Source organism: Lolium perenne, chromosome 6 (assembly GCF_019359855.2).
Source record: "Lolium perenne isolate Kyuss_39 chromosome 6, Kyuss_2.0, whole genome shotgun sequence".
Lineage (NCBI taxonomy): Eukaryota > Viridiplantae > Streptophyta > Magnoliopsida > Poales > Poaceae > Lolium > Lolium perenne.
The window spans coordinates 242,686,187-242,830,365 of NC_067249.2; the positions used below are offsets into that span (position 1 = coordinate 242,686,187).

General features: G+C 47.7%; 1 protein-coding gene across 1 annotated transcript; it reads left to right on the forward strand.

The window, feature by feature from the left end:
- Positions 1-55,140: 55,140 nt before the first annotated feature.
- Positions 55,141-105,127, forward strand: LOC127309914 (uncharacterized). Its single transcript, XM_071822484.1, has 6 exons — positions 55,141-55,480; positions 61,648-61,922; positions 92,640-94,205; positions 102,383-102,776; positions 103,245-104,191; positions 104,285-105,127. Exons 1-6 carry the CDS (start codon positions 55,141-55,143, stop codon positions 105,125-105,127), a joined length of 4,365 nt encoding a protein of 1,454 aa, XP_071678585.1.
- The last annotated feature ends 39,052 nt before the right edge of the window (positions 105,128-144,179 follow it).

Consider the following 144,179-nt stretch of genomic DNA (forward strand, 5'->3'; position numbering starts at 1 on the left):
AGCTAAAGTGTGTAGCGCACGACGCCCTGTCGGTGGGATAAGGACGCGTGGGTAACCTTTAGTACCGGTTGGTGGGTGCAACCGGTACTTAAGCTGTCGGCAGGATAAGGACACCCTGCTCGATGAACTAAAGTATGTAGCGCACGACGCCCTGTCGGAGGAAGAAGAAGACAAAGTAGAAGCGGCGCCGTGCCTATAAAAGGAGCATCGATACGCCATGGGAAGCAGCTCGATCAACAAGCCAACATGGATGGAGAGTTTCATCACCATGGATGGAGGAAAGGGTTGGGAAATCTCCCGTGGCGGAACTTGTCGAAGATGCCCTTGGTGCACACGCCCTATGGCATCTTCGGAAGTTCCGCCTCGGAAAAATTTCCCTGCAAGCCCGTGAAAGACTCCATCTCCTCTAACAATGTTGGGGAAAGGGTTGGGAAATCTCCCGTGGCGGAACTTGTTGAAGATGCCCTTGGTGCACACGCCCTATGGCATCTTCGGAAGTTCCGCCTCAGAAAAATTTCCCTGCAAGCCCGTGAAAGACTCCATCTCCTCTAACAATGTTGGGGAAAGGGTTGGGAAATCTCCCGTGGCGGAACTTCTCGAATATGCCCTTGGTGCACATGCCCTATATATGGCATATTCGGAAGTTCCGCCTCGGAAAAATTTCCCTGCAAGCCCGTGAAAGCTACTTAACTAGTAAAACAAGCCAACCATCTCCATTGTTAATATCTTACATGCAGTAACATCATTACACAAAAGTGATTTCCATATTGAGATACACAAGTTATGATCCCTATATGTAGCTAGCTAGTCTTCTGAGTTTTCTTCGTCTGTTTCCCTTTCTTCTTACTGCGACGCAACCATGGACAATCTTCATTGTTTAAGATGATGCTTGGGTCAATTTTTACCTTGAAGGGTGGAATATCGTCAAACTTATTATAATCTTCTGACATGTCTGTCTTGTCCTCTACTCCCACGATGTTTCTTTTTCCTGAAAGAACTATGTGCCGCTTTGGCTCATCGTATGATGTGTCCTCTTGCCTTTCTTTTCCTCTTTTCGGTTTGCTAGACATATCCTTCACATAAAAAACCTGAGCCACTTCACTGGCTAGGACGAATGGTTCGGTGTCGTACCCTAGATTCTTGAAATCCACTGTAGTCATTCCGTACTGCGGGTCTACCTGTACCCCGTCTTTCAGGTTGAACCATTTGCACCGGAACAAAGGGACCTTGAAATTAGGTCCATAGTCAAGTTCCCATATCTCCTCTGTGTACCCATAATATGTGACCTTGTTCCCATTGCCATCTTCTGCATCAAAGCGGACACCACTGTTTTGGTTGGTGCTCTTTTTGTCTTGGGCGAAAGTGTAAAATGTGTTCCCATTAATCTCGTACCCTTGAAAAGTCGATATAGTAGAAGATGGTTGCTTGGCCAACAAGTACAGCTGCTCGTCATCGGTGACATTCATGAGACGTGTTTGCAACCAACCGCCGAAAGTCTTCATGTGTTCTCCATCAATCCAATCTTCACGTTGCTCCGGGTATTTAGAGCGTAAGATATCCTTGTGTTCCTCTTTGTACGGAGCCACCAAGATGGAATTATGTAGAACTGTGTAGTGTGCTTGAGTGAAAGAATGTCCGTCCATACACGTTGCTGATTTCTTTCCTAGCGTGCCTTTTCCACGCGGTCTCCCCTCATAGCGCGATTCAGGAACACCGATCGGCTTAAGGTCAGGAATAAAGTCAACACAAAACTCAATGACCTCCTCTGTTCCATAGCCCTTGGAGATGCTTCCTTCTGGCCTAGCACGGTTATGAACGTACTTCTTTAAGACTCCCATGAATCTCTCAAAGGGGAACATGTTGTGTAGAAATACAGGACCGAGAACGCCAATCTCTTCGACCAGGTGAACTAGGAGATGTGTCATAATATTGAAGAAGGATGGTGGGAACATCAACTCGAAGCTGACTAGACATTGGACCACATCCTTCTGTAAATTTTGTAGAGTAAGTGGATTGATCACCTTCTCAGAAATTGCATTGAGGAACGCACATAGCTTCACAATGGGTACTCGAACATTTTCCGGCAGAAGCCCCCTCAATGCTACCGGAAGTAATTTTGTCATAATCACGTGGCAGTCATTGTAGGAGAACGTTGCATAGAAAACAAAAAATTTCCTACCGCGAACACGCAATCCAAGCCAAGATGCAATCTAGAAGACGGTAGCAACGAGGGGTTTATCGAGTCTCACCCTTGAAGAGATTCCAAAGCCTACAAGAGGAGGCTCTTGTTGCTGCGGTAGACGTTCACTTGCTGACAAGGTATCAACTTGTCAATGCCTATGGATTGTAGGCTAGGGTTTAGTTGGAAGTAGAGGGTAAGTAGATCTCGAAGGTTTCAGCCGAAAAGTACTCGACGATTATCAAAACTAGGGTTTGTAGACAATGATTCCATTATTTCTTCGTCCCTCGGCTCCCCCTTTATATAGGAGGTGGAGCCGAGGGATTCGTGCTATACAAGTTACAGAATCCGGGATGGTTTCTAACTCATCCCGCCAGATTACAAATAACACTTCCTATTACAACTCTTGACTTTCCTTGGTATATCTTGGGCTCCCGAATCTTCTTATTCTTCGGGTAGTGGGCCTTCAGTAAACCCCGGGTACTATCTTCGGCAGGCCCATTTGGGATGCCTATGTCAGTAGCCCCCGAGATTTTGCTTGAATCGTAGAATCAGGGAAAATCTCCACTGTTTATTTTTACTCGAAAGCTTTAACTTTTTTTATATTTCTTCACATAAAATTCTATATTGTACAGGGATAATGGTAGTTGGGGCTAGTTCATCTGACGGATCAGGTACTAGTTAACTGCTCTAGTGGCAATCCGCAAAAACCTACTTCAAAATCACGTCCCTGGACATGATCTCGGGATACTGGTGTAAACTTCGACAGGTGCCGCTTAAGGTCTTACCATTCTATCGAGTCCCAGTCAAATTTATCGGGTACCTAACGCGTCCGTTAGGATTTTTCTTCGTATCTGTTGATACGGATAAAAGTAGCAGAGCGCAGTCTTCGGCGATGCCACGCCCAGCAGAACGGATCTGGGGTCTTACCTTCGCAAATTTGCGGCATTCAGAAATTGATCGCAACTTCGGCGTTCTGAGAATATATTGTCGAGTGCTTTTCCGGCTGTTGGAATGGCACATTTTATCGAGTCAAATATGACTTATATTGCTCTCCCGATGGGAGTATATGTAGAGTTAATTATAACTCGAAATATACTCTCTTGCTTTTCTATTTTTCCTTTGTTAATTCCATCGGGCACGCGAACAGCGTTCCCGATGGGAGTAGTTTCGAGGCTACAACCAAGAACTTGTGCTTGGTTGTAGGCTCAACATTTTAGTCCACCTTGTCGCTATATTGTCATTATTTCCCAATATGATCTCTTTCTTCTTTTTTTTATCTCTCGGGTGCGCGAACAGCGCTCCCGATGGGAGTAGCCCCCGAGGCTACAGCCAAGGACTTGTGCTTGGTTGTAGGCTCCCGCAATTTCTATATTGCCATACTCGAAATTTTACTTTTTGTCGAAGTAGCCCCCGAGCGTTTGGGCAAAAACTTGTATTTGATCAAAGGCTCCCGAAGTATTTAATAATTCCTCCTGTCGCCAATCTTTTTTTTTTATTTTTCTTGTCGACATTCTTCCCTTAATGAAAAATGCTTCATCCCTGTTAGTAGTCTTGATTTTTCTGCCTTGTGGGTCCATTGTTTGTACCATGTTGACACGTCGGTCAAGTGGGGGACACACGTCCTCCGCTTTTTCTGGCGCACGTACGGTAACGCCTATCTCAGTAAAAATACCTTTTTACCCTTGTATCTAGGAGATCTTTTGCACCACACGATTTCTTCATCCAACGGCACACTGCTTCACCCGATTCTTATATAAACCTTTCTTCAACCTCCGTTCATCCCCTCGCTTGCGCCGCTCATCTGTTCCTCTTCGCAAAAGCTTCCCCTGCGCCCAACTCTCTCTGATCTTCCGCACTTACGAGCATTGCTCTGCCCATTGCCGTTGATGCCACCGCGCACGCGACTCACTCGCCACAGTACTCCTGAATCCAAGATGGCCGCCGAGGATCTTGAGTGGGAGAGATCTAAAATCTCCAACCAGGACATCAACATGCTGAAGAGGCTTGGCCTCATGAAGAAGGAAGACGCCATCCGCTTTCCCAGCGAAGAAAGCTACCCCAAGCCTCCAATGGAGTACCGGGTTAGTTTTGTTGATCACCTCATCCGCGGCCTTTCGACCCCAATTCACGATTTCCTCCGCGGCCTTCTTTTCGTTTATGGGATTCAACTGCACCAGTTGACCCCCAATTCCATCCTTCATATCTCTATTTTCATCACACTTTGCGAATGCTCCCTCGGAATCCCTCCCAATTGGGCTCTGTGGAAACGCATTTTCTGCCTCCGCCGCAATGGCTCCCACAACGTCACTTATAACATAGGTGGCGTTGTTATCTGTGTTCGTACTGATGTCGATTACTTCGACGTCAAATTTCCTGATTCTGTCCAAGGATGGCGCAAAAAGTGGCTCTACATTCACGAAGAAAGCGCCAACTCTGTTGAACACAACATAATTCCTTTCGACGGAAGTGCCAAAATTCAGCGTCGCCGCTCCTGGGATGCCGAAGCTTCCGAAGAAGAGAAAAAGGCGACAGAGGCACTCATGTCTCGTATTCATCAGCTTCAAAACACTCGAGGCAAAGAGCTGTCTGGTGTTCAAATCACTGCCTACTTCCTTAGGATTAGAGTGCAGCCTCTTCAGGCTCGCAAAAATCCCCTTTGGACGTACTCTGGCGAAAACGACGCCAACAGAATCTCCAGTGATCTTTCCTCAAAGGACTTGGAGAAGTTGAATCGAAGACTTTCTCGCCTGGGCAAGGACCCTATTCCTTCCTCTTGTCGCGTGGAACCATACAGCTCCGCCAATCCACTCCCCGAGGTATTTTGTCTTCCCGAGTTTTTATCTTGTTCCGCACTTTCTCTGCACCTCATTGTATTGTCATTTCTTTAATTTTCCTTTTGTCACTATTTTTTACAGAACCATCCTACTATGACTTCCCTTCCTCCTCTTCCTGAGGGTGGAGAAGTCGAAGAACAGGCTATCATTGCCGAAGATACTCAAGGTTCTGCTATTCCCGAAAGTGAAGTCGCGGGTTCTCACAAATCTGCGGCTTCCCGTGAAAAAGAAATTGAGTCTGAAGCCAGTGAGTCGACACAATCCCTTCCTCCTGCTGTTTCCCCAAGGAACAAAAGGAAAAGGAATGATGCCGAGGATTCTGGCACCTCTAAGACTGAAGAAGTTGTTCCTTCCCATCCGAAGGCAGCTTATGATCCTTATATTGAATCCCTCGTCAGCTCGTAAGTCGTCTTTACTTCTCCCTCTTTTTGTACTCGAAATATTTATCTTGTCTTGTTTTTTATGCTGCCGATTTTTTGATCAACAGTGATGACGAGGAAGAAGTACCAACTGTTGACGTAGCTCCTCGAACGAGCACGTCACGCACTGTACTTGCCTCAGACACACTAGTTGAAGGAGAAGAATCTTCGCCTCCTCAACAAAATGTCGTCACCACTACTCCACCATCAAGCCCCCTTGCTCCTTCACCAAAAAGGTCAAGGGTTGAAAAGATTGTTGAACCTGCCCCTCAGTTGGGCAGTTCGTCGACTCTACTCTTAGATGATGTAAGTTTGCCGATATCTATATTTTTTATTTTGCTTTTTTCACGCCTTCTCGCTCTTTTTCATGCCGATGTTTCTCTTGCTGTGTTCGTCTTGAACAGCCCATGATCAAAGAGCTTCTCCGCATCGGATCCCAATTTATTGGGTACCGTGAATATGCGAACAGAGCCGAAGGTAACGACTTCTATGCTTGCCGTTTTTCCTTGGCTTTTTGCTCCAGTTGTTTGTCGCGATTTTTGATCTTTCTTCTCTCTCTTTTTCATATCTCGACAGAGAAACTTGCAGAGGCCAACGAACGTGCCGACGCACTTGCTCAAAAACTTGAGCAAAGTGAGGCGGCTCGCAAGAAAGCCGAACTCGCTGCTAGCGAAGCCAAGGCCGAAGCTGATGAAGCCAAGGCAAAAGCTGCTGGTGTCGAGGAACTGCAGAAAAAACTTGAGGATGCTACATCTGCCTTAAACGAGCACAAAGTCGTGCAAGCTTCTCGTGAACAAGGAATCCTCAAGCGCCTGAAAACTCAAAGTCGCCGCACTTTCAGTAATTTTGCTGATCCCTTCTATTTTTATGAGAATCGTTGTTTCTTGTCTTTTGACTAATGCTTTGTTTTCTTGACAGCCCAAACAAACCAGGATTTTGATCTGACGAATCCTGTCGATGACCCGCTCCTTGACGCACTTTCCTATCTGGAGCTTCATGGGTCCGAGATTCGTGAAGGTGTGTCGAATGCTAACGCAGTATTGTCGGCATTGTTCCCCTACTTCTTCCCGAAGAAAGAGGAACCTGCGACTTTCCTTAACCTTGCCAAGATGTTCAATTCACCGGAAGACCTTGGACTGAAGATGCGCCAAGAAAATATGAAGGTTGCCGTTGAGAACACTGTCGCGTTGGTTCTTTGACAGTCAACAGACTATTGATCGGATGAAAGTTGGCGACACCGAGCAGATAGAACAATCAAGGTGGAAGTCGCTGATTAAGGCAGCCAAGCCCAACACAAAGAAGATCTTGGCCTATCTCGGGATTAAACCAGCGTCGACTCCTAGCTCGTCAAGGCCGGAGGTCTAGTTGCATGTCTCTGTTTTTCTTTCTGTTTCTTTTGCTCTTGTCGCCAAAGTAGTCATTTGGCGACACGTACTTCCTTAGTTCCACTGTAATGCCCTTGTAATTATTCCAAGAGATTAATGAAACCTCTGTCTTTGCTTGTTGTTTGATGTTGTCTTGTTTAAATTTCAGTTGATATTTGATAACTATACCCCATCTTCCGCTCCTTCCAATGTTTCGCCTTCTTCTTCTCGCGCGAGGAGAGCTTTTGCTGATACTGCACCTGTCGACGATACCTTGTCGCAAGAACTGGATGAACTTCGACAGCAACTTCAGTATGCGAAGAAGCAAACACTTGTGATGATGGAGCAATCTCGTAAGTCATCTGAAGCCGAAAAAGTTGCTCTTCAGCAAGCTCGCGAGGCCGTGGCTGCTAAGGAAATTGCTGCTTCCGAGGCTGAAAAGGCGACTACTCGAGAAAATTTCATGCTCGAATTGATGAATGAAGCCAGCGCAGATATGTCGGGTATGCTTGTTTCATCCTCCGATATCTTTCATCTTCATGCTATGTCTCTTAAAGGTTTCTACTTCGTTGTTTTGATAGGTTCCTTTACTGATGCTGCTGCCGAGGAAGAGAGGGTAAATGCTAGGACGAACCTCCTTGTTAACCTTTCCCTGGACCATGGTTCTTTGTTTTGGGCTACCCCAGAGAGGACCCGCCAAATTGTCAGATTTCAGGATCGCACCTCTCAAACTCGTGATTTCCTTGACTTCTGTACCAAGACCTTGTCCATGGTTTATAACTCCATGTTTCCTGAACATTCAACCAAAAACTCTTCCTGAATTGATGGAAAGATTCAAGGATGCTCGCAGTATCCATGATTTTGTCAAAGCTCAATTGGTAGCTGGCGCCAGATTTGCTCTTATCATGCTCCAGATCTGCCACTCAAATCTTGACCTTACCCAAGTTGTCGCGAAGGTTCATCAGAAGGTAAAACGTCGAAGAGTTGGTATTGACCGAATTAACACGAAGGTTTCGCCTATAGCCGAAGAAATGATTGAAGACCTTCTTCGGATGGACGCCGACTTTTTTGCCGATGGTCACTATGCCGATTTTCTTGGCGCTGCTCCTGAAGAAAACAGAGTTACCCTTGATGACATACTGAATCGAGACTAGTTATTTTCCTCCTGTAGATAATTCTTCTTTGTGACCCATGACTGTGATTATATTGTGAAGCAATCATTATATTTGTATGTTTGTCTAGCCCCCGAGTATTTCGGTGACTCTTTACTGTATTTGCATATTGCGAGGTTTTGAACCAAGGCATTTATGTATTTATGTCGGATATGAGCCCCCGAGCTTCTTTATTGAGTACTATTTTGTATTTTTACTGACTCACGAGGTATTTTAATACCAAGGCAAGGTTTTTTCTTTTTTGATGAACTATATTGAAATTTGTCGGAGCGAAGACTTTGAACATGTCGATAAAGAGAAAGGTATATTGACACTATCTTTATTATATTGCAGCACCGCGAGCCCGCCTCATTAAAAACCTTCTCCGGCCCCACTCGGTGCCCCGAAAAAGGAAAAGAGTGCGTCTGAAAACTCGCGGGCGTTTCAGTACATTGAAGTTTTACAAGGACTATATTTCGACTCTAGGCGTAGAACCGCCTGAGTTGCGCCACGTTCCAGGGGTTTGGCTCCTCCACCCCTGTCTTCTTGTCCTTTATCCTGTATGCTCCTCCTCCGATTACTTCCGTGACAATGTAAGGGCCAAGCCATGGTGACTCGAGTTTTTCATGACTTTTTTGCGTGAGCCGAAGAACTAGGTCTCCCACCTGAAAAGATCTTGGCCGCAAACGTCGACTGTGGTAATTCTTCAAGTCCTGTTGGTATTTGGTTACCCGAGATAATACTTCGTCTCGAGCTTCATCAAGTGCGTCGACGTCGTCTTCTAGCGCTTTTCTCGACACTTCTTCGTCATATTCGACGACGCGTGGAGAGTTGTGCTCTATCTCGATTGGTAGTACTGCTTCTGCTCCATGAACCAAGAAAAACGGAGTTTCCTGTGTTGCTGTGTTTGGTGTTGTTCGGATGCTCCACAACACACTTGGTAATTCTTACGGCCAGGTATGCCGAGCTTTTTCCGATGGTCCTAACAAGCGTTTCTTGATGCCATTGCAGATGATGCCATTGGCTTTCTCGACTTGCCCATTGGTTTGAGGATGTGCAACTGACGCAAAGTGCAACTTGATACCCACCTCTTCGCAATAATCCTTGAATTCGTGGGATGTGAAGTTACTGCCGTTGTCTGTGACGATGCTGTGGGGCACTCCAAATCTGAAAACGAGGCCTTTTATGAATTTTACTGCGGATGCTCCGTCTGGTGAATTTATCGGCTTCGCTTCTATCCACTTTGTAAATTTGTCGACAGCTACTAGCATATACTCCTTTCCTCCTGGCCAGGATTTGTGTAACTTGCCCACCATATCAAGTCCCCATTGAGCAAAGGGCCATGACAATGGTATTGGTGCTAGCTCTCTTGTGGAGAATGAGGTTTTGCGGCGAACCTTTGACACGCGTCGCAAGTTCTTACTATGTCCTTGGCGTCCTCGATTGCTGTCAACCAGTAGAATCCTGCCCGAAAAACCTTGGCTGCAATAGCTCGACTACTTGCGTGGTGGCCACATATTCCTTCGTGTACATCCTTCAGAATTATTCTTCCTTCTTCGGGTGTGACACACCTTTGCAAGACGCCTGAAATACTTCGTTTATATAATTCTCCTTTGACCACCGTGAAAGCTTTGGAGCGTCGAATTACTCGCCTTGCCTCAACTGGATCGTCGGGTATTTCTTTCCTGAGGATGTATGATATGTACGGCTGCATCCACGGTATCTGTATCACCATGACCAGGTCCTGATCTTCTTCTTCTTCCTCTTGCTTTTCCTTGGTAGCCCCCGAGGATTTCTTCTCCTTCTTTTTTGATTTTGTCGACTTAGTGGATCTTTCTGTTATCTCTTCCCAGAATACACCTGGCGGGACTGCAAGGCATTGCGACCCGATGTTTGCAAGAACGTCGGCTTCGTCGTTGCTCAATCTACTAATATGATTTACTTCGCATCCATCGAACAACTTCTCGAGCTCGTTGTACACCTCCTTGTATGCCATCATGCTATCATTGACTGCGTCACATTGGTTCATAACTTGCTGAGCCACCAACTGTGAGTCGCCAAAGATTTTTAGTCGAGTTGCACCGTTGTGCTTTCGCCATCTTCATCCCGTGTATGAGAGCCTCATATTCTGCTTCATTGTTAGATGCTTTAGGGAACGTCATCCGAAGGATGTACTTCAACTTGTCGCCTTCAGTGATATGAGTACTACTCTGCGCCAGCCCTTCTAGTCTCTTGGACCCATCAAAGTTCATGGTCCAGGTTCTCGATAAGTCTGGGGGTCCTATGTTTTGCAACTCCATCCACTCTGCGATGAAGTCCGGCAGTATTTGCGACTTGATTGCTTTTCTTTTTTCATACGTGATGTCCCGAGGGGAAAGTTCTATTCCCCAAAGGGAGACACGACCCGTAGCTTCTGGGTTATTCAATATATTTGACAAGGGAGCTTCATTGACCACTATGATCGGGTGTGCCGAAAAATAGTGGCGTAATTTTCGTGCTGTTGTGAACACTCCATATGCTATCTTTTGGTACTGAGGGTACCTTTGTTTTGAGGGTGATAAAACTTCGCTAACGAAGTATACTGGCCTTTGCACGCCGTGGAGTTTTCCTTCTTCTTCTCTTTCGACAACTAGCACCGTGCTCACCACTTGGGGCGTGGCTGCGATATACAGCAGGAGAGGTTCCCTTTCTTTTGGCGCCACCAAAATTGGTGGTGTCGAGATTGTGCGCTTTAAATCCTCGAGAGCTCTGTCGGCTTCTTCGTTCCATTGGAATTTATCTCCTTGCTTTATCAGAGCGTAGAATGGTAATGCTTTTTCACCCAGCCTAGCGACGAATCTGCTCAAAGCTGCGACTCGCCCAGTTAGCTGTTGTATTTCTTTCAACTTTGTTGGCTTCCTCATTGTTACGATAGCTTGTATTTTATCGGGATTTGCTTCGATCCCTCTTGCTGAAACTAGAAACCCCGTAAGTTCTCCCGCTTGGGACGCCGAAAGAACACTTCGTCGGGTTCAGTTTGAGGCAGAACTTATCAAGGTTGTCGAAGGTTTCCTTGAGATCCTCGATCAGCGTTGCCCCCTTTTTTGATGTTATGACGACATCATCGATGTATACTTGCACGTTCTTCCCAATCTGTGTCGCCAAACACTTCTGCATCATCCTCTGATATGTTGCTCCCGCATTTTTTAGACCAAAGGGCATTGTTCTGTAGCAAAACACGCTGTAAGGTGTAATAAACGCGGTCTTTACTTCATCTTCTTCTTTCAATCTGATCTGGTTATAACCAAAATATGCATCCAGGAAGGAAAGACGTTCACATCCAGCCGTGGAGTCGATAATTTGATCGATCCTCGGGAGGGGAAAGTGATCCTTTGGACAATGTTTATTGAGACACGTAAAGTCGACGCACATGCGAAGGACCTTAGTGTTTTTCTTCGGCACCAGCACAGGATTTGCTACCCATGTGGCTTCTGTGAATATCTCTTTGATAAAACCAGCTTCTTGTAGTCGATTGATTTCTGACAGCATGGCTTTGCGGTTTGGTTCCGAAAAACGCCGCAAAGGTTGTTTGATTGGTCTCGCTAGTGGATCCAAGTTTAGGTGGTGCTCGGCAAGTTCCCTGGGTACTCCTGGCATGTCAGCTGGACACCATGCGAAGATTTTCCAGTGCTCACGGAGGAACTCAACGAGCGCGCTTTCCTATGCGATATCCATGTCGTTAGCGATAGATGTCGTCTTTTTCGGGTCTGTCGGGTGAATCTGCACCTCTTTTGAATTTTTCTCGGTACTGAAAGTTGATTCTTTGTTTGGCCTTCCAACGTCTGGCAGTACGTCGTAATCAGTCATGCTTTTTGACGCCAAGTACTCAGCTTGCATCCCGAAGGTTTCTGACAACCGGTGAAAATCCTTGTCGCACTTATCGGCTAAGGCAAAGCTTCCTTTGACTGTGATTGGTCCCTTTGGTCCAGGCATCCTCCACAACAGGTATGTATAGTGTGGCACCGCCATAAATCTAGCATATGCTGGTCGTCCCAACAGAGCGTGGTATTGCGACGGAAAATCCACGACTTCAAATTCGAGCCTCTCGATTCTATAATTTTCTCGGGTCCCAAACTGAACGTCGAGATTGATCTTTCCCAATGGATAACTTGGTTTCTCCGGTGTGATGCCGTGGAACCTTGTGTCTGTTGGTTTCAAGTTTACTAAGGATATGTTCATCTTCCTCAATGTATCTGCATACATAAGGTTTAAGCTGCTGCCGCCGTCTATGAACACTCGAGAGACATCAAATCCCGCGATAACTGCTGGCAGAATAAGTGCTGACTGCCCTGGTCGAGGAACTTGCTGCGGATGATCTGCTATTGTGAAGCCGATATCTTGTCCTGACCAATTAAGGTACTCAACTGTTGGTGGAGGCATTTTCTCTGCCATAAACACCTGTCGTGAGATTACTTTCTGAGCTCTATTGGACGGCCTTCCTTTCTGAATCATCGACACTGCTCCGTTGGAGTTAGGATCAACATAAGGTGGTGGTGGAGGTGCTGCTGCTATTCTGAGCTGATGCCGATTGTCGTCTGTAATCGCGGGAGGAGGCGGCAAGTGAATCTCGCTTCTGGGTTCTCGAGGATTTCTCTGTGCTGCCCGCGCATTAGCGTTCTCTGCATACCGCAACATTGCTTGAAAATTTCGACAGTCTTTCTGCAAGTGCCCTGACTGTCTTTTACCGTTGCTGTCGAGGAAAAAGTGCATCTGGCACGGTCCATTCATCATCTCTTCAGGGGACACGAAAGGCCTTGGGAACCTAGGCCCGCTATTTTGCCTGTTGCGTGAATCATCCCTGTTATCACCTCGCTGTTCATTGCTTCTCTGGTAATCATCTCTATTGCTTCCTCCTGTACTTGTCCGAAATCCTGCCGAAATTTGTCCTGGAGCGTCGTAGTTCTGGTACTGCCGAGGAAATCTTCGCCTCGGTTGATAGTTTCGACCACGGTCCTCCTCTGGCGACCTGTGCCGTTTGTTGTGGACAGCGTCTTCTCCATCTGCCCATTTATTTGCTATCTCCATTAACGCGGATACTGTCTTTGGATTGGTCCTTCCCAAGTCCTCGACAAAATCTCCACGCCTGACTCCTGCGACAAACGCATCTATTGCTCTCTCGTCAGATATATTTTCTGCCGAGTTTTTGATGATATTCCACCTTTGGATGTACTTTCTCATTGGCTCATCTGGCTTTTGTCGACATGCTCTCAACTCCTCTAACGACGCGGGTTTTTTGCACGTGGATCTGAAGTTCTTGACGAACACATCCTCGAAACTTTCCCAGCTGTCGATGGATCCTGGAGCGAGTTTCTTTATCCAAGATCGTGCGGCTCCACTTAAATGTACCTGGATGCTTTGCATAGCTGTTGCCCTGGTTCCTCCTGTCAGCTTCACCGTCTCCAGATAGTCGACTAGCCAATCCTCTGGATCTTGGAGGCCGTCGAACTTTTTGAAATTATCGGGTAACTTGAATCCTGAGGGGACTCGAGTTTTTCGGACTCTCCTCGTGAAGCATGGTAAGCCGCACATATCCTCGTCATTAAGTTCTGGAGATTGCCGATGATCCCTTCTGCTTTGCCGCGCTCTGTCGACCCTTGCTTGTGCTGCTGTGTCTCTTGCTCCACTTGGTCCTTCAAAGCTGCCGCCGGTGCTGCTGCAGGTCGTGGACTATTTTGCCTTGCCGCTCCTTCGGGAGGCGTTGATACAAACGCTGTCCCCATAGCTCCAACTCCTGCTACCGCCATGTTGTACAGTGTTTCCCTTGGATCACCTGGAGGTGGTTTAGATGCAAGGATAAAAGCATGTGTTGCCATATACCCAGCCTCTGGTGTCTTAGGGATGATGTTTCCTCTTGTATCTATCGACATCAAGGACATGTCGAGGTTTTGGACCAAGTGCTCTCTTTCTGCTTCGGGTATGTGTTGCAGCCTTGATCTTGCTCTGTTCCGCGCCTCCCGGTGGCTATCACCCGTAGTTCTAGATTGTCGACTTAGATCTGCCCTTCTCCTGCTGGATGCAGAAGCTGCCTCCTTTCTCCTGTTCAACTCAGCTGTCTGTTTTTCCAATTCCCTGGCAGCTCGTGCGAGCCTATATTGATATGCTTGTAATTCCTCTGGTGTGGCCGTGGTAGCCATTGGTTCTGTACCGTTCATAGCTCTCGCGGCTCTGTCCCACGCTGCTTGCGAAAGTTGAACTCTATCTCGCGGCTCTGGCCCGACGTATTTGTTGCCCAGGCCTTGGCGCAGATTGGAGGGATCGACGTATGGATTTCCCAAACTGTCGAAAGCCTCAGATGTTTCCTCTTGATCTTCAATGGCATAAATCTGATGATACTTTGTACTCAGATCTATGTTGGGTTTGGTGACATCATCGTTAGGATTGATGAAGACCTTGCCCACTGTGAGAGATTTGTCGATGAAGTTGTGACTGTCGACATCGCTTGAGCCATTGCTTATATATGAGTCCGCAGATGACTCAAACGACATGTCGTTGAAGATCTTGGCAAGTTTCTCTCTTGCTCTGGTGCTGACGTAGCGTGTCGCCGAAGTTTCTTCTTCTCCTGACTCGGTTGACGATGCATAGCTTGAAAAATCAGAATCGACCGCCGACGATCCCGACGAAACCGGAATCTCGACACGATACGATCCTTCCTTCTCGACGCGAAAGTGAAACCTTCCGAACGTCATCTCCATGGGCTCCGCCAGATACGCATATGCACCCAAACGGGAGGGTGGGTGAGGAACAAAATCGACAAGACCAGCAGCGATCTGTTTACCTCGATCCATTGTGTTGCTTGCGGTTGACGATGTCGAAGATCTTGAACGTGCCATCGAGATCAGATCCTTACGCCTCTAGTTCCCACAGACGGCGCCAATTGACAAGGTATCAACTTGTCAATGCCTATGGATTGTAGGCTAGGGTTTAGTTGGAAGTAGAGGGTAAGTAGATCTCGAAGGTTTCAGCCGAAAAGTACTCGACGATTATGAAAACTAGGGTTTGTAGACAATGATTCCATTATTTCTTCGTCCCTCGGCTCCCCCTTTATATAGGAGGTGGAGCCGAGGGATTCGTGCTATACAAGTTACAGAATCCGGGACGGTTTCTAACTCATCCCGCCAGATTACAAATAACACTTCCTATTACAACTCTTGACTTTCCTTGGTATATCTTGGGCTCCCGAATCTTCTTATTCTTCGGGTAGTGGGCCTTCAGTAAACCCCGGGTACTATCTTCGGCAGGCCCATTTGGGATGCCTATGTCACTTGCCGCTTGCAAAAGCGCGTAGAAGATCTTGATCACGATCGGTTCCGGCGCCATGAACGGGCAGCACCTCCGTACTCGGTCACACGTTCGGTTGTTGATGAAGACGACGTCCACCTCCCGTTCCAGCGGGCAGCGGAAGTAGTAGCTCCTCTTGAATCCGACAGCACGACGGCGTGGTGTCGGTGGCGGTGGAGAACTCCGGTGGAGTTTCGCTAAAGCTACGCGGGAGATATGGAGGAGAGGGGGCGGCTAGGGTTTGGGAGGGGGTAGCCGGCCACTTCAAGGGGGGCGGCCAGCTTGTGGTCTTGGGGTGGCCGGCCCCCTCCCTTGGCCCCTCATTATATAGGTGGATCCCCAAGAGTTGGTCTCCAAGTCTTCGAATAAGACCCGAACCAAAAACCTTCCATATGGAGGGGAAACCTAGCCAAGCTAGGACTCCCACTAGAGGTGGGAGTTCCACCTCCCATATGGGGGGTGGCCGGCCCCATAAGGAGGAGTCCACTTGGGACTCCTCCCCCACTAGGGTTGGCCGGCCATGGAGGTGGAGTCCCATGTGGACTCCACCTTCCTTGGTGGTTTCTTCCGGACTTTTCTAGAACCTTCTAGAACCTTCCATAGAACCTTCCGCGACATTTTAATTCACATAAAATGACATCCTATATACGAATCTTATTCTCCGGACCATTCCGGAACTCCTCGTGATGTTCGGGATCTCATCCGGGACTCCGAACAAATATTCGAACTCCATTCCATATTCAAGTACTACCATTTCAACATCCAACTTTAAGTGTGTCACCCTACGGTTCGTGAACTATGCGGACATGGTTGAGTACTCACTCCGACCAATAACCAATAGCGGGATCTGGAGATCCATAATGGCTCCCACATATTCAACGATGACTTTAGTGATCGAATGAACCATTCACATACAATACCAATTCCCTTTGTCACGCGATATTTTACTTGTCCGAGGTTTGATCTTCGGTATCACTCTATACCTTTGTTCAACCTCGTCTCCTGACAAGTACTCTTTACTCGTACCGTGGTATGTGGTCTCTTATGAACTTATTCATATGCTTGCAAGACATTAGACGACATTCCACCGAGAGGGCCCAGAGTATATCTATCCGTCATCGGGATGGACAAATCCCACTGTTGATCCATATGCCTCAACTCATACTTTCCGGATACTTAATCCCACCTTTATAACCACCCATTTACGCAGTGGTGTTTTGTGTAATCAAAGTACCTTTCCGGTATAAGTGGTTTACATGATCTCATGGTAATAAGGACTAGGTAACTATGTATCGAAAGCTTATAGCAAATAACTTAATGACGAGATCTTATGCTACGCTTAATTGGGTGTGTCCATTACATCATTCATACAATGACATAACTTTGTTATTAATAACATCCAATGTTCATGATTATGAAACTAATCATCCATTAATCAACAAGCTAGTTTAAGAGGCATACTAGGGACTTCTTGTTGTCTACATATCACACATGTACTAATGTTTTGGTTAATACAATTATAGCATGATATATAAACATTTATCATAAACATAAAGATATAAATAATAACCACTTTATTATTGCCTCTAGGGCATATCTCCTTCAGTCTCCCACTTGCACTAGAGTCAATAATCTAGATTACATTGTAATATACCTAACACCCATGGCATTCTGGTGTTGGTCATGCTTTGCCCTAGGGAGAGCTTTAGTCAACGGATCTGCTACATTCAGATCAGTGTGTACTTTGCAAATCTTTACTTCTCCATCTTCGATGTACTCGCGAATCGAGTGGTAACGCAGCTTGATATGCTTCAGCCTCTTGTGTGACCTTGGCTCTTGTGCATTGGCGATGGCACCCATGTTATCACAGTAAATGATTAATGGGTCCAATGCACTAGGAACCACACCGAGCTCTACAATGAACCTCTTCATCCATACCGCTTCTGATGAAGCCTCTGAAGCCGCTATGTACTCTGATTCTGTTGAAGACTTCGCCACCGTGCACTGCTTCGAGCTTGCCCAGCTTACTGCAGCACCATTCAATATAAACACGTACCCAGATTGTGACTTAGAGTCATCAGGATCAGTGTTCCAACTTGCATCGGTGTAACCACTTACAACGAGCTCTTGGTCACCTCCATAACAAAGAAACATATCCTTAGTTCTTTTCAAGTACTTCAGGATATTCTTGACTGCTGTCCAAAGTTGTTCCATTCCTGGATCACTTTGATATCCGCTAGTCAAACTAACAGCATGTGCTATATCCGGTCTAGTACATAGCATGGCATACATGACAGATCCTATCGCCGAGGCATAGGGGATTTTACTCATCCTTTCTCTTTCTTCTGCCGTAGCCGGTCCTTGAGTCTTACTCAAGACTTTGCCTGGTAACATAGGTAAGAACCCTTTCTTACTTTCGTCCATTCTAAACTTCTTTAGAATCTTGTCCAGATATGTACTCTGTGATAGCCCTATTAGGCGTCTTGATCCATCTCTATAAATCTTGAAGCCTAATATATACGATGCTTCACCAAGGTCTTTCATTGAAAAACTATTATTCAAATAACCTTTAACACTGCTTAATAGTTCTATATCATTCCCGATCAACAATATGTCATCTACATATAATATCAGGAATGCTACAGAGCTCCCACTCACTTTCTTGTAAATACAGGCCTCTCCATGACACTGTATAAACCCGAAGTCTTTGATCACCTTATCAAAGTGTCGGTTCCAACTTCTCGATGCTTGCTTCAGTCCATAGATTGAACGCTGAAGTTTGCATACTTTGTCAGCATTTTTAGGATCGACAAAACCTTTGGGTTGTACCATATACAACTCTTCCTCAATGTCTCCATTAAGGAACGCCGTTTTGACATCCATCTGCCAAATCTCATAATCAAAAAATGCAGCTATTGCTAACAAAATCCTCACAGATTTTAGCTTTGCTACAGGTGAGAAAGTCTCATCGTAGTCAACTCCTTGAATTTGTCGGAAACCCTTTGCGACAAGTCGAGCTTTATGGACAGTAATATTACCATCAGCATCTGTTTTTCTCTTGAAGATCCATTTATTCTCGACAGCCTTTCGGCTATCAGGTAAGTCTACCAAAGTCCATACTTTGTTATCATACATGGATCCCATTTCGGATTTCATGGCTTCTTGCCATTTGTTGGAATCTGGGCTCATCATCGCTTCTTCATACGTCGCAGGATCCTCATCATTGTTATCCACAATCATGACATTTAGACAAGGATCATACCAATCAGGAGTGGCACGTTCCCTTGTCGATCTGCGAGGTTCAGTAGTTTCCTCGTTCGAAGTTTCATGATCATTATCATTAGCTTCCTCTGTTGCCGGTGTAGGCGGTACAGGTACAATTTCCGGTACTGTGCTACTCTGATCAACGAGTATAGATTCATCAATCTCATCGAGTTCTACTTTTCTTCCAGTCACTTCTTTAGTGAGAAATTCTTTCTCAAGAAAGGTTCCGTTCTTAGCAACAAAGATTTTGCCTTCGGATCTGTGATAGAAATTGTACCCTATAGTCTCCTTAGGGTATCCTATGAAGACGCATTTCTCCGCTTTGGGTTCTAGCTTGTCCGGTTGTAACTTCTTTACATAGGCTTCGCAACCCCAAACTTTCAGGAACGACAGCTTAGGTTTCTTATTAAACCATAATTCATACGGTGTCATTTCTACGGATTTTGATGGTGCTCTATTTAAAGTGAATGCGGCTGTCTCTAATGCATAACTCCAAAATGATAACGGCAAATCAGTAAGAGACATCATAGAACGAACCATATCTAAGAGAGTTCGATTACGACGTTCGGACACACCGTTACGTTGAGGTGTTCCCGACGGTGTCAATTGTGAAAGTATTCCGCATTTCTTTAAATGCATGTCAAACTCATAACTCAGATATTCACCTCCACGATCAGATCGTAGAAATTTAATCTTCTTGTTACGTTGATTTTCTACTTCACTTTGAAATTCCTTAAACTTCTCGAAAGTTTCGGATTTATGTTTCATGAAATAGATATACCCATATCTACTCAGATCATCTGTGAAGGTTAGAACATAACGATAACCACCGCGCGATGCTACGCTCATTGGTCCGCATACATCGGTATGTATAATTTCCAATAAGTCAGTAGCTCGCTCCATCATACCAGAAAATGGAGTCTTAGTCATTTTTCCCATTAGACATGCTTCGCATCTATCAAGTGACTCAAAGTCAAGTGATTCAAGTAATCCATCAGTATGGAGTTTCTTCATGCGTTTCACTCCAATATGACCAAGACGACAGTGCCACATATAAGTAGAATTATCATTCAATTTAATTCGTTTAGCATTTACGTTATGTATGTGCGTATCACTACTATCGAGATCTAACAGAAATAAGCCATTCTTTTGTGGTGCTCGGCCATAAAAGATATTATTCATAAAAATAGAACAACCATTATTCTCAGACTTGAATGAATAACCGTCTTGCATTAAACAAGATCCAGATATAATGTTCATGCTCAACGCAGGTACATAATAACAATTATTTAGGCTTAAAACTAATCCCGAAGGTAGATGTAAAGGAAGTGTGCCGACTGCGATCATATTGACCTTGGATCCGTTTCCAACGCGCATCGTCACTTCATCTTTCAGCAGTTGTCGTTTATTCTTTAGTTCCTGTTTCGAGTTACAAATATGAGCAACCGAACCAGTATCAAATACCCAGGTACTAGAACGAGAACCAGTGAAATGAACATCTATAACATGTATATCAGATATACCTTCTTTCTTCTTCTTGACAAGGCCGCTCTTCAGATCAGCCAGATACTTGGAGCAATTACGCTTCCAGTGTCCCTTCTCCTTGCAGTAATAGCACTCAGCATCAGGCTTAGGGCCGGTCTTAGGTTTCACAGGAGGCGTGGCAGCTTTCTTGCCACCCTTCTTGAATTTTCCCTTAGACTTGCCATGTTTCTTGAAACTGGTGGTCTTGTTGACCATCAACACTTGGTGCTCTTTCTTGATCTCAATCTCAGCAGCTTTTAGCATGCCAAAGAGTTCAGGTAACTCCTTGTTCATGTTCTGCATATTGTAGTTCATCACGAAGTTCTTGTAACTTGGTGGCAGTGATTGAAGGACACGATTAATCCCCAGTCTGTTAGGAATCACTATTCCCAAGTCACTGAGTTTCTTCGCATGCCCGGTCATGGCGAGCATGTGCTCACTAACGGAGCTACCTTCTTCCATCATGCAGTTGAAGAATTGTTTCGATGCTTCATAGCATTCCACGGCCGCATGAGTCTCAAAAATAGCTTTTAGCTCTTTCATCAATTCACGAGGATCGTGGTGCTCAAAACGTTTTTGAAGATCGGATTCCAGACTGCACAGGATGGCACACTGAACTTGAGAGTACCGAATTTTCCGAGTCTCGTAAACAGCTTTTACTTCATCGGTTTCAGTTTCTGCAGGAGGGTCACCTAGCGGTGCATCAAGCACATATTGCAGATTTCCGCCAGAGAGGAAGATCCTCACATGACGGAACCAGTCGGTGAAGTTTCTACTGTTGCTCTTAAGTTTCTCTTTCTCTAGGATTTGATTAAAATTGATTGGGGACGCCATCTCTACAACATATATTTGCAAAAGTTTAGACTAAGTTTATGACAAAATTGAGTTCAAATTTTAATTCAACATAATTAAAAATCTAGGTGAACTCCCACTCAAAACAATATCCCTCGCATTGTCTTAGTGATCACACGAACCAAATCCACCGCACCTAAACCCGATCATCACGAGAAAAGGTGTGATTTCAATGGCGAACACTCAAAATGTTCATCATATCAACCATATGATTCATGCTCTACCTTTCGGTATCACGTGTTCCGAGACCATGTCTGTACATGCTAGGCTCGTCAAGGCCACCTTAGTATCCGCATGTGCAAAACTGTCTTGCACCTGTTGTATGTACTTATTGAATCTATCACACCCGATCATCACGAGATGCTTCGAAACGACAAGACTTGGTAACGGTGCTACTAAGGATGAACACTTTATTATCTTGAGATTTTAGTGAGGGATCATCTTATAATGCTACCGTCGCGATCTAAGCAAAATAAGATGCATAAAAGGATTAACATCACATGCAGTTCATATGTGATATGATATGGCCCTTTTGTCTTTGCGCCTTTGATCTTCATCTCCAAAGCACGGACATGATCTCCATCATCTTCGGGCATGATCTCCATCATCGTCGGCGTAGCGTCAAGGTCAATGGCGCCGTCTTCATGATTGTCCTCCATGTAGCAACTATTACAACTACTTTGAAATACTACTCAACATGAAATTTAAAGACAACCATAAGGCTCCTGCCGGTTACCACAATACAATAATGATCATCTCATACATATTCATCATGACATTATGGCCATATCACATCACCAAACCCTGCAAAAACAAGTTAGACGTCTCTAATTTGGTTTGCATATTTTACGTGGTTTAGGGTTTTCGAGAGAGATCTAATCTACCTACGAACATGAACCACAACGTTGATACTAATGTTTTCAATAGAAGAGTAAATTGAATCTTCACTATAGTAGGAGAGACAGACACCCGCAAAGCCTCTTATGCAATACAAGTTGCATGTCGAACGAGGAACAAGTCTCATGAACGCGGTCATGTAAAGTTAGTCCGAGCCGCTTCATCCCACTATGCCACAAAGATGCAAAGTACTCAAACTAAAGATAACAAGAGCATCAACGCCCACAAAACCATTGTGTTCTACTCGTGCAACCATCTATGCATAGACACGGCTCTGATACCACTGTAGGAGAACGTTGCATAGAAAACAAAAATTTTCCTACCGCGAACACGCAATCCAAGCCAAGATGCAATCTAGAAGACGGTAGCAACGAGGGGTTTATCGAGTCTCACCCTTGAAGAGATTCCAAAGCCTACAAGAGGAGGCTCTTGTTGCTGCGGTAGACGTTCACTTGCCGCTTGCAAAATCGCGTAGAAGATCTTGATCACGATCGGTTCCGGCGCCACGAACGGGCAGCACCTCCGTACTCGGTCACACGTTCGGTTGTTGATGAAGACGACGTCCACCTCCCGTTCCAGCGGGCAGCGGAAGTAGTAGCTCCTCTTGAATCCGACAGCACGACGGCGTGGTGTCGGTGGCGGTGGAGAACTCCGGCGGAGTTTCGCTAAAGCTACGCGGGAGATATGGAGGAGAGGGGGCGGCTAGGGTTTGGGAGGGGGTAGCCGGCCACTTCAAGGGGGCGGCCAGCTTGTGGTCTTGGGGTGGCCGGCCCCCTCCCTTGGCCCCTCATTATATAGGTGGATCCCCAAGAGTTGGTCTCCAAGTCTTCGAATAAGACCCGAACCAAAAACCTTCCATATGGAGGGGAAACCTAGCCAAGCTAGGACTCCCACTAGAGGTGGGAGTTCCACCTCCCATATGGGGGGGGTGGCCGGCCCCCTAAGGGGGAGTCCACTTGGGACTCCTCCCCCACTAGGGTTGGCCGGCCATGGAGGTGGAGTCCCATGTGGACTCCACCTTCCTTGGTGGTTTCTTCCGGACTTTTATAGAACCTTCTAGAACCTTCCATAGAACCTTCCGCGACATTTTAATTCACATAAAATGACATCCTATATATGAATCTTATTCTCCGGACCATTCCGGAACTCCTCGTGATGTCCGGGATCTCATCCGGGACTCCGAACAAATATTCGAACTCCATTCCATATTCAAGTACTACCATTTCAACATCCAACTTTAAGTGTGTCACCCTACGGTTCGTGAACTATGCGGACATGGTTGAGTACTCACTCCGACCAATAACCAATAGCGGGATCTGGAGATCCATAATGGCTCCCACATATTCAACGATGACTTTAGTGATCGAATGAACCATTCACATACAATACCAATTCCCTTTGTCACGCGATATTTTACTTGTCCGAGGTTTGATCTTCGGTATCACTCTATACCTTTGTTCAACCTCGTCTCCTGACAAGTACTCTTTACTCGTACCATGGTATGTGGTCTCTTATGAACTTATTCATATGCTTGCAAGACATTAGACGACATTCCACCGAGAGGGCCCAGAGTATATCTATCCGTCATCGAGATGGACAAATCCCACTGTTGATCCATATGCCTCAACTCATACTTTCCGGATACTTAATCCCACCTTTATAACCACCCATTTACGCAGTGGTGTTTGGTGTAATCAAAGTACCTTTCCGGTATAAGTGATTTACATGATCTCATGGTCATAAGGACTAGGTAACTATGTATCGAAAGCTTATAGCAAATAACTTAATGACGAGATCTTATGCTACGCTTAATTGGGTGTGTCCATTACATCATTCATACAATGACATAACCTTGTTATTAATAACATCCAATGTTCATGATTATGAAACTAATCATCCATTAATCAACAAGCTAGTTTAAGAGGCATACTAGGGACTTCTTGTTGTCTACATATCACACATGTACTAATGTTTCGGTTAATACAATTATAGCATGATATATAAACATTTATCATAAACATAAAGATATAAATAATAACCACTTTATTATTGCCTCTAGGGCACATCTCCTTCAGTCATGAGACTTTCGGTTTTGAAACTTTTTCTCCGACATGTTTATTATTCCCTTTATATTCGACGAGAAGCCAGACGGGACCTTGATGCTACTCAGGACTTCAAAAAAGATCTCCTTCTCCTCTTTGGTAAGAGCGTAGCTGGCAGGACCTTGATACTTCTCTGGATTCAAGTTGTTTCCTTCGTGGATACTTTGCTGGTCCTGCCGTTCATCCGGTGTATCTTTTGTCTTCCCATACACGCCCAAGAAGTTTAGCAGGTTCACGCAAAGATTTTTCATCACGTGCATCACGTCGATTGCAGAGTGAACCTCTAAGAATTTCCAGTAGGGTAGCTCCCAAAATATCGACTTCTTCTTCCACATGGGTACGTGTCCGTCAACATCATGCGGAACAGATTGTCCGCCGGGACCCTTTCCAAAGATCACTTTTAAATCCTTGACCATATCATATATAACTTCCCCAGTAGGGCGGGTAGGCTTCGTTCGGTTATCTGCCTCACCTCCGAAATGCTTTCTTCTCTTTCTTACGTGATGTTGTTTTGGAAGAAATCGACGATGCCCCAGGTACACATTCTTGTTTCCCAAATAATTATTGTCAGTCTCACCTAAACAGTGTGTGCATGCATTGTATCCCTTGTTTGACTGCCCTGAAATGTTACCAAGAGCAGGCCAATCATTGATGGTTACAAATAACAATGCTCGTAGGTTAAATTCCTTTTGTTCGTGCTCATCCCACACAGGTACACCTTCGTCACGCCACAACTAAAAGTTCTTCAACCAATGGCCTCAGGTACACATCAATGTCGTTGCCGGGTTTCTTCGGGCCCTGGATGAGCACTGTCATCATAATGAACTTCCGCTTCATGCACAACCAAGGAGGAAGGTTATAGATACATAGAGTCACTGGCCAGGTGCTATGACTGGAGCTCTGCTCCCCGAAAGGATTAAAGCCATCTGTACTTAGACCAAATCTTAAGTTCCTTGCGTCATCTGAAAATGACTTGAACTCTCTGTCGATTTTTCTCCACTGCGACTCGTCAGCGGGGTGTCTCAGCATCACATCTTTCTTACGGTCCTCTTTGTGCCATCGCAACATCTTGGCATGCTCTTTGTTCTGGAACAAACGTTTCAACCGTGGTATTATAGGAGCATACCACATCACTTTCGCAGGAACCCTCTTCCTGGGGGTGGACTCACCCTCAACATCGCCAGGGTCATCTCGCCTGATCTTATACCTCAATGCACTACATACCGGGCATGCATTCAAATTCTTGTACTCCCCGCGGTAGAGGATGCAGTCATTGATGCATGCATGTATCTTCTGCACCTCTAATCCTAGAGGGCAGACAACCTTCTTTGCTTCATACGTGCTAGAGGGCAACACGTTCTCCCCTGGAAGCATCTTCTTTATTATTTTCAGCAACTTTTCAAATTCCTTGTCAGAAGTACCATTCTCTGCCTTCCACTGTGTCGTGGTATCGTCACGGCATATGCCATAGGGTGGCTAATCGAAGTGGTTCCTGAGGGATCTCACGGCGGTATCCGGATGCGGGTATGGGCACGAGCGACACGGCGACGTACCCAGGTTCGAGGCCCTCCGATGGAGGTAAAACCTCTACTCCTGCTATGAGTGTATATGATGATCACACAGTACAATGGTGCTCCTAGAGCTGTGTCCGGCTGCTCCTGAGAGGCTAAGGAAGACTATGGTCTCTCTCACAGGGCAGCTCTGTAGGTGGGTGAAAGCAATAAATGATCGATCCCCTGCACGAGAGGGGGTAGTGCGGCTTATATAGGCACCGGCACTTTACATATAAGACCCTATAGTTTACTGGCCGGCTGGGCCGGCTCCGGCTTCCGCTCCTTCCCGAGGCGGTGACGTCAGGAGTGGTTGAGGCATCGTGGCCTGTCCCATCCGGCTGCCACGGTCAGCGGTATGGAGGAGGTGTCCCTGTCGCCGTCAGCCACTGTACCCAGTACGGATCGTCGTAAGCCCTGACGGCCTGTCCGGCGCGTGGCACTATTGCTCCACAGTGCCCCGCGCTTTACGGAAGATGGAGTCAGCGTGGACTTTGGGAACCCGGATCACCAACCCGGTTCCTTCCAGTGCAAGACTCGCCAGCCTCGAGTCGGTCTGAGGTACAAACCCCAGTCGGATATGGCTTGTAGAAGCCGGCCCAGCTACAGCATTGGTGGCCGCAGCCAGGCCGACTAGGACCTAGAGCCAGCCGGCTTCCAGACCAGCCGGCCACGGCGCCAGCCGGCTGCTCCTCAGCCGGCCTTTGCCGCGAGCCGGCCAGTGGCCAGCCGGCTGCTCCGCGTCCATTGCCCTATCCGGGGTCTTCCCCCCGACATTAGCCCCCGAAGCTGGCAAGGTCCTGCGTTTAGAAGGACCTAGGCAGGTTTTCCTGGCTTCTCGAATATATTAGACGGCACTTGGAGGGGCCGACTGAGAATTTCCATTCAGCCGGCTGCGCCCTCATCCGGCTCGTTCCTGCCGGCTGCTTCTAGCCGGCCGCTTTTTATACTGATGGCGCCTCCGGCTTTCTCGCAAGATCTGATGGCGCCTCCGCCTTGCTGATGAATTTTGGCTCGAGCGGAACTTCTTGTCCGGCTCCGGCTCGCTGCGCGCCGGAGTCTCCGCCGCCTAGGGTTCTGCGCCCGACTTGACCGGCCTGACGCCAGGGCTCTGCCGCCGGTTCGTCTGGTCACATCAATGTCCCTCCGGATCCGGTGCGGTAGTGGGCGACGTGGTGTGGCCGTTTCTGGTAACGGTAGCGGTCGTGGGAGGAGTTATGGCGCAGTAAATCCGGAGACGTGGCCCACGTCAGCCACTTGGAGGCCAACCGCCGCGGTCGGCTATAAATGCCGCGGGGGCGGTACCGAGGCGGCACTTGCCCCTTTCTTCCTCCTCGCGCTCCTGCCTTGCTCCTTCGCTTCACTCAAGCTCTTCGCTGCTCCGACGCCGTTCTTCTGGCGAATCTCAGCGAGCGGTCGCCCCGACGATCCTCCGCCGAGCTACCGCCGCAAGCCCGCCAATCCGGCGCCACGGGGCCACGCGCATCGACGGCGCGCTCTTCTCCACCGCGATCTCCTCTGGCGAGGAGCGGCTCTTCTTCGCCCTTTCGCCTCTCTTGGACCTCCTCTTCTTCTTCCTCGATGGCCCAGCCGAGCGGCTCCTGGAAGGGCTCCTACATGCAGGACGACGACATTGCCCGGTTCGTGCGCCTCCGCCGCATCCCGGCGGGGGTGATTACCAGGGCGCCGGGCGAGGAAGAGGAGCCTCGGCCGGAGCCCGGCGAACGCGTGGTCTTCGGCGCGCATCTCGACCGCGGATTGGGTCTGCCGGCTTCCAACTTCTTCCGCCGGTTCCTCGATCACTTCGGCCTGCAGCCGCACCACCTGCCGGCCAACGCCATGATCCTCCTCAGCTGCTACGTGGCCTTTATGGAAGGCTACGCCGGCTTGTGGCCGGACGTGGAGTTTTGGAGCCGGCTCTTCTACATCAAGGCGCAGACGACCGAAGGCCGCCTGAGGACCTGCGGCGCCGCCTCCATCTACCCCCGTACGGGTACGTCCTTCCCGCGGATTCCGACTGTCGATTCTGTAAAGAATTGGCAAATGTCTTTCTTTTATGTGCGGAACGAGAGCCCGGCCTTCGACCGGCTCAACCTGCCGGAATTCAACCCGGCTCCGCCAGTCGGCCGGATCAACTGGGGCTTCAACGCCAAGTCCTCGAACCCGGACGCGGAGGTGAACCTCCTGTGGGACTTCCTGGGCCAGTGCGTCTCGGAGGGCCGGCTGAGTGCCGAGGACCTCCTCTGCACCTACATCTCGCGCCGGGTCGTACCGCTCCAGTGGCGCGTCCACAAGATCGGCCACATGTCCGGCCTGCTCGACCCGACACGGACGTCGAAGTTGGAGCTCTCCAAGGCCCAGGTGGCTCACCGGGTGAACAACATCACCAAGGCCAACATGCCGGACAACTGGGACTGGGGGCTGGCGCCTTACGATCGGGAGCAGCCGCCTGAACTGGTAAGTTTGATGTTTTTCCGTCTTCCGACTTGCGGCAGCGTGGCCGACTCGATATTTATCTTGTCTTGTTTTCAGCTTTTCGTCCGCCAAGGCATCGAGGATGGCGACTTGGCGACGAAGGTCTGGACGCCGGATCTCGTTGACCCGGCTGACTTAGCCGGCGACCAAGCTGGCGACGACGATCTGCTGGTGGCGCAGGATCAGGGCGGCCAGGGGGAGCATAACCCGCCGCCTTCGCCTGAGCATGAGCAGGAGCAGGAGCAGGAGCAGCTGCAGGCGGAGCCGGCCCAGTCCGGCACGGGGGCCATCCCGGCGGTGCCTCTGCGCGCGGCGCCGCCTACTAGCACGGCGACTTCTGCGCCGAAGGGGAGGAAGCGGGCCGGCGTCGGGTCCACGGCCGCTTCGGAGGCGAGGGCCAAGAAACAGCGCCGGCTGGCGCCCAAGAAGGTCCCGGAGAAAGCCGGGTGAGTTCTTTTTCCTCTGTTGTTTGATTCCTTTTCTTTCCTTCCTCTGTACTTATCTTTTCTTGCTTGTTCGACTAGGGCCGCGATTAAGTTTACCCAGGGAGGCGGCTCTCGGCAGGCCCCTCCCGTCACGTCGCCGCTTCAGCGGCAAAGGAGGGAGCCAACCCCGCAACCTTCAGCACGCGTGCGCACGCCGCCGGCTGTTAACGTGCCGCCTGCGGCCACGCCACCTTCTGCGGGGGCGTCTTCTTCTGCGGTGCCTGGCGGCGGAGACCAAGGTCAGTCGGCGCGCCAGCCGACCTTAGACGACATGTTCCCGCGCCGCGCCCCGTTTGTGGAGCGGGCAGCCGGAGCTGGCAGGGGCATGCCGCCTGCGGCAGGAGCTGGAGCTGGTGGGGCTGCGCCGCCTTCGACCGGAGTCGGCGGGCCCGCGCCCAATGTCGTGGTGCCGGAGAGTTCTCCGAAGGGAGCGCCTCGGGCGCCGGATGCGACGGCTCCCACCGGGCCGACTGCTTCGACCGCGCCGCCTCCAGCTTCGGAGCCGACGAGGAGGGAGCCGACCGGGAAGGAGCCGGCGAGGGGGCAGCCGGGGCGCTCAAAGGACGCCGATTCCCGGGCTCGTGAGGACGAGGGGCCCGCCGGGCCCAACTGAGGGCCTTCACGTGGCCAAGGGGGCCCGGCTGCTGCATGTGCCGTCTGCCTCTGACTCCAGCCTTGGCTCGGCTGGCACCATGGAGGCTGCGTGGCACTCGGCGGATTCCTGCGAGGTGTTCAACCGGGAGGGGCAGCCTGGTACGGCGCCCATGAAGATGGTCTTCTCCGGCTACCGGGCCGCCCTTAAGAACAAGGCCGCCGAGGCCCTGGCCCAGCTAGCAACGCTGGAGGATGCTGACAAGGTAGGTGTCTTTCTGTTTTTGCAATTTTGTTATTATCCTGGTAGCCCTCCGAGGCATGGTCCGGCTGCTTGGAGCCGGTCCGGGTTTCGTCTAAGCAACTGATTCTTTCAGACGGTTACGGAGCGACGCACCGTCTTGTACAACAAGGTGGTGACCAGCTACCACAAGGCCAAGATCGAGCGGGCCGCCTTGGCTCGCGAGCTGGAGGCTGTCAAGGGTGAGGCCTTCTCTCTTTGCCTTTACTCTTTTTTACGCTTCTGTTTTACTGACGGCTTGTTTTTGCCGGCTTGCAGCTGAGGCCGCCCGGGTCCCGCAGCTTGAGTTGGACCTCCGAGTTGCCCGCGCTCAATGCGCCACAAGTGAGGAGGCGAACCGGACTGCTGCCGCCAAGCTGAAGGTGGCTGACGGGGAGCTGAAACGGCTGCGCCTTCTTGAGGCTAACCATCTCAAGGAACTTGCCGCCCTCAAGAAGGAACAGGAGGAGAAGCTGGGGGGTCTGAGCAAGCGGTTGGAGGAGGTGGAACGGCAACGGCTTGCGCTCCAGCAAGAGGTGACCACCAAGTCCAACGAGCTGTCGGCCACCACCAAGCGGTGGTTGGAGGAACTTAGCGCGCTCGACCGCGGCTTGGCGGGTGGGTCTTTTGTCTTATGCCTTCCCCTTTGCCGGCTTTCGGCCGTCGGCTGCCGGCTTAGGTTGGCAGCCGGCGGCAGAAACTTGATTTTTTTTTCGATCTCCAACTTCGGGCTGGGGGCAGTCGGTTCTTGCCGGCTGTCGCCAGGTTTTCTTTAGAGCTTTGGAATCTCCATCTTCAGGCTGGGGGCAGTCGGATCTTGATGGCTTCTGACATGCTTTTTTCAGCTAACTTTAGGACTTCGAAAATTTGCATTTTTCAGCTTATTTCGGCTTTGATAGCTTCTGACATGCTTTTCTTCTTTGCAGCGGCCTTCCCTGAGGCGCAGGAGGAGGCGTTAGCGGCTGTTGGCAGGGCGCGGGAGGATCGCCGGCAGGCCACTGGGGAGCAGAGCTCCGACTGCTTCACCATGGACGACTATCTGGCGTCCATCGCCGCCCGCGTGGAGCCGGTCACCAAGCTTGGCTGGGAGCTGCGGAAGGCGGCGGAGGAGCTGGTCCGACTGCTGTGGCCGACGGAGACGCTGCCAGAAGATCTTTCCAAGTTCATCGCTTGGCTGGACAGGGCTCCCGACCGCTTCTTGGACTGGAAGGAGTCGGCCACGCGCGCCGGAGCCGATATGGCGCTATCTTTTGTGCTCTCCTGGTATAACGAGGTTAGCCTCGACCAGTTGGAGTTCCGGCGCGCCGGCGTGGAGGACAAGCTCCCGGCGGAGAACAAGACTGCTCGGCTTGCCCGCGCCTGCGCCATTGCCGACTTCGTTGATAAGTCCATCTTCATCGCGGACCCGAATCCGCCGTCTGACGACGAGGAGGAGGCGGCTGAGGACGAGGAGGCGGACGATGTGCTCGAGGATGACCCGGCGGCCGGCTCTGCTGATGCTCCCCCGGCTGGTTCTGATCCAGCCGGCGCTTAGCTTTTACCTGTTTCCTTACGCTTTTGCCAAGACAATTCGTTAAATCCCCGGGATGCCGGGTGCATATGTAAGACAATGTTATTATCCTTTTATTAAGGCACGCTTTAATGTGTTTGTTAATCATCTGTGTGCCGAGTTGCTTTCTTTCGACTCGTTCGCTTTTTCCCATCCGCCCCACTCTTTGGCTGTGCCCTTGCCGGTCGTACGTCCGACTTGCGATCCGTCGCCGGATCAAGAGCGGGCCGCTGGGTGAGGCCGACAGATTTCGCCGAACGAGCTGAATTCGGCACTCCGGCACTTTTATGAAAAGTTGCAAGTCAACTCGCTTTTACTCTTTCCCTTAGTCGTTTTTCGCGTGCCGGCTCCCTAGGCCTTACTCCCGCCAGCCGGACAGCCGGGTTGCGGTCTGTAGCTGGGTCGGAAGCCGGCTGTCGGAAACCGGATCACGTTACTGAGCCGACCGCGTGAGAGGGTTCAAGCCAATTGGCGAAACAAGGTAAAGTACGCGAAAAACTTGTCGGAAACAGCGCTCTTGGCGCAGGCTTTTTCATAACTCACAAAAGGGATACAAGGGATACATACATTCCTGCTCTCATGTGTAAAATGGGCGGAGTAACCTGACATTCCAGGGACGTTTAGTCTCCTCGTCAGCCTTGTCCGGCTTGTTTTTCTTAGCCTCTTGGGCATCTATGAGATAGTAGGAATCATTGCCTACTGCCTTGCTCACGATGAAGGGACCCTCCCATGGGGATGACAGTTTATGCTGTCCGGCTGTCCTCTGGATCAGCCGGAGCACTAGGTCTCCCTCTCGGAATGCTAAGGGCTGGACCCTCCGGCTGTGATAGCGTCGGAGGCTTTGCTGGTAGATAGTAGATCTAGACTCAGCCAGCAGCCGGGCCTCTTCGACCAGGTCAACTCCATCTTCGCGAGCTTCTTTGGCTTCGGCTTCTGTGTAGAGCTTGATCCTTGGCGCGTCATGCTCGATATCAGTCGGCAAGACGGCTTCGGCCCCGTATACGAGGAAAAAAGGTGTGAAGCCGACTGAGCGGTTTGTCGTTGTGCGCAGGCTCCACAGCACATTGGGCAGTTCTTCAATCCAGCAGCCGGCTGCTCGCTCGAGCGGCTCCACCAGCCGGGGCCGGATGCTGGCTAGGACTAAGCCGTTAGCCTTTTCCACTTGTCCATTGGACTCTGGGTGTGCCACAGAAGATAGGGCCATCCGGATCCCCATTTCCCCGCAATAGCGAGAGAAGATGCCTTGGGAGAAGTTGGTGCCGTTGTCGGTGATGATGGTGTGGGGGTAACCGAATCTCACAATGATTTCCTTGAGGAATGTGACGGCTGTGGACCCGTCCAGTTTCTTGATTGGCCTGGCTTCGATCCACTTGGTGAATTTGTCAATCATCACCAAGAGATGTGTCATGCCGCCTCGCGCTGTTCTGAATGGGCCTACCATATCCAAGCCCCATATGGCAAATGGCCATGTGATGGGGATGGTTTTCAAGGCGGAAGCCGGCTGGTGTCTTTGCTTTGCGAAGCGCTGACAGCCGTTGCACTTCTTCACCAAATCTTCTGCGTCTCTGAGCGCAGTCGGCCAGTAAAAACCGTGCCGGAAGGCTTTGGCCACTATGGCTCTGGATGAGGCGTGATGTCCGCACTCTCCTTGATGGATTTCCCGTAGGAGTTCAATCCTTCAGCCGGCTCGACGCACCGCTGGAACACCCCACTTACGCTGCGTTTGTACAGCTGGTGGTTGATGATGGTATAGGCCTTGGCCCTTCTCTCAATCTGCCTGGCCTGGACTCTATCATCAGGCGTGATGTGCCCATGAAGGTACGCATCTTATCTCGAATACGCTGACCAACAGGGCCTCCTGCGTGGGAGCTTCCGGATTCGACTGCATGGTCGCCGGGTTCGGCTTGCTAGCCGGCGGGTTCGGCTTGCTAGCCCCCGAGTTTGGCGATGAAGCCCCCGGGTTCGGCATGCTAGCTGGCGGGTTTGGCTTGTTAGCCCCCGACTTGGGCGATGAAGCCCCCGGGTTCGGCTGAGCAGCCCCCGGGTCAGCCGGCACGAATATTGAATCCGAGTCCGGTGACGGTATGATGGACGGCTTCTTGAGAACCGCCAAGGCGACACCTGGCGGAATGGCTTGCCGGGTTGAGCCAATCTTGGATAAGGCGTCAGCCGCTTCGTTATTTGCTCGTGGCACATGGTGGAATTCGCAGCCGTCGAAGAAGCCGGATAGCTGCTGGACATGGAAGCGGTACGAGGCCATGTTGGCGTCCTTCGCGTCCCAGTCGCCAGATGCTTGCTGTATGACCAAGTCGGAATCGCCGAAGCAGAGTATGCGACGCACGCCAATCTCCTTGGCCAGCTTCAGCCCATGAATGAGCGCTTCGTACTCCGCCACATTGTTGGAGGCGGCGAAGTGGATCTGCAGGACGTAGTCCAGCCGGTCCCCCTTGGGAGAAGTGATGACGATGCCGGCTCCCAAGCCGTTGCGCATCTTCGAGCCGTCGAAGTGCATCTTCCAATGTGTGGAATCCGGCACAGGCGGCAGGTACTGCATCTCAGCCCAGTCGACGAAGAAGTCCGCGAGGATCTGCGACTTGATGGCTGTGCGTGGCTCTTAGAGGATGGTGTGGGCGGCCAGCTCCAGGGCCCACTTGGCAACCCGGCCGTTGGCATCCTTGCTGCCGATGATTTCCGCCAAGGGTGCTGTGGCAACCACCCTGATGGGGTGCTCTTGGAAGTAGTGCTTGAGCTTCTTGGCCGCCATGTAGACGCCGTAGGTGACCTTCTGGTAGTGGGGGTAATTTTGCTTCGACTGGGAGAGCACTTCGCTAAGGTAGTAAACTGGGCGCTGAACCAGCTGCTCCCTGTTGCCGGCTTCTCTGCGCTCCACCACCAGGACAACGCTAACCACTCGATTGGTGGCTGCGATGTACAACAACATCGGCTCCATTGAACCCGGCGTTGCAAGGATTGGCGCGGTTGAGAGCACGCGCTTCAAGTCACGGAAGGCCTCATCCGCCTGCGGTGACCAGACGAATTTGTCCGCCTTCTTCATTAGTTGATACAGGGGCAGTGCCTTCTCCCCCAGCCGGCTGACGAAGCGGCTCAAGGAGGCCAGGCAGCCAGCAAACTTCTGGACGTCCTTGAGGCACTGCGGCAGTTCCATCTTCTCTAGGGCACTGATCTTGTCCGGGTTGGCTTCGATCCCTCGCTGAGAGACGAGGTAGCCAAGGAGCTGGCCAGACGGCACGCCGAATGTGCACTTGGCCGGGTTGAGCTTCATCCGGAATCTTCTCAGATTGGTGAAGGTTTCTCTCAGGTCATCAAGGAGGGTAGTCGTCTCCTTGGTCTTTACAACGACATCATCCACATATGCGTGAACGTTTCTGCCGATTTGATCCTGCAAGCATTTTTGCATGCACCTTTGGTAGGTGGCGCCTGCATTTTACAAGCCGAACGGCATAGTCGTGTAGCAATAAGCCCCGTACGGGATAATGAACGAAGTCTTTATTTGATCAGCCGGATTCAAAGGAATCTGGTGGTAGCCTGAATAGGCGTCTAAGAAAGACAACAGTTCACAGCCGGCAGTCGAGTCTATGACTTGATCTATGCGCGGCAGGGGGAAGGGATCCTTCGGGCACGCCTTGTTCAGGCTGGTGTAGTCGATACACATGCGCCAGGAACCGTTCTTCTTCAAAACCAGGACCGGGTTCGCCAACCAGTCCGGGTGCAGCACTTCCATGATGAAGCCGGCAGCTAGGAGCCGGGCGATTTCTTCACCAATGGCCTTCCTTCGTTCTTCGGCGAAGCGCCTGAGAGGCTGCTTCACCGGCTTGGCTTCAGGCCGGACGTGGAGGTGGTGCTCAGCCAACTCCCTCGGCACACCCGGCATGTCTCTTGGAGTCCACGCGAAGATGTCCCGATTCTCACGGAGGAAGCTGGTGAGCTCGCTTTCCTATTTCTTGTTCAAGCCGGCACCGATGGTGACGAACGTGGCCGGCTGCGCCGGGTCCAGCAGGATCTTCTTGGTGTTGTCGGCCGGCTGGAAGTGAGTCGTCCCAGCCGGGTTGCCCGCAGCCGGCATGTCTGTCTGCGCGGCTTTGGCGAGGGCGACGGCGTCGTGGATGAGCTGCTTCTCGGTGGCGATGACCAGCGTCTGGGCCATCTTGGAGCTCTGCGTGGCACAGTCCATGGAGCGGCGATAGTCGCCGGCTACGGTGATGACCCCCTTGGGGCCAGGCAGCTTCATCTTCAGGTACCCATAGTGGGGCACCGCCATGAACTTGGTCAGGGCCGGCCTGCCCAGGAGCGCGTGGTAGGGACTCACGAGGTCCACCACCTCGAACTCGATTCTCTCGGTGCGGAAGTGGTCCGGCTTCCCGAACATCACCTCCAGCGTGATCCGGCCGATCGGCTGGCAGCAATGGCCTGGCACGATGCCATGGAAGACGGTGGGGTGGGGCGCAACTCGGCCTCCTGGATGCCCAGCTTGCGGGCGGTGTCGCGGTAGAGGATGTTGATGCTGCTGCCGCCGTCGATGAGGACGCGCGAGAAACGCACGCTGCGCCGGGTTGTGCCGATGGTGGGGTCGAGGACCATGGCGTAGCTGCCCGGCTTCGGCAGGACAGCCGGTGTGTCGCGGCGATCAAAAGTGATGGCCTGCTCTGACCAGTTTAGGTACTGCCGGACCGGCGGTATGACCGCGTTGACCTCGAGGGAACGGCGCTCTTGGCTCGTCCTGTCCTCGGGCTCGGAGGTGAAGATGATGTAGGTGGCGTCTTCGGCCAGATACCGGCCGGCATGGTGCACTTGGTTAGCCTCGTGGTGCTCGAGGTTGGCATTCTCTCGCGCCGGCTTGGCTGGCCCGGCCCGCCGGCTGGTGGAGGCGGGGGGGAGGCGGGAGGGGTTCACCGCTTGTCAGCCGCTTCATGAAGTGGCAGTCGCGGGTGGTGTGGTTGGAGGGGTTCTTGCCGCTGTGGTACTTGCACGGCGAGTCGAGCATCTGCTCGAAGGTGTACTTCGGCTTCCACTGCCGGTCTTGCTTCTGGCGGCGGCTGCCGCCTGCCGCGTTGTTCCGCCACGGCGGCCACGTGGGCGGAGCCGCACGCGGTCCGGCTGGTCGCTGTGACGCTTGCCGCGGTAGTTGTCCCGCCGGCTGCCGTGCGAGGCGCCCTCGGCCGGCTTGTTGTTGTCCCGTCTTGCTGGGGCCGGTGAAACATCAGCCGGCGCCTTGCCGGCTTCCTCTCGCGCCACAGACTTGTCTGCGATGACCATCAAGGCGGCCATCGTCTTGGGCTCGCTGCGGCGTAGCTTGTGCCACAGCATGGTGTTGGGTCGGCAGCCGCCCATGAAGAAGCTGATGGCTTGCATCTCGTGCACGCCTCGCAAGAGTTGCGCATCTCGCACCAGCGCGTCGTGTACGCGCGATCCGTCTCGTCCGGGCCCTGCTTGCACATCTCAAGTTGTTGAGGGCGACCCGGCCGGCGATAAGTGCCGGTGAAGTTGCTGATGAAGGCGGCTTCAAGTCCAGCCAGCCGTTTATGCTGCCGGCCGGCAGGTTGTTGAGCCACGTGCGGGCGGAGCCGAGTAGCATGAGGGGAGTAGCGTACAGCCCAGCGCTTGTTGCCCTTGGCGATGCCGACTGCCGTGGAGTAGTCCAGCAGCCAGTCTTCCGGCTTGGCGGTGCCGTCGTACTTGGGGGTGTCGCGTGGGAGCTGGAAGCCATCGACCATTGGCTCGTTGAGGATCCGCGGCCCGAAGCACTTGGGGCCGGCTGGCCCCTCTTCTTCCGCGATGCGGGATTGAACCAGCCGGTCGAGGCGGTCTCGGCGTCGCCGGGCTCGATGCGCGGCCCCAGCCGGGAGTGTGCCGGCTGGCGTGCGCCGCTTGCTTCGGAGCCGGCCGGTGATGACGGCGGGGCCCGGAGTCTTGCTCCTGGTTCCGGCTTGAGGGGCCCGGCTGCGGCTGCCGCCGCCGGCTGGTGGCTTGGCCGGCCCGAGCTGTGCGTGGCCCGGGAATCATGGCGCCGGCTTGGTGCCGGGAGGAGGACTCGGCCGTGTCCCTGGCGCCTTCCCCGTCGTTGCTCGCAGCTCCACGAGCGTGAGAAGCTCTCGGGGGCATTGACATACCTGGGGTCGGCGATCTGCCCGTTGGCTGCGTTGAGCAGCTCACCACCCGCCCGGTCCGGCGGCGTAACTCTTCGCCCTGAAGGCGGTTCAGCTCTTCTGCGGCGGCTTCTGCCGCGCGCATGTTCTTGTCGGGGGTGTTGTAGACGGGGAGCTCCGCGGACGGAGCCGGCGAAGGAGCGCCGTCGCGGGCGATCTCAGCGCCGAGGTCGCGGCCCCTGCGGCGGATGTGGCCGGCTCGGCTTGGCTCGTCGCCGCCTGGAGTGAGGCCGTGGGCGCGGTTGTACTCGCGCTGGGTGATCTCCATCTGGCGCTTAGCAGCAGCCAGTTCTTCGGTTTGCTTGAGGAGGAGCTGGCGGTGCGCCTCCAAGTCCGCCTCGATGGCGGTGGGGTCTCCGCCAGGCGTGAGCGGGGTGCTCAGCTTTGCCCGGACTGCATCCAGCCGGGACGGCGGTGAGTGGCGCTTTGGGCCCGAGCCGGAGGCGTTGGGGTCGATGTTGCGCTCCAGGTCGGGGCCGCGCATGCGCGGGTTCTTGGTGGGGAGCTCGTCGCCAGCCATCATGACTTGCACGACGGCGGGGCTGGCGGGAGCGCTGCTGCCGGCTCGCGGAGGAGGGCTAGCGCAGCGCAGCACCTGCCGCGGGTAGCGCGGCGGTGCGACGGTGGCGACGTAGACGTCGAAGCCGCCGAAGGAGATGACGCTGCCGCCGGCTGGGAAGGGCCGGTCAGCGAAGCAGCCAGCGTTGTCGCTGACGCAGTCGAGGGAGCCGAATCTCCAGATCAAGCCTGAAGCGACTCGCTCGCCGGTGGTGGTGGTGAGGCCCGTCCGGATGAAGACACCGGCCGAGGATGCTGAAGGCCCCACGGTGGGCGCCAAATGTCGTGGTATCGTCACGGCATATGCCATAGGGTGGCTAATCGAAGTGGTTCCTGAGGGATCTCACGGCGGTATCCGGATGCGGGTATGGGCACGAGCGACACGGCGACGTACCCAGGTTCGAGGCCCTCCGATGGAGGTAAAACCTCTACTCCTGCTATGAGTGTATATGATGATCACACAGTACAATGGTGCTCCTAGAGCTGTGTCCGGCTGCTCCTGAGAGGCTAAGGAAGACTATGGTCTCTCTCACAGGGCAGCTCTGTAGGTGGGTGAAAGCAATAAATGATCGATCCCCTGCACGAGAGGGGGTAGTGCGGCTTATATAGGCACCGGCACTTTACATATAAGACCCTATAGTTTACTGGCCGGCTGGGCCGGCTCCGGCTTCCGCTCCTTCCCGAGGCGGTGACGTCAGGAGTGGTTGAGGCATCGTGGCCTGTCCCATCCGGCTGCCACGGTCAGCGGTATGGAGGAGGTGTCCCTGTCGCCGTCAGCCACTGTACCCAGTACGGATCGTCGTAAGCCCTGACGGCCTGTCCGGCGCGTGGCACTATTGCTCCACAGTGCCCCGCGCTTTACGGAAGATGGAGTCAGCGTGGACTTTGGGAACCCGGATCACCAACCCGGTTCCTTCCAGTGCAAGACTCGCCAGCCTCGAGTCGGTCTGAGGTACAAACCCCAGTCGGATATGGCTTGTAGAAGCCGGCCCAGCTACAGCATTGGTGGCCGCAGCCAGGCCGACTAGGACCTAGAGCCAGCCGGCTTCCAGACCAGCCGGCCACGGCGCCAGCCGGCTGCTCCTCAGCCGGCCTTTGCCGCGAGCCGGCCAGTGGCCAGCCGGCTGCTCCGCGTCCATTGCCCTATCCGGGGTCTTCCCCCCGACACACTGCAGCAATTCTAGCGTGGTACCCAGCTTTTTCTGACCATTTTCACAATTTGGGTACAACAGTTTGTTGTGATCCTCTAACATTTTCTCCAACTTCAACCTCTCCTTTTCATTTCCGCAGTTCATCTTCGCATCAAGAATGGCCCGACCCAAATCGTCATCCGGGTCATCAAAAATCGGCTCATCGAAAATGGGCTCTTCTTCAGCTTCGTCTTCCCCCATTCTACTATCACCATCTTCAGTGAATAAGGGATAGTTGTCACTATCCTCTTCTTCTTCGTTGTCTTCCAATATAACCCCTCTTTCTCCGTGCTTGGTCAAACAATTATAGCTGGGCATGAAACCGTTCTCCAGCAGGTGGACGTGAAGGGTCGATCTTCGAGGTAGAGTAATCCTTCATATTCTTACAGAAACTACATGGACAATACATGAAACCATTCGACCGCCTGTTTGCCTCAGCCACGTTGAGAAAATAATGCATGCTATTAATGAACTCGGGATGGCACCGGTCACCGTACATCCATTGTCGACTCATCTGCATTTTATATGTATATCAAAAATCATTAAATACACAACATCGTGGATATATGAGTGACCAACTTAATTAATATTCAAGTTCATCACATAAAACTAATTGTTTTTTATAAAAAAGAAGAGGGGCTCACCGAGGTGGTACCGTGCCGGCTAGGAGACGACGCTGGCGATCGACGGTGGTAAGGACGGGGATGATACTAATTAAAACCTACAAAACATACCATAATTTCAGCTCAAATTGCATATAAAAAAATAAAATCACTAACTTAGGCATTTCATCGAACACCTTGCTTGCACTAGAAAAATAGTACGAGTTAAAACTACCAAAGAAATGAGCTAAATTAGAAATGCCGGAAGGAAGGATGATATTGCTAACCCTTGGATAGATGTATGCCGTTAATCTTGTTAAAATGGTGGAGAAAAATGAAAATTATTGGAGTGTGAGAGGTGCAAAATATTTGGAAATGTGAGAGAGGATGAGAAGGAAATGAGATATGCAGGGAGCTCGGGCGCGCGGCGGCGCGCTGATATAGGGCATGGACCCTTTAGTACCGGTTCCTTACATGAACCGGTACTAAAGGTGCAGCCTTGGCCCCACCACCGCCTGGAAACTGGGCACAAACCCTTTCATACCGGTTCGTAACACGAACCGGTATTAAAGGTCCATAACAAACCGGTATAGATGTCCCACCCCTGGAACCGGTATTAATAACGCCTTTCGTACCGGTTCGTAAGGGAACCGGTACTAAAGGCTTAGATGGATGAGAGGTTTTCTACTAGTGCCCTTTGTCTCCATTACTTTTTAATATTGTAGTAGATATGCTGGCTATCTTAATTCAGAGAGCAAAAGAGGATAGTCAAGTGGGAGGGCTGGTCCCCCATCTTGTTGAGGGTGGTCTCTCCATATTACAATATGCCGATGATACAATTCTTTTTTTGGAGCACGACCTCCAGAAAGCAGTTAATATGAAATTAATATTATGCCTATTTGAGGAGTTATCAGGACTTAAGATTAATTTTCATAAGAGCGAGATTTTTTGTTTTGGAAAAGCCAAGGAGGAGGAGCATCAGTACAGGCAGATCTTTGGATGTGATGCTGGCTCACTCCCCTTTAGATACTTGGGTATTCCCATTCATTACAGAAAACTAAGAAATTCTGATTGGTATCCAGTAGAGACCCGATTTGAAAGCAAGTTGGGATGTTGGAAAGGGAAATTACTATCCTATGGTGATAGGTTAGTCCTTATCAATTCAGTGTTACAAAGTTTACCTATGTTTATGTTGTCCTTCCTACAAATACCCGTTGGGGTAAGGAAACGTCTGGATTTCTATAAATCTAGGTTCTTCTGGCAGTCTGATGATAATAAAAGAAAATATAGACTTACTAAATGGAATATTGTGTGCCGATCCAAGGACCAAGGTGGGCTCGGTATTGAGGTTCTTGATATTAAAAAAAAATGCCTACTGAGTAAATGGCTCTTTAAACTACTTAATGAAGAAGGGGTATGGCAAGAATTGATACAAAATAAATACCTAAGACACAATACTTTATCTGGTGTACAGGCTAAACCCACTTATTCTCCCATTTGGAAGGGGTTGATGGAGGTTAAGGGGGAGTTCTTCTCTAGGGGTTTTTTCAAAGTGGGTAATGGATGCAATACCCGCTTCTGGGAAGATACGTGGCTAGGAAAAACTCCTTTAGCACACTAGTATCCATCACTATATAATATAGTTCATCACAAAAATGTAACAGTTGCCCATGTACTAGCTCAAACCCCACTCAATATTACTTTTCGTAGAGTGTTGAGTGGTAATAGGTGGTCTTCATGGGTTAACTTATGTCGTAAATTGATAAGGATAAATTTGAATGAAGATAATGATCGTTTTGTCTGGGATTTGACATCCACAGGACTCTTTACGGTTAAGTCTATGTATGAAGATCTTATGAATGATCATACTCCTTTTTTAAGAAAATATCTCTGGAAGGTTAAGGTTCCTCTTAAGATAAAGATTTTTATGTGGTTCTTGAGTAATAAGGTTTTATTAACCAAAGATAATTTAGCCAAGCGACACTGGAATGGGTGTACGAAATGTGTCTTTTGCGGAGAACGTGAGACTATTCAACATCTTTTTGTGGAGTGTCCTTTAGCTAAACTGCTTTGGCGTACAGTTAATTTCACTTATGATCTTCCGCCTCCATCAAATATTACTAATATGTTTGATAATTGGTTGAATGGAGTAGATAGACAATCTAAAGCTTTTATCCGTATTGGGGTTTCCGCTTTATGTTGGTCTATATGGAGGGTCAGAAATGATATTATCTTTAACAGAAAAAATTCTTTTCACTTTTTGCAGGTTATTCATATGGTGGCACATTGGGTCCAGCTTTGGTCTCTTCTTTCGCCGGAGGGACAACGGAATGCTATTACTACTGGGTGCACACGGCTCCTGATGGTTGCTCAGGATATCTTGTGCCAGGCTGGTTGACGGCATACTAGGAGGCTTGGTTTTTGAGTACTCTTTTTATGTCTTTTTCTTAGTAATGGTTGATTTTTGTATCAATCATTGATGATACTTGGGATGTAATCTATACTTCATTCGAACTTATTTTTAATAAATGGTCGTGTGCATCATCATGATGCAGAAGCCAGGGTATACCCCCATTTCAAAAAAAAACTATCACAAGAAATATTCTGGACGAAGACTGAAATGATTAAGAATGGACACTGTGTTGAAGTAAAATTACTCACTTATTTGAATCTCCATAATCATTTCAATACTCACATAATTTTCCAAACACGCCTTTAATTTACTGATAGAGCAATGGTGCCGGTAACCATTAGCAAGTAGATTCTTAATTAAGAAGATATAGGCTCAGTTCCATCCGATCGAATTTTTGTTTCAAAATTCAAAGCTCATGCACTGAACATGGTTAGCATAGATCCGTAGCGACAATCATCAGGACTGCAAGAGCAGATCTATGTAGTACCACAAATGATTATCTCATACTAGAACACAATGATCATCACTCTAGCAGAAAATTGGAAGTAACACATCAAAAGCAACAAACACTGAAGTAAAGATTAACATCCTCTTCTTTAGATGTACTCCCTCCGTTCCTTTCTACAGTGCCTATAGATTTTTGATATTTGTTTCAGAATATAAGGTTTTAGCTTAGCTTTTTTTCAATTACCCCCTCCCCGTTCAGCTCCCAAATCGTTCAGCTCCCGAAATTGTTATGGTAAGTTAGGAAGATATGGATTTCCAAAATTTTACGTTGATCTCAAATCGTTCAGCTAGGGGTCTTGTGTAAAAAATACCCTTGCGCTAATTTCCGTGCCAAAAAATAATAGGCACTATAGAATGGAACAGAGGGAGTATTACATTAAAACTAGCACAATAACCGTGCTTTGCTACGGGTAGAGTACGTTTTCAGCTCATGTTTTTAGCGAAACAATTAGATTTTAGTATTTATTGACTACAAGTGATTAATGCAACACAATCTATGAAACCATTTAGCTATAATCCATTGTGATGTACAAGGATGAGAAAATTATAGTCCGACGCATCTTCTCCAAGAAAGGAAAGTCCTGGGCCGCTCATGCGAGGGCGGCTCCGGAGGCCAACCACCACCCAAGAGCACCAGATCGCGATCTCACACACCGGCCGCTGCCGCCGCTGATGCCGGCGGTGGCGGCCACGCCTTGTTGTCGAAGGGCGGCAGGCAGGGATGGCGCGGCCCGTCGGGCTCCCTTCGCGCGGGGGGTTTGACATCGGGCCGGCGCAGGTGGAGTTGAGGCAGCGGGACGGCGGCGCTTGCCGGTGGGCGGCGCTTGCTGGCGCGCGGCAGGGAGGCGTGGAGGATACAGTGATGGGCGCGCGCAGTGGTGGGTCGGCGGCGGCGGACGGCGGCGCTCGCGTGCAGTTCTGCCTCTCGTTTCCACGCTCGTGCGCTCGATCTGGGGACGACCTGGATCCCAATCTGGGCCAGCATGGGTCGACCCATTCCATCTATTAGCCGGAAGCCGGCCGGCGGTGAGGGGGCTACTGGCCTGGCCAAATAATGGTGGTTGTCCTAGGGTTCCAAATCACGCCAAGATGAAGATCTGCTTGTTGCGAGTCCCCGTTGATCTGGCTGGAGTGTCGTGTTCCAGAAGGCGCCGTCGGTAAACTCCATTGAGCGATTCATGCCTGGAGATTGCTGGATCGAGTGGGATTCGGTCGTGCGCACCCATATTTTACTCTGGCCGTTCGGTTACAGAGGGAGCGTTTCGAAACTCTGCTGGCGGTTATTATCATGGAGCACGTTTTCGTTCCGTGGTGTTGGCGGAGAAGGACATGGAAATCGAGATCTGTGGTCTTGCAATGGTGACTCGAGTCTAGGTGGCGAGGAGGAATTGGCTTCGTGATCGGTGTCTTTGGAGCAGCGGCATGCGAATGGGGGCGACTGCACAGGAGAAGTTCAAAATCTTACCTTTCAGGGTGAAAATCCAAGGTCTGGCCTTAATTGGTTGTGCCTGGCAATGTCCTTGTTGAATGCATTGTTTTGAGAGTGAGGATTTTCTTCAGGGTGAAAACCTAAGATCTATGATCGGGCAACGACAGCGTTGGTGCACTATTACCTTCTTGGAGGCGTCGCTTTTGGAGAAGTTGAACTTCTGGTGCTGTCATGGTGGTGTTAGTGCTGTTGTTTGAAGGATTAGATCACTGTAGCGGGGCTTTTCTTTTTTGGTAATTCTTCTTTCTTTTTTGGCTGTGTGCATCCGTAATGTCGCTAGGGCAGTTCGTTGTTGCAAAAGCTGGGTGTAATTGGTATCTCTAATATAAATATATACTCTTTATCGAAAAAAGGATGAGAAAATTGCAGATATTTGTTTAGCTGTGATATGGAAATAAACATGAACTCAATCCTTACAATCACAGAAGCTACCTATCAGAACAAGCTCTCACAAGTCACAAAGCTAGCGACCTGCAGCCCTGCACCTAGCAAAACACGCACAAGAAGCAGTGTAGCTAGAACATAACACGCAAATTCAGCAGGAGCAAATCGCACACACAACTGCGTAGGCATTTGCAAAACAACAACAGAGGCGTTCGCGGCCTGCTCCCACGCGGGGAAGCCCGTTTACCATGTGTTATCGTTTTCACTCGATTTATCTCCCTCTCTGAATTTCTGTCTGATTCCTCAAGCAGGATCTCCCTTCCAGGAGAGGTCGCCCCTTTCCGCAATCTGCTCCTCTGTATTCCAAACACGGCCAACAATTAGGGATAGTAGGGTTATCGGGGCGATGGCAGCATCCCCTCTGCCTCCTCTGACAGGCGGTGCGACTCGTCCTCCCAGCTCCACCAGTGTCGGCCCTCCTTTCCCCTTCTCCTAGGAGGCCCATCTCGCCAAATGAACACAGTTTGTTCCTCTCTCACCAGCGAGAGAAAAGGGGCTATTAATTGTACCGATAGACCAGAGACTTCCGATACACAAGGGACTTCAGGTTCTCCTGGACGCGCCTCCACCTCGACGGTTGTGTCCTGGCCGATGAGGACCGTCCCCACCGCGTCCTTCGCCTCTTTCTCCGCTCCATCCCGGTCTCTGTAGCCATAGAGGAGGGATCGGATAGGGTTGAGGGGTTAAACTGAAAAACTGATGAACTGTTTGGACCGTGGGTTGAGTAGCAAATTTCGAAGGTGCCTAAGTGCGAAACGGAGCGACGTACCATGAACGTTTTCCAATTTAATAGTAGTAAAGATTTGTGTGGAAAACAATTTTGTATCTGATCCATATTGTCAATCTTACATTTCCGCAAACATTTGCACATGAAATGTCTAAGTCATGATGTTGGAGGAATACATTTTGGAAAAACAAATTCCTTTGAATCGATATAGTAGTAAGCAACCATGCCCTGAATTAAACAGACGAACTGTATGCGACAAAACAGAAGGCTTGGGAATAGTGCTAACTTGGGATGTGGGTAAGAAGTTGTTATCACCAGAATTTGACCGAGTCAGAGGTGGGCCGCGATCAAGATGGATGAAGAATATACATGGAAGAAAGACGTGAATCGGCCTGTTATGCAAAGTTTGGGCTAGTTTGCCCGTGTATCTGTAACATAGTAGATTACGTGTCGGTTAGTTAAAGTTTGCCTCGTGCACGGTTGGGATTATTCCCACGTTAGAAAGTCTACGGACTATAAATATGTACCTAGGGTTTATGAAATAAACAACAACCATCGTTCAACACAAATCAATCTAGGCGCATCGCCAACTCCTTCGTCTCGAGGGTTTCTTCCGGGTAAGCATCATGCTGCCTAGATCGCATAGTACAAGTTTATTCGTTACCATGCGTTGCTCGTACTGAAGCCTTTTTGATGGCGAGCAACGTAGTTATCTTAGATGTGTTAGGGTTAGCATTGTTCTTCGTATCATATGCTGTCGTAGTGCAACCCTTAGACATCTAGCCGCCCTTACACCTATCTTAGGTGTAGGGGCGGCACCCCGCTTGATCATTATTTAGTAGATCCGATCCGTTACGGTTGCTCCTTCTTCTTCAAGGATTAGTTTACTATCTGCAATAGTTAGGCCTTACAAAGGGTTGGAGGATCCAGCGGCGCGTAGGGTGTAGTTTGCTAGCCCTAGATAGGATGTTCCGAGGATCAACCTCGTGTTGGTTTTTAGGCCTTGTCTAGGATCGGCTTACGATCACCGTGCGCGGCCGCGAGGCCCAATCGTGAGTAGGACGTTCCGATTATGCGGTGAAAACCCTAAATCGTCGTAGATCGTTTTAGCTTTATCTTGATCAAGCAGGACCACCATATATTCGTGCACCTCGTGCGAATCATGGGTGGATCGGCTCTTTGAGCCGATTCACATGATAACCTGAGAGCCGATCGAGGCTCGTATTTAATGTTTACGTGTATGCCATGCAGGAAACTAAGCGAGGCATCTCCATCACCTTCCTGACCAGGTATAGGTCAGGTGGCACGCCCTTGCACCAGCATCGGACGTGCGTGCCGGAGGCTTTGCGGGCCGTCGCTCGGAGGGACCAGGGCCAGCCGCAGCCCTAAGTTGTTCCCGGCTCTACTGTGTTGCCCGTCGTTGCTCGCCGGTGGGTTTCTGACCGCAACACATTCTGGCACGCCCGGTGGGACGATCTTCGACATCAACCACATCGTCATCTACATCTGAGATGGCGGACGGCACCCCAGTCACGTACGAGGATCTGACCGACGAGCTCAAGAAGAAGTATGACGAGGTCAAAGCTATCCTCGAGGCCGACCTCATCGGCTCTTTTCACAGAACCCGTTCACATGGCATCAGGTGGAAAGGGTTCTCGCCTGATGGTGCGCTCGATGGGATAGACCTGTCCGCCCCGTCAGAAGAACGCACCAGGTCCCTGCGTCAGGAGATTAACTACATGGTGGCTCACTCGCTGCACCGCCACTCTGAGAACCTGGTGAACACTTTGGAGCATGTCGCTCTTCGAGTGATCCAGGAGATCATGAGGCACCAGTACTCTCCGTCAGGACCAGCTCTCGGGACACACCAGGGAGAGATGCCACTCCAGTCCCGTCCACCGCTGCCATTTGCGTTGGCAGCACCAGAAGTGCCGAATTCACCGGCATTCGTCGTCTACAAGATCGGTGGTGATCCTAGTGACTGCCAGTTCTTGCATGAGGCGCCTAAGGAGATCCCTCACGGATACATGTGCACATACGTGCCAGACTGCGGTAACTGGGCACTCACAAACCAGGCCGCGACAGCAGGGACTTCTGGAAAAGCGGGAGGAACGTCAGCGACAGATCTTGAGAAGCAGACGTGGCTAGCTAAGTATGCCACTCCGACGAACCTCCAGAGCTCAGCTCCTGCAGTTGGCTCAGAGCTGGAAAAGCAAGCATGGCTGGCTAAGTACGCCACCCCGGCGAATCTTCAGAGTTCGACTCCTGCAGCCAGCACCGCGGATCAAATCAGTACTATACTGAGAGATCAGTTCGGCATGGTGCCGAAAAGGAGGACAATCGGCTATTCCAAGCCGTACCCCGATGAGTACGAATTGGTCCCGCTACCACCCAAATATCGGCTCCCTGATTTCTCCAAATTCAGTGGATCAGATGGTTCCAGCTCCATCGAGCATGTGAGCCGATATTTGGCACAGCTAGGAACGGCCTCAGCGTCGGATCCACTACGCGTGAGGTTCTTCGCACAGTCCCTCACGGGATCGGCTTTCGGGTGGTACACTTCGTTGCCACCGGACTCGATCCGGACTTGGAAGCAGTTGGAAGAACAGTTCCACATGCAGTTTCACTCAGAAGCTTCCGAGGCCGGCATTGCCGATCTAGCTCAAATACGTCAGAAGCGTGGAGAAACCGTGGCAGAATACATCCAGCGCTTCAGAAATCTGAGGAACCGATGTTATTCGGCTCGTGTGACTGAAAAAGAAGCAGTCGAGTTGGCAGTGGTGGGCCTTGCCTCACAAATCAAGGATATGGCCTCCCAAGCAGACTACCCTTCACTGGCGCACATGGTTCGTAAATCACAAGATATGAACAGCGCCATCCGGACTTGTACCAGGACAAATTCAAGCGTGCGGTAGTCCTGGTTGAGGCAGATGAAGACGAAGGCTCTGCGGGAGATCAAGAGGTAGCAGTGGCTGAATGGACCCGGGGGGCAACCCCCGTGTCCTGCAAATGGGTTAAGCCACCAGGTCCGCCCAGGGGGTTTGATGTTGACGTGACTAAAACTGAGCAAATCTTCGACCTCTTACTCAAGGAGAAGCAGTTGAAGATACCCGAAGGCCTCAAAATCCCCACGGTATAGGAGCTGAACGGAAAGCCATACTGCAAATGGCATAACTCGCTCTCCCATGCCACCAACGACTGCAGGGTGTGGCGTCAGCAGATCCAAATGGCGATAGAACAAGGACGTCTGATTTTTAACCAGTATGCCATGAAGGTCGACACCCACCCCTTCCCCGCCGTTAACATGGTGGGGTGCACTTACCCTGAAGGTTGCCAGCCAGGATCCTCGTTCAGCATCAACATGGTAGGACCTGGACACCACTCTGGCAAGGATGGAGATGAGGGCAGCTGCTCTCGTAGCAAGGACACAGAGGAGGCCGCTCCACGCGATCGGCTCCGTCACGATGGCAAGCGCTACGTCACAGAGGGAGAGGTAAAGAACATAAGATATCAGCGACCTCTCTCTAATCACCTCCTCAATAAGTATGTGAGTCAATATAGCCAACGCCGACGATCCAGCGACGATGATGATAGAGACCGTCGGGCTAGGGACGCCAGGAGACATCGTCGGCATGATCGCGATGAGGAGGAGTACGAGCGCCGTGCCAAGGAAGAATCGAGGGAGCAAGACGACGAAGATAGGCACTGGGACTGCCCCTTCTTCAGACACTGCTGGGATTCAGGAATGAGCCGATTGCCTACAATCGGCAACTGCCCAGAATGTAACCAGAAGAAGAAGGAGGCAGCCAATGTGTTCCAACGCTTAGGGCCTCTCCCGCCTCGGAACAAGCACGCTGAGTCCCCTCGGGTAGAAGATCTCGAGGATTTGGAAGACGATGATGAAGAAGAAGAAGACAGGTACCACCGACCAAGGTGGTGCCCTGATGGGCTCAGTCGTTCCCAAAAGCGTAGGGTGCAGCGATTGCGCGGCTTGGAAGAAGCCGAAAGGTTGTATCTGCACACGCTAAGGAAGGCGCGGCCTGATCTGGCCGCGAAAATTCAGCGAACCCTGGACGAAGAGGGTCGACCACAAAAAATGGTGTGGCACCCCAAGCAAAGGAAAGCCGATGATGAAACATCGGCTGGCACAAACATGGTGTTCATCCTTCCTTCGGAGTTCAGTGCTCCAGGATTAGACGAGGCACCTGTGGCACAACTTGACTGCGGCCCACGGCCGGTTATCTTTGAGAAGCCACGAGAAAGAAGCTACAGACATCTGAAGGCCCTGTACTTGCGAGGTTATATCGATGGGAGGCCTGTCAATAAGATGCTGGTGGACACCGGAGCGGCAGTCAACATTATGCCATACTCTATGCTACATCGGTTGGGACGCTCTAGCTCGGATCTGATCAAGACCAACGTGACATTGAGCGATTTCAACGGCCAAGCGTCTGACGCACAAGGTGTTCTGAACGTGGATCTGACCGTAGGAAGGAAAACTATCCCTACGACGTTCTTCATCATCGATAGCAAGAGCACCTATGCTGTTCTGCTAGGAAGAGATTGGATCCACGCCAACTGTTGCATTCCCTCCACGATGCACCAATGCGTAATACAGTGGGATGGGGATGAGGTAGAGGTCGTCCAGGCCGATGACTCAGCCGAGATTTCAACGGCTGGCACGAACGCTTGGGAAACAGCAGGCCAAGAGCCACTCTCAGGTATTAATTTGGACGACTGCGAGCGCATCGACGTGACGAAGGGCAGGGTTAGGCTGGTCTTATCCACTGGCCTGACCGTGTAGCAAGAACAAACCGATGAGCAAACGTGGCGAGGCTGATCCTTGGGATCGGCCCCAAAGATCTATGAAGGAACATTACAAAACCTTCATTGAGTGCTTCGATCAATATGGAGGCCGATTCCAGCAATCGGCCAAAATTATCCTCACCACATGTTCTGCTTATGTTCAACATCGATCTACTGGGCAGCGGTTTTACGTCGGCTGATGAGTTAGGAAAAATCAACATTGGTCCTACCGGAGCCGACGTGCAAATACGATGCCTTGGCTAAACTACAGAGCCGATATCTGCAGTTACCTGACAGATTCGGCTCGGGGGGCATCTAATCAGATGAACAGGTGCAGATGAACATGTGTGCAGTGAAATGTTGGGGGCCGATAGAAAAATCGGGCCAGTAAAAAAAATCAGCATCGCGATATACAGCCGATGTAAGGACATCGACTTTAGAACTAAGGAACAAAGCCGATGCACAGCCATCGACTCTAGTACAATTACACAAGACTATGTGCTCAAGGCTCAGGTTTTCGCCAAGATGGTTTTCAGTTCGGCTTCAAGAGCTTCTGTTTCCTTGAGGGGAATGTACAATGAGCCGACAACCCTTTGCGCCAGGTCAGCGGTAACATCAGTTTGGCATGCAAGGCAGCCTCTTTCTCATTAAGCTGTTGGTGTTTCATCTACAACATCGGCGTCCAGTGGAAGAAAGCTGGTCAATGTTTGGCTGACTCTTCATGGTGGCTGTCTCAGATTACCAGATTACCTGAGGTCAAAGCCTTTTTGTTTGACCTGTGCATCCTCACCGGTGTTCTCGCCTTGATTAAGGCTCGGGGGGCAACTAACTTGGTAGATGCTCTGTTTTTAGGAGCCGATTGAAGTTGCATCGGCTGACCCTGCATCATAACCTTCTCCGAAAGCGGCGAGTTGTTGCAGAAGAAGACTGCTAAAACTACGGAGAGGAGCCGGAAAGGGGAGCCGTCGTCTTTTACAGGGTTTGGACCGTCCTGTCGCTGCAAGAAAAGGAAGGAGACTGGATTCTCAAAATAGCCGATGAACAGTCATCGGCTATAGGATTGCGGAATATTATGGTCAGGTATCAAAATCACAGTCTGAATTTGAGAAGTGCTTGACTGACGGTCTAATCGATATCTGAGTCCAGCTTCATGGGCGTCTAAAGGAAAAAATCCGATACGTTGCTATCGGTCTCGGTGTGGCGAGTGGAAGGATTGAAATTGGATTAATTGAAAGATAAATTGGAAGAACAATTCTCATTAATTCAAAGGAGCGGCTTTACAGGAAAGAGCCGATGGCTCTCAAAAGGGGGATCTGGTGCCTAGTGCACTGCTACTACTAGTCCTACTCTACTAGTCGTCGCTGTCCTCATCGTCGCCGTTGTCGATGCCGTCGGCGCTGCTCCCAGGAAGTTCCTCGTCGCTGCTACCCCAGCCCTCGGCCGGAGCTTCTTCTTCCTCGTCATCATCATCATCCTCGCTGTCCGCCCAAGAGCGGAGGCGCTTTGTCGGCGGGTATCCGATGGAGGAGTAGGATTCATCCTCCTCCTCTTCCTCTTCGTCATCACCATCGTCTTCGCTGTCCGCCCAAGCGCGGAATCGCTTTGCCGGCGGATGCTTAGCGGGGGAGGAGGAATCCTCCTCCTCCTTTTCCTCTTCTTCCTCTACTTCTTCTTCTTCCTCCTTCCCGTCGGAGGAGGTGGGTTTCACCCAGGGATGGAGGTCGTCTTCGCTTTCGCTTATCAGTTCCCCTTCGATGAGGAACTTGAGGTCGTCTTCCCCATCGGTCAGAGGCAGGTCGCCATCTAACCCGACGAATGTTTCGGGTGGACCGTCTGGCACGTGGTCGAAGTTCCACTCCGGCTCGCTTGAGGAGAGAGACTGGAGGGAGAGGCCGGAGGAGACGGAGGAAGAGGAAGACATTGCTACAGGGAAAGAGGGTTTTTCGGTGCCGATAGCTAGAACAGAGGAAGGGGATGAAGAGGGCTAATCAATCGGCACGGTTAAATAATGAGGAGCCTAGTGGAGATTTAATGCCATTGCAGTTTCCGAGGAAGTGATGTTAAAGCTGTCAAATTTTACGGAGAAGTTGAGAAGACAAGGCATCATGATGAAGGATCCTGCAACGGTTCTGCTCTGCCACGACATGACCCGACGAAGAAAAAGCGGAGTGATTTTGGAATTATCAATTCCAAAAATAAGGGGGCATGTGTTATCACCAGAATTTGACCGAGTCAGAGGTGGGCCGCGATCAAGATGGATTTGAAGAATATACATGGAAGAAAGACGTGAATCGGCCTGTTATGCAAAGTTTGGGCTAGTTTGCCCGTGTATCTGTAACATAGTAGATTACGTGTCGGTTAGTTAAAGTTTGTCTCGTGCACGGTTGGGATTATTCCCACGTTAGAAAGTCTACGGACTATAAATATGTACCTAGGGTTTATGAAATAAACAACAACCATCGTTCAACACAAATCAATCTAGGCGCATCGTCAACTCCTTCGTCTCGAGGGTTTCTTCCGGGTAAGCATCATGCTGCCTAGATCGCATCTTGCGATCTAGGCAGTACAAGTTTATTCGTTACCATGCGTTGCTCGTACTGAAGCATTTTTTATGGCGAGCAACGTAGTTATCTTAGATGTGTTAGGGTTAGCATTGTTCTTCGTATCATATGCTGTCGTAGTGCAACCCTTAGACATCTAGCCGCCCTTACACCTATCTTAGGTGTAGGGGCGGCACCCCGCTTGATCATTATTTAGTAGATCCGACCCGTTACGGTTGCTCCTTGTTCTTCAAGGATTAGTTTAATATCTGCAATAGTTAGGCCTTACAAAGGGTTGGAGGATCCAGCGGCGCGTAGGGTGTAGTTTGCTAGCCCTAGACAGGATGTTCCGAGGATCAACCTCGTGTTGGTTTTTAGGCCTTGTCTAGGATCGGCTTACGATCACCGTGCGCGGCCGCGAGGCCCAATCGTGAGTAGGACGTTCCGATTATGCGGTGAAAACCCTAAATCGTCGTAGATCGTTTTAGCTTTATCTTGATCAAGCAGGACCACCATATATCCGTGCACCTCGTGCGAATCATGGGTGGATCGGCTCTTTGAGCCGATTCACAGGATAACCTGAGAGCCGATCGAGGCTCGTATTTAATGTTTACGTGTATGCCATGCAGGAAACTAAGCGAGGCATCTCCATCACCTTCCTGACCAGGTATAGGTCAGGTGGCACGCCCTTGCACCAGCATCGGACGTGCGTGCCGGAGGCTTTGCGGGCCGTCGCTCGGAGGGACCAGGGCCAGCCGCAGCCCTAAGTTGTTCCCGGCTCTACTGTGTTGCCCATCGTTGCTCGCCGGTGGGTTTCTGACCGCAACAGAAGTAAGAACAACACGACGCATCGGAATAGGCCGATTTCTTTATATGAATAGGGAGAAAACCCGGCCATTGGCATCACGAAAACATAGTACAAAGTTATACAATACGTGAAGGCATGACAAGTTCAAGCCCCAGCCAAAAAAAATTAGAGGTTACAAGATCCAGTAAGCAGGCTAGCAAGTGTCAATAAATCCTATGAAATGCAGTTACGAGACAAACAATGCTGAAGGGAAAGATGTTCTGTTATGTTGGGTATTTGAGTTACAAGTGGTACATGGTACAACTATATGTTACAATTCAGAACCTATTGTGTGCTCGTACATTTCACCAGAGTAATAAAAACTAAGTAGTAGGCACAGCGCGACAAGGCTATATAACTACGCAGTGTATCCTATCTTCAAACTCACCCTCGAATATTTATCCATGAAAGTAAATGTGCCTTCATGTGTATTATGAAGTAAAGGAAATGATAGATGAAAGGAAATGTGAAGCCCTCGTCCTCGTATGCCACACTCTTTGGATTGAGAGGTCTCCAGAAAACGTTCGAAACCAGTAGAACGAGAACCACCTAGTGTACTTTTTTGTTACTCGAAATGGTGTGTTTCGGTTTGAAGAAGAAGATAAAACTGATTCTAGGCCAGACAGTGGAGAGAAACAAGGTGTTTCCACATTGAAGCGTGAGGTGCATGAGCTGTAATTTCTGAATCTCATCCATACAAGCTCCTTGCCAGAGACACCCGTTGCGTCTTTTCTCCTTGTCCAGTATGTCGCCATAATTGAACTGCGGCTGAAGTGATTAAGAATTAACACTGGGTGGACAAAAAAATACTCTTGCACCCACCTAAATCTTCACAAATATTTTACTACTCACATGATTATTGTACCAATCATTTTTTCGATAAAGAAAATATATTAATATCACAAAGATATCAATTATGCTCACCCTCTGCAGTAACACAATATCCTAATAGCAGTACGGATGCACACATCTAAAAAAACAAGAATATGCTAAAAAGAAAAAATCGCGCTACAGTGTTCCAGTTCTTGTAGCACCATCTGTAACGGCCCAGAGTAGGACCCCCTAATAGTTTTGCTTCCTCTTTTCTTTTTTTGCATCATCATGGCATCATGCATGCATCAGATCCATGTTTTAACAAATAAAATTATTTTATAAACCTAACTCTTTATTTTCTCTCTCATATGGGTTTAATACACCCCCTCTCCTCTTTCATTTACCAAAACCCTAACCCCCAAAACTATCTAACAAAATATTTTATCTTAAAGGTTTCCACTTTCAAAATGTTTTGGAACTGTTTTGGCTTGGTTTGAATTTGGCTTTCAAAACAGTTTGAAAAGTAAAAGAAGAGGATTTTCGAAATAAAACAGAAAACCCTCCCCTCTAACCAATCCCCTCTTCCTGGACCTAACTACCCCGGCGGCCCAGCATCTCCTTCCAACAGCCCAACACCAGCAGCGGCCAGCCCAGCTCTGGGCCCGTACCTCTTCGACCGAAGAAGTCTCCTCTTCTCTTTTCCTTAGCATGAGCACGAGAGGAGCGTGCTCTGCGCCTCCATCCACGACAGCGACATCCTCCCCCATGTGAGCCTTCCCTCTCCTTATCTCTTCCCTGGACCATGCACCCTCTCCATCCCTATCTTCTCCACCTGCTCCCCCTCCTTTCCCCTTCTCCACGAAAACAACAGCGAGGAGAGAACCCCACAGCACCGTGAGCTCCTCGCCGCCGCCCGGTCAACTCCGGCCACCCCGAGCGGTGCCGCCACCCCGAGCGGTGCCGCCACCACCAATTGACGCCCCTCGACCTCCTCTACCTCATGGCGAGAGGAATCGTCCCGGGAAGCCTCATATCGCCGTCCTCGTCCTCTTTTCTTCCTCAGTTCCGGCAGTGAATTTTGCCGATCTCGTCGCCGTCCGTCCTCCTCCGACCGAACCGACAATGCCTGCGCACCCCTAGTATTTTTGCGCGCCTCCTATACATGATTTCACCTCGTTTTGCTTCCAGGAACCCTCCTTTCGACATGTTGCCGACCCGCCAACCTCCGCAGGTCCCCGTCGATGGCAGCCCTCCGGTGAACCCCCCATGCGCCACCGTCTCCATCTTGTCCGTGCCGCCAAGGCATACCCCCGACGGTCATCGACGCTTCCTGGAACCCGCTACATCACCCGCCCGTGCCGTGCCAGCCTCCGGTGGTCACCGCCATGAGAACGCGCGCAACAGGCTCGGCGTCGAACACCTGCAGTGCTGCAGCGCATCCTTCGCCACGTCGTCCGCCACATCAGCACCGTGGGCCCCCCTCGTCAGCGACCACAGGTCAAACCGCCGCGGTGAGAAACATTCCCCAGATCTGGATCTGGACGGTTTTGCGTCCAGGCCCCTACCTGTTGCTTTTCATCAACCCGCAGTCCCTGCCCTGTTGTTTTCTTGCAAAACCCCCTGCAACTTTGTATAATCAACCCGGGGTCCTTCCCCCTTTTCGATAATTAAAAATGAACCCTTTTCCTAATTAAATAATTCTATGTTTCTATTTTTAATACTAAATACTATTCTGTTAATAACTTTTAAATGGTAACTCGAAATAAAAATATGTTCTATATGAAAATTGATCAGAAAAATGAGAGGAACATGAATATGCCATCCATTCATATTTTTTGCATCTCGCATCATATCGCGCGTTGATAGTTATGCATGTTTACCTCACATATATGCGGAGTATTTCGGATACCGACTACGGTTTTCCCCGCTCCGTTTAACTTTGAAGTAGCTCACCCTTGCCATGTTATGTCATGCTAATGAACACTTAACTTTGTCGGTAGAAATGCAACTCCAACCTTAATTTGTTTTTCTGGGGTTTCCGACTCCGATTAAATGGATAAGTTGTATCGCATCATATCTGCCATGTCATGCATATCATCCCTTCATCATGCTGGATCTTATTTATCCGTAGTAGTAAGACTTGCACCGTTGTGTGTTCCAGCATTTGCTTCTTCCCGGATAGGATCGCGAAGTGGTGTTGTGAGATACGACAAGTCCTCCGGATGTTCCTCGGCAAGCTTTAACAGGCAAGCATTTCCCATACTTCTGCCTCTGCAGAAGTCGCTTACCTATTTTATTTTTCCTTCTCCCTCATGTTAGTCTTAAGTTGCGTTCTTGTCACGTGTCCTATCCACCTGTTACCTCAAGCAGCCTATATTGCCTCCACCAACCTCCTACAGCTGTTGTTTGTTATCGGGTCTGCCTTGCGACTTGCGAGTCGTAGTGCGTGCTAGTGTTGTTTATATCTCGTTACCGTTACCGCTACCGTTATCGGGTTATCTGTTGGGGAATCATGACACATGCTACATGGTTATATCTGTTGGAAGTATCATGGTTACTTGTTAATAGTTGTTAGCGGAGGCATCGGTGGGTCAGTTGATCGTTTTGTGACGGCTCACTTGTGTTTCTTTAAAACCTAGGACCCCGAGTTCTTGTTATCTGTTCCGAGACTGATCGCTCTAACCACATGTGGGTATGTTTTTGGGTCTCTCCTCGACCACTGCCGGAATCTACAGCTTTGTCCAGTGGCCACAACTAGTTTGCAATGTTTTACCTTTTGTTGTTTGCGTGCATGCCAACCTGTTATTTCTTTATTTTGGGAAGCCCCCGGGTGCCTTGTATCCCATCTTTCTGGTATGCACGTATAGGTTTGCGGCCTGAGCGTTTATCGCATGCTGAAGCGGTTCATTCGCCCCTGTGTGTGTTTTGACCCTCGGAAGCCGTGCACTCAATAGCTAGGTCCGCTTCGGAGATTCGGCCGGACTTCGATACGGGTTCAACTTGGTTAGGTGGCTTCCTGGACATTGTTGTCGTGAAGGAGAGTGCGAGTCGTGATATCCACTTGTCGCAAGTGGGTTGATCGTGCGTGTGGGCACATTTGGGCACCCCTACAGGGTTACATCTTATCGATAAGTCGTGTCCGCGGTTATGGATGACTTGGAGCTGTATGACTCGACCATAGACAACTTGCACCTGTTGATTCATTAATAATAACTTGCGTAGTAAGTTAGTACAACATCAATAATAAATGGTTAAAACTTGTCAACCGTGTGAGTGCCCTTGTAAGTACTTCCTTGCGAGGGGGGAACACATCGGTTGTGTTATGTTTGCAGAGTATAGAAATGTTAGTTATGCGCTCTCTCATCTTCTCTGATTAGACGAATGTTGTAGAGTGTCTCTATAGGTTTTTTAGTGCTTGCGCGCTGCCGCTTAATCCCACCATATTGCCTATGACGTTCCTCTTGCGTCTTCTAAGTCCCCTTCGTGCCTCAAGTACAAAGGACGACTGGTTGACGAATGCTTATACGTCTTGAAGTCTTGCTAAGTACGAACCCGTACTTATTGCTGCTTCTTTGGGACATAACCGGGCACGTATGAAGTTATGCTCGATGAAGAACGACGCTAGCGAGGTTACCCTCCGGCTTGGCCTGGGCAGGGTTATGGATGCCATTGTTTATCTTCAGGACTCTTAGTCCAATTTGTATCTTGTCCGTACTCGAACGTATTCGATCTTCTGTATGATTTGGATCTTTGTATTGTATATTTGTATCTTGACTTGTTGGAGTCGTTCTTGTAATATATGTATCTTGTGAGCTCTATTGTAATTCTGTTGTAATGTTACCGCTCGTTTTAATTTCTCTGGCATCACGTGTGTGATTCGTCGCGCACGTCGTGTTGGAGGGCGTCTCTGAATCGATATCGTGCGGATTTCGGCGGGTTCGCTGGGATCCTCATGGTACCGGTTTCAGGGCGTCACACCATCACAAACACTTCCAAGATAACACCTGAAGTTCAAGTTCTACATAAGCGACATCTTTAAGAAGAGAACAGTGCACAAGCGTTGTCATTGCCCAGTCATAGATATTAGGTTTCCACCCTTAAAAAAAGTCTTCACTCTTAAAACAATGCTTCTAATCTGCTGACTTGATTAGCTTGCTCAATGAGCAATCAACAAATTAAGTAGTATGATTAATAGCTCCACCTATTTTTTATTTTAAGAAATAGGAAGCCCTGACCACTGCATTAATCATGTATATAGCCATTTTATTTTATTATTATAGCTCGGTTTACAAGACAGTAAGACAAATGAGTTACACAAGGCCATCAACCATCTAAAAATAAATAACAATACAAAGCTTCATTGCACCAACATATTACCCGGTTGTCAAGCCGTCAGCTGCACCAGTTATAGAAATCCCGTATAACTGGGTGTATGTTGAATACTTCAAACTGATGCTTACAACAGGGTAAGGTGTACAAGTGCGCAAAGATTACGGTACCTGAGCATTTATAGACAGACATAGTACTACTGTGTATTATAAACATAAGAACCTATGGTGTGATCATACACTGTACTTGGGTTATTAAAACCAACTAACATGTGGAGCACACCGAGACTATATAACCAGACATGGTTTACCTCTCTTCCAACTCATTCTAGTACCTGGTAGTATCTATATTCGTCCAAGTAACAATATATTTTTATGTGCTATAGACTAAAGATGGGAATAGATAAAGAAGAAAAACACATTGGAGGGCCCCCCTGTCATCCCATTGGATTGAAAAGCCTCTGGAAAGCTTTCGAAACAAGTTTCCTCAAAGCCCAATAGCGTGTTTTTTTCTAAACCTTGGGCATCATAAGCTTCGAACACAAGAATTTTAGGGCGTTGATTCCAGGTGAGATAGCGGAGGGGAATAAGGTGCTTCCACATCAGAAGTAGCAAGATGCGGGGAATATTGTTTTCTACACCAAGCACGCGTTGTTGCAGAACCTCACCTGTAGAACTTTGTCCTGGAGCCAGGTTCTTCGGACCTGTAGAACTTTGTCCTGGAGCTATTGAAAAGAAAACTATCTCTAACCCAGCTGACATTATTTACAAAACTATCATATTTTTGCAGCTGTGGGGCATAAAGTTTAAGTCAAGAGAAAAGGAGAAGCTAAGCTGGATGGTACGCGAGCTAAGGGAACTGTACGTGGTCCTGAAGCCGGCAGCAACGTGAAGAAGTAGTTGTCATGTCCTGGTGGATGTTGACAACCTATCTTTGCTTATCCTTGCGTTTAGTTGTACTGCAGTTATGTTGAACTTTGTTCTATCCCTACTCCCTAGTGTCTGGCGAAGCTGTATGCCCAGCAGTGTGTTATCTAAATCTATACCGTTTGGCTTTATTAATTTAAAGTTGGGCAATGTGTTGCATGTTATCTAAAAAAAAGGGTTCTTCGGACCCGTAAAGTATATCACCCTATATGAGTTTCCTGGTTCAGTAGCTAATGTACGAATCACTTAACAGTTAACACAATGTAATTATTTTGTGTTGTCATGTTAGATGGCTGTAATGCACTGCACTAAGCTTCCAATACTTGTTAGTCAATGTCATTAACTTACACTTAGTATCTGAAAGTTGCATAGTATTTACTGTAACAAGAAAGATTTTGGACTGGAGACCAATGTTATTAACAAAATAGGGGTACCGCTAAAAAAAGGGAGACCTTTGGGAAGGCCCGTTCGGAACGCGGGGTGTGCTGACCGCTCGACGCGTGGCAGCACCTGGATGCTTCCGCGAGAGCAGGTTCCGTGGACTCCTCCCGACGTACGTAAGTACAGCCGCGCGTACGTGCGCCTCCGTGTCCGCTCGCGTACGACGTCTCCGACCGAGCAACGTCGATGAAACTAGCCTGAAAAGGATAGCACAACACACACGAGCGAGTACAATGACGCACACGAGCGAGTACAGTCGCGCAGATGAGCGAGTACAGTGGCGCACAACACACGAGTACAGTTGAACACATAGGCGAGTACAAGTACAGTCACGCACACGAGCAGGTACAGTTGTGCACACGAGCAGGTACAGCCACGCACAACACACGAGTACAGTTGAACACACGAGCGAGTACAAGTACAGTCACGCAGACGAGCAGGTACAAACGCGCATACGAGCAGGTACAGTCGTGAACACGAGCAAGTACATGTACAGACGTACAGTGCACACACGAGCAGGTACAGTCGCGCGTAAGTACAGGTACAGTCCCGCACACGGGCGAGTACAGTTAGCGAGTAAAGGGAAAAACTGCACCAAACACACTAAAAACAGAAGTACTTTTCAGTTGAAACACAGGTACAGTTAGGTACACACCACAGGTACAATCATACTACTATTGGAAGTACGAAAAAAAAGTATCTCCAAACCTATCAACATGGGATCTAGTTTCGAAGATCTCGACGCGAGGATCTCAAAAGTGAAAACGGTTCGCAATTTGGACTTACGGTTCTCAAGATATTTCATTTTGAAAAAACGAATCTAGAAGAAAAAGGGAAAAACTGACACAACTCAGTCTTCTCTCTCCTCCCCCATCCCCACCTTGCTTCCCCTTGCGACACGTGGCGAGCAGGGAGACCACTTCCCAGAGATTTTCTGGCACCACAGCGCGCCACTTGTCGCGTGCGGAGTGAGTTGCCTTCCCTTCGCGAAGGTCGGCCTTTTTCTAGAGTTTTCGACAAAATAGACATTGCGCGGAAATAAAATTACTCTTACCCTCTTCTGAAGCCCACATATAATCACTTGAAATACTCACATAAGTATTCTAGCGCTCCTTTAGCCCAAAGAACAACAGGATCGGTAACCATTTGGAGGCAGTATTTTGACCGAGAAAAAATGACATAATGTATTTGCATTTTGAGTCAGTTCCATTGGAATTTTTGCGGCTGGTAGAGTTAGCTAGTCTACCTGGTCTAGAGCGTAGATTGTAGTGGTGGAAGTGTGCTGGACGAGGGAGAGGAAGGCGGTGCCGGCGGCTGGCCGCCGTCGCGAGGTTGGAGGAAGGCGGCGCAAGGGAAAGAAGCGGCGGCTAGGGCAGGGAAGACCGACTCCTCAAGGAGTTGGCAGTAACGATCTATAAGATCAGTTTATTGCCTGGTTTCTCACGTACGTTTTACAGCAGTATAAATAAGCTAATGAAAAGGATAAATGGGCTAAGCCCCTAATTTAGGCCCACTAATGGGCTTCCTCCTGCTACAGGCCAAACCGGTCATAACAGCGGCCCATATTTAAAGCTCTTGTACTGAGCATGATTAGCACATATTGTTAGAGATATATGTGGTATACGTACGGTTAGGGATAGATTATGTAGGGATAGATTTGTTTCTTGTCCTCTACTCCAAGTCGGTCCCTTGTACTCCTATATATACTCGCCCATGAGGCTCAATAATACATCCAACATATTCCACATATCTCTCTCCCTCTCTATCCTTCAATATGGTATCAGAGCGGCACGCTCCTTGACCTAGCCGCCGCCCGCGCTTCCGCCCGCGCCGCCCCCGGGGAGGTCAATCTCCATGGCCTACTCCGGGGGCCGCGCAGCCCGTATGAGGGTTCGTTCGCCGATTCATTGATCCGCTGCCCTCGAGTCTTTTTTTTCCAATCCGTAGATTGGTTTTCTTTTTGCGTCGCCGGTCGCTCGACCGGCGTTTTTTCCTTTTTGGTTTACCGATCATAGATCTGATTGAGTCGCCCATCGCCGTCGTCCTCTTGCGCCTCTACTCTGACAACGACATCGACCTGCACCGGCCATCAACCACACGGCACAGCCGCACACGCCGCACACGCCGCACACGGGGCACCCCTACGTGCATCGCAGCAGGCTGTTCTTGCTCGCGCGGTCTCCATCGCCTGCCCGTCTTCGTCGCCATCGACCGGGACTACATCGACAACGCCGCCATCGACTCCGATCTGCGCGTCGTCCACGTCATGGCGCGTATCGTGCCGTCGTCGGTCTGATCAACCGACCCCGCGCATGTCTACGCCAAGCACGCGCCTACCACCGATTGAGCATCGGGTTGCCGCTGCGTCGCCCCTTCGGGTCGCAGCGCCGTCGCCTTTGGTCCACGCTGCTAGCCAACGACGCGCCTTCTGAGGCGCGTACGTCGCTGGTGGCGTCCCGCCGCTGCACCGACTCGCGCCTTGCAGCTACGCCGGCCCCTCAGGCCGTGGCGTCGCCGCACGCGGTCACCTTTGCCGTCCCCCGCGCATCGACGTCCGAGGCCACCACAGGGCCGCCTCCGTCCGCGCATGGTCTTCGTCACGCCGCCGGGTCTTCCTCGCCTACTTCGTGTACCGCCACCGCGCCTCCACCTCAGGTCGCCGCTGGGCTCGCCAACCACTTCAGGTCGCGCTGGGCTCGCCGATCACCGCAATGCCTGTCTAGGCGTCCAGCATGACCACCCCTGGTCACCGCTGGGTTCGCCGCCTTCTACGTCTTCGTACACTACAGCTTTGCCGCCAGCGTCCTCTCCTTGTCCCCGTCTACACCACCTGCTACTCTACTCTGAGAACCGCGGGCAGCGTCGGCATCTCCATCGATCTGCGACCGCGACGCTTCCGGAGGCCTCCTCTGTTAGTCCCTCTGACACGGCGATAAGCTCATGATGGTCCCTGCCCCTCGCATGCCCGGTACTGGCAACACTGGAAGTGCCTTCGTCCCCGACACGTTCCCGAGTCTGGCAAACTCGCGCCGGACGTATCGTCTTCATCGGCTTCGACAACATCTTCTTCGGCATTGCCTCTACGACTGCCTCGACCGCGTCACCAACTTCTTCTATGTGTACTCGGTTCTGGCAAAGCCGAAGTATGCCTTCGTCCCCGACGTGCGCCTGGTTCTGGCAAAACTAGGGCCGCACCTCGTCATCGACAACTCGGACTGCATCGACTTCGGCATCGACAACCTCCACGACTGCCTCGATGCGTCTCCGTCACTCTCCTCGCGCACTACGCGCTTGCGGCTACATCGACACCGTCACCCGCCCACGACATCAACCACGGCAATCCCTCGCGCGGCTCCCTCGACCAAGGTTGCAGCACCCACGCTCTCGGCTACCTCGACATCGGCATACAGGGCTACCACCTTGCCTGCGCCTCACCAGCTTCCTCTACAGTCCAAGCTACCGCGACGCAACTCCGTCCACGACGCTCCCGCTGTGACTGCGGGGGAGTGTCGGTCTTCTGGGGTCCACTTCAGTTTATCTCCAGTCTGACCGTCCGCGACGCTAATGTTGTTCACGTCACTACCTCTACGACTGCGGGGAGTGTTAGAGATATATGTGGTATACGTACGGTTAGGGATAGATTAGGTAGGGCTAGATTTGTTTCTTGTCCTCTACTCCAAGTCGGTCCATTATACTCCTACTATATATACTCGCCCATGAGGCTCAATAATACATCCAACATATTCCACATATCTCTCCCTCTCTATCCTTCAACACATATTACAAACGCAACTATCAGTACCACACAGCAGATCTATAGACAAATAAATGATTAGCTCTCAGCTTCACACTAAGAACTTAATGATCAGCACTCCAGCAGCAGATTGGTAGTAACACGTACATCAGGTTCAGCACACCGAAAAAAGATTAACATCCCCTACTCCAGATGTCTTCAATCTCAAACTGTGTGGAAAACAATCTTATGTCTGATCTTATTATTAATCCTACATTTTTGTGAAAAAAAATATCACACAAAATCTCCAGGTCATGTGTTATGGTCGGTCTGACCTAAACACGCAAGAAGCCCACTAGTGGCTAGTTGTGGGCTTAGCCCAAGTAAATTAGGGGCTTAGCCCAAGTAAATTAGGGTTTAGAGGAGGCCGTCCTCCTATATAAACACTTGTACCCCTTCGTGATTAATAAGACAAATATTCAGTATCATACTGTCTCGTCTCCTGAAGGGAGACGTGAGACCCCTGCGCCCAGCCGCACCCAAACCCTAGCCGCCGCCTCCTTCCTCCGCGACGGCGCCCAGCCACCGGCGCCGAGCCCTCCAGCCTCTCCGCCCTCACTTCCACCCTTACAACCTCCGCCCTAGACCCGGTAGAACCCTAGCCCCTACCACTTTGGTATCAGATTGCCTAGGTCTCATGGGCTCCAACAGCCCCCCATCGACCCCATCGCCGCCACGTCCGCCGCCACCACCAACACCACCCACGCGCTGCAGGGGGCTGATGTCTACGCACGCTTCTTTTCCTGTAGACAATGTTGGGCCTCCAAGAGCAGAGGTTTGTAGAACAACAGCAAGTTTTCCCTTAAGTGGATCACCCAAGGTTTATCGAACTCAGGGAGGAAGAGGTCAAAGATATCCCTCTCAAGCAACCCTGCAATCACGATACAAGAAGTCTCTTGTGTCCCCAACACACCTAATACACTTGTCAGATGTATAGGTGCACTAGTTCGGCGAAGAGATAGTGAAATACAAGTAATATGGATGAATATGAGCGGTAATAGCAATCTGAATAAAATATGGCAGCGAGTAAACATGCAACAGAATAGTAAATAAACGGAGATTCGATGTGTGGAAACAAGGCCTAGGGATCATACTTTCACTAGTGGACACTCTCAACATTGCAATCATAAAGGAATATAAATAAGCACTTCACTATGCTATTCTGAATTACTCTCTGGCAAGATAACGAACACTAATTCATCATGTAGGCAAACCTTAAAGATGTATTCCCAAGTACTAATAAACACCCCACGATGTCACTGTGAGCATTCATAGCAGGTACTAACACACCACAATTTCATAGAGACATCCAACTAAAATCATAACTCGGTGAACAAGTATTCTGTGAAATATAGCCTAAGAGACCCACACGGTGCACACACTGTCACCTTTACACACGTGGGACAAGGAGTCTCTGGAGATCACATAAGTAAAATCCACTTGAATAGCATAACGACATCTAGATTACAAAGCTCATCATATGGATCTCAATCATGTAAGGCAGCTCATGAGATCATTGTATTGAAGTACATGGGAGAGATTAACCACATAGCTACCGGTACAGCCCTTAGCCTCGATGGAGAACTACTCCCTCATCATGGGAGACAGCAGCGGTGATGAAGATGGAGGTGGTGTCGATGGAGATGCCTTCCGGGGGCAATTCCCCGTCCCGGCGGCGTGCCGGAACAAAGACTTCTGTCCCCCGAATCTTGGCTTCGCGATGGCGGCGGCTCTAGAAGGTTTCTCGTACCGTGGCTTATTCGTATCGAAGATTTAGGTCAGGGAGGCTTAAATAGGCGAAGAGTCGGAGTCGGAAGGGCCACGGGGGAGCCAGACAATAGGGGGCGCCCCCCTTGGGCCGCGCCGCCACCATGTGTGGTGGCCCTGGGCCTCTCCTCTGGCCCCTCTTCGGTGCTCTGGAATCTTCCTTGAAATATAAGATACTGGGCGTTGATTTCGTCCAATTCCGAGAATATTTCCTTACTAGGATTTCTGAAACCAAAAATAGCAGAAAACAGGAACTAGCACTTCAGCATCTCGTCAATAGGTTAGTTCCGGAAAATGCATCAAAACGATATAAAGTGTGAACAAAACATGTAGGTATTGTCATAAAACAAGCATGGAACATCAGAAATTATAGATACGTTGGAGACGTATCGGCATCCCCAAGCTTAGTTCCTACTCGTCCTCGAGTAGGTAAACGATAACAAAGATAATTTCTGAAGTGACATGCTACCAACATAATCTTGATCCAATAATGATGTAAAGCATATGAACTGAGATCAAATCACTCAAAGCAAATGTCTATATTGATATAAGAGATGATAATGCAAGAGTTAAACAAGCTAGAAGTTTTCATGAACTATTGCTTCAAAGACATGAAACCGTACAAAGTTCATTAAAGATATGTTAAGTATCCAACGTAGAAGTTCTATCCTTCATTCCAAGCATCAAGTAAATTTTCACAACATAAGAAGGATTCAGTCAAGTAAAAATAAACATGAACGTCATGAATCAACTGTTTCGAAGTCTACTCAACCGGTGAGCGCAAGCATTTGGTATTAGCACCAGGATGTTATGGCATAAAGAACGTTAATGGGGGTTTGGAAGGCCAAATGGAAGAAAGTCTTACAAAGCTATAAGTGATTATTAGACAAGAGGAAGTCTTATAATCGAAGCTATGCAAGGAGCAGTGATTGCCATGCAACGGATGCACATAGAGCTATATGTATATGAAAGCTCTCCAATGGAACTAGTGGGGGTGCATCCAACTTGGTTGCTCACGAAGACCTAGAGCACTTTTGAGGAGGCTCATCATTGAAATATACAACCCAAGTTCTATAGTGTAAATTCCCCACATAGTTATACTAGTAAAACATGAAAACTCTCTCATATGGAGTGTAGGTGCTAAACACGAGCACAAATGATGACTATGAATACGCAGGTGCTAAAACATGAGCACAAGTGTGGATAAAAGATAGTAATGCTGCCCTCTTTTTCTTTCTCTCTTTTTTTTCTTTTTTTTCTTTTTCTTTTTCCTTTTTATTTTTTTTATTTTCTTTTTCTCTTTTTGATGGCCTCCATGGCTCTTTTCACTTTTAGGGGCAACATCCTAATATGACAACACACTTTTTGGTACACATAACTCATAATGAATAAAACATGATGTATAAAACTGTATGCCTCTGCCAGTGTAGCAGGATGTGCAATGATCTAGCGTAACATGGGTAAACCACACATCAGCTGTATAGAATCATGCAAAGCAATATATAAATAATAAATGACAACATGTAATGTAAAATGGAATTTGCATGGCAATATATCTCGGAACAGCTATGGAAATGCTGTGGTAGGTAGGTATGGTGGCTGTTTTGAGGAGATGTATGGGCTTATGTGTAGGAGAACAAGAGAAAGTCCTCCCACGGGTTTGGATGTACCGGCGAAGTATGCACAATTCTCAATATGAGCAAAAGGCAATGCACAGTACCGAAGAGGCTAGCAAATTTGGATGGTGGAAGTGCCCAAAACCGTAGCTTAACATTAGTCAAAAAAAACTCACAAGCTTATTGCAAACAACTAGCAGGTTCATCATTAAGAGCATGATTAAAATTTACTCCAAGGAGGGCCGTTCATGGTGGCACAAGTACCCCGCTAGCTCCCTCGACCTTCAGCACAACTTAGTTATTACGATGAACTCTCAGACATGGAAAGCTATCAAGTCCAACTACACCTTCAACTATTTAAATAGAGTTTGTAGTATGGCACAAGCTTAAAGAAAAAATCCACTACTAATTTTAACTTATTTATCCAGCAAGCCTTACCATCTAAATACCTCAAAACATTTGCAAAGAATCAAGTTATCAAAGCTCAATGATCTACAAGATTATGCAAGTATTTCATTATACCACTACCACATGCAATATTTCCTTAACCAACTGAATAACAATGAACGAAGCAGTTTTCAACCTTCGCCATGAACATTAAAAGCTAAGAACACATGTGTTCATATGAACCAGCGGAGCGTGTCTATCTCCCACACAAGCATGAATTTATTCAAACAAAAACAAAAATAGAAACACACAGACGCTCAAAGTAAAGTACATAAGATGTGACGGAATAAAAATATAGTTTCAATAGAAGAAACCTGATAAGTTGTTGATGAAAAGGGGATGCCTTGGGCATCCCCAAGCTTAGATGCTTGAGTCTTCTTGAAATATGCAGTAATTAACCACGGGGGCATCCCCAAGCTTAGATCTTTCACTCTCCTTGATCATATTGTATCATCCTCCTCTCTTGATCCTTGAAAACTTCCTCCACACCAAACTCAAAACAAACTCATTAGAGGGTTAGTGCATAATCAAAATTCACTTGTTCAGAGGTGACACAATCATTCTTAACACTCCTGGACATTGCCCAAGGCTTATGAAATTTAATGGAATAAAAAAATCCATCCAACACAGCAAAAGAGGCAATGCGAAATAAAAGGCAGAATCTGTCAAAACAGAAAAGTCCGTAAAGACGAATTTTTTAGAGGCACTTAACATGCTCAGATGAAAAAGCTCAAATTGAATGAAAGTTGCGTACATATCTGAGGATCACGCACATAAATTGGCAGATTTTTCTGAGTTACCTACAGAGAACCATGCCCAAATTCGTGACAGATAGAAATCTGTTTCTGCGCAGTAATCCAAATCTAGTATCATCTTTACTATCAAAGACTTTACTTGGCACAACAAATGCAATAAAACAAAGATAAGGAGAGGTTGCTACAGTATTAACGACTTCCAAGACTCAAATATAAAACGAAATTACTGTAGTAAAATAAAAACATGGGTTATCTCCCAAGAAGTGCTTTCTTTATAGCCATTAAGATGGGCTCAGCAATTTAAATGATGCACTCATAAAGATGAGAGTTGAAGCAAAGGAGAGCATCAATAAGCAAATTCAAAACACATTTAAGTCTAACCCACTTCCTATGAAAAGGAATCTTGTAAATAAACAAATTCATGAAGCATAATGCAACAAGCATAGAAAGATAAAACAAGTGTAACTTCAAAAATTTCAGCATATAGAGAGGTGTTTTAGTAACATGAAAATTTCTACAACCATATTTTCCTCTCTCATCAAGATTTTCAGTAACATCATGAACAAACTCAACAATATAACTATCAAATGAAACATTCTTATCATGAGTCTCATGCATAAAATTATTACTACTCCCAACATAAGCATAGCATTCTTATTAATTGTAGTGGGAGAAAATTCAACAAAGTAGCTATCATTATTATTCTCATCAAGTGTAGGAGGCATAGTATAATCATAATAAAATTAAAATTTACTCTCCATAGTAGGCGGCACCAAAAGACCACTATCATTATAATCATCATAAATAGGAGGCAAAGTATCATCAAAGAAAATTTTCTCCTCAATGCTTGGGGGACTAAAAATATCATGCTCATCAAAACCAGCTTCCCCAAGCTTAGAATTTTCCATATCATTAGCAACAATGGTGTTCAAAGCGTTCATACTAATATCATTGCTACTAGCATGCAAATAAGATTCCATAGGTTTTTTAATTTTCGCATCAAACAATCCATGTCTTAACTCAGGAAATAGATTAAAAATCTCATAGTTGCTTTCCATTATGCCTAACTAGTGAAATAAAAACAAGAAACAAAAAAGATGCAATTGCAGGATCTAAAGGAAATAGCTTCGAGCACTTACAACGGCGCCAGAAAATAGCTTAGTTGCCTGGGACCAGAGTGTGAGTGCCTTTTACCTTTCCTCCCCGGAAACGGCGCCAAAAAATAGCTTAGTTGCCGGGAACCGGAGTGTGAGTGCCTTTTACCTTTCCTCCCCGGTAACGGCGCCAGAAAATAGCTTGATGTCTACACACGCTTCTTTTCATGTAGACAGTGTTGGGCCTCCAAGAGCAGAGGTTTGTAGAACAGCAGCAAGTTTTCCCTTAAGTGGATCACCCAAGGTTTATCGAACTCAGGGAGGAAGAGGTCAAAGATATCCCTCTCAAGCAACCCTGCAATCACGATACAAGAAGTCTCTTGTGTCCCCAACACACCCAATACACTTGTCAGATGTATAGGTGCACTAGTTCGGAGAAGAGATAGTGAAATACAAGTAATATGGATGAATATGAGCGGTAATAGCAATCTGAATAAAATATGGCAGCGAGTAAACATGCAACATAATAGTAAATAAACGGAGATTCGATGTGTGGAAACAAGGCCTAGGGATCATACTTTCACTAGTGGACACTCTCAACATTGCAATCATAAAGGAATATAAATAAGCACTTCACTATGCTATTCTGAATTACTCTCTGGTAAGATAACGAACACTAATTCATCATGTAGGCAAACCTTAAAGATGTATTCCCAAGTACTAATAAACACCCCACGCTGTCACTGTGAGCATTCATAGGAGGTACTAACACACCACAATTTCATAGAGACATCCAACTCAAATCATAATTCAGTGAACAAGTATTCTGTGAAATATAGCCTAAGAGACCCACACGGTGCACACACTGTCACCTTTACACACGTGGGACAAGGAGTCTCCGGAGATCACATAAGTAAAATCCACTTGAATAGCATAACGACATCTAGACTACAAAGCTCATCATATGGATCTCAATCATGTAAGGCAGCTCATGAGATCATTGTATCGAAATACATGGGAGAGATTAACCACATAGCTACCGGTACAGCCCTTAGCCTCGATGGAGAACTACTCCCTCCTCATGGGAGACAGCAGCGGCGATGAAGATGGTGGTGGTGTCGATGGAGATGCCTTCCGGGGGCAATTCCCTGTCCCGGCGGCGTGCCGGAACAGAGACTTCTGTCCCCCGAATCTTGGCTTTGCGATGGCGGTGGCTCTGGAAGGTTTTTCGTACCGTGGCTTATTCGTATCGAAGATTTAGGTCAGGGAGGCTTAAATAGGCGAAGAGTCGGAGTCGGAAGGGCCACGGGGGAGCCATACAATAGGGGGCGCGCCCCCCCTTGGGCCGTGCCGCCACCATGTGTGGTGGCCCTGGGCCTCTCCTCTGGCCCCTCTTCGGTGCTCTGGAAGCTTCCTTGAAATATAAGATACTGGGCGTTGATTTCGTCCAATTCCGAGAATATTTCCTTACTAGGATTTCTGAAACCAAAAACAGCAGAAAACAGGAACTGGCACTTCGGCATCTCGTCAATAGGTTAGTTCCGGAAAATGCATCAAAACAATATAAAGTGTGAACAAAACATGTAGGTATTGTCATAAAATAAGCATGGAACATCAGAAATTATAGATACGTTGGAGACGTATCAGGGGCCGCCACCGCCGCCAACGGAGACCAAGGGGCCGCCGCCGCCACTACCATCCAGGCCGCCGCCGCGGCCCCCACGGGCCTCGACCTCCTGCCCGCCACATTGGCGGACCTCGCCGATAGTCTCCGCGCCATCCGCTTCGAGCTCGCGGAGATCAAAGCCGGTGAAAGAACATTTCCCGCCCTCTTGGGTTTTGTGTGTTTGACGTCAACACTATGTATATTTTTATGTGTGTTGATGTAGACAGGTACAAGCCATAAAAAATTATGTTGGATCGGTGTATTGGTTTGGCTGTTCTGAAGTTCTGCAGGTTTTCTGTATCTGGCGGAAGTTCTGGCCTAATCCGGCGGAAGTTCCGGCCTGTCTTTTTCAGCAGAAGCTTCTCAGCGACGTCTGTGCTCAGGTTTTCTCTTCAGGACCGGAAGTTCCGGTGGAGTTGGCCGGAAGTTCCGGTCAGCGGAACTTCCGCCCAACTTCCGGGCAAGTTCCAGAATTCCATGTTTGTGGCTCAGTATAGTCCAGTAAGGTTTTCGCAAGTTTCCGGAACTTGGCCGGAACTTGGCCGGAACTTCCGGCCACCGGAAGTTCCGCCCAAGTTCCGCCCCTTCTTTTGCTTTGCAGGAATTTTATCAAGGGCGGAAGTTCCGGCCCGAATGGCCGGTACTTCCGGTGGAAGCCGGAACTTCCGGCCATCCTGGCCGGAACTTCCGGTGTAAGTGGAATTCGTCCCCAACGGTCAGATCTGAAAGCTCCACCCATATAAATAGCTTTCTTCTCCAAAGGGACAAGTTGCTCAATCATTGCAAGAAAAATCTGCCAAGCTTCACCACCATTAGAGCCACCTCAAGAACACAAGATTTGCAAGATCTCCTTCCTCCCCCAACCAAAGCTCTTGATCTTTGGGGATTCGAAGGAGAAGACACCGATCTACATCCTCCCCAAAGCGTTCTTCATTTCCCCCTCTCTTGTTTGAGGGATCTCATGCTAGTGTTCCTATTTGGTTCCCTAGTTGATTTGTGTTGATGTATTGTTGTTGATTGTTGTGTTGTAACAGATTTGGGAGCCTCCAATTTGGTTGTGGATGTGTGCCCCAAGAACCTTGTAAAGGCCCGGTTTCCGCCTCGAGGAAATCCCTTAGTGGAAGTGGGCTAGGCCTTCGTGGCGTTGCTCACCGGAGATCTGAGTGAAGCCTTCGTGGCTGTTGGTTTGGCTTTCGTAGCAACCACACTCCTCCAAACATAGACATACCTTCTTGCAAAGGAAGGGAACTACGGGAATCATCTCCGTGTCATCGCGTGCTCCACTCTCGGTTACCTCTATCCTATTCTATCTCTATATTGCTTAGATATATCTTGCTTAGTTGTTAGCCTTGTTATATAGGTAAATTCACTTAGTTGCATATCTAGAGAATTTACCTCTTGTGTCAAGCCTAAATTGAAAAAGAACTAAAAATTGGTTAGCACCTATTCACCCCCCCCCCCCTCTAGGTGCGGCATACGATCCTTTCAATTGGTATCAGAGCCTCGGCTCTTATTTCGGGCTTAACCGCCTAAGAGTATGCCGGACGAGGAACCATCGGAAGGGGAGCCTAGGCCGGTCACCATGGATGACATCAACTCGTTGAAGTCATACATGGATGCTCAAACGAAAAGCATGAGAAAGATGATTTCCGAGCTTTTGACCCCTCCCCGTCCCGTGGCTCCCACCATAGAGGTTAATATCACGGATGCGGTTGTAGAGGGTGAGACTTCGGTATTACCCTCCGCTACCGCACCCATGAATGGTGATAACTTAAACACTATCAAACCCCCCGTTACATCTCCCAAGGGAACTAGTGGGAGTGAGAGCTACAATCGAGTACCTCCACCTTTCCAATCACCCGATATACCGGTTCCCCATCCCCATTTGAACATTCGGGGCGACCCACCTAAGTTTTCTATTGATAATTTCGATACTTGGCAATTTGAGTTCCGCTCTCATGTTTGTAGTGCCTCCAATGAATTATGGAGAATCATCTTGGAGGGCTTCAAGCCATACAACCCCGACAAGTTGACTAGAAGAGAAGCGGTTGATAGTCAACTCAACAACACCGCCTTGCACATGATTCAAACTAGTGTGGGGACAAAGGAATTGCATCGTGTTCGGAACTACACCACCGCCAAGGAAGCTTGGGATGCTTTGACCGCGAGTTGCATTGGAAGTGAGAGCACAAGAAGGAACAAGTATAATGCTCTTCGGAATAAAGCCGAAGGATTCATGAGGCTACCGGATGAAGATCATGAAGACATGTATGGAAGACTTCTCACCGTTGCCGACTCCTTCCGGAATGTTGGAGCCACTCATATTAATGACTCTTGGATCAAGGAAAAGTACATTGAGTGCATGATGCCATTTGAGCCTATTGATGTCAAGACTCTTGTCGGAAGAGAATGCTATGCCTCCCTCACCTCTCAACAAGCCGTGCACGAGATGCAAGCTCTCAAGGTGCTTGAGAAAACCTCTCATGATTCTCGCAATCGAGCACTTGGGATGTCAAAAGGTTCCAACCTTGCCTTGGCGGTCAACTCCGTTGAAGAAGTGATTCCTCAAGAATCCTATAGGGCATCTTGGAGTATGTCCTATCCGGAAGATTTGCAACGCCACTACCATGATCACATGGCCTTCCATGCAAAGTCCTTTTGGGTTGATCCATCCAAGGCCAAGGAAGACAACATCAAGAGAAACAACAAAAGTGGGTTCACTAGCTTTGGTCCAAAGACAAGATCATGCTACAATTGTGATGACAAGCGCCACTTCATTGCCGAATGCCCCTATGAGAATAGAGAGCTTCATAATGGGAGGCTCATTCCCAAGGACAAGAGCAAAGACACAAAGGGCAAATATCCAAAAGCCCCCAACAAGAAATTCTTCAACAACAAGACCAAGAAGGGCAAGAGGCCCTCAAGAGTTGTGCTTGTAACAAGGGAAGAATATTCTTCCGATGAAGTGGGAAGCTCTAGTAGTGAGGAAGATGAAGAAAGCTCAAAGGAATTGGCCGCCATTGTCACCACCAACATTCCCTCTTCATCTCTCTTTGACTCTCCCAATGAGACTCCTCATATCAAGAATGCACATTGCTTCATGGCAAGGTCCTCCTTGGACACATCTATTGTGCTATCAACTCAAGAAGAGTACACCTCCGAAGATGATGATGTTGATGATGAAGAAGATGCAACCTCTAATGGATTGGTCGCTCTTGCCTCCCTCTCCACTAGCTCTTCATCACCAAGTGAATTCCCCAATGAGGTCATTCATGTGGAGGAAGAAAGTTGCCTCATGGCTAAATCCTCCGAGGTATCATCCCCTAACCCCTCTATGCCTAACATATCTAGTGATCTAGGGGTTGATGATGCTAGTCTAAAAGTGAAACAAGAAATGCTAGAGTTTGATGATTTCATTCTCAACCTACAAGGTAACACTAAAAAGCATGTTTCAAATCTCATGGTTCGTTTAGCTCAACAAAGTGATATTCTTGAGAAAAAGGGTCAAATTGAGAGAGAAGACTCTCTTGAAATCCATGCTCTTAAAAATGCTCTTGAGGAATGTCAAGAAACTATAGCTTCCCTTGAGGAGAGGCTAGAAACTCTTGAAGATCCTCAAGATAAAATTAACAAGCTCACTAAAGCTAGAGATCTTGCTAGAGCTAAGACTAAAGTGCTTATAAAGGAAAAGGCCAAATTTGGTGTTGATCATGAGAAACTTGTGAAGGATCTAGATGAACTAGACAAGGCTCACAAAGCCTTGAAGAGTAAATACTCTCTCCTCTCCGAGTCTTATGAGCAACTTCAAATTAGGCTTGCTTCATATGACATACCTAGTACCTCTACTCCTTCATGTGATCATGCAAATTTTATTGAGGAAAATGCTAGGTTGAAAGATGAACTTGCTAAGGCCTCCTCTCCCCAAAGTAAACTTTCCTTGGATGATCTTTTGAGTAAGCAAAGGTCAAACAATGGGAAGGAGGGACTTGGTTTTAATACCAAGGCTAAAAAGGAAAACAAGAAAAAGACCAAGCCCGCACATGAGAAAGCTAATTGTGAAACCCGAAAGGGCAACACCATTAATGATGATGGTGCGGGAATAGATAACCCTCACTATGTTCTCTTTAAAGATTATTATGGTGATGTCTATGCTAAATATGTTGGTCCTTATGATGGTTATGTTGCTTGGTCTATTTGGGTTCCAAAGACCCTTGTTGCTAACAAAAGAGGACCCATTGAAAAATGGGTACCTAAATCCAAGAATTGATCTCATGTAGGACTATGCCCCCGGAGGTTCAAAATGGGTACTTGATAGTGGATGTACAACTCATATGACCGGCGGCAAGAACCTCGTCAAGGAGTTGAGGCCCAACATAAATAATATCACCGTCTCCTTTGGCGATAATTCTACATCCGAGGTATTGGGTTTTGGCAAGGTTGTGGTTGCACACAACATTACTCTTGTGGATGTCATGCTTGTCAAAACCCTTGGTTACAATTTGCTTTCCGTTTCCGCCCTTGGCAAGATGGGTTTCGCCGTCTTTATTGATAAAGATATTGTGGTCCTCTTGTGGAGCAAGACTCTAAAAGTCGCATTCGTTGGGTATCGCGAACACAACTTGTATCTGGTGGACTTTTCGGGGACCACTGATACGTCCAAAACGTATCTACTTTCCCGAACACTTTTGCTATTGTTTGGCCTCTAATTTGTGCATTTTGGATACAACTAACACGGACTAACGCTGTTTTCAGCAGAACTGCTCTGGTGTCTCGTTTTTGTGCAGAAATCCAACTTTCGGGAAAAACCTCGGAATTTATGCAGAAGGCCCTATTTTCCCAGGAAACTAACGGAGCCAGAAGGGCAATTGAAGTGGAGGCCCGAGGGCCCCACACCATAGGGCGGCGCGGCCCAGGGGGGGCCCGCGCGGCCCTGTGGTGTGGCCCCCTCGGCCGGCCTCCGACGCCCTCCTTCGGACTATTTATCGGCCTCGACCTAAAAATGCACAGGGAGAAGTCGAAGTCGCCAGAAACCCTCCAGAACGCCGCCACATCGCAAAACTCCGTCGCGGGAGCCAGAAGTCTCCGTTCTGGCACTCCGCCGGGACGGGAATTGGAGGAGATCATCGCCGCCATCACCGCCAACGCCTCTACATCAACCAGCCATGTTTCCCCCATCCATGTGTGAGTAATTCCCCCGCTGTAGGCCGAAGGGGATGGTAGGGATTGGATGAGATTGGTCATGTAATAGCATAAGATTGTTAGGGCATAGTGCCTAGTGTCCGTAATTGGTACTTTGATGATATTGTTGCAACTTGTTATGCTTAATGCTTGTCACTAGGGCCCGAGTGCCATGATCTCAGATCTGAACATGTTATTGTTTCATCAAGATAATCATTGTTTATGGTCTTACCTATAAGTTGTATACACATGTCGCTGTCCGGAACCAATGGCCCCGAAGTGACAAGAATTGGGACAACCGGAGGGGATGGTAGCGATGTGAGGATCACATGTGTTCACGGAGTGTTAATGCTTTGCTCCGGTACTCTATTAAAAGGAGTACCTTAATATCCAGTAGTTTCCCTTGAGGCCCGGCTGCCACCGGCTGGTAGGACAAAAGATGTTGTGCAAGTTTCTCATTGCGAGCACGCACGACTATATATGGAACACATGCCTATTGATTGCTTTGTACTTGGACACCGTTTTATTATTATCTGCAAATGCCCTGCTATGATTGTTACATGAGTTTCTCTCATCCATGCAACGCCCGTCATCCGTCCCCGTGCCTACAGTATTTTAATCCTGCTATTTACTAAAATCACTACTGCTGTCTCTTACTCTGCTGTTATTTCACTATCAAGCTATCGCTATAAAATCAGCATTATCGATAAACCCTTGCGAGCAAGTCTGTTTCCAGGTGCAGCTGAATTGACAACTCCGCTGTTAAGGCTTCCAAGTGTTCTTTGTCTCCCCTTGTGTCGAATCAATAAATTGGGTTTTACTTCCCTCGAAGACTGTTGCGATCCCCTATACTTGTGGGTCATCAAGACTATTTTCTGGCGCCGTTGCCGGGAGCATAGCTTTATTTGGAAGTTCACTTGGATTAATATTGTTCGCTGCAAATTCTCCATCATGGGTAAACCTCGCGATACTAAGATCGCCATATTACCATCCACTACAAGAAAAGGTACAATTCTGAATACCTCTGCTGCTCTTGATTCACCATCTGTGATTGATAAACTTGTTTCACCGCCACATGCTTCGCATGCGGGTACATCTGCTGAATCTGAACACTCTCATAATATTGATAATGTTTCTGCTGTGCTTGATGATAGTGGTTCATTGGGATCTTTTCTAGATGCTACAATTGCTAGGTCTAGACAAATTGAAAATACTGAAACTCCTAATGCTACTACACCTGTTAGTTCACCTGAACTTGGTTATTTTAGTGATGATCCTGAGGAAGATTATGTGGAGCTTAATGATGATTTTATTGAAAAATGCAATGCTACTACTGATGCAAGAAAAATTAAAAAGTTGCTTGCAGAACATGCTGTTAGATATAAACTGTCTCCTGATCCTAAGTTTGCCACATCCCCTATAAACATTAGGGATAAAGATTATGATTTTTCTCTTGATCTATCTCATATAGCTATTGTTGAGAAAACACCCTTTTGTGGTACTGAAAAAGAAAGTGCTGTTGAACACATGACTGAGCTATCTACTCTTAGTAGCTTGTTTTCTGATGATGTTAAGATGCGTACTTACTTTGTTGCTAAAATATTTCCATTCTCATTAAAGGATGACGCTAAAACTTGGTATAATAATTTGCCACCTAATTCTATTAAAAGTCCGAAAGAATTGCTTGATGTTTTCTTCCGCAAATACTTTCCTACTAGTGCTCAACATATTGCTTTGCAGAGAATTTATAATTTTAATCAGGGAGATGAAGAGAAATTGCCTGAGGCTTGGTCGAGATTCTGCTCTCTTATTAGAGCTCGACCTGAGCATGATTTGGAAAAGCATGATTTACTTGATATATTTTATAGTGGACTAACCATTGAGTCTAGGGCATACCTGGATAGTTGTGCTGGTTGTGTTTTCAGGAAAAGAACTCCAGACGACGCTGAAGAATTATTGGCTAAAATAAGCCGGAATCATGATGATTGGACTACACCTGAACCGACTCCAACTCCAATATTGAAGAAGCGGGGTTTAATTAAATTGAATGATGAAGATATGAGGGAAGCCAAGAAGTCTCTCAAGGAGAAAGGTATTAAATCTGACGATGTGAAGAATCTACCTCCTATAGAAGATATATGTGAGATAATTCCCCCTTCATCCATGATTGAGGTAAACTCCCTTCAACGCTTTACTAGGGAAGATATTCCGTATTCGAAACCTCCTGCACAATGCTTAGATGAGTTTGATAATTATATTGTTAAGCAAGAAAATTTTAATATGAGAGTAGAGAATCATTTAATGGAAAATTCTCGAGCTATTAGTGAATTGCATGATATTGTAGAGAGAACCTCCAATGATGTTAAGATGCTTGTTAAACATTTTCATATGATTCAAACGCAAATTGATCAACTCACTAAAGTGCAAAATGACTTGTTAGGGAATAATTCTAAAGAGAAACATGCTTATGAAGTAACAACTAGAGGTGGTGTCTCTACCCAGGATCCTCTATATCCTGAAGGGCATCCCAAAAGAATTGAACAAGATTCTCAACGCATTGAACCTAGTGCTTATTCTAGGAAGAAAAAGAAGAAGAAACATAAAAATGTTGTAGAATCCTCTGAACCTGCTAATGATCCTAATAGTATTTCTATTTCTGATGCTGAAACTGAAAGTGGTAATGATAATGATAATGATAATGATAAGAATGATACTCCTGATAAAGAAGAGGTTGAAGAAGAACCTGAAAAGCATGCTAAAAATAAAAAGTACACTAAAGAAGACTTTATTGCTGAGAAACATGGTAATGAAAGAGAACCTTGGGTGCAAAAGCAAATGCCTTTTCCTGCTAAGAAATTAAAATCAAAGGAAGAAGAACACTATAATAAATTTTGCGATTGGATGAAACCTTTATTCTTGCAAATCCCTTTGACTGATGCTATTAAATTGCCTCCTTATTCAAAGTATATGAAAGATATTGTTACTAACAAAAGGAAAATCCCCAATGAGGAAATTTCCACTATGCTTGCTAATTACTCTTTCAATGGCAAAGTTCCGAAGAAGTTGGGCGACCCAGGTATACCTACTATTCCTTGTTCTATCAAGAATAATTATGTTAAAACTGCTCTATGTGACTTGGGAGCCGGTGTTAGTGTTATGCCTTTTTCTCTTTATAAGAGACTTTACTTGGATAAGTTGATACCTACTGATATATCTTTGCAAATGGCTGATAAATCTACTGCTATTCCTGTTGGTATATGTGAGAATGTTCCTGTTCAAGTTACTACTAACTGCTTAATATTAACTGATTTTGTTGTGTTGGAAATGCCTGAAGATGATAATATGTCTATTATTCTTGGGAGACCTTTTCTTAACACCGCAGGGGCTGTTATTGATTGAAATAAAGGAAAGGTTACTTTCAATGTTGATGATAGGGAGCATACCGTTTATTTCCCCAAGAAGATTGATAAAGTATGTGGAGTCAATACTATTTCTAATGTGAGAACTATCAAAGTGGGAACTATTGATTGTCCTATATATGAGCCTAAGGAAGAATATCAAACTCTCGTGATTGGATCCATATCAATACAATTCAAGGTAACATGATTGATTTGAGGTTTATTTCTTCTTATGTTATGTAAAATTTATTTGGTGGCAAGACTTGATCAACCTTGTTAACGAATACTTTTTATATGCATAGAGGAGGTAAACAACATCTCTTTCTTCCTCCACTTGCTCTAGTTGCTGTAGCACTTTTAATTTGCAAAGTTCTTTAGTTATTTGAAGATTTCGAAATTTTTCCTGGCCAGTAATAATAAACTAAATACCCAGAAATGTGCGTTTTTCAAAGTTTTCAAAAATTCACAAAAATTATACCGTTGGTCCTATTTTTCGACGAGGCACCTGGGAACACCAGAGGATGACCTGTGGGGCACCAGAGGGCGCCAGACCACAGGCCGGCGCGGCCAAGGAGGTGGCCGCGCCACCATGTGGTGTGGGTCCCCCTCTGCCCCACTTTGTCATCTCTTTCGCCCAGAACAGTCTCTCTCCCGAAAAAACTCGTACCAAGTTCCTCTCACTCGCGTTTTTGCTCCAGAGCTCCGGATTTTTCGATCTCTTTGCTCAGCCCAGATTTCCGAAATTTGACACATTTGCTCTTCGGTATGTGACTCCTCCACCCATCCAAGTAGAATTTCGTTTGGTTGAGTATATCTTGAATATTTTGCTGCTGTAGGTAACATGTTTAGTGAGCTTGCATGCTTGTTCTAAGTGGTAGAAACTAGTTTTGATGCATGATTAGTACTCTAGCAAGTTCCTATGGTAGTTTCCCTCAATTATATGTCACCAAATCAAATTTTTTATATTGGTTGTTGAAATTTCAGAAAATGGAGTGGAATAGATATCACTTGAACCAGCAAGAATTGGAAGTCCAACAAGTTATGATAGTCAATCGTGAAGAGGGAGTATACCCCTCTTACTACCCGTATGGATTTCATGAGAAGCGCGGGGATACTTGAAGATGTTCAAACTCTAATTTCTCGTGCAGGGCTGAGTGACTTTGTTGAAGGAGAGCCAAGACAATATGTAAAATTAACTATGGCTTTTGTGCAGGACTTCAAGTTTAATTGGTCGCGGTCTAACCCCACGGTCCAGTATAAAATTTACAATAAAACTGTCAACTTGCCATTTAGTGCTTTTTGTGCAGCAATTAGAATACCGCAATGGGGGTCGTGCGAGAAGATAAGGGGATCGCCGCAAGAACTCTCGGATCTTTACAAGATGATTTGCGATGGAAGGAGTTTCTCAGGTGAAAGTGGTAAAATCACGAGTATTCAGCTCCCGGCTATCCGCTACTTTGCCTATTTTATTACCAAATGCGTTCTTGCTAAAAAGATTGGTGGTAAGCTTTCTATCCCGGATTTGGCTTTTCTAGCTGCGGCACTGCAAAATAGTAGGTCTTATAATTTGGGGGCATTAATAGCTTATAGACTTGCCACTAACCGTGAGAAAGGTGGAATTTGTGGAGGTCTCATCGCCTCCCGTTTACTAGCTTTTCATAATGTAGAACCTCATCATTTTGATATTCCGTTCCCCATAGAAAAACTTGACATAGCCTCTATGATTAAACATGAATTTGTTTCAGATTCCTCCAACTTGGGTAACCTGTATTATAGGATGATATTTTATAAGAAAGTTTGGAGAATAACTAAGAAAACTGAGAAATTAGTAAGATTGCCTGCGCCTGTTCTGTCTAACCTTGATTCCAGGGGAGATTGGTCGGTCACAGAAGGTGCACTGGATGCACACATAGAGAGAGGAGGTCAACATGCAAGAGATGACACGGAGGTCGAGGAGCACCTCGACTCATCATCCGATGCAGCAAGTTCCTCGCATCAATATGGTGGATATGCGGAGCCTCCACGCTTTTCTTCTGCACAGGAACTTTACTATGACTACTCCATGGACTACCCACCGGCAAGGAACAACGACCCTCGTTGGGGTTGAACTCCACTTAGGCCAAAAGCCTAAGCTTGGGGGGAGGTATACCGGCATCACTCATTCTTTGCATATTATGGTTACCGGATACTTGCACATACTTGCTTTGTTCGTTTGAGTGGTTTTCTAATGAGAGAAAGATAATATTTGGGGAAGTGCTGCCTGAAAACAGATTCTGGAACGTTACCGTAAAAATTCTCAAAAATAGCCAGAGCGTCATTTTGAGCTGCCAATTTTTGTGCAGGTTCCCCAGGTTGTTATCTAACTTTCATTAGTTGAACACTTTTCGATCTGAGCAACGTAAGATTTTTGTTAAAATCGATTTCTGTACTGCTGTCAGGTTTTGGCAGATTTCTGCCATCTCGCTTTTCTGTGTTTCTTTCAGTTTGCTATTTCTTGATTTCGCTTTGTTTCCTTCCCAAAACACAAAAAGACCAAAAATATTTCTGTTATTTCTCTTCACCATTTGTTTGCTTTAGTTTCTTGCATTTGTTTCACTTTATTTGCTATTGCTAGTTTGCTATAAGAAAACCCAAAAAGATTTTGCTTTGTTTGTTTGTTTCCTCTTGTTCTTATTTGCAATTTGAAAACACCAAAAATATTTGCTATTCTTCTCTGGTTTGTAAAGTTCTTTATGAGTTCAATGGTCTTCGGTGGCTGGAGCGTGGTTTTCATTTCATATTATCCAAGCTGCACAAGTGAAAAGGCAATAATGACGATCTACGACAATCTGATTGTGGTGAGAGGCTGGTATGAACTCTATTTGCTTTCATTTTTGCACATATACTCATCCATGTGAGCATGCTTAGTTGGTTCGTGTGAGGTATATGTTATTTGAGAAAGTCTAGTAGTTTATGATCTCTCATGATTAGCTCCAATCTATTAATATGAGTAGCATGTCATGGATGTTTGCTTGCATTGTTTTATTCATAAGTAAGTATGGCATTGTGGTATCCTCCTCTGAATAATTCATTTATATCGACTTGGCACATGCTCACGCATGCATATGACTGAACAAAAAGTCAATTAAGCCTCGATGATTTATATTGCTTCAGAGTTCTTGTATCACTTTTATGCCTCCGTTAATTTATTTTGCCGCAAGCATGATTATGACGATTCTTGCTCTCTTGATTTGTCGCTCCCTAGTCTATTGCTAGCCTTCACTTGTACTGAGCGGGAACGCTGCTCGTACTTCCAAACACATGAAAACCAAGTTATTCCAGAGTGTCCACCATAAATACCTATGCATGGCATTTCAAACCATTCCAAGTAAATTCTCATGCGCTACCTTTAAAACCTTCAAAATGCTTCTCAATTTGTGTTTATGTTTCATAGCTCATGAGGAAGTATGTGGTGTTTAGCTTTCAACCTTGTCATTTACTTTTGACGGACTCTCATATGGACTAGTGGCACATCCGCTTATCCAATAATTTTGCAAAAAGAGCTGGCAATGGGATTCCCAGTCCCGAATTAATTAACTTAAATAGACACTCCTCCATGGTTTGTGATTGTTGGACGGCACCCGAAGGATTCGGTTAGCCATGGCTTGTGTAAGCAAAGGTTGGGGGGAGTGTCATCATCATAATAAAACTAAAATAAAAAGGCACTCCTTCATGGTATGAGATTGTCGGCAGGCACCCGAGGATTCGGTTAGCCATGGTTTGTGAAAGAAAGGTTGGAAGGAGTGCCAAATAAATATGCAATAATTCATGGGAGCCGCTCTTGAAAGTCCGGTTGGCGAGGTAGTTAGTGTACCCATTACCATTCGTTGACAACAACAAACACCTCTCAAAATAATTTTACTCCTGTCTTTATAAAAATGAAAAGCTCTAGCGCATGTTAATCCCTGCTTCCCTCTGCGAAGGGTCAATCTTTTACTTTTATGTTGTGTCTCCATTATTTCTTTGAGCACTATCTTGAGAGCACAACTGTCATTCTTAGTATAATATGCTTGTCTCAAAATATGATTGATTGTGGTATAACTTTGATGCATTTACCTTTTGACAATCACTACTTCTAGTCTTTCTATGAACTCCAGAGGTGCCCGGGCATTTATGTTTTGCCAACCAAATACAGGCAAGCGAGATACCACTTTATCATACTCTCTTATGAACATTGCAATCCTGCTTATATACATGATTCATGATGCTTATTATTAATTGTTGGTACCTCTCCATGATTGACATAGCTGTTAGATGATCTTATTTACATGTATCTCATTATGAATTGCTTAAGTATTAGCCATAGCATGAGAATATATACATCATATGAGCAAATGTGTTCGTGAAAGTTCTTTTATCGTTCAGTTGTTAACTGAATTGCTTGAGGACAAGCAATAAGCTAAGCTTGGGGGGAGTTGATACGTCCAAAACGTATCTACTTTCCCGAACACTTTTGCTATTGTTTGGCCTCTAATTTGTGCATTTTGGATACAACTAACACGGACTAACGCTGTTTTCAGCAGAACTGCTCTGGTGTCTCGTTTTTGTGCAGAAATCCAACTTTCGGGAAAAACCTCGGAATTTATGCAGAAGGCCCTATTTTCCCAGGAAACTAACGGAGCCAGAAGGGCAATTGAAGTGGAGGCCCGAGGGCCCCACACCATAGGGCGGCGCGGCCCAGGGGGGGGCCCGCGCGGCCCTGTGGTGTGGCCCCCTCGGCCGGCCTCCGACGCCCTCCTTCGGACTATTTATCGGCCTCGACCTAAAAACGCACAGGGAGAAGTCAAAGTCGCCAGAAACCCTCCAGAACGCCGCCACATCGCAAAACTCCGTCGCGGGAGCCAGAAGTCTCCGTTCTGGCACTCCGCCGGGACGGGGAATTGGAGGAGATCATCGCCGCCATCACCGCCAACGCCTCTACATCAACCAGCCATGTTTCCCCATCCATGTGTGAGTAATTCCCCCGCTGTAGGCCGAAGGGGATGGTAGGGATTGGATGAGATTGGTCATGTAATAGCATAAGATTGTTAGGGCATAGTGCCTAGTGTCCGTAATTGGTACTTTGATGATATTGTTGCAACTTGTTATGCTTAATGCTTGTCACTAGGGCCCGAGTGCCATGATCTCAGATCTGAACATGTTATTGTTTCATCAAGATAATCATTGTTTATGGTCTTACCTATAAGTTGTATACACATGTCGCTGTCCGGAACCAATGGCCCCGAAGTGACAAGAATTGGGACAACCGGAGGGGATGGTAGCGATGTGAGGATCACATGTGTTCACGGAGTGTTAATGCTTTGCTCCGGTACTCTATTAAAAGGAGTACCTTAATATCCAGTAGTTTCCCTTGAGGCCCGGCTGCCACCGGCTGGTAGGACAAAAGATGTTGTGCAAGTTTCTCATTGCGAGCACGCACGACTATATATGGAACACATGCCTATTGATTGCTTTGTACTTGGACACCGTTTTATTATTATCTGCAAATGCCCTGCTATGATTGTTACATGAGTTTCTCTCATCCATGCAACGCCCGTCATCCGTCCCCGTGCCTACAGTATTTTAATCCTGCTATTTACTAAAATCACTACTGCTGTCTCTGTTACTCTGCTGCTGTTATTTCACTACTGCTACTGCTATAAAACTGTTACTACTGATAAACCCTTGCGAGCAAGTCTGTTTCCAGGTGCAGCTGAATTGACAACTCCGCTGTTAAGGCTTCCAAGTGTTCTTTGTCTCCCCTTGTGTCGAATCAATAAATTGGGTTTTACTTCCCTCGAAGACTGTTGCGATCCCCTATACTTGTGGGTCATCAACCACCACGTCAAGTGCGATGTGCCTATTCGGAAAGGCGGACGTGGGTTGGTTGTGGCATCGCCGCCTAGCCCATGTCAACATGAGATCTTTGCAAAGTCTTCACAAGGGGAACCATATTGTGGGACTAATGGAAAATGTGTCTTTTGCCAAAGATCGTGTTTGTAGGGCTTGTGTTGAAGGCAAAATGCATGACTCTCCGCATCCAAGCAAGACCATCATCTCTTCCAAGAGGATCTTGGAGCTCCTTCATGTGGATCTGTTTGGTCCCGTTACTCATGCAAGTCTTGGTGCGAAGAAACATTGCTTGGTGATTGTCGATGACTACTCAAGATACACTTGGGTCTACATTCTCAAGACGAAAGATGAGACTCAACAAATATTCATTGACTTTGCTACCGAGGTGCAACGCCAACACAACCTCCTCATTATGGCAATAAGAAGTGACAACGGCTCCGAGTTCAAGAACTACACACTCAATGATTTTCTTAGTGATGAGGGGATTCGTCATCAATATTCCGCTGCTTACACCCCTCAACAAAATGGTGTTGCGGAGAGGAAGAACCGGACTCTTATGGATATGGCAAGGTCTATGATGGTGGAGTATAAATCCCGCTATAACTTTTGGGCCGAAGCTATCTCCACCGCTTGTCACTCCTCCAACCGGCTCTATCTCCGCAAGGGCTTGAACAAGACTCCATATGAAATACTCACCGGGAACAAGCCTCCATATGAAATACTTCAAGGTGTTCGGGTGTAAGTGTTTCTACAAAATCAAAGGAGTTCGTTTATCTAAATTCGCTCCTAAAGCTTTGGAGGGTATATTTGTTGGTTACGGTGCCGAGTCTCACACTTATAGAATCTTTGATAAAGCCTCCGGGATTATCATTGAATCTTGTAGTGTGAGGTTCGAAGAAAATGATGGCTCCCAAGTGGGGCAAGTTGATGTTTGTGCAGGTGATGAAATACCTCAAGATGCCATAGTAAGAATGGGTGTGGGATTTTTCCGCCCCGTTGAGGGACACGGTGTGGCGTCTCGGGAAGGACTATGCTCTACCACGGTGGAGCTCTCATCTTCTCAACATCAACAAACCCCATCAAGTGAAGCAAATGATGCACCAACCCAAGAACAAGAACAAAACCCTCCCTCTAGTGTGCAAGATCAAGGACAAGATCAAGGACAAGATCAAGGACAAGATCAAGGTCAAGATCAACCAAGAATTCATGATGGTTCCGACGAGTATCCATTCGATATTTGCTCCGCACCAAATGATGTCCAAGATCAAGCACATGATGTTGAGCACTCACAAGATATTGTAGTTGCTCAAGTTGAAGGTCAAGACGGGGACCCAAAAGATCAAGTTGATCAAGTGATACCTCCAAGGCCAAGAAGAACCAAGGAGGAGATCGAGGCCCATCGTCTAGCAAGAAGAGATAGGAACCTTGAGCTTCGTGATCACACTCATGATAAGGTTCTTGGTGATATAAGGGCAAAGGTTTCCACAAGAAGGCAATTGGCTAATTTTAGCAACCATCATGCTTATATCTCCTTAGTGGAACCCAAGAAAGTATTTGAAGCCCTTGAAGATTCGGATTGGATGGAAGCTATGCATGAAGAACTCAACAACTTCAAGCGCAACAAAGTGTGGACCTTAGTAGAAAAGCAAAAGGAGTGCCGCAATGTTATTGGCACTAAATGGATATTCAAGAACAAGCAAGATGAGTTTGGCAATGTTGTGAGGAACAAGGCAAGATTGGTAGCTCAAGGGTTCTCTCAAGTTGAGGGAATTGACTTTGGAGAAACCTATGCTCCCGTGGCTCGCCTTGAGTCCATCCGTATCCTTCTTGCTTATGCATCACATCATAACTTTAAGTTACAACAAATGGATGTGAAAAGTGCATTTCTTAATGGTCCTTTGCATGAAGAGGTTTATGTTAAGCAACCCCCGGGTTTCGAGGATCTCAACTTCCCTAACCATGTCTACAAGCTCGATAAAGCTCTTTATGGTCTCAAACAAGCTCCTAGAGCTTGGTATGAGCACCTTAAGAAATTATTGGTAGACCGTGGGTTTGATGTTGGGCTAATCGATCCCACTCTTTTTACTAAGAGGGTCAATGGGGAGCTTTTCGTTTGCCAATTATATGTTGATGATATTATCTTTGGCTCTACTAACAAAGCTTTCAATGATGAATTCTCAAAGCTTATGACCGATAGGTTTGAGATGTCTATGATGGGAGAGATGAAGTTCTTCCTTGGTTTTGAGATCAAGCAATTGAGAGGAGGAACCTTCATCAACCAAGCAAAATATCTCCAAGACATGCTCAAGAGGTTCAAGATGACCGAGATGAAGGGTGTTGCCACTCCTATGGTTACCAAATGTCATCTTGCACTTGATCCCAATGGTAAAGAGGTGGATCAAAAGGTATATCGCTCCATGATTGGATCCTTGCTTTACCTTTGTGCATCTAGACCGGACATAGTGTTGAGTGTTGGTGTGTGTGCAAGGTATCAAGATTCTCCTAAGGAGAGCCACATGATAGCTCTCAAGAGTATCTTTCGATATTTGGTTGATACCCCAAGATATGGTATTTGGTACCCCAAAGGCTCAAGTTTTATTCTCAATGGGTACACCGATGCGGATTGGGCGGGAGACAAGGATGATCGGAAATCAACCTCCGGGGCTTGCCAATTTCTTGGTAGGTCCTTGGTGTGTTGGTCATCTAAGAAGCAAAATTGTATATCTCTCTCCACCGCCGAAGCCGAATATGTTGCCGCCGCAAGTGGATGCACTCAATTGTTATGGATGAGGCAAACTTTAAAGGAATACGGTGTCATTTGTGACAAAGTGCCTCTATTATGTGACAATGAAAGTGCTATCAAGATTGCCTATAATCCGGTGCAACATTCAAGAACGAAGCATATTGAGATCCGGAACCATTTCATTAGGGATCATGTTGCCCGTGGTGATATTGAACTCATCTATGTTCCTACCAAAGATCAACTTGCCGATATATTCACGAAGCCTCTTGATGAAGCAAGGTTCACTTATTTGAGGAATGAGCTAAATATCATCGATTCAAGGAGTATAGCTTGATCATCTTGCAAACACACCTTCATCTCAAAACTTTATTTGGTTTAGATGTGGGCATGGAGATAGGGGGAGTGCGGTTTAAATTATTGAGCTATCCCTCCCCCATAATGCCAACATTAAAGATTTCATTCTCGTTATATCATATGTTGATATGTGAGCTTAAATGATGAGTATTGGTTTGGACCCAAGATATATCTTCGCGGTGCCATATCATAACACTCATATATGGTGGCCTAGGCCACCGCACTCTTCTTCGTGAAGAGTTGGAGTTGTTTGGATCTTCATTGGATTTTATTGACATCTCCTTGTTTATGGGAAATCACTCATTTTTGGCCTTCATTTGATTTATTTGCAAAAATGAGTGATCATGTACCATCTCACAGTTTGGCGTATCTGTCCTAAGCCTATCTCATCTAAGACATACCCTTCATCTTCTCCTAGTGCACCTTGTTCATGTCAAAATCCTGTTTTTGGGCACAGTTTCCTGTTCCACTGGAAGTTCCGGTCGTTTCGACCGGTACTTCCGGCCGGCATCCTTTTCGCCAGTTCAGCCCTGTTCGTGTCCAGCCTGGGTGGTTCCTAAGAGACCGGAAGTTCCGGCTCCAACGAGCGGAACTTCCGGCCTTAAGTGGCCACTATATAACTGGGCCGAACGGGTGAGCAGTTCCATCTTCCTCACTTTTCCCCTTTCCAAGATCTATTTGGTGGTGCTCCTCCCCTGTGACGGCTGCTGCTCCTCCGGCCGGATCTCCCTCCTCCGGCGCTCCCCGCCGGATCGTCTCCGTGGATCGGCATCCTCTCCCTCTTCTCCTCCATGGCTCCCCCCGGTTTGTGCCCTCTCCCTCTCTATGTGTGGGTAGACCTCACTAGATGAAATATAGGGCATACTCTAGGCAAAGCTATGATAGAAATCCTCTAGATGCCTTTCCTCTACTAGATCGTGCTTAGGATGTCGTGGTAATGCGGTTCTCTTAGCCATTGCCTCAGATCTGGTGAGAAACTGCCGCTGTTTTCGAACAGCCGGAAGTTCCGGCCCTTCACGCCGGAACTTCCGCCCGAGGCGGAACTTCCGTCGGTTCTCACCGGAACTTCCGGCCTGGCGACTTTTTCTGCTGTTACCCGATATCCTGTGCATACTCTGGTGTTTGGCCTCCTTGCTTATGTGTTCTCTTTCATCATTCCTATCATTTTGATTCCGTTATCAGGTGGTTCCAAGAAGAGAGGCAAGGATCATGTGGATGAGGTTGAGGAAGAACTTGAGCAAACCCGACCATCCAAGCTCACCGCTCGCCAGCAAGCTGCAGCTGCTCAGAGGCTCAAGTCACCGGCTGTTCGTGGGAAGAACATACATATATCCGTGAAGGGCATGCAATATAATGAGTACAAGGAGCTCCGTGACATGAACCCTTACCTCACCCCTCGGAACAATAGGGTTGGGGATAAGCGGTTCCACAACAAGTCCCAAGAGGAGATATTCTATGAGATCTACATTCCATTCAAGAAGGGGGTAGCCCCTCAACATGCTATTGACACCGGGAAGATGGCCGCTAATAAGTACTTTGAAGAAGCCTATGCCATGTGTGGAGAGTTTGGGCTCTATCCCAATATGGAGCTCAACAAGGACTATGATGTTGGGTTGATTCAACAATTCTATGCCACCGTCCACTTTGAGCAAGATGAAGCAAGAACATTTCGGTGGATGACTCATGAGAGGCTCCTTGAGTCTAACTTGGCAAAGTTTGGAGCCGCCCTTGGATATCCTCGCTACCCGGGTGTGAATGCAAATGGTTGGAGGTGCCATGATAGCTCATGGGCTCAAACAAGGGAAGTCTTGGAGAACCTCTACATCCCCGGTTGGGGTATACCGGGCAAGAGTGCGGATCTTCTCCCTACTTGGGATATTATGCTTAGAGTCTACCGGGAAACCATTGGACCAAAGGGTGGCAACCTTGATGAGATACATCTTTATGAAGTGGATCTAATGGCAAACTCTTTTGCTAAGAAGGGCACCGGTGAGAAGATTGATGTGATGGACTACATCTACCATGAGATGTGGTCATGTGTGTATGAGAAGAAGCTTCCCGCCTTTGCTCCGTACATTATGAAGCTCATTGAGGACACTTGGATGGATACTTGTCAGGCTAGACTCGTTCAATCCATTCCACTCACTCTCACATCCCATGAAGTGAAGTCATTGAGGGCCAAGCGCCACAACTCTCCTCTTGAAGATGTTAACCCCATGGATGAGAAGCCACCTAGTTGGGCTTCCAAGCTAGCATGCCGCATGAGACAGATCTTTTGCCTCACCTCTGCAGTCAACCAACGTCAGTATCAGCAGCATGTTGAAGCCAAGAAGTCAAGGGTTCGTCAGAAGAGCATCATGAGGGCACTTGAGGTGGAAGTGTCTCCCCCCGGATCCGAGGAGGATGTCACTCCGGAAGCTGAGTGGGTCTCTCGTTATGGTGTCCCTCTTCCTCCGGATGGCCTTGAGATCGAGTCTCCTCCTCACACTCCTCCCTATCCCGGTGCTTCATCGAACCTCCCTCCCGGCTGGGCTAACGCCGACCCTTGGGGCGCGTAGATTCTCCTTTTTCCTTTTTGGTGCTTTGGTGCCAAAGGGGGAGAGTGAGACCTTGTTAGGTTGCTCTTCGGTGGGTATTTGCATGGGGGAGTCACAAGCTCGTGTTGGCTTTGGTTTTTATTGCTTGTGATTCTAGTTATCATTATGGTGTCGAACTATGTCTTAGCTATTTGGTTTGTAAACTCTATCTATGTGCTTGGAACCTTATTTGTGTATGGTAAACTCCGTATGTGAGTCTTCCTTGGTTATCTATGTGTGCATGATCTTATTATCCATATGCTTATCACTATGTTGTATTGCTAACCCTTGGAAGACGGATGCAAGATATAGGGGGAGCTTCTTATGTACCATTGCTCATATCTAGGGGGAGTTCCTCTATATCTCTCACATTGTTGTTTACATTATCTATTCCTTGCAAATACTTGTGTTGTCATCAAACACCAAAAAGGGGGAGATTGAAAGAACATTTCCCGCCCTCTTGGGTTTTGTGTGTTTGACGTCAACACTATGTATATTTTTATGTGTGTTGATGTAGACAGGTACAAGCCATCAAAAATTATGTTGGATCGGTGTATTGGTTTAGCTGTTCTGAAGTTCTGCAGGTTTTCTGTATCTGGCGGAAGTTCCGGCCTAATCTGGCGGAAGTTCCGGCCTGACTTTTTCAGCAGAAGCTTCTCAGCGACGTCTGTGCTCAGGTTTTCTCTTCAGGACCGGAAGTTCCGGTGGAGTTGGCCGGAAGTTCCGGTCAGCGGAACTTCCGCCCAACTTCCGGGCAAGTTCCGGAATTCCATGTTTGTGGCTCAGTATAGTCCAGTAAGGTTTTCGCAAGTTTCCGGAACTTGGCCGGAACTTCCGGCCACCGGAAGTTCCGCCCAAGTTCCGCCCCTTCTTTTGCTTTGCAGGAATTTTATCAAGGGCGGAAGTTCCGGCCCGAATGGCCGGTACTTCCGGTGGAAGCCGGAACTTCCGGCCATCCTGGCCGGAACTTCCGGTGTAAGTGGAATTCGTCCCCAACGGTCAGATCTGAAAGCTCCACCCATATAAATAGGTTTCTTCTCCAAAGGTACAAGTTGCTCAATCATTGCAAGAAAAATCTGCCAAGCTTCACCACCATTAGAGCCACCTCAAGAACACAAGATTTGCAAGATCTCCTTCCTCCCCCAACCAAAGCTCTTAATCTTTGGGGATTCGAAGGAGAAGACACCGATCTACATCCTCACCGAAGCGTTCTTCATTTCCCCCTCTCTTGTTTGAGGGATCTCATGCTAGTGTTCCTATTTGGTTCCCTAGTTGATTTGTGTTGATGTATTGTTGTTGATTATTGTGTTGTAATAGATTTGGGAGCCTCCAATTTGGTTGTGGATGTGTGCCCCAAGAACCTTGTAAAGGCCCGGTTTCCGCCTCGAGGAAATCCCTTAGTGGAAGTGGGCTAGGCCTTCGTGGCGTTGCTCACCGGAGATCTGAGTGAAGCCTTCGTGGCTGTTGGTTTGGCTTTCGTAGCAACCACACTCCTCCAAACGTAGACGTACCTTCTTGCAAAGGAAGGGAACTATGGGAATCATCTCCGTGTCATCGCGTGCTCCACTCTCGGTTACCTCTATCCTATTCTATCTCTATATTGCTTAGATATATCTTGCTTAGTTGTTAGCCTTGTCATATAGGTAAATTCACTTAGTTGCATATCTAGAGAATTTACCTCTTGTGTCAAGCCTAAATTGAAAAAGAACTAAAAATTGGTTAGCACCTATTCACCCCCCCCCCCTCTAGGTGCGGCATACGATCCTTTCAGCCGGCCAGCACCCGCCGCCCCCACCGGCCGCCGTTTCGGTTCCGTCCGCCACCCTGACACCGCCCGCCTCCGCCGTCAGCAAGGGCCACCCCGCGTGGTGGCCGCCATCGCCCTCGCCAATTCCCACATGGACCGACGCGTCGCCCGTCTACACTCAGACTGCGGCGCGGACGACGGTTCAGCAGCCCGCCCACACCTTTGGCGGTCCTGGCAGGTTTGCGGCCCCCTTCGCCGCGAGCACGTCCTTCAACCCGGGCCGCCAGGAGGGCGCCCCCGAGGTCACGCCTCTGGCACAGCAGCCGCCCCGCTTCACCAAGCTGGAGTTCGCCACCTACGACGACGCCACCGACCCCCTGAACTGGCTGAACCAGTGTGAGCAGTTTTTTCGGGGGCAGCGGACGCTCAGCGCCGACCGCACGTGGATCGCCTCCTATCACCTACGGGGCGCCGCGCAGACTTGGTACTACACCCTCGAGCAGGACGAGGGCGGGATGCCGCCCTGGGAGCGTTTCCGCGACCTGTGCCTCCAGCGGTTTGGGCCGACCCTCCGCGGCAGCCGCCTCGCCGAGCTGGGACGCCTCGCCTTCACCACCACGGTCCAGGACTTCGCCGACCGCTTTCAGGCGCTCGAGTGCCACGCCCCGGGCGTCTCAGCACGGCAGCGCGCCGATCTCTTCGTCGGCGGCCTCCCCGACTACATCCACATCGACATCGAGATGCGCGAGCCGGCGGACCTGCAGACGGCCATGTACTACGCACGGGCCTACGAGCAGCGCGCCCTCGCCATGCAACAGGTCTACGCGCAACATGGCAGCGCTCGTCCCGCGCCCCGCCCCGACGCCCACCGCCCCACCGCGCCTGCAGGCCCTCCTGCGCCGACTCGCCCCTTCAAGCGGCTGACGGCTGCGGAGCAGCTTGAGCGGCGCCGCCAGGGGCTATGCTTCAACTGCGACGAGAAGTACGCGTCGGGCCACACGTGCGCCTGCCTCTTCTACCTGGAGACCGTCAATGACGCCGATGTTGAGGCCCTCACCGCCGAGCTCGCGGCCGCCACCGTCACTGAGGCCGGTGTCACGACCTACGTGCCGGTCGACGCGTCCACCTTCGTCGTCTCTCTTCATGCTATGGCGGGCATCAAGACAGCAAAGACGATGCTGCTTCCGGTGACGATCAATGGGGAGCGTCTCACTGCGCTGGTGGACACGGGCTCCACGCACAACTTCCTGTCCAACACCGCCATGCGCCGCCTCGCTCTCCAGCCGGCGGGATCGGAGAAGTACAGCGTCACCGTCGCCAACGGGGACCATCTTACGTGCCAGGGCGTGGCGCGACAGGTTCCCGTGCTCGTAGGCGACGAGCCGTTCTCCATCGACTGCGTCGGCATCGACTTGGGCTGCTATGACTTCATCCTCGGCCTCGACTTCCTGAGCACCTTAGGCCCCATCCTGTGGGACCTCGACGTGCTGTCCCTCATCTTCTGGCGCGAGGGCGGCCGCCGTGTTCACTGGACGGGCGTGGGCAGCACTGGCACATTGATGCGTGTGGTTGACACGTCCGTTGGGAACCCCAAGAGGAAGGTGTGATGCGCACAGCGGCAAGTTTCCCTCAGTAAGAAACCAAGGTTTAATCGAACCAGTAGGAGTCAAGACGCACGTTGAAGGTTGATGGCGGCGGGATGTAGTGCGGCGCAACACCAGAGATTCCGGCGCCAACGTGGAACCTGCACAACACAACCAAAGTACTTTGCCCCAACGAAACAGTGAGGTTGTCAATCTCACCGGCTTGCTGTAACAAAGGATTAACCGTATTGTGTGGAAGATGATTGTTTGCAGAAAACAGTAGAACAAGTATTGCAGTAGATTGTATTTCAGTATAGAGAATTGGACCGGGGTCCACAGTTCAGTAGAGGTGTCTCTCCCATAAGATAAACAGCATGTTGGGTGAACAAATTACAGTTGGGCAATTGACAAATAAAGAGGGCATGACCATGCACATACATATTATGATGAGTATAGTGAGATTTAATTGGGCATTACAACAAAGTACATAGACTGCTATCCAGCATGCATCTATGCCTAAAAAGTCCACCTTCAGGTTATCATCCGAACCCCCTCCAGTATTAAGTTGCTAACAACAGACAATTGCATTAAGTATTGCGCGTAATGTAATCAGTAACTACATCCTTGAACATAGCACCAATGTTTTATCCCTAGTGGCAACAGCACATCCATAATCTTAGAGGTTTCTGTCACTCCCCCAGATTCACGGAGACATGAACCCACTATCGAGCATAAATACTCCCTCTTGGAGTTACAAGCATCTACTTGGCCAGAGCATCTACTAGTAACGGAGAGCATGCAAGATCATAAACAACACATAGACATAACTTTGATAATCAACATAACAAGTATTCTCTATTCATCGGATCCCAACAAACGCAACATATAGAATTACAGATAGATGATCTTGATCATGTTAGGCAGCTCACAAGATCCGACAATGAAGCACAATGGGGAGAAGACAACCATCTAGCTACTGCTATGGACCCATAGTCCAGGGGTAGACTACTCACACATCACTCTGGAGGCGACCATGGCGGCGTAGAGTCCTCTGGGAGATGAATCCCCTCTCCGGCAGGGTGCCGGAGGCGATCTCCTGAATCCCCCGAGATGGGATCGGCGGCGGCGGCGTCTCAGTAAGGTTTTCCGTATCGTGGCTCTCGGTACTGGGGGTTTCGCGACAGAGGCTTTAAGTAGGCGGAAGGGCAGGTCAGGAGGCGGCACGAGGGGCCCACACCACAGGGCCGCGTGGCCAAGGGGGGGCCGCACCGCCCTAGGGTGTGGCCACCTCGTGGCCCCACTTCGTCTCCTCTTCGGTCTTCTGGAAGCTTCGTGGCAAAATAGGACCCTGGGCGTTGATTTCGTCCAATTCCGAGAATATTTTGTTACTAGGATTTCTGAAACCAAAAACAGAAAACAAAGAATCGGCTCTTCGGCATCTTGTTAATAGGTTAGTTCCAGAAAATGCACGAATATGACATAAAGTGTGCATAAAACATGTAGATAACATCAATAATGTGGCATGGAACATAAGAAATTATCGATACGTCGGAGACGTATCAGCATCCCCAAGCTTAGTTCTGCTCGTCCCGAGCAGGTAAAACGATAACACAGATAATTTCTGGAGTGACATGCCATCATAACCTTGATCATACTATTTGTAAAGCATATGTAGTGAATGCAGCGATCAAAACAATGTATATGACATGAGTAAACAAGTGAATCATATAGCAAAGACTTTTCATGAATAGTACTTCAAGACAAGCATCAATAAGTCTTGCATAAGAGTTAACTCATAAAGCAATAAATCAAAGTAAAGGTATTGAAGCAACACAAAGGAAGATTAAGTTTCAGCGGTTGCTTTCAACTTATAACATGTATATCTCATGGATATTGTCAACATAGAGTAATATAATAAGTGCAATATGCAAATATGTAAGGAATCAATGCACAGTTCACACAAGTGTTTGCTTCTTGAGGTGGAGAGAAATAGGTGAACTGACTCAACAATGAAAGTAAAAGAATGGTCCTCCATAGAGGAAAAGCATCGATTGCTATATTTGTGCTAGAGCTTTGATTTTGAAAACATGAACCAATTTTGTCAACGGTAGTAATAAAGCATATGTATCATGTAAATTATATCTTACAAGTTGCAAGCCTCATGCATAGTATACTAATAGTGCCCGCACCTTGTCCTAATTAGCTTGGACTACCGGATCATCACAATGCACATGTTTTAACCAAGTGTCACAAAGGGGTACCTCTATGCCGCCTGTACAAAGGTCTAAGGAGAAAGCTCGCATTGGATTTCTCGCTATTGATTATTCTCAACTTAGACATCCATACCGGGACAACATAGACAACAGATAATGGACTCCTCTTTTATGCATAAGCATGTAACAACAATTAATAATTTTCTCATATGAGATTGAGGATATATGTCCAAAACTGAAACTTCCACCATGGATCATGGCTTTAGTTAGCGGCCCAATGTTCTTCTCTAACAATATGCATGCTTAACCATAAGGTGGTAGATCTCTCTTACTTCAGACAAGACGAACATGCATAGCAACTCACATGAAATTCAACAAAGAGTAGTTGATGGCGTCCCCAGTGAACATGGTTATCGCACAACAAGCAACTTAATAAGAGATAAAGTGCATAAGTACATATTCAATACCACAATAGTTTTTAAGCTATTTGTCCCATGAGCTATATATTGCAAAGGTGAATGATGGAATTTTAAAGGTAGCACTCAAGCAATTTACTTTGGAATGGCGGAAAATACCATGTAGTAGGTAGGTATGGTGGACACAAATGGCATAGTGGTTGGCTCAAGTATTTTGGATGCATGAGAGGTATTCCCTCTCGATACAAGGTTTAGGCTAGCAAGGCTTATTTGAAACAAACACAAGGATGAACCGGTGCAGCAAAACTCACATAAAAGACATATTGTAAACATTATAAGACTCTACACCGTCTTCCTTGTTGTTCAAACTCAATACTAGAAATTATCTAGACCTTAGAGAAACCAAATATGCAAACCAAATTTTAGCATGCTCTATGTATTTCTTCATTAATGGGTGCAAAGCATATGATGCAAGAGCTTAAACATGAGCACAACAATTGCCAAGTATCACATTACCCAAGACATTTATAGCAATTACTACATGTATCATTTTCCAATTCCAACCATATAACAATTTAACGAAGAAGAAACTTCGCCATGAATACTATGAGTAGAGCCTAAGGACATACTTGTCCATATGCTACAGCGGAGCGTGTCTCTCTCCCATAAAGTGAATGCTAGGATCCATTTTATTCAAACAAAACAAAAAAAACAAAAACAAACCAACGCTCCAAGAAAAGCACATAAGATGTGATGGAATAAAAATATAGTTTCAGGGGAGGAACCTGATAATGTTGTCGATGAAGAAGGGGATGCCCAAGGCATCCCCAAGCTTAGACGCTTGAGTCTTCTTAGAATATGCAGGGGTGAACCACCGGGGCATCCCCAAGCTTAGAGCTTTCACTCTCCTTGATCATGTTGCATCATACTCCTCTCTTGATCCTTGAAAACTTCCTCCACACCAAACTTAGAACAACTCATTAGAGGGTTAGCGACAATAAAATTTAATCATGTTCAGAGGTGACACAATCATTCTTAACACTTCTGGACATTGCATAAAGCTACTGGACATTAATGGATCAAAGAAATTCATCCAACATAGCAAAAGAGGCAATGCGAAATAAAAGGCAGAATCTGTCAAAACAGAACAGTTCGTATTGACGAATTTTATCGAGGCACCAGACTTGCTCAAATGAAAATGCTCAAATTTAATGAAAGTTGCGTACATATCTGGGGATCACTCACGTAAATTGGCATAATTTTCTGAGTTACCTACAGAGAAAACAGCCCAGATTCGTGACAGCAAAGAAATCTGTTTCTGCGCAGTAATCCAAATCTAGTATGAACTTTTCTATCAACGACTTTACTTGGCATAATAAAACACTAAACTAAGATAAGGAGAGGTTGCTACAGTAGTAAACAACTTCCAAGACACAAAATAAAAACAAAGTACTGTAGGTAAAAACATGGGTTGTCTCCCATAAGCGCTTTTCTTTAACGCCTTTCAGCTAGGCGCAGAAAGTGTGTATCAAGAATTGTCAAGAGACGAAGTATCAACATCATAATTTGTTCTAATAATAGAATCAAAAGGTAACTTCATTCTCTTTCTAGGGAAGTGTTCCATACCTTTCTTGAGAGGAAATTGATATTTTATATTACCTTCCTTCATATCAATAGTAGCACCAACAGTTCGAAGAAAAGGTCTTCCCAATATGATGGGACAAGATGCATTGCATTCAATATCCAAGACAACAAAATCAACGGGGACAAGGTTATTGTTAACGGTAATGCGAACATTATCAACTTTCCCCAAAGGTTTCTTTGTAGAATGATCAGCAAGATTAACATCCAAATAACAATTTTTCAGCGGTGGCAAGTCAAGCATATTATAAATTTTCTTAGGCATAACAGAAATACTTGCACCAAGATCACATAAAGCATTACAATCAAAATCTTTAACCTTCATCTTAATGATGGGCTCCCAACCATCCTCTAGCTTTCTAGGAATAGAGGCTTCGTGCTCTAGTTTCTCTTCTCTAGCTTTTATGAGAGCATTTGTAATATGTTGCGTGAAAGCCAAATTTATAGCACTAGCATTAGGACTGTTAGCAAGTTTTTGCAAGAACTTTATAACTTCAGAGATGTGGCAATCATCAAAATTCAAACCATTATAATCTAAAGCAATGGGATCATCATCCCCAATGTTGGAAAAAAATTCAGCAGTTTTATCACAGGCAGTTTCAGGAGTTTTAGCAATTTCAGGCAGTTTCTCACGCTTTGCATTTGAAGTGGAAACATTGCTAACACCAATTCTTTTATTATTAATAGTAGGAGGTGCAGCAACATGTGTAGCATTAGCATTACTAGTCATGATAATAGTCCAAACTTTAGCTACATTCTTCTCTTTAGCTAGTTTTTCATTTTCTTCTCTATCCCACCTAGCACGCAGTTCAGCCATTAATCTTATATTCTCATTAATTCTAACTTGGATGGCATTTGCTGTAGTAGTAATTTTATTATCTAAATCCTCAGGTTTAGCAGCCATTTTATTAATTAAAGAAGATTGTGATGCAGACATGTATGAGATTCGGTTTTCAGCATTAGCAAGTTTAGTTTGCAACCCCGAGATCTCCCTATTCAGATTTTCAAGTTGATTCCCTATATTCTTCAACAAGGTAGATTGCTCATTCATAGTTTTAGTAAACAATTTATTTTGCTCATATTGTGATTGCATAAAGCTCTTGGTGGATCTTTCAATTTCTAGCATCTTTTCTTCATTAGGTGAAACATATCTACCATAAGAGTTACCATTAGCAGGATATGGCCTAGAATCATTGTAATTGTTATTTTTAATGAAATTCACATCAACATATTCTTTTTGAGCAACTAATGACGCTAACGGAACATTATTAGAATTAACATTAGGCCTACCATTCATAAGCATAGACATAATAGCATCAATCTTATCACTCAAGGAAGAGGTTTCTTCGACAGAATTTACCTTCTTACCTTGTGGAGCTCTTTCCGTGTGCCATTCAGAGTAGTTGATCATCATATTATCAAGAAGCTTTGTTGCTTCACCAAGAGTGATGGACATAAAGGTACCTCCAGCAGCTGAATCCAATAAATTCCGCGAAGAAAAATTTAGTCCTGCATAGAAGGTTTGGATGATCATCCAAGTAGTCAGTCCATGGGTTGGGCAATTTTTAACCAGAGATTTCATTCTTTCCCAAGCTTGAGCAACATGTTCAGTATCTAATTGTTTAAAATTCATTATGCTACTCCTCAAAGATATAATTTTAGCAGGGGGATAATATCTACCAATAAAAGCATCCTTGCATTTAGTCCATGAATCAATACTATTCTTAGGCAGAGATAGCAACCAATCTTTAGCTCTTCCTCTTAATGAGAAAGGGAACAATTTTAATTTTATAATATCACCATCTACATCTTTATATTTTTGCATTTCACATAGTTCAACAAAATTATTAAGATGGGCAGCAGCATCATCAGAACTAACACCAGAAAATTGCTCTCGCATAACAAGATTCAGTAAAGCAGGTTTAATTTCAAAGAATTCTGCTGTAGTAGCAGGTGGAGCAATAGGTGTGCATAAGAAATCATTATTATTTGTGGTTGTGAAGTCACACAACTTAGTATTTTCAGGGGTAGCCATTTTAGCAACAGTAAATAAAGCAAACTAGATAAAGTAAATGCAAGTAACTAATTTTTTTTGTGTTTTTGATATAGCAAACAAGATAGCAAATAAAGTAAAACTAGCAACTAATTTTTTTGTATTTTGATTTAGTGCAGCAAACAAAGTAGTAAATAAAACTAAGCAAGACAAAAACAAAGTAAAGAGATTGGGAAGTGGAGACTCCCCTTGCAGCGTGTCTTGATCTCCCCGGCAACGGCGCCAGAAATTTGCTTGATGCGTGTGGTTGACACGTCCGTTGGGAACCCCAAGAGGAAGGTGTGATGCGCACAGCGGCAAGTTTCCCTCAGTAAGAAACCAAGGTTTAATCGAACCAGTAGGAGTCAAGAAGCACGTTGAAGGTTGATGGCGGCGGGATGTAGTGCGGCGCAACACCAGAGATTCCGGCGCCAACGTGGAACCTGCACAACACAACCAAAGTACTTTGCCCCAACGAAACAGTGAGGTTGTCAATCTCACCGGCTTGCTGTAACAAAGGATTAACCGTATTGTGTGGAAGATGATTGTTTGCAGAAAACAGTAGAACAAGTATTGCAGTAGATTGTATTTCAGTATAGAGAATTGGACCGGGGTCCACAATTCACTAGAGGTGTCTCTCCCATAAGATAAACAGCATGTTGGGTGAACAAATTACAGTTGGGCAATTGACAAATAAAGAGGGCATGACCATGCACATACATATTATGATGAGTATAGTGAGATTTAATTGGGCATTACGACAAAGTACATAGACCGCTATCCAGCATGCATCTATGCCTAAAAAGTCCACCTTCAGGTTATCATCCGAACCCCCTCCAGTATTAAGTTGCTAACAACAGACAATTTCATTAAGTATTGCACGTAATGTAATCAGTAACTACATCCTTGAACATAGCACCAATGTTTTATCCCTAGTGGCAACAGCACATCCATAATCTTAGAGGTTTCTGTCACTCCCCCAGATTCACGGAGACATGAACCCACTATCGAGCATAAATACTCCCTCTTGGAGTTACAAGCATCTACTTGGCCAGAGCATCTACTAGTAACGGAGAGCATGCAAGATCATAAACAACACATAGACATAACTTTGATAATCAACATAACAAGTATTCTCTATTCATCGGATCCCAACAAACGCAACATATAGAATTACAGATAGATGATCTTGATCATGTTAGGCAGCTCACAAGATCCGACAATGAAGCACAATGGGGAGAAGACAACCATCTAGCTACCGCTATGGACCCATAGTCCAGGGGTAGACTACTCACACATCACTCCGGAGGCGACCATGGCGGCGTAGAGTCCTCCGGGAGATGAATCCCCTCTCCGGCAGGGTGCCGGAGGCGATCTCCTGAATCCCCCGAGATGGGATCGGCGGCGGCGGCGTCTCAGTAAGGATTTCCGTATCGTGGCTCTCGGTACTGGGGGTTTCGCGACGGAGGCTTTAAGTAGGCGGAAGGGTAGGTCAGGAGGCGGCACGAGGGGCCCACACCACAGGGCCGCGCGGCCAAGGGGGGGGCCGCGCCGCCCTAGGGTGTGGCCACCTCGTGGCCCCACTTCGTCTCCTCTTCGGTCTTCTGGAAGCTTCGTGGCAAAATAGGACCCTGGGCGTTGATTTCGTCCAATTCCGAGAATATTTCGTTACTAGGATTTCTGAAACCAAAAACAGCAGAAAACAGCAACTGGCTCTTCGGCATCTTGTTAATAGGTTAGTTCCAGAAAATGCACGAATATGACATAAAGTGTGCATAAAACATGTAGATAACATCAATAATGTGGCATGGAACATAAGAAATTATCGATACGTCGGAGACGTATCACACATCCCCGCAGCTCCACCTGATGGCCGCCGCGCTTGACGAGGCGCATCTGCTCCTGGCCGACTTACTGCAGCAGCACGGCGACCTCTTCGACGAGCCGCAGGGCCTCCCTCCCTCGCGACCCTGTGACCACCGCATACACCTGCTGCCAAACACGGCACCCGTAGCCGTGCGGCCGTACCAGTACCCCCAGCTGCAGAAGGACGAGCTCGAGCGCCAGGTGGTGGTCATGCTAGCACAGGGCATCATTCGGATCTCGACGTCGCCGTTCTGCGCCCCCGTGCTCCTTGTGCGCAAGGCCGACGGCACGTGGCGCTTCTGCATCGACTTCCGCGCCCTCAACACCGTCGCGTCCAAGGACAAGTTCCCCATTCCCGTCGTGGATGAGCTCCTGGACGAGCTGCATGGCGCGCGCTTCTTCACCAAGCTCGACTTGCGCTCGGGCTATCATCAGGTGCGCATGCACCCGGACGACATCGCCAAGACGGTATTCCGCACTCACCATGGCCACTATGAGTTTTTGGTGATGCCGTTCGGCCTCTCCAACGCACCGGCGACCTTCCAGGCCCTGATGAACGATGCGCTCAGCCCCTACTTACGCCGCTTTGTGCTTGTTTTCTTTGATGAAATTTTGATCTACAGCGCATCCTGGGCGGAGCACCTGCAGCACGTGGCCATCATCTTCAACGAGCTTCGAGCGCATCGTCTTCATCTCAAGCGCTCGAAGTGCTCGTTTGGCATGACCTCCGTCGCGTACTTGGGCCACTTCATCTCCGCCGACGGTGTCGCGATGGACGCGGACAAGGTCGCCGCCATCGCCGCCTGGCCGACGCCCCAGTCGCCGTGAACTCTTCGCGGATTTTTGGGCCTCGTAGGATACTACCGGCGGTACATCCAGGACTTCGGCCTCATCGCCGAGCCTCTCACGCGCCTGCGTCGCCGCGACGCCTTCTCCTGGGACGAGGAGTTCCACGGCCTTCGCCGCCCTACAGCGGGCACTCACGACGGGTCCCGTTCTTCAGATGCCGAACTTCGACGAGCCGTTCGTGGTGGACTGCGACGCCTCCGGCATTGGCTTCGGCGCCGTCCTTCACCAGGGCGAGGGTCCATCGCTTTCTTTAGTCGCCCCTTCGCCGCGCGCCACCACAAGCTCGCCGCATATGAGCGCGAGCTGATCGGGCTGGTCCAGGCGGTGCGCCACTGGCGGGCGTATTTTTGGGGCCGGACATTCCGTGTGCGCATGGACCACTACAGCCTGAAGTTCTTGCTGGATCAGCGCCTCTCCACCGTGCCGCAGCACCAGTGGATCAGCAAGCTCTTCGGTTTCGACTTCATCGTCGAGTACCGCCCCGGCCGCCTCAACACAGTTGCCGACGCCCTATCCCGCCGAGACGTTGACGACACTGCGGACGTGCCCACGGTCGGTGCAGCCCTCTGCATCCACTCCGGGCCATCTTTCGCCTTCATCGACGAGGTTCGACGCGCTACTGCCGCGGCTGCGGTTGCGCAGCAGCTGCGCCAGCGCCTGGCCGACGGCGAGCTGGCCGCGCCATGGCGCCTGGACGAGGGACTACTCCTGCATGGATGCCGCATCTTCGTGCCGAATCATGGAGACCTGCGCCACCAGGCCTTGTCCTTGGCACATTCTGCAGGTCACGAGGGCGTCCAGAAGACCCTGCACCGTCTCCGCCCTGATTTTTACATTCCAGGGGATGGCGCCCTGGTGCGAGACTGGGTGCGGGCGTGTGTCACATGCCAGCGGAACAAGACGGAGACGCTCCGTCCGGCGGGCTTGCTGCAGCCGCTGGACGTGCCGTCCCAGGTGTGGGCGGATATCTCCATGGACTTCATCGAGGGGCTGCCGAAGGTTGGCGGCAAGTCCGTCATCCTCACGGTGGTTGACCGCTTCTCCAAGTATGCGCACTTCATCGCCCTCGGCCATCCCTATACGGCGGCGTCCGTGGCACGTGCCTTCTTCGACGGCATCGTTCGCCTCCACGGGTTTCCGTCCTCCATCGTCAGTGATCGTGATCCTGTGTTCACGGGTCACGTCTGGAGGGACCTCTTTGGATTGGCGGGCATGAAGCTCCAAATGAGCACGGCATTTCATCCTCAGACGGACGGCCAGTCCGAGGTCGTCAACAAGATCATCGCCATGTACCTGCACTGCATCACCGGGGATCGTCCACGAGCTTGGGTGGACTGGCTGGCGTGGGCCGAGTACTGCTACAACACGTCCTACCACTCCGTGCTGCACGATACTCCCTTTGAGGTGGTGTACGGGAGGCCACCGCCGGCGATGCTTCCCTATGCGTCGGGCACGGCCCGTACTGAGACGGCGGATGACCTGCTGCGTACCCGCGACGAGATACTGGTTGAGGCGCGCCAGCGACTTCTTCAGGCTCAGCAGCTGGCCAGGAGGTACTATGATGCACACCATCGCGAGGCGGAGTTTGCGGTGGGCGACTGGGTCTGGCTCCGCCTTCTTCACCGGACGACCCAGTCCTTGGACCCGCGCTCCAAGCGCAAGTTGGGACCTCATTACGCCGGTCCCTTCCGTGTGCTGGAGCGCATCGGCACGCTCGCCTACTGTCTTGAGATGCTCGCGGGCTCGCGCCTCCACGACGTCTTCAACGTCGGCCTCCTGAAGGCCTACCGGGGCGACCCTCCTTCTGCACCACCAGCTCTTCCACCTACTTCGGATGGGCGTCTCGAGGCTGCCCCGGCGAGTGTGGCTCGCGTGCTGAAGGCCCAGTAGCGCCGTGGTGTTTGGCACGTCTTGGTTCATTGGACAGGCACGCCAGAGGACGAGGCGACTTGGGAGAAGCTTGAAGATCTCCGCTGTAACATCCCAAAAATTTCAAAACAAACAAAATGAATTTCCCTAGTTCCAAATTTTGGAACCAACAAAAACTTTTATTAAATTAAGTTGATACATAGAGATCTTGTTTAATTTCTTGTGCTATTGCCATGATTGCTTGTTTAAATTAGTTTTTGAAATAATCTGAAACCCTAAAACTCACACCCTTTTGACTATCCAAGTTAAAATAAAATAAAAAGAAATGAAATAAGAAAGAGGCATATGTGCCTATGGCTATTTTTGTAAAACTTTACCCTAGGCCTTTCCACTTTATTTAGAGGATTGGAAAACCTTCATAAACCTTATCTAGTACTTCTCAAACCCAATCCAAAGTGAAACAAAAGATTTTAAAAAGAAAGTAATAATGCCATAGAGGCATATGAGAGCAAATAGCAAATTTGTGAAATTGAGGATCTTGACCCTCAGAATTGTGGTGAATGGTTGGATCACTCCTATATACCATTTCAACACTCAACAACATCAATTGGGTCAAGCCAAGTCAAATTAAAAATCAAATGCAACATATGCATAGAGGCATATGTGACACATAGCCATAATACCCAATTCTTGTCCTATGCACTTCTACCTTGACTAAATGGTGTGAAACCATATCTAAACATAATCTAACACTAAATTGAACCTCAACCTTGCCCAAGTAAAGCAAGGGGAGCAAATTACAAGAATAAGAAAATTTGACATGTCACCTCTTATGTGTTATGGCCAATTTTGCAAATCTTTAACCTAGACCCTTTTGGCTTGCCCCATTGGTTGGAAATGGTTAATAAACACTTATTAACACATTTGGAACCAAAAAACTCAACTCAAATCAAATATGAAATCAAAATTAGCTTACATACACTAATGGTCAAAATTGAGAATTTTAATATCATACCCACTTTGAGCCTTTTTATTGGGAGATTCTCAAACCAAACCCTCTCAACTTTTTGCACCTCATCCAAGACCTCATCAAGATGAACACTTTTGATGTTGACCACTTTGACCAGATCTTTGACCATTGCTCACAATAGTCAAACCAAAATGCCACTTTGAAACAAATTCTAGATTCCAACAAATTTTCGAATCTTCACAAATCAACCTCAAATTTCGAACCAATGCCTTGAGTGGCTGCCCAATATCAGTGAAAACCCATCTATGAAGAAGCATAGCAAAAGTTACACACAAAAGAGATTTTTTACATGAGAATCAAATTATTACATAAAGGTACACCTACTCCACCAACTATGTACCACCCCCCTTCTTTTTCTCCATGGCTCATCTATAGTGCCAATGGTACCACAACAACTCTCATGACATCACCTAGCATTGACATGACCACCATGACACCAACCATGCCAAGTACATGACATATGCCACACATATTTTTTTGACTTTGATCATATGTGCTCATCCTAGACCCCTCTCACCTTACCACCATATCTACTGGACTTACCTCACCCCACTAAAGCTTGCAGCACCTTGGTACACAAGAAAAAAAACATGCATAAAGAACCAAAGCCATGCCATGCCACTCCAAATGACATCACCATGCCAACCCTTGTCTTTCTCCCTCTCTGGTCACCCTCACCTTGTCAAGTTAACTCACCTCACTCCTCTGAACACCACCCTACCATAGTTGACCCCAAAAACCCACTTGCACCACCCAATGCCACACCATGCCACTCACATGATCACCACCATGCACCCATCTGCCCTGGCCCTTTTCCCTCTCTCTCACCATGTCATCTACACTTCCCTAGACCCTAGACACCTGCCAGACACGGCCCTTGGTGGAGGAGAGCAAGGACTCGACCACAAAACTCATGCCACGTCACTTGATCACCAACCCGTGGACACCACCTTCTCTCTGCATGTACACTGCAAACCAACGCGTCACACCGCGCCAATAGCCTCCTCTCACTCCCACGCAACTGCTAGACATGACCATTGGACTCTCAATCACGCCAGGACAACGCCATGACGAGGGAATGCCGACGTCGGCCTCGTCCTAGCATGCCCTATACACGACGCCTGGGGCCAGCCACTGTGCACGCGTTCACCCCTCCCTAGTACCTCCCTGGATGACACCATGCCCGTGCCAGGGAGCCCTGCACCTGACGCGCCCGGCGACATGGCCACCATGCCGGACATGCCCCGCCCCTCTCCCCTGGACACTATATAAACCCCCCCCCCCCCCATCGCCCTGGATAGCACCACACCATCTCACAGCCTCCCTCTCTTCTCCCTAGCGCCTCCCTATTGCCCTCCTCGCAGCTCACCGGCGCCCACAAACTCGCCGGCGGCCACACCAAAAGCCGCCCAAACTTTCGCCACCCTAGCCTCCAACACCTATACCACTTTGAAGCCCTTGGAAAGACCTTTCCAACGCATCCAACCCCGCCTTAATCCGAGCTCCGAGGTGAAAGTTATGGCCCCCGCAAGATCCCTGGTTCGGGAGGAAGACGACGGCCCAGCGCCGTCGGATGACACTGCGTGCTCCGCGCATGCCCGACGTGCATGCGCCATGCACGCCAGGCCCGGGCAGCAGCTGGGCCGGCCCACTTCATTTCCCGCCCCCGTTTGATTCAAATTTCGTTTAATTCTTTTTCAGTTAAATTGCTCTCAGATGCTTTGCTAGAAATCAAATATCTCCAAATCTACTTGGCCAAATTTTACAAATTTTATATATTTGGAAATCTTAGGGTTTTCTCTACACAATGCCACTTGATTCAAACCTATATCTGTTGTAGAATTAAAGTAGAAAAATAAACAAGACAGGGACTTTTCTGCCTTAGAATAATTAAAAATCAACCACAAATGCTTTTAAGTTAATTCCAACTCCTATAAATCACATTACACTTGTACTAATTGTTTATGCAAATATATGCCATGCTTACTTTGAATTATCATGGCCTAGTTTAATTAAAGGACTATATGGCTAATTCTAGTCAAAGATATTGTCCAAAACTATTTAAAAATAATATGGGAGTGTTTCTCTCCTTTAAATATTGTCATGAACTTTTCAAATGAGATAGATCCTCTGGTCATTTAGGTCTCATGTGAATTGTTTGATGATATTTAATCTTTACCATGTTAGGATTAAATTGTATGAGGTGCTTCACCTCATTTAAATCATTTTCTTAAATGATAAGTATGAAGAGGTTGACTTTGGTCAACCTAGGTCATATATCATTCATGAGAGAGATTAAATCTTAATAAGATAATGAGAGGAAATTATTTAAGTAATTAAAAGTAACACCTAAGTTAGTATGAGAGAAAATTATTTTTTTCTTAAATAAGAAAAACACATCCACCCACTTAATAAGTAGTGTGTGATGCTAGTTTAAGTGTGTGAATCATGAGTGTGCCTAGTTTAGTAAATAAGTTTGGTATGATGATTGAATACCCCGTATTCGTATTTTGGACGCTAGTACCGAGGAGTATCAAGAGGAGGAGGAGGTCTACTTCCAAGGAGAAGAAGACCACTTTGACCAATTCCCCAACCAAGGCAAGATAATACTCTTGCAAAGTGCAAAGCTCACCATGAGCAAGGCATTACCCATTTACTTTATGTCATGATTCTAATTCCCAGTTTTACTTTACAAGCTTTACTTACTTTTGTTTATCAAAGTACTTTTTGATTCATGATTCACTTGGTTAGTGATGGATTAGTACAAGAGTATCAAAGTTAGCCTAGAAGCAAAGCATATTACTTAGCACCCCTCATACTTAGATGCTAGTGCTAAACTAAAATTGACTACTCTAGATGGGAACATGTGTTGTGAAAATGATGATGGTGAAAACCTTGGAATGATGAGTCATTTCCATTGAAAGATTTTGAAGGTGAATATGACATGAATTTGACTTGGTGAAATGGCTAAAAACTGATGATTGAGTTGGATGCGATACCATTCCAATTTTTTAGTACCCCCACAATACCTGATTATGGGTAAGGCTTAGCTGGAAATTTATGTGTCTTAGTATGGGTTCCCTCTGAACAAGCGTCATAGAGGTTATGCCGAGGCTGCCTCCGTTGAAAGTGAAATGACGTGAATTGAGGTGAATTGTACGGCCAAGCCCTGTGCAGTTCCCGGGTTAACAGTTGGTTTTCACCGGGAGGCCAAGCTCATGGGGAGAGGTGCCTATACTAGGGTGTGTAAGTGAAAGGTTAACAGTTGATGATCCGCGTACTGAGTTACGATTATTCGGGGTTTATCCCTGACGGATGTAATCAAATGTTGTGGCACAAGTGTGCAACCTCTGCAGAGTGTAAACCTATTCGAATAGCCGCGTCCGCGGTCATGGACAGTTGGAAAGGCCATACGGTTTCCGTCATCATAATTTATATCTTTGTGACTTATGAATTTGAACTTGAACGGTGACTTTGATTTTGAATCACAACAAAGTTGTGGGAATGACACTAATGTTCCCACTTGAGTTAGTTAGCACATGAGGAGTTGTTTACCAAAATGTTTCTAAACTAAAATTGGCTTTATGCAAATAACCTTAGAGCTTAGAACACTCTCAATAGCAATGTTAGTACTTACATTAGTATTAGATTGCGAGTACTTAAAGTACTCACGGCTTTGCCCCTGGCTATTCAAATGGCCAGACTATGAAGCCGAGCAGCAGTACGAGGATGACGATCAGCAGGACGTCTACCACAACTAGGAGCTTCTAACGTCAAGTGTTGGCCTGTGGACTAGAGAGTCCATTTATCTTTACGCTTCCGCCATGAACTTGTGTTTGTTCGTTGATCAATAGATCAACTATTCGTGTAATATGGATCATGTGATTCCAATATGTAAGACATTATGGTTTGTAATGAATGATGACTGTGATACTTAACTATTATGCCTCGCAACAACAATATTCCTGGGATTGCGATGTATGACATAATAGGCATCCGGACTTAAAAATCCGGGTGTTGACATCCGCCAGCAGTTTCCAGAAGTTCAGCTCGAGGACGAGCTGTTTGAGAAGGTGGGGAGAGATGTTATGGTCGGTCTGACCTATACATGCAAGAAGCCCACTAGTGGCTAGTTGTGGGCTTAGCCCAAGTAAATTAGGGGCTTAGCCCAAGTAAATTAGGGTTTAGAGGAGGCCGTCCTCCTATATAAACACTTGTACCCCTTCGTGATTAATCAGACAAATATTCAGTATCATACTGTCTCGTCTCCTGAAGGGAGATGGGAGACCCCTGCGCCCAGCCGCACCCAAACCCTAGCCGCCGCCTCCTTCCTCCGCGACGGCGCCCAGCCACCGGCGCCGAGCCCTCCAGCCTCTCCGCCCTCACTTCCACCCTTACAACCTCCGCCCTAGACCCGGTAGAACCCTAGCCCCTACCATCATGATGTTAAATGCATATACTCCTTGAAGAAAAATCTTTTGCATCGATGAGCGGTATTTAACAACCACACACTGAATTGCACATATTAATTGTATTGGAGAAGAAATTGGAAGGCTCGGGAAGATTCTACCCGGTCACAAGAGTTCCAAGTGTGGTGGCGCTGAGCTGCTGACCACCATGACCAGAACTTGGGAGGTGGGAAGAATTCAATGCATATGAGCTAGACTTGGGCAGCTCATACAGTTTTTTTTAATGAATAGGGGGCAAAAAAGTGGTTCCTTTTATTAGACATGTATTATGGTATGTATCCAATATGGTGTAGTACACCAATTGGATACGTATACAACCTGTATCTGGCCACGGTGGAGGCTCTTTCCACCTATATAACACGTAACCGAGCCCCTCCAACGAGGGTATCGTTCCACCTACGAATCTCACATGGTATCAGGCCCCTCCCTTCCCTCCTAGCCGCCGCCGACGGTGCCCTCCCACCGTCATCCTCTTCTCCCTCGATATCTCGATCGCTATGACCAGATCACCGCCTTCTGGCTTCTCTCCCGATTCCCCTACGTCTCTGCTCTCTACACCTCTCCCTCCCACAACCAGACACTCCAAAATCCAAACCCTAAAACCCTCTGACGTCTCCCTCCATAGCATCCTCCTCGACATCATCTGCTGCGGCCATCATTGGCGCACCGCCGATCACCAAGCTCACCCGTGCGAACTTCCTGTACCGGCATGCCCACGTGCTGCCCACTCTTCGTGGAGCCTGATACGTCTCCAACGTATCTATAATTTCTGATGTTCCATCCTTGTTTTATGACAATACCAACATGTTTTGTTCACACTTTATATCATTTTTATGCGTTTTTCGGAACTAACCTATTGACGAGATGCCGAAAGGCCAGTTGCTGTTTTCTGCTGTTTTTGGTTTCAGAAATCCTAGTAAGGAAATATTTTCGGAATCGGACGAAATCAACACCAAAAGTCTTAGAATTCCCGGAAGCTTCCGGAACACCGAAGGAGAGTCGGAGGCGGGCAGCAGGGGGCCCACACCATAAGGCGGCGCGGGTGGCCCCCTGGCCGCGCCAGCCTATGGTGTGGGGGCCCCAGCCGCCTCCTTGCGCCGCCTCTCCGCCTATATATTCGTCCCTGACCTAAAAACATCGACCAGTTCGACGGAAACAGAGAAAACCATCCAGAGCCGCCGCCATCGCGAAAGTCCAATTCGGGGGACAGAAGTCGCTGTTCCGGCACCCTGCCGGCACGGGGAATTGCCCCCGGAGCCATCTCCACCGCCGTCTCCACCGCCATCTTCACCGCCATCGCTGCCTCCATGATGAGGAGGGAGTAATTCACCCCCGGGGCTGAGGGCTCCGCTGTAGCTATGTGGTTCATCTCTCTCTCTTTGTGATCAAGTTGAATATTATCTATGTGCTACTCTAGTGATGTTATTAAAGTAGTTTACTCCTCCTCCATGATGTAATGTTGGCAGTGTGTGCATCATGAAGTACTTGGTTTATGCTATGATTGTGATCTCTTGTAGATTATGAAGTTAACTATTACTATGATGGTATTGATGCGATCTATTCCTCCTTTCATAGTGTGAAGGTTACCGTGTGCATGCTATGTTAGTACTTGGTTTGGTTGTGTTGATCTATCTTGCACTCTAAGGTTATTTAAATATGAACATTGAATATTGTGGAGCTTGTTAACTCCGGCATTGAGGGTTCGTGTAATCCTACACAATGATGTTCATCATCCAACAAGAGGGTGTAGAGTAGTCCTATTATGTGATCATTGTTGAGAGTGTCCACTAGTGAAAGCAGGATCCCTGGGCCTTGCTTCCAAGCATCGAATCTCTGTTTGTCTACTGTTTTGTTGAATGTTTGCTCGCTGCCATATTTCATTCAGATTGCTATTACCACTCACACTCATCCATATTACTTGTATCTCACTATCTCTTCGCCGAACTAGTGCACCTATTGTATTAGGTGTGTTGGGGACACAAGAGACTTCTTGCTTTGTGGTTGCAGGGTTGCTTGAGAGGGATATCTTTGACCTCTTCCTCCCTGAGATCGATAAACCTTGGGTGATCCACTTAAGGGAAACTTGCTGCTGTTTTACAAACCTCTGCTCTTGGAGGCCCAACACTGTCTACAGGAAAAGGAGGGGGCGTAGACATCAAGCTATTTTCTGGCGCCGTTGCCGGGGAGGAAAGGTAAAAGGTACTCACACTCCGGATCCCGGCTACTAAACTATTTTCCGGCACCGTTGTAAGTACTCGAAGCTATTTCCTTTAGATCCTGCAATTGCAACTTTTTGTTTCTTGTTTACACTAGTTAGGCATAATGGAAAACAACAAAAAAATTGGTGAGCTTTTTAGTCTTTTTCCTGATTTTGAATTGTTTGATGCGAAAATTAAAAAACCTATGGAACCTTATTTGCATGCTAGTAGCGATGTTATTAGTATGAATGCAATTACTGCTAATGCTATGGAGAAGTCTAAGCTTGGGGAAGCTAGTTTTTGTGATCTTTTTAGCTTCCCATCTTTAGGGAGAAAATTTGTTACGATAATGCTTTATCTCCCATATGCGATAACTCTAATGATGCTTCTGATATTTTAAATCCACCTGCTGAAAGTATTCCGTATAAAATACCTATGAAAATTATTGAACGTGTTATGGACAACCACTATAAAGGGGATGGAACTGTCCATCCTAGAGATCATTTACTGTTTTTGCATGAATTATGCGGGTTATTCAAGTGTGCAGGTATCTCTATGGATGAAGTGAGGAAGAAGCTATTCTCTGTTTATTGTCTGCAGTAAAGCGGCGCATTGGTATAAATTGTTGGAGAATAGACATTCTCTTGGTTGGGAGGAAATTGCATCTCTCTTTTATTCTAAATTTTATCCTCCTCATGAAGTGCATATTGATAGGAATTATATTTATAACTTTTATCCTCGTGATGGAGAGAGTATTTCTCAAGCGTGGGGGAGATTGAAATCACTAATGCTCAAATGTCCCATTCATGAGCTCCCCCGTAATGTTATTGTTAATAATTTTTATGCGAGGCTTTCAGGACAACACAAGGACTATCTGGACGCGTGTTCGGAGGGATCTTTCACAAGCAAGGAGGTTGAAGCTAGGTGGGATCTTCTTGATCGGATTAAGGAGAACGCTGAAGGATGGGAGAACAATGAAGGTAAAGAGTCAGGTATAAATTATGATTATGAATGCATTGAAGCTTTTATGGATACCGATAAATTTCGAAATATGAGTGCTACTTATGGTCTTGACTCTCAAGTTGCTGCAAATCTTTATAAAGCCTTTGCTTCTCATTTTGAATTGTCTAAAAAGAATTTTGATAAGTATCATGAACCTTTTAAAGAGGCTTGCATGAAGAATGAAATTGTTGTTAATTATTGCAATAAGCATGCTCAAACTCCTAAGAATGCTATTTCCTATAAGCATGTTAATTTTTGTGGAATACATAGGCCTTGTAGAATTAATCAAATCAAAGATGAATATTGTATCCATCATACTAATGAAAAAACTAGAAAGTGGTCTAGGGCGCTAGATGATCTTGGTAAAAAAGTTTGTGTCCTCTATCCTTTTATTTGTGAAGTTTGCCATGAAGTGGGTCATTTTAATTTTCAATGCTCCTCCAATGATAATTTGAACCCAATGAGTGCTGCAAATTTGTATTGTGATGATGAAATTACTCCTAATCAGCATGATGAACTTACTTTATTTTTGGGGTGTGAAGAACTGTCGAGAAAAATCTCTTTGTTACATATGAGTGATCTTGATATTGATGATGTCCTGCATGGGTGTTTTTCTTATTGCATTGATAATAGCCATACAAATACTTACATACAAAATATTTTAGAAGACGACACCTTGCCAAAATATGATAGGACCGCCATGTGTTTTGAACTAATTAATGAAAAGGAGGAATCCTCCCAAGTTTCTTCTATTGTTTCTAAAAGTAAATCAGGTTATGCGGACAAGTCACCCTTCAAGCCTCTTCCTCCTAAAGAAGGAAATGAGGAGAAGGAAGAGAAGAAGAAGAAGAAGAAGAAGAAGGGAACGAAGAAGAAGAAGAAGAAGAAGAAAAAGGAGAATAAAAAGAAAGAGGTAACGGCATATCCCCGTGTGAATGAGATAACGCTAAGTAACCGTAAGTATGTTGCTCCTAATGATTATTGTGATAATGAATCTAAATATGATGATCTTCCTATGCCCTTTACATACATTAGAGATCATGATTTGAATGAGCACACTACTTTTGATATTGCAAATCTCTGGGAAACTAATTCTGAAAATGATGATGATAATAATTGCCATAGTGTCAGTGCTATCCATGCTTCCTCCCATAATGATATAGAAAGCTCTAAGCTTGGGGAAGAGGTGTTTGAAAATCCTTTTGCTACTGATCATTATGTGTTTGATACATCTCCTTCTAATAACAATGGTGGTATGGACACAGATAAACCAACTGTGAAAGATAACTATTCTATTTCTTATGATGACACTGTGCCTCCGATCTTTGATGATTATTATAAAGAATGCTATGATATAGGTTATAACTACCCTTATGAAACTTGTCATAGTCATGATTGGGTTACCAAAAACAATTCCCTTAATATGCAACTTGTTTACCATGTTCAAATTCTTGATAACAATCCTGCTCCAATTACTATTAATGAAAAGAACTCTCCTTATGCCAAAATTAATGATACTTCTATGCATATGAACCATGATAAGAATGTTTTAAGTGATGGGTATATTGTGGATTTCATCAATGATGCTACTGAAAGTTATTATGAGAGAGGGAAATATGGTTATATGCATCTTAATAATATTAAGTTTCCCCTCTTTATGTTGAGAATCTTGAAGTTACTCGTGTTTTATCCTCTTATGCTTGTCACTTTGTTCTTCATGAATTCATTTGTGTACAAGATTCCTCTTCATAGGAAGCATGTTAGACTTAAAATTGTTTTGAATTTGCCTCTTGAAGCTCTCTTTTGCTTCGAATACTATTTCCTGCGAGTGGATCATTAAAACTGCTGAGCCCATCTTAATGGCTATAAAGAAAGAACTTCTTGGGAGATAACCCATGTGTTATTTTGCTACAGTATTTTGTTTTATATTTGTGTCTTGGAAGTTGTTTACTACTGTAGCAACCTCTCCTTATCTTAGTTTTGTGTTTTGTTGTGCCAAGTGAAGCCTCTAATCGAAGGTTGATACTAGATTTGGATTCCTGCGCAGAAACAGATTTCTATCTGTCACAAATCTGGGCTGTTTTCTCTGTCGAAAAATCAGAAAAATATGCCAATTTACGTGCGTGTTCCTCAGATATGTACGCAACTTTCATTAGTTTTGAGTTTTCTGATCTGAGCAACGGAAGTATTTATTAAAAATTCGTCTTTACGGACTGTTCTGTTTTGACAGATTCTGCCTTTTATTTCGCATTGCTTCTTTCGCTGTGTTGGGTGGATTTCTTTGTTCCATTACCTTCCAGTAGCTTTGAGCAATGTCCAGAAGTGTTAAGAATGATTGTGTCACCTCTGAACATGTGAGTTTTTGATTATGTACTAACCCCTCTAATGAAGTTTATGAGAAGTTTGGTGTGAAGGAAGTTTTCAAGGGTCAAGAGAGGAGGATGATATACTATGATCAAGAAGAGTGAAAGCTCTAAGCTTGGGGATGCCCCGGTGGTTCACCCCTGCATATATAAAGAAGACTCAAGCGTCTAAGCTTGGGGATGCCCAAGGCATCCCCTTCTTCATCGACAAATTATCAGGTTCCTTCTCTTGAAACTATATTTTTATTCGGTCACATCTTATGTGCTTTTCTTGGAGCGTCAGTATGTTTCTTGTTTTTGTTTTTGTTGAATAAATGCTTGTGTGGGAGAGAGACATGCTCCGCTGGTTCGTATGAACACATGTGTTCTTAGCTTTTAATGTTCATGGCGAAGGTTGAAACTGCTTCGTTAATTGTTATATGGTTGGAAACGGAAAATGCTACATGTAGAAATTGGTGTGATGTCTTGAATAATGTGATACTTGGCAATTGTTGTGCTCATGTTTAAGCTCTTGCATCATATACCTTGCACCTATTAGTGAAGAAATACATAGAGCTTGTTAAAATTTGGTTTGCATGAGTGGTTTCTCTAGAGTCTAGATATTTTCTAGTGAGGTGTTTGAACAACAAGGAAGACGATGTATAGTTTTATAATGCTTGTAATATGTCTTTTATGTGAGTTTTGCTGTACTAGTTCGTGCTTGTGTTTGCTTCAAACAACCTTGCTAGCCTAAACCTTGTATCGAGAGGGAATACTTCTCATGCATCCAAATCCTTAAGCCAAACAACACTATGCCATTTGTGTCCACCATACCTACCTACTACATGGTATTTCCTGCCATTCCAAAGTAAATTGCTTGAGTGCTATCTTTAAACAATTCAAAATTTATCACCTCTGATTTGTGTCAATGTTTTATAGCTCATGAGGAAGTATGTGGTGTTTATCTTTCAATCTTGTTGGGCAACTTTCACCAATGGACTAGTGGCTTCATCCGCTTATCCAATAATTTTGCAAAAAGAGCTGGCAATGGGATTCCCAGTCCCAAATTAATTAACAAAAATAGACACTCCTCCATGGTATGTGATTGTTGGACGGCACCCGAAGGATTCGGTTAGCCATGGCTTGTGTAAGCAAAGGTTGGGAGGAGTGTCATCATAATAAAACTAAAATAAAAAGGCACTCCTTCATGGTATGAGATTGTTGGCAGGCACCCGAGGATTCGGTTAGCCATGGTTTGTGAAAGAAAGGTTGGAAGGAGTGCCATCCAAAAATAAAATAAAATGGGAGCCGCTCTTTGAAGGTTTGTCTGGCAAGGGGGTTAGAGTACCCGCTACCATTCGTTGACAACAACATACACCTCTCAAAACTTTATTTTTATGCTCTCTTTATGTTTTCAAAATAAAAGCTCTAGCACAAATATAGCAATCGATGCTTTCCTCTTTGAAGGACCATTCTTTTACTTTTATTGTTGAGTCAGTTCACCTATCTCTCTCTACCTCAAGAAGCAAACATTTGTGTTAACTGTGCATTGATTCTTACATACTTGCTTATTGCACTTGTTATATTGCTTTGCATTGACAACTATCCATAAGATATACATGTTACAAGTTGAAAGCAACCGCTGAAACTTAATCTTCCATTGTGTTGATTCAATACCTTTTACTAAGAATTCATTGCTTTATGAGTAACTCTTATGCAAGGCTTATTGATGCTTGTCTTGAAAGTACTATTCGTGAAAAGTATTTGCTATATGATTCAATTGTTTACTCATTGCATTTACATTGTTTCGAATCGCTGCATTCATCTCATAAGCTTTACAATGGTATGATTAAGATTATGTTGGTAGCATGTCACCTCAGAAATTATCTTTTATCGTTTACCTACTCGAGGACGAGTAGGAACTAAGCTTGGGGATGCTGATACGTCTCCAACGTATCTATAATTTCTGATGTTCCATGCTTGTTTTATGACAATACCAACATGTTTTGTTTACACTTTATATCATTTTTATGCGTTTTTCGGAACTAACCTATTGACGAGATGCCGAAAGGCCAGTTGCTGTTTTCTGCTGTTTTTGGTTTCAGAAATCCTAGTAAGGAAATATTTTCGGAATCGGACGAAATCAACACCGAAAGTCTTAGAATTCCCGGAAGCTTCCGGAACACCGAAGGAGAGTCGGAGGCGGGCAGCAGGGGGCCCACACCATAAGGCGGCGCGGGTGGCCCCCTGGCCGCGCCAGCCTATGGTGTGGGGGCCCCAGCCGCCTCCTTGCGCCGCCTCTCCGCCTATATATTCGTCCCTGACCTAAAAACATCGACCAGTTCGACGGAAACAGAGAAAACCATCCAGAGCCGCCGCCATCGCGAAAGTCCAATTCGGGGGACAGAAGTCGCTGTTCCGGCACCCTGCCGGGACGGGGAATTGCCCCCGGAGCCATCTCCACCGCCGTCTCCAGCGCCATCTTCACCGCCATCGCTGCCTCCATGATGAGGAGGGAGTAATTCACCCCCGGGGCTGAGGGCTCCGCTGTAGCTATGTGGTTCATCTCTCTCTCTTTGTGATCAAGTTGAATATTATCTATGCGCTACTCTAGTGATGTTATTAAAGTAGTTTACTCCTCCTCCATGATGTAATGTTGGCAGTGTGTGCATCATGAAGTACTTGGTTTATGCTATGATTGTGATCTCTTGTAGATTATGAAGTTAACTATTACTATGATGGTATTGATGCGATCTATTCCTCCTTTCATAGTGTGAAGGTTACGGTGTGCATGCTATGTTAGTACTTGGTTTGGTTGTGTTGATCTATCTTGCACTCTAAGGTTATTTAAATATGAACATTGAATATTGTGGAGCTTGTTAACTCCGGCATTGAGGGTTCGTGTAATCCTACACAATGATGTTCATCATCCAACAAGAGGGTGTAGAGTAGTCCTATTATGTGATCATTGTTGAGAGTGTCCACTAGTGAAAGCAGGATCCCTGGGCCTTGCTTCCAAGCATCGAATCTCCGTTTGTCTACTGTTTTGTTGAATGTTTGCTCGCTGCCATATTTCATTCAGATTGCTATTACCACTCACACTCATCCATATTACTTGTATCTCACTATCTCTTCGCCGAACTAGTGCACCTATTGTATTAGGTGTGTTGGGGACACAAGAGACTTCTTGCTTTGTGGTTGCAGGGTTGCTTGAGAGGGATATCTTTGACCTCTTCCTCCCTGAGATCGATAAACCTTGGGTGATCCACTTAAGGGAAACTTGCTGCTGTTCTACAAACCTCTGCTCTTGGAGGCCCAACACTGTCTACAGGAAAAGGAGGGGGCGTAGACATCAGAGCCCGAGTCATGGGCCTCCTCTACAGGTCATATTCATCTCCGCCCGATTTTCTTGATGCTGAAGATGAAAACAAGAAGAAAGTATCCATCCCCAACCCTGCCTATGACACTTGGATTACACGGGATCAACATGTGGTCAGTTTTCTCTTCAATTCCCTCTCCGAAGAAGTTTTCCCTCATGTTTTTGGTTGTACACATGCCTCTGATGTTTGGCGTGCCCTTCAAGAACTATACACCTCTCAATCCAAGTCGCGGGTCTCAACTCTCCGCGGTGCTCTTACAAACACAAAGAAACTGGACATGACTGCTCAGCAATTCATCACCAAGATGAAGGGATATGCCTCTGAACTCGATGTTGCCGGCAAGCCTGATGGTGATGATGGGTTGAAGGACTATATTATTAATGGCCTCGATGGAAATTTCAACGCACTTGTGGCTTCCATCAATGTTGTTCCCTCCACTTCTCTCAACGACATTTGCTCTCAACTTTTGTCCTATGAGACTCGTGATAAAATGCTGCTCTCTACTAGAAAATCTCCGGGATCGTCGTTTATGTCCTCGATTAATGCTGCTCCTTGACGTCCAAGTCAGTCCTTTGGGGGAGGACAGACCCGGCCAGCATCCTCTCCCATACCATATGGGTATTCCCCACAGCAGCAACACCACTACATCCCTCCACAACAGCCATATACACCTCCATATTCATCCTATCAACCTCCCATGATGCCTTACCAATCACCCTATCTGCAGCTTTCCTATCAACCACCACCGCAGCCTTCCTACCAGCCACAACATCTCCCTTTCCCAACACCATCCTATGCCCCACTGTTGTGGGTATACTTTATGGGTATATCAACGGCATGGCCTAGATCCGGCAAGCCCGGGTGGCCCATAGTTGGTGGTGAGGCATGTGGCCCATCGGGCGGCCCAGTTGCTGTAGATCATGAAGGATGAAGTCCAGCCCAGGAACAGGAAGCCGGATCTCAACCGACCTACGAAGGAGGCCGGATCCGTGATAGCCCATGAAGTATCCGGATCCAACACGTATTTGGAGGAAGGCGGATCCTTGACGTACACGGCAAGACATTGTACCGTAGTTAGGCAACTTGTATTCCGGCTAGGACTCTCCATGTAAACCCTAGATCTGTGTGCCTTTATAAGCCAGATCTTGGGAGCCCTAGAGGCACAACCACAACTCATTGTAACAACGCGAAAGAGCCCAGATAATTCCAGACAAGCAGCAGTAGGCCCTGTCATCGTTCAGGTGTTCCGAAGCTGGGTAAATCGCGTACCACCGTCCCGAGAGCACTCCGCCCTATGGCCCCTACTTCTTCTCCCCCTCGTGAGGATCCCTCCTCCGAGGTACCGTCGATTAGGCAACGACAGTTGGCGCCCACCGTGGGGCCTGTGGCGTCTGGAGGCTGGAACCGGGAGGGTTCCGCCACGGGAAGCTACGACGACACCATCGCTGTGGGGCGCGTCCTCTATGCCGGAAATCTGCCGATCGTCCCTCCGGATGAGTGTTGGATTCCGGCTAGGACAAACCCCGTCAAGCTCTCCATCGTCCCAATTGGCGGCATACACATCTTCATCGGGGAAACCGTCGATTCCGACGGAAACCCACTGGTAAGTAACGCAGACGCGACCGCCGCAGAGCTGGACGCTGTCGCGAAGATCCGATCTGAGATGCAGGAGCTTCCCAAGGAAGATTCCGCCTCGGATCTGGAATTTTCAAAGCCCGCCCAATCCGCCCCTGAGCAGGAAACAGCGGTGGAAGACCAATGCAGATCCGCCTGGGTCTCCCAGGTGTTAGAAAAGCAGAGGTGCCACTTCGTACACTTCTTGGCCCATACCGCCGGAACCGCCCCTGAAGAAGACGGAGCTGGTCCTGAGCAGGTAGAGGCACCGGAAAACGACGCGGATCCGGATCAGGCTGAGCCTGTTGGAGAAAGCGAAACTCTGGTTGAAGAGTCGATTTTGGGCAATCTGAGCCCAATTTCCGGAGATACCCCCTCCATGGATACTGACGAGTTTAACCGCAAGCTAGGGGAGTACGGTTTCGGTGATCAGCCTGAAGTCGACTCCTCCCAGCCTAAGCAGGTTCTCGCAACCGTAGCAGCGCTGGGACAACCTGGATCAGAAGAGGCAACCAACCAATCTGACCCTCAGCCATCCCGCCAAGGATCTCCAATGTCACGGGAGAGACCCCGCAGGGATTCTTCCTCGGAAGAACTCCTGTCACCTGAAGAGATGGTTGCACGAGCAGTTCTTAACAAACCTATAACCTCGGGCGACGCCGCAGATTCGGAGGCTCTAGAGGCCACTAGAAAGGAAATGTTGGCCACAGCCAAGAAGCTCGCCAATACCGCAGCCGCACTAAGGGATGAAAGGGCAGAAGCTGCAAGTTTGATGGACCACTTCGACAGACAGGATCGCGAAATTGCTGACACACTCGAGCATGTCAAGAGCATGAGGCAAGAGTGGGAAGTAAAGATGACTTATGCGCAGGCGGAAGCTGATCGAATCGTTAGAGAAGCAATTCCGCCTCGCAGAATCAACTTCGCCACGCCCGCAGAGCAGCAGCCGCTGGAAACCCCAAAGGACAACATGCTAAAAGCTGCGGAGCTATTGAAGAAGAAGGACGAAGAGGTTGATATCAACTACCTTCACAAACTTGTCGCTTCAGCAATGCAGCAGCAAAGCAAGGCGGATACCTCGCGCAGGTTAGAATCCAATCCGGATAACTGTGTATCTACCGCACAGAAGGACGCTCGCGCCGATCGACATCCCGACGATGAATCACACACTTCCTCGGAGTGCAGAAGAAAAACCAGGGAACACCCAAATCCGATCCCCGTTCCGTCAAAGACGCCTTCGTCAGATCCAAGAAAGGGAAAGGATGCAATGTACTTTGGACGAGATAAATATCGCAACCCTTCTCCTCCGCCAAATGGTTACCCGCGACCCCCTCGCCGCCGTAGTCCAGCCAGAAACACCAGGCCCCCAGGGCATGGTGGGATTGTTATCCGCGACAACGTGCTGCCAAGAAACAGAAACAGGGAGCGCTCGCCGGAACCTCGCCGGAACCAGAACAACGACAGTCGGAATGAGGAACGCGACCCAGAGCCTCGCCGGAGCCGCGACCCAGAGCCTCGCCGGAGCCGCGACCCGGAGCCTCGCCTGAGCCGGAACGACCAGGGCAGCCAGCGCCATGGCGAAGGCAGCCACAGAAGCCGGAGCCAGCACCGGGAAGGCCGAGGAGAATCGGAAGGCGGAAGCAAGAAATCGGACCGACCACCTCGCAGGTCTCCCTCACCACCACCTAGCGGTGGCGGCGGAGGTGGAGGTGGAGGCGACGGCCGGAGATCTCGCTCCCGCTCACAATCTCCTCGCCACGGCCCGCGCGACGCGCGGGAACGCCTTAACGAATACAGAACCGACTACATTGGTCCGAAGTGCTTTCGCAGGATGATTCGAGAGGAACCAAAGCCAAGGATGAACCTCAAGCTACCCGGAAACCTGAAGCATTATGATGGCACCGAAAGGCCGGATACCTGGATTGAGGATTACTATAATGCAGTAACCTTTGCCGGAGGAACCCCTAACATCGCCTGCCGCATGCTTCAGTTGTACCTTGTAGGTCCAGCCCGGATCTGGCTCAGTGACCTCGAGAAGAACTCCATCTTTTGCTGGTTCGACCTGAAGACCGCTTTCGAGAAACACTTCAGAGGCACCTACAAAAGACCTGCCACGGCAAGCGACCTGCAAGCCTGCATCCAGAAGAAAGGAGAAACCTCAAGAAACTACCTCACGCGATGGTTGGCATGCAGGAACGAGTGCGAAAACATCGACCACACCACCGCCATGTACGCCTTCATTGGTGGACTGCAGAGGGGAGGATTGCTGAGGCATACGCTCACTCGTTTGGCTAACTCAAACAAACTGACTTTGGATGAAATGATCTCCATTGCCAGTGATCATACTGCCGCCGATGATGACGCAGGCGGTGATCTCGCAGCTACAGCAATCCCCCTACATCAACAAAAGAAGAACCGTGATAACGGCAACAGCAGTAGCCATAAGCGCAAGAACCCTGATGACCAGAAGAGTGGCGGATCCGAGATGGTCGCCATGGCGTTTCAACGCGGAGGTTCAGGAGGCGGAAGAGGACGCGGCCGTGGAGGCGGAGCCGGCAGGGGTCAGCAGCATGCCACTGAGGTCACAGCTGGCGGATCCCGCGCCCCGCAAACCTACGAGGAGTACAGAGACATGCCCTGCCTGGCCCACCTGGATCCGGTTACGGGGAAGTCCACTCACACCAACCGCAACTGCAAGTGGGTCAATGATCTAAAGAACGACCCGGAGGCAGGATACAAGCGAGCCCGGAAGCACCGCCCACGCGGCAAGGGAGGCAAGGGCAAGAACAAGGACAAAGAGGAAGATAGTTCCGAGGCGATGGATGAGGATGATAACTCGCCGGATCCCAAGGTAAGATCCGCAGGTAAATCCAACCCATTCGAGAAAAAGAGCGTGGGGGCTTACCACACTTTCCTCGGAACCCCAACAGTCCACGCTGCTAAGTCAGCTACCCGGATCCTGAACGCCACAGTTCCGGCTGTGCCGCAGTATGTCAGGTGGTCGGAAATCCCGTGCACATTTGATAGGGAGGATCACCCTGCCATTGTGCCAAAAGAATGCTACGCCTTGGTTGTAAGTCCCCGCATAGACGGGTATGACTTCTCCAAGTGCCTCATGGATGGTGGAGCCAGCTTGAACATCATGTACCTGGAGACTCTAGAGCGGATGAACCTCACCAAGGAACAGCTCAAACACGGCAACACTGAGTTTCATGGCGTGGTTCCGGGTAAGAAGGCGAATTCCCTCGGCAGCATTACACTTCCCGTGGCTTTTGGCAATGTTCACAATTTCCGCGAAGAGAAGATCACGTTTGAAGTTGTGCCCTTTAAGAGCTCCTACCACGTCATCTTCGGCAGGCCCACCTACCACAAGTTCCACGCAAGAGCATGCTACATCTACAACAAGCTCAAGATTCCGGGTCCTAAGGGTATGATTACCGTATCCGGAGACTACAAAAAGGCTCATGAGTGCGAGTTAGGCGAAGCCGCCTTCGCAGAGTCTGTGATATCTGGAGAGGAGCTGAAAGGCTACAGAGCCGCGGTGGATCCGACTGAGATGCAGACCACCAAGAAGCAGATCTCCGAATAGAAGACCTCCTTCAAGGCCGCGATAGAAACCAAGAAGCACAACCTCATCAAAGGCGACCCTTCCAAGCAGGTTTCAGTCGGAGCCAACATGGACCCCAAATAGGAAGACGCGCTCGTCGAGTTCCTCCGCGCTAACATGGATATCTTCGCATGGCAACCTTCTGACATGTCCGGAGTACCTAGGGAACTCGCCGAGCACTACCTCAACATAAATCCGGGGGCTAAACCGGTGAAGCAAGCTATGCGACGCTTTGGAGATAAGAAGCGCCGCGCCATAGGAATGGAACTAGCTAAGTTACTAGATGCAGGTTTTGTAATAGAAGTTATCCACACCGATTGGGTCGCAAATCCCGTCCTTGTACCCAAAAAGAACACTGAAATACTAAGAATGTGCATCGATTACTCCGGCTTGAACAAGCATTGCCCGAAGGATCCGTTCCCCTTGCCGCGCATTGACCAAGTCATTGATTCGACGGCGGGGGCGGAACTTCTGTGTTTTCTTGATGCGTATTCCGGGTATCATCAGATCCGGATGAAGGAATCCGACCAAAAGGTGACTTCATTCATTACCCCGTTTGGTACTTACTGCTATGTTACTATGCCTTTTGGTTTGAAAAACGCAGGTGCCACCTACCAACGTACGATGCAGCAGTGCCTGAAGGACCAAATCGGCCGGAACGTGCACGCTTACGTCGACGACATCGCGGTCATGACCCGGAAAGGATCCGACTTGATCAGCGACCTCACAGAAACCTTCGACAACCTCCGCAGGTACAAGATGATGTTGAATCCGCTGAAGTGCGTCTTTGGCATGCCAGCCGGAAAACTCCTTGGCTTCATAGTCTCTCACAGAGGCATTGAGGTTAACCCGGAAAAAATCAAGGCAATCCTGTGTATCAAACGGCCAACTTGTCTTAAAGATGTGCAACGACTAACTGGTTGCGTCGCAGCAATCAGTAGGTTTGTTAGCCGTCTTGGCGAGAAGGCGCTACCTTTGTACAAGCTGCTGAAGAAAACAGACAAATTTGTCTGGGACGATGCAGCCGACACAGCTCTTCGGGGGTTGAAGGAAATACTCACCTCCCCACCTATTCTGGCAGCCCCAGCAGAGTCAGAGCCAATGCTCCTTTATCTGGCAGCTACCAACAAAGTCATCAGCCTCGTCATCGTGGTGGAGCGAAAGGAAGAAGGTCATGAATATGACGTCCAAAGACCTGTCTATTACATTAGCGAGGTACTGACGGAGTCAAAGCAAAGATATCCTCACTTTCAGAAGCTAGCTTATGGAGTGTTCCTAGGCAGCCGGAAGCTGAGACATTACTTCCAAGAGCACCCGATGTGAGTTGTGAGCAAGGCTCCGCTGTCAACAATTCTCAACAACGCTGACGCAACAGGACGTACGGCTAAATGGGGCATCGAATTATCCGCCTTCGACATCGCTTACAAGCCTAGGACCGCGGTTAAATCCCAAGTCTTGGCAGATTTCGTCGCAGATTGGACAGAAGCTCCGGATGCAAGTCTGGAGCCGGAACCAGAAACATGGGTCATGCACTTCGATGGATCCAAGCAGCATCAAGGCTCAGGAGCCGGAGTCACCCTGAAGTCCCCTACCGGAGAAGAACTGCAGTATGTTCTGCAGATCCACTTCGAAGCTACAAACAACATGGCGGAATACGAGGCTCTACTACACGGTCTGCGCATCGCTAAGGAAATCGGGATCAAGCACATTATATGCTGTGGAGATTCCGACCTGGTGGCACAACAAGTAGCCGGAACCTGGAACGCCAGAAACTCCGTCATGGCGGCCTACAGAGACGAAGTTGATGAGATTGCCAAGTGCTTCCTCGGATACGAAGTCAAGTACGTCAGGAGAGACGATAACACAGCGGCAGACATGCTATCCAAGCTCGGATCCGGCAGGAAGCAAATTCCGCCTGGTATTTTCCTGGAGCACCTACGGATACCCTCGATTAAGGGCGCTAACCCGGAAAACCCCGAGAGGTGGCGGTGTCTCCGGCAAAGGAAGTGATGGTTATCATTCCGGCTTGGACCCAGCCTTTCTGGACTACCTCATCGATCGAAGTTGCCCGGAGGACGAGGTCTTTGCGCGACGGATCGTCGACGAGCAAGATCCTACACAATTGTTGATGGACAGCTCTACAAACGAAGTGCAACAGGGTATTTCTCAAATGCGTCTCCAATCAAGATGGCATTGAAATCCTCAGAGAGATCCATGCAGGGGACTGCGGGCATCATGCCGCCCCCAGGTCACTCGTTGCAAAAGCTTTTCGGCTAGGTTTTTACTGGCTCACAGCTAAAGAAGATGCTGACAAAATAGTCAAGACCTGCCGAGGTTGTCAGTACTACGCTACTCAACCAAACGCTCCAGCCCAAGAGCTGAAGACCATACCTATCACCTGGCCATTTGCGGTCTGGGGGCTCGATATGGTTGGTAAGTTAAAAAGATCATCTCCTGGCGGTTTTGAATACCTCCTGGTCGCTGTTGACAAATTCAGCAAGTGGATCGAGGCAAAGCCAGTGAGGAAAGCCGATGGTGCTACGGCACTAAAATTTGTCTGCAGCCTCGTGATGAGATTCGGCATCCCACACAGCATAATCACAGATAATGGCACAAATTTCACTCAAGGAGAGTTGAGGGATTATTGTGAAACAGTAGGGATTTGGCTGGACCTTGCCTCTGTGGCTCACCCACAATCCAACGGTCAGGTTGAAAGGGCTAACGGCCTAATATTGTCAGGAATTAAACCGCGCCTTGAAGAACCGCTGCGACGAGCAGCTGGAGCTTGGGCTGATGAGTTGGAAGCTGTTTTGTGGAGTTTAAGAACTACCCCTAACAGATCAACAGGGTTTACCCCATTTTTCCTGGTATACGGATCCGAAGCCGTGCTCCCCTCCGACATCATGCACGATTCACCGCGAGTTTCCGCCTACAACGAAGAAACAGCTGACGAGGCCAGACAGCTATCTGTGGACCTGATCGAGGAAGCTCGGAATCTAGCTGACCAGCGCTCCGCCATCTACCAGCAGAAGCTCCGATGTTATCACAGTCGTCGAGTTCGGAATCGCTCCTTCATGGCAGGAGACCTGGTCCTCCGCCTTCGACAGGTGAAAGACCATAAGCTGCAATCTCCATGGGAAGGACCCTTCGTCGTTAGCAAAGTGCTTCATAACGGGTCGTATTACCTTGTTGATTTCCGCGAGCTGAAGGATAGACCTGCTAATTGGCACCGGAAACGCAAGCGTGAGGATCCGGATGACATCTACGACGAGACAGATCGCCCTTGGAACATCGCACAGCTACGTCCTTTCTACACTTAGCATATTTTTTCCGAGTTACAAACTCTGTAATAGTTATACATGATCAATGAAATAAAGCTTATGGTTCACTCTTTGAGTCTTTTACCTCCTTTACTTGTTCATTTTAGATCGTGTATGTTTTTCCGACTAAAACCGCAGAGCTGGATGTTTCCGCCTAGGCGTGTATGAAAGTTGTGATTTTCAAAATCGTCCTTTAGGACGTAAGCATAAAGTTTTCTGGTGGAAAATTTTTTCTTTGCGAACTCGTGGATTCCTGGTAGCGACTTCCGGCACCTAGGCTGGGGGCTTGTTTCCGCGGTTATGGACGGACGCCATTGGGTTTCGTCACCGCAGGCGAGCGTTTCCGGCCAAAGGTTTTCCGGCTCGTGGAAGGTCAAACGAGTAAGCCGGAAAATTAACAAACCAGCACTTGCTTTAAACAAACGAAACATGCAAATAATTCTAACGGATAGCAGGATAAGTTTTCCGCCCACGCAAAATTGTTTCGTCCCTAGATACTTAAGAATTAAAGTTATATTACAAACCCTCGCTGGGGCCAAAATGATGCATTGTTTTTTCCGCAGGACTAAGTTTTTACTTCTCCTTAACCGGAGAAGTTTCCACGTTGGCATCAGCTTCCTCTGTGTCAGTCGGAGTTCCTTTCTCTGCGTCCTTGGCAGGCGAAGAGACATCTTCATCCTCTTCCGCTCCAGCTGCAGTCGGAGAAGCAGCGCCACCTTGGTCCTTCGAGCTTGTCCATGTATACTGGCTTCCAGATTGGGCGGGTCTGTTTTCCGCTTCGCGATCCTCCAAATGCTCAGCTTCGAGAGGTTCGTCAGCAGGAAGAACCACCTTCTCATAAAATTCATCATGGCGGATCCTCCGAGCAATGCGTGTATCATAGCCGCTAACCGCGTCAAGCAGCGCATTGATATTGCATTCCGGAGGAACGCCAGAAGTCACCAGGTCCAGGTTTAAGCTCGGATTATGCGCTAAGCACATAGCCAAGGACATGGCAGCTGCACCCCATGCTGAAGAGGATTGCAGGTCCACAACCAGCTCCGGAAGCAAATCCATCCTCTTGATGAGCTTGCGCACATCGCAGACTCGGCTCTTCTTAATGTTGAGATTGTGGCAGATTTTCCTGGAAGCGGAGATGAGATCCTTGCAGTCTTCTCCGGCCAACTGAAGCAGGTCATCGCGCGGGAACTGACTCCGACGTTCCTCGTCATATCCGAGTGGATCTGGAAGATGCAAATTTTGTTAAATACAACATGTTGCACGTATGCTGTCGTATAAGTTTCGAGGACGTACCCATGACGTCGGAGTTGAGCAGGTCCCAGCAGCTCTCTGCTGTTTCCATGTACTTGCGAAGACCTCCAATTTCCTTTTGTTGCTTCTGGATGATGTCGCTATCAGTTTGTCTTTTCAGCTCAAACTCACCAGTTTTCCGAATAAGTTCCGAGTTCTTCTCAGAAAGTTTCTGTTCTGCCACTGCGAGTTTTGCTTCGAGCTTCTTGTGTGCAGCACGAAGAGTCTCCAACTCGGAGGAAGCTGCAGCAAGAGAAGAGGAGGCACCTGCTCATAGTTTTATAAAGCGTCAAAGTCGGAAAGGGCAGGACATAACCAACAATCGTCAGATGATCGGAAACCAACCTTGAGCTTCTGAAAGTTGTTTCTTCAGAGCCGCATTCTCCGCCTGAAAGTGCTGGATTTTCTCCGCCTGGCTGATGGTCACACGACGCTGCAGCGCAATGTTTTTGTGCAACTCGTAATGCAGGGCTTTTTGTTCCTGCAAACACAGTCAGAAATGGAGTGAGTTCCGCCATCATGGTTTTGTCGCTGGAAATTTTTTCCGCCATCATGCTTGGGGGCTACCACGACATTTTAAACTTTTCTTTCAGGTTAAGTTCTCTAAAAGTATTCAGACGCTAACTGATAAAGTTTCCGCCTAAATACTTGGGGGCTACTGGGGAGTTACCTTTTGCTTGCAAACAAGCTTGTCGAAGAATTCACCAATGTTTTTCTTGGCGTCCTGGATCTCCGACGTTTCAACGTCTGGTTTGTCCCAGGCATTGTTCAGCATAGCATTGAGCAAATCATGCTCCAGCTCCCACTTCTCCGCCTCCGTTAGTTTGTTAAAAAACTTCGTGGCATAGGCTTTCGGGGTGGAAGTAAGATCAGCCGGATCTCCAAAGTTTTTGGGGAAAACGACCATATCACCTGTGGTGGCTTCAGCCTTGCCAGATGAATTAACTTCCGCATCCCCTTGCTTTTGTCCTTCAGTTTCATCGTTGATGGGACCCTTGCCGCCGGAACCATCTCCGCTTACTCTGTCGCTGCTAACCGGAATTACTTCCGGTGGAGTGGGTGCGGCAGGAGTCGGAGACTGGTCCGCGGGAGGAGGAAAAGGCTGCAGGGGGGCTTGTGGAGCGCTCGGCGGAACTGGCGTCGAAGGACCAACGGCGGGAGATTTCTTCTGCATATACTTAGTGATATGCTCCTGAACATTGGTCCGCGCGGTGGTAGGGCTCGGATTCCTGTGAGCAAGTAAAAGGAAAATATACATAACATAGCTTACTAAGATAAACAACGCATGTTACTCGGAAGCTTACGCTGCGCCCGGAATGTTGGGACGTGAGGGTCTCCCTGCTGTCGAAAGCATCTTCAGGCGCTGGCGCTCCGCCTTCCTAGAGTCAAGCGGAGGTGGTTTGGTCGCCCTGGGTTTCTTGGCGGAAGCCTCGCCGCTGCCTCCGGCGTCGGAGCCAGAGACTTTGGCGCGGGGACGCTTTGTAGGTCGAGGAGCAGCCTTTCGGGGCACTCGCTCTTCTTCCTCCTCAGGGTCTTCCGGATCCTCTTCCACCGAGTCACCGCTAACAGGAACTCGGAGTATGGTGCGTAGGTTTTCTTCCGCCAAAGAGTCAAGCTACGAAAAGGGTGAGCAGAACAAGTTAAACACTTAGAAAATTGTGAAAGGATAAAGGAATGCAAGGGATTAAGTGCTTACCGGAGGACATTTGTCGTGTGTGCTGATATCCTTAATCAATTCCGGGACCTGTTGGCCCCTAGGAATCTTCACCAACGTCTTGAACCTTCTCTTGAGGGAGTCGGCCGGAAGATCGTGGCGAGTGACTCGGAGGAGATCGTCCGCCCCAGTATAAGCGCACATCAGGCGTGCGTTGTAGCGCAGGGGCTGGATTCTCCGGGAAAACCGGCTGAGGGTGAGCTGGGCTCCGGTCAGTCCATCATGAACTAACCAGGAAATCCTCCGCACGGCCTTCTCCAGTATGGGTGTTTGGGCAAGCGTGGGGATGAAGCTCCAGCTCGCCAATTCTTCCGGAGGCGTGTTGCTGAAGGGCGGGAGTCCATCGTGGACATTCGGAACTGACGCGTTCTTCACATAAAACCATCCGGCGTTCCAGTACCGGACGGATTCGTGGGAGTCGTGAGGAGGATACATACGGCCAGGTCGGAGCATAAAAGTCATGCTCCCGCAGTTCAGCATGGCTTTGTCCTTCGTCTCCTTCTTCACTCGGAAAAAGAATTGCCATAGCTTGATGTCGGGTCGGATTCCGAGATGCCCTTCGCAGAGGGTTGCGAAGTTCGAGAGCAGGAGGTAGGAGTTGGGGCAGATGTTGTGGGGCTGGAGCCCGTACGTGTTGAGGACGGAGAGGAAGAACTCCGAGCAAGGGAGTGATAATCCGCGCTCGACCCACGCCTTTGTCATGACGCGTTCGTCCGCGTCGGGATTGGGAATGTCGGAGTCGCGCGTGAAACTCCAATGCTCGGAGATCATGCCTTCGTTTTGAAGCTCCCGGAGCTCCGCGTCAGTTGTCTCGCAGGGCCACCATTGACCCCGCACCCCCTCACGGCTCCGAGCCTTGGAAGCTTTCTTGTTTTCCACCTCTTGTACCTTGGCTGCCATTCTAGCTTGGCCTTGAAGCTCCTCTTCGAGCTCTTGGGCTGTTGGGATCCGGCCTAGTAAAGTACTGGAAGAGGCGGAGAACGGTTGAGCAAGTCTAACGTCGGAAACATATGGTGGTAGATACGCAATGGGATCCGGGCAAATTGGTTCCACGGCACTGGGATCCAGGCTACTCGGAGAACTACCAGTGCAGTGAGGACAACCATGAGGCATGCTTCCGGCTGCACCCATGCGAGCTAAGCTGAGTAACCGGAAAATCTACGCTACAGCTACTTCTTCTTCTACAAGACCGGTGCACGTACCGGCAATGGCGCGACGGTCCGGCGAAGCTCCGGCGAAGTAGAGGTCGACGAGCTAGCGGTTTCGAGCCTCCGATGACCACGAATCGGCGGCGGAGTTGATTTCCTGATCAACCGTGGCAATCTTGGTTCGAGGAGAGGTTTGGGATGGCGGCGCGCGAAGCTCACTGTGGCAAAGTTTGCCGGAGTTTAGATCCGTCGGGCGGCGCGGCGCGAGGAGGAAGATGAAGTGGTGAGGAGCGGTGAAAGAATGAAGAATTACCGAGCCGTGGGGTATTTATAGGCCACTCGCGGAGATTCGGGATTCGGATCCAATGGTGGAAACGGAACGGTCGCACCGTTGGATGGATGACACGTGTCTTAGGTCAAGTGCGGTAAAACGACGTGGAGGTAACTTAACCATGCACTCCCGAAAATTCCGGCTAAAGATTTGCATCTGCGAAAATTTAGCGCGGGAAATAAGGAGGTTGTACGCGGGAAAAGCGGAATCTCCGTTGCCATACCCAATCTGAAGATGAAGGACTTTCGAGTGAATGAACCCGGAATCAAGTAAAAGTTTTGAAGCTCTTCAAGATTCTCTTCGGATCCGAGCTGAATGAAGTCGGAGGAATGATGAATCTCGGAGAACTTCGGGGGCTACTGTTGTGGGTATACTTTATGGGTATATCAACGGCATGGCCTAGATCCGGCAAGCCCGGGTGGCCCATAGTTGGTGGTGAGGCATGTGGCCCATCGGGCGGCCCAGTTGCTGTAGATCATGAAGGATGAAGTCCAGCCCAGGAACAGGAAGCCGGATCTCAACCGACCTACGAAGGAGGCCGGATCCGTGACAGCCCATGAAGTATCCGGATCCAACACGTATTTGGAGGAAGGCGGATCCTTGACGTACACGGCAAGACATTGTACCGTAGTTAGGCAACTTGTATTCCGGCTAGGACTCTCCATGTAAACCCTAGATCTGTGCGCCTTTATAAGCCGGATCTTGGGAGCCCTAGAGGCACAACCACAACTCATTGTAACAACGCGAAAGAGCCCAGATAATTCTAGACAAGCAGCAGTAGGCCCTGTCATCGTGCAGGTGTTCCGAAGCTGGGTAAATCGCGTACCACCGTCCCGAGAGCACTCCGCCCTATGGCCCCTACTTCTTCTCCCCCTCGTGAGGATCCCTCCTCCGAGGTACCGTCGATTAGGCAACGACACCCACCTTCTCAGTATTGTCCTCCTCGCCCGCCTCAGAAGCCGCCTCAAGGGCGCCAGGAACCGGCTCGGCCCCAACCACAAGGGCGTCGTCCAAAGGGGGGCGCAAAGATCAACATGGTCGTGTTGCCTCACTGTGGCAGGAATGTGTTTTTTTGTCAAATCTGCAAGAAAGAAGGCCATTCAGCCAATGAATGTTGGTGGCGTTATGGTGATGATGATGATGACACACAAAAGGACACCAAGAGTGCATATGGCAGATACAAATTGGTATATTGATACAGGGTGTTACACATAATGTCACCAGATAGCTCAACAAACTCAATGTTCATGACACATATCAAGGGCGTGTTCAAGTTCACAATACTACTGGACAAGGTATGGACATTGCACATAGTGATCATTCTACATTACAAACCCCACATAGTTCCATACAACTTCATAATATTATCCATGTTCCAAATGCTTCCATGAGTCTTCTTTCTGCACATAAAATTGCCATAGATAATAATGCCTTTGTTGAAATTCACCCTTTCTTTTTCTTGATTAAGGATCAGGCAACCAAGCAAATCATGTTTAGAGGTCCCTATCATGGTATCTTATATCCTCTTGTTCCAGTTTCATCGGGTTCATCCAAGCATGCACTAGTCACCATCAAGCCATCATCCTCTACGTGGCATCGTCGTTTAAGGCATCAATCCTCCTTTATGGTTCAACAAGTACTTAGGAAGAATAATCTTTCATATTCTCCAGAAATAAATTCTTACATATATGATCCATGCCAACAGGCCAAGAGTCATCATCTACCCTATCCTGTATCCACTAGTGTTTCTACAGTTCCTTTGGAACAAATTTTTTCTGATGTATGGGGTCCCGCTCCTCTCTCTGTAGGCAAACATGCATATTATGTAAGCTTAATTGATGAATTTAGTAAATTTACTTGGATCTACTTGCTTAAGAAGTGTTCTGATGTTTATCAAGTGTTTCTTGATTTCCAACAATATGTTGAGTGCCAATTTAATAGTAAGATTATCACCATGCAAACTGATTGGGGTGGTGAATATGAAAATTTGAATGGCTTTTTTCAACGAGTTGGTATTGCTCATCATGTTTCCTACCCTCATGCTCATCAACAAAATGGTTCTGCTGAGCGTAAACACCATCATAATGTTGAAATTGGTCTTGCCTTGCTTGCCAACGCTTCCATGCCACTCAATTTTTTGGGATAATGCTTTTATTACGACCACTTTTTTCATAAATTTGCTTCCTACGAAGGTGCTAAATTTTTTCACTCCCATCTAAAAGCTTCTTCAAGTTAAACCCAACTATGAGCCTCTACGTGTTTTTGGTTGTGCATGTTGGCCCAATCTACATCCCTACAACAAACATAAACTCTCCTTTCGTTCTAAACGTTGTGTGTTTCTTGCCTATAGCCCTCGTCATAAAGGAGTAAAATGTCTGGATGTGAGTACTGGTCGAGTTTATATCTCTCGTGATGTTGTGTTTGATGAAAACATTTTCCCGCTTGTGTCTCTTCATCCAAATGCGGGTCGTCGCCTACGCGAAGAGATCATGCTTCTCCCAGAAACTACATCACCTTCGGCATCCAATGATAGGGGTGTGCATACTAATGATCAATATTTGCACATTGTTCATGTTGTTGATCCCCTGCAGGTTACAACCAAAGTCTCATCTTCACAAAATTATGGGCCAGATTCTGCTGAAAACAGTGAAAACAGTACATCCAATAATGCTTCTGTTGCAGCACACTCGCTGATCCTGAGGCTGAAATCTGTGCAAAATCTGCCTAGGATCCCTCCCCTGACGAGTCTAGTGAGGATTCTTCTGCACGTGGCAGTCGAGACTTCTTTGCACGCGTCCCGTCGCCGCGGTCCCGCTCTTCTGACGGGCCTGACGGAGATTCCTCTGGGCGTGCTCATCCGGCCCCGTCCGTACGTGACACGTCGTCGCGGTCCCCTGAGCTGGCCCACTCCCCTGCAACCCACTCCCGCGAGCTGGCCCCCTCCCCTGCAGCGCAGTCCCCCAAGTTGTCCCCTGGATCCCCGACCGTGCCTCCTCCGCTCCAACGGGCTCCTGCCTACGGACCCTGCACCTCCACCATCACCCGACTAGGAGCTCTCTGCCACCAGCAGCAATACTGTTGATCTTGTTCTGCCTGCTGCTGCTCAGCAACAGTTTTCTGTCCCAGAAACTGGATCTTCTGTGCAGCCTCCTCCTGCTGTTGGGGTGCAAACGAGTCTTCAAAAAGGTATACGTCAACCGAAAAAGTATACTGATGGCACTATTTGATATGCTTTACTCACATCTACAGGAGAACCACGAAATCTTTCTGAGGCTCTCACAGATACACATTGGAAGCTTATTGCCATGGAGGATGAATATGATGTTTTACTTGCTAATCACACATGGCACCTTGTTCCTCCAAGCTCTCGTCGCAATATCATTGACTGGAAATGGGTTTATCGCATCAAGAAAAATGCGGATGGTACAATTGATAGGTATAAAGCACGTCGTGTTGCCAAGCGGTTCAAACAATGATATGGCATTGATTATGAAGGCACTTTTAGTCTTGTTTTTAAGGCTGCTACAATCGGACTTATTCTTTCTATATCAGTCTCACGAGGTTGGAGTTTACGGCAGCTAGATGTAAAGAACGCATTCTTACATGGTGTTCTGGAAGAGGAGGTCTATATGAAGCAACCACTTGATTTTGAGTCTTCCGCTAATCCTAATTATGTTTGCAAGCTTGACAAAGTATTGTATGGTCTCAAACAGGCACCTAGAGCATGGTACTCTCGTCTTAGTTCCAAGCTCCGCACTCTAGGTTTTCTTCCATCCAAGGCCGACACTTCACTTTTTCTCTATGATCAGAAAGGTAGCACTATGTTCATTCTTATTTATGTTGATGACATCATTGTGATGAGCTCCTCCGATCAAGCCATTTCAGCTCTTCTTCATCATTTGAGCTTAGAATTTGCTCTTAAGGATCTTGGAGATCTTCATTTTTTTTTCTTAGGGCTTGAGGTTCATCGACAGTTTGGTGGTCTCATTCTGAATCAAGATAAATATGCTACAGAATTATTGGATCGGGTTGGTATGAGCTCATGTACCCCTTTTCCAACGCCACTCTCCACCACAGACACGCTGTCACTGACTGATGGTTCTCCCCTTGGTTCTGAGGATATTACTCGCTACAGAAGCATCATTCGTGCTCTTCAGTATTTGACGATGACTCGTCCTGATCTCTCCTTCTCGGTGAATAAGGTTTGTCAGTACCTTCATGCTCCTACCACTTCCCATTGGATGGCCGTTAAGAGGATTCTTTTATATATTCATGGCACTCGCACCATTGGACTCACTTTTTAGAAGTCCACTTCTACTCTTCTTAGTGCATATTCAGATGCAGACTGGGCTGGTGATCTTGATGATAGACGTTCTACTGGGGGATTTGCCATTTTCATTGGTCCCAATTTTATTTCTTGGAGTGCCAGAAAACAACCTACTATGTCCCTTTCTAGCACGGAGGCTGAATACAAAGCACTTGCAAACGCCACTGCTGAATTTATTTGGGTTGAAGCTCTTGTTCGTGAACTTGGTGTGACCCTCCGCGAACGATCGTGTCTATAGTGTGATAATCTTGGTGCACCTACCTGTCTACAAACCCAGTTTTTCATGCCCGCATAAAGCATATTGAGATTGATTTTTTCTTTGTTCGAGAACGGGTTGCTAGCAAGCAACTTGATGTTAGCTTCATTTCTACTACCTCTGGACGTTTTTAATTGACGTGGTCCGTACGATATTTCTGAAGGATGCTAGCCTAAAACGATATTCACCCTCGTCCATTTAATCCGAACGGAGGGAGTAGCAAGGATCAAATTGCTGATGGTTTTACTAAAACCTTATGTCCTAGAAAACTAGATGAGTTTAAGCGTAATCTGAACATCACTTCGGTCAGATTAAGGGGGTATTAGACACGTATTATGGTATGTATCCAATATGGTGTAGTAGACCAATTAGATATGTACACCAATATGAGATTTGTAGGTGGAACGATACCCTCGTTGGAGGGGCTCGGTTACGTGTTATATAGGTGGAAAGAGCCTCCACCGTGGCCAGATACAGGTTGTATAACGTATCCAATTGGTGTACTACACCATTTGGATACATACCATAATACATATCTAATACCTTTGCCACCATGAAACCAGATCTTATAGTTGTGTGGTACTTGAAGGCAAAACAAGTTTGAGTCACAGCCAAAAAAATTAGTGAACAAAAAGTATTATAACATGCAGGCTACTAAGAATGAATCGGTCCTACGCAATGCTCGGATAAGACCGAAAATTCTTGACTGAAACAGCAAATGATGCAGATCGATGCTCACCTACCAGAGAGTAAATTGTACAAGTGGGTACAGTTGATGTTATGTTGAGCATTTGAGTTACGAACAACACATAGTACAACGACATGTTACAAAAAGGAAGTGTGCTCGCATGTACTAGAGTATTAAAAACCAACTAGAGGGGGCAGAGGTCAAGAAGTGAGCCTATATAACCAGGAAGTGTATCCTCTCTTCCTACCCACACTACTAAAAATCTATATTATCCCAAGTAATCTACCTTCTTATATATGCCATAGAGTAAAAATAGGAAAAGTGATAAGTGAATGCACATGGAAGGCGCTCGTTTATCACACGCTCTTAGATTGAGAGGCCTCCGGAAAACCTTCGAAACGACCGTCACTGCTGAAACTATCTCGAGCACAGCGCGGGTGCCTTCGTGGTGCTTCAACCTCAAATGAAAAAACTATCATCCTCCTAGGAAACAGGGTCTTCCTGGGAGGACGACCAATTTCCAACGGTGTTCAGTTTCCTGATCTCGGCAACTAGAAGAAAAAGTTCTGATTGTAATGAACCTATGTAATGCCATCGTACTCACCGTCAACCGACGCTAACCTAGTGCAGAATCGAGAATGATGTATCCATTCCCATGCTCATTCTCCGCAAAGAAGCTTTTGTTGGGTTGGTGCAACCATTAGAGTGGTAGTGCATGAAAGGAAAAGTTCCTTGGCTGCAAGTCGGCCTTAATATTAGCTTGATATTTTGATGTAATTTTTTCCCTAATCTGATCACTATGGTTTGGGTGATGTTCACGTGGGATCTCCCAGCGCCAATCTGGTGGCTGACTTGATTAACGTGCTGAGTGGCAGGTGGACAATTAAGTTATCATATTGATCGGTCCGCCAGCTCAGAGAAGAAAATGCTGGAGGAAACACACAATGTTGCAGACTGCAGATGAAAAAGGTCATCTAAGTCATCATCCTAGCTACCGATCGAAATGCTCGCCTTCTAGTCCACTGGGCAATGTTACGGTATTGTTGAACATTTGAGTTACAAACAGTACATGTCTATGACTACATTGTACTGCAAGTTAAAAAATCTGAGCCTACTTTGTGAACACACTCTATCCTAGACGCTAGAGTAACAAAAATCAACAAACTGCAACAAGTAATTATTCTTTTCAGAGGGACAAGATTCTTATTACTAGGTACGTCATGGACTCATGTCTGTCTCGTTTGAGCAATTCTTTGATCACCCGCTTAAAATTTTATACTGATATCCCGCTTTAATCCTCCATGGGGCATGATCAGATGATGTTCTGAGTACCTCTGGCGAGACATTGTTTAGGCCGGCACCCCGACGACATTGGCTGGCGGCTAGTGGCAGGAGAGCCCTCCATCACCGCCCCGTGGAGGCTGGCACGGCGGCGAGGCCGCCGCAGGTGCCCAGCTGGTTCGTCGGCGGCGCTGAGCCACGTCACCTAGCTGGCCGGGACTGATGTCCAGCAGCTATGCCTATTCGTCCACTCGTCCGTCCACGCCGAACGCGTCCCTGATCTGACGGATCGGAGGGTACACACTGATTCAGGGAGGTTGCGCCAGTGCGCGCGCCGACGCGGCCTGGGCCATGTGGCACGCGCTTGGGTACGGCGCCGACGAACAGATGGTGGTGACGATCACGCGCGACGGCCGAGCAATGGCTAACAAGGTGGCAAACCTGGCCTCTTCATGCTTTCCAGCGGCAACATCAGCCAGCTTTTCCTGCCTCTGTGGCCAGCTTTTCCTGCCATTGTCCCTGTATTTGGGTTGATAGGTGCATGGCTGCAGCCAGCGTACAAGCACACACAAGAAGGGTTATTATGGTGACACTTTACGTGTGCTTTAAGAGGTCAAATTATTGGTGCAAAAAAGAATGTTAGACTCCTGCGATCCAGACTGGCGAAGTGGCAATCCATTAACCCTCCTTCCCAGTTCCCAACATAGATGAAACACAACATACATGGCTGTCTCCGCGCGAAAAATCCCCTGATGCGCGCGGCCTTGGCCCTTTGCAGCTCCTCCCCCGGCGCCCTTGGTTCATTCCATGGCTCACGTGCCGTGGGCTTGGTGGCTGCCGGTGGTGCGCTTGATCTGGAGCTCCAGATCTTGGCTGTGGCGAGGATCTTTGGCCTCCTCCGCCCCTGTAGGTTTGGTCTTGGCTGTGGTGATCCCCATGTTCTGCCCCTCGTGCAGGTCCGCTAGGTGCCCCCCTGAAGGTTTCTGGTCTTGGCGAAAGCTTGACGACGACGGCGCCTGTGGGCGTCGCACACCTGCTTGCAGGCGTCGTATGGGACCCTTTCTCTTCCAGCAATGGTGGGGAATGCCCTGTTTTCCTTGGCGCCCGTGTCGCCATCTCTTCTCTCCTTCCTAGGCGGTGCCCGTATCACCGTCGTCCAAAGTTGGCCTCCCTACTTCGCGTCGCTCACCTCTTCGGTGCCCCTTTTCTCGTTGTACTCTAATTTTCATGTTCCACCCTTCCAACGCCGGGTTAGTGAGTTCTTGCTTCTTCTCCATGGGTGTCTTCGTTCTCGCGCGGTGTCCCCCCCTCCTTTGCGGTTTCCTCCCCACATAGGGCGAGCGGAGGGCGTCCTGTCGAGCAGCATCCTATGGGTCGAATCACCTCACTCTCTTGATTTGGTCATCCCTTCTTCAGGGCTTCCTTCCCCCGAAGAGCGAGTGGACGCCATCGACTAGAGCGGCAACCACACAGTCAGGCTCGACTGGCTTGATGTGGTCGGGTTTCTTCATGAAATGCAGAGTTCTTTGTGCCCGGTGGTGTTTGCCCAGTAGCTCTCTATTCTGAAGCCAGGTTAACAAGTTATTGGCCCCTCTCCTTGGTTGTCTTTGATCTCTCGCACCGGGCCTCCCTCCTCTAAGGCTTCCTCCCCTTGGAGGGCGAGTGGAGGGTGCTTGCTAGGGCAGCTGCCTCGGTTTTGGATCTCCTTGTTCTCTTTTTGTGGTCTTCCCTCCTATGAGGCTTCCTTCCCTTGAAGCGCGAGTGGAGTTCGTCGGCAAGAGCGGCAACCATACAGCCACATTCGGATGGCTTGATGAAAGACTACAGTCGGCGATCTCGGTTCTATGGCGGCCTTCAGTGGTGTTTCTGTAGGTTTGACTCCATGGAGTTTACTTGTGGCCACTTTGTAATCCTTTTGATTTCTGTCTTCTCATTCCCTATATCCCATGCAACTTCACTTGTATGTTTGTAAGATCATGCCCTGCCCGGGTCTTTTGAGTGGAATGCAACAAGCGGTGGGAATCTCTCCCCCCGTTACTCTCGAAAAAAAAATGTAAAGGAGCATGCAAATGGAGATGATGACTCGATGATGTTCAGTCACTAGGACAGAGGGAAATTGTGCCCAGAATGGCCCACGATGCTAATGACCAGATCGAACAAGGTAAAAATAGAGAGCATCAAAGATTCCATGATCTTTGTTATATTGTGATTCAAATTCATATACTAAAGGGAGGCTAACTTCTGACGAGCGGAGCGAGGCCCGTCGCCGAAGCGGTACGGATCGTTGCCACCGTCTATATATATTCCATGTAAGCCGCCGCTAGGGTTTTGTCGCATCATTGTACACCCACGGCGTTTGTAAACACCACCGAAATAGTGAAGTTTTGCTGGCTGGCGCCCGTGGTTTTTCCCTTGTGTGTTGCAAGGGGTTTCCACGTTAAAATCTCGTGTCCCCTACAGTGTTTTACTTTTCGTTCTTCGTTTATTGTGTATCTCGATTATAACAATCTTTGTATATGTCCTCTTGGAATCCTCCAAAAGTCCCTGCATGCTGGAAAAAACTTAGGGTAAGGAAAAAAAAGCTTGCAGAATGAATATGATGTACCTTACTCAGCTCGATGACTATGATGTGATTTCAGCTCTAATCCGATGACTTGGTTCGTGATCTTGCTGCGTGGTCTCAGTGCTAATCTGCTGGCTAGCTTGATTAACCCGTTGAATGAGCGGTCAACGAATTAAGTTCTGATTAATTGCTCCATCTCCGACGGAAGGAAACATACAGTGCTACAGCCTTATGCTTACATCATGGGTGTACGAGGACAAACCTTACGTTATTGCTCAGCATTTGGAGTTACAAACAGTACATTTTTTTTGTTTGTTTGAGAGTAGCTTATCACGTGTACCACACGATAGAATAATTTACAAACAGTACATAGTACAACTACATGTTACAAAATCAGAATCTACCATGTTTTTTTTCGAAATGAGGTACCCCAGCCTCTGCATCAATTGTACACCCGAGAACCTACCATGTGATCACATAGAACTAAAAGCCAACTACAGATATAGCAGGCGAGCATATATAACCAGGCAGGGTACATATCCTCTCTTCCATCAAACTATAGAATCCATATTTACGCAAGTAATGTTTCCGTCCTTCTAACCATCTAATGTGCTGGAATATTATAGGGTAAAGATAGGGAAGAAAGAAAGAAAGCGCATGGAAGGTGCTCATATGCCATACCCTTGGGTGGACATATGCATCATTGTGATGCAGAGGCTGAGGCAACCCATTTCGAAAAAAATGGCATACCCTTGGATCGGGAGGTCTCTGGAAAATCTTAGAAACGGACACACCAGAACTTCGTTAATACATGTGTTTCTCCTAAAACTCGAATATGCTAAGTTTGGGCCTGCGGAAGCTGTTGAAGCTGGCCCTAGGTCAGATAGTGGAGAGAAGGTATTTCTACATCGAGGGATCGGATACACCTGGTACATGCAAAGGAGGTACGCACAGCATTTTCGCAGCTATATTGCGCACCGTTCAGATATTGATTTCTCACTGCCCATTCAGCTCTCGTAGTAGCATTTACTGCTATGCCAGATCATAGTGATGTGCGGCATTGTCATGTAAAGTACTTCCTCCGTCCATAAATAAGTGGATATCTAACTCAAAACTTTGTCCACAAAAAAGTGTACTTCTATGTTCCCAATTCACATTAAAGTAGTAAAAATTACTTCTCTCTTATTGCACGGAAATCAAATCCAATAAAATTCATCACATGTTTTCCTTGATTTCAACCCGCACTTAGCTTATTGGAGGTGAAATAATTAAAGAGAGAATAGATATTAATTTGCATCTTTCTAATGTATTTTTTATCCACCCTATAATTTATCTTGAAACCCCGCGTGTACACTTATTTGTGGACAGAGAGAGTATGCAAGTAGGTTGCTATGCACTGCACCAAGCAGTGAATAAATCAGTGCCATTGACGCCACATAGTAAAAAAAACATATCATTTACTATGACAAGAAATATTTTGGGTGAAGACTGAAATGATTAAGAATGGACACTGTGTGAAAACAAAATTACACTAACACTCGTCCGAATCTCCATGATCATTTGAATACTCGCATAATCTTTCGAACACACCTTTGACTTTTGCTTCGGTGTTCCCCCACCTCTAAACTTTGGCACATGGAAGGCCATACGCCTTTGTTAGAATACCTGTGGCTAACTTACCTATTCAACTTTGGTGTGACAATTTAGGGACCAGACAGAAAATGTTGCATGGCAAATGACACATACCGATGCCCACCTACCAGAGTAACTTGTACAAGTGGGGAAAGGTTATATTATTGTGAACATTTGAGTTATGAACAACGCATAGTACAAAAATCAGAATATACTTTGTGATCATATGTTATACTAGAGTAATAAAAACTAACTAGCGGGTGTGCATATGGAGCGGCGAGGTTATATAACTAAGCAGGGTATCATCTCTTCCAACTTATCTTAGTAGTACATGTATTCTTGGAAAATGCACTTTGGCTCATAGAAGCATATGCTCCCATTATATGAATTCACATTTCAAAATGTCAAAAAATTCTAAACTAAATTTTTACATGTACATCTAGACATTTTATGTTGGTGCACAAGTTTTTTAAAAAAACATTTTTCTATGGCTCCTGTAAAAAAGACAAATTTTGATGTTGTAACACGACTACGTATAGGACATTTTTTTTTGTCTTTTTTGTACACACCACACAAATGTTGTTTTTCCATGAAAACTTGTGAACGAACATAGGATGTCACGATGTATACCAAAAAATTTATGTCAGATTTTTTTGACATTTTTTAAATTGTTTTTTATTATTTTCTATAATGGATGCATATGCACGCGTGTGCCAAAACGCCACCTCCATGTATTCTCCCAAGTAAATGTGCCTTCTTATATGCTATAGAGTAAAGATAGAAAAAGCGATAAATGAACACACATGGAAAGCGCCTGTATATCATACTCTTGGACTGAGAGGCCTCTGGAAAATCTTCAAAAAGCTAATGATGGACTAACT

What these genes read in the sequence shown, in the direction of transcription:
- LOC127309914 (XM_071822484.1), top strand. Translation starts at nt 55,141, where the DNA reads ATGTTGCCGACCCGCCAACCTCCGCAGGTCCCCGTCGATGGCAGCCCT. An exon ending in CGCGTATCGTGCCGTCGTCG is followed by an intron (nt 61,923 to 92,639) that starts GTCTGATCAACC and finishes CCCCCCCTCTAG; the next exon opens with GTGCGGCATACGATCCTTTC. An exon ending in GCTCCTGGACGAGCTGCATG is followed by an intron (nt 102,777 to 103,244) that starts GCGCGCGCTTCT and finishes TGGGCCTCGTAG; the next exon opens with GATACTACCGGCGGTACATC.